This window comes from Macrobrachium nipponense, chromosome 1 (genome assembly GCF_015104395.2).
Source record: "Macrobrachium nipponense isolate FS-2020 chromosome 1, ASM1510439v2, whole genome shotgun sequence".
Classification (NCBI taxonomy): Eukaryota; Metazoa; Arthropoda; class Malacostraca; order Decapoda; family Palaemonidae; genus Macrobrachium; species Macrobrachium nipponense.
Genome location: NC_087200.1, coordinates 54,203,926 through 54,348,104, shown reverse-complemented (window position 1 = coordinate 54,348,104; position 144,179 = coordinate 54,203,926). Strand labels below are relative to the sequence as shown.

Genomic DNA, 144,179 nt, shown 5'->3' with positions numbered 1-144,179 from the left:
ACTCATATGATTAACTTTGTATATAAAGTATGTGTATATAACTGTTAACTTTGTATATAAAGTATGTGTATATAAACCCCTGTATGTAGTATTTGGTATACGATGTAAATATGTATAGCCTAGTAATTTATGCATTATATTATTAAAGTGTTTGAATGATGCTAAAGTATTTCAATATCCGAGGAAACAGTAGTAAATTTCCCCACAATGAGTTTGGGTGCATATGTATATCTAAGATGACTTAAATTATAAAAGCCTTTTTATGTATAAGCTAGCTTTTGCAACAACACATATCTTACGAAAAATTACTTATGTGAAGATGGTTTTAGTAGTATGAAATGAAAATTATTGTATCGTTAAAAATATCAAAGTGAACGAAGTCGCAAAGTTCGATTTTATGTCAATGTTTTTAACTTTAACGTATAGTGGGTATGAAAAAACACCAGTGTGTCGTAGCGATGCATCATCAATATAGTGGTATGAAAATACCACATGGTGTTGTAGCGATACGTAATCACAAGTACAAATCCTTTTCCCGGACCCATCCTCAGAATTTTACGACTCTTCAACTTCAAGATCGATATGGTAAAATATATTATATAGTCATACTTATTGTTAAAATTCACAAGTTGAACTGCAAACATTATTATATTTGATTGTTATGTACTATATTTTTTTTGTGTTTTACGGCAATGTTTGTTTTGAAAATAATACCTATTAGTGAACATATGGTATTAATTGTCCCCACTATTTTATTATAGGTGATCTTAATTATCTCACATTCATTTAACAGTATTATATTAATATTTATTTTTTAAATAAACTGTAATTAATAAATAACAATAATGAAAAACATAAAGGGAAAAAATGTTTTTGCTGCAGTAGTGGTGTTTGTTGATTATGCATCTGACCTCACATTCCGAATCTGAAAATTCCAAAAACCGAAACATCGGAATGTGGTGTACTGCACATTTTTTTAAACACGCACACAATGTCTACACATTTACTGCAAATTACAGTACGTACGTATTTATTCCTGAGAGAGAGAGAGAGCGAGAGAGAGAGAGAGAGAGAGAGAGAGAGAGAGAGAGAGAGAGAGAGAGAGAGAGAGAGAGAGAGAATGATTAAGGACCTCCAAGGCGTGTTATTTTTACAATTATTTTATTATCTTGGGATTTTTTTAATCTTGAGATTTTCTATTCAATTCTCGAGATTAATAAGAAAATTACTGTAAATTGACTAGCATCAGCACACATCTGAATGACTCGGCCATTAGCAGGCTAAACCCACCAAACCTTATGAACTTGCATGATACATTGAGATACATGACAAAACACAAAACCACTGTTTATTGGTGAAAATTAGGGGGATGGGTCGCACGATATGGGAGATTGCACGTTATTCGAGTATATACGGTATGTGATTTTTTTTAGCCTTTTTTGGAACAAAATCTAGCAAGAAATTGCCATTCCCAGTTGGCAACACTGGCCTACTCACGTTTGTTTGTTGTTGTTATGAAATGTGGTGTGCGGCGCGTTCTTTAAATTGTACCCATATAAACGAGTTAATTATGTGGCATCCAAAAGCCTGATTCTTTTACTCTTATGTGAAAGACGCCTAAAGGTCAGATGAAGGTTTTTACGTGGAATATACTAGTATAACGTGTTGTGACGAAGGGAAGAGATGTTCGCTGCATACTGTTGGTAGCATTATCGTTATTATATTACTGGATTGCACTGCAAAATCGTCGCCATCTTTTTATCAACATAGATTGTTGGTGAGTACCCATATGATTTACATATTTTGATAGTTCTCTTACCACTCATCCTCTCTTTCCTTGTAAAAAAAAAGAGGCCCACCATGCGTATGTAGGCTTCTAGCTGTAATCCCTAGGCTAGTAGGCTACATATGTACAGTAGTACATATACTACATTTATTTTTTAAGGCTAATTTTGTACAATAACTTTAAAACTGTCTTGAATTTAGTTTTAGGTGATAGTTGAAAACATATTTGGTGTTTGAACTAAAGTAGGCAGTTATAAACATTGGAATAGTGGTCTTGGGTGGGTTAACTATTAAAGTAGGCAGTTTTAAGCAATTTTTGAGGGGGTATCAGGATAACACGGGTATTTACTTATCACGGGGGGGTTCTGGGCCCTATCCCCCGTGAATAACGAGGCCCCACTGTATAGCAACCTTTGTGGGGTGCCAACTTGGTGTTGACACACTCCCATTCCGTGAGGGTGCGGACCCATGCCGACTGAGCCTGATCCCTAGGGTAGATAACCGTCTCTTTCGGGACCTTTTCTACCCTGACCAACGCTTCCTCAGCGCTAGTCTAGCGTAGCCCAGGAAGGGGAATTGTAGGCCCGGCGGGAAGAACTCATAGTCTTCCACGGGTCTGGTTCGGCAACCTTCAATTGTAAGCTTGCCCTCTGAAAACGGGGCATGCAGAGCCAACCGCCACGGGTTGCTATTCTCGAATGGCGGAAGCTTGGACGCGACCGGCACCGCAAAGGACTGTGGTGTGTTTCCAGAGTGGAGGAACTGGTCCCCAATTCCTCCTGGGCCTGTAACCTCTGGGTCAGAGACATGGACTGACCCAATGTCTCTAGACCTGAGGCGAGTTGAGTGGACATCGATTCAAGTCTCGAGTCCACTACTTCGCTCATCTTCCGCTTGAGAAGATTAGCAAAAGCCTCTTGGTCGAAGCCCGACTCTGCCGGTCTGGCTTTCGAAGACTTAGCTCTCGACCCCTTGGGTGAGGGAGTAGCTCTAGCCGAGGAAATCGAAGGCTTGGGAGCCGATGACGACCAGGCGGAGTCTGCCAGAAAAGGCTTGGCTGGTTTACCCGCCTTCAGCAGGGACTTCGTCTTCAAGGTTTTTACCTTGGGGATTACCGAGCCCGACCTATTCCAAGTGAAAGTGGACTTCCCTGGGAAGCCCTGAAAGGAAGGAGAAGAAGAAGGAGTTGGACTGAAAGAGAGAAGATTAGTCCCACGACTACTTGTCTCACTTACCTCCCTACCTACGCCCTGTTCCTCGGTGGCCATAGGCTGGCTCTCGGTGCAGGCTGATGGCTGCCACCTCCTCCGTCACAACATCACACAAGCCCTCTTGGTCCTCCGTGGGGGCTTGGGCTCCTGGCGGATACGCTCAATGATGGGAGCCGCTACTCCCGCCGGTACTGCTGCCAAAACTGGGGTGTTGGGGTAGAGGAGGGCGCACATCTCCTCCGACAGCACGTAGGGTTGGCCAGCTCCCACGTTTCTACCAAACCCCCCTACCCAGGCCTTAAGGGCCGACATCGAGGAGGTCTTGAGCGCCAGATCAACCTGTAAGAAATAACCAAATTAGGTTCCCCAGTGTCGGAGAATTTTCCCAACCGAAATGTGTAACATAAAATTCAGAGTAACAATGAGGCGAGTATGCTACCTACCGACTCATCTGTTACGATCCTAACTAGGTCGTAACACACCATGCAGGCTTCCAGGTGCCAGACCGCACATCCTTCCAAGTGGATGGCGCAGCTGACATGAGACCGGCAGACCTCATGCCCATACAGCTTGTACAGGACGGCCGGGCAACCCGTCTCCTGGCATCGGACCATCTGTAAGTTGGAATGATAAATGAGTATCGTCAGATAATGCTGCCGGAGTTAATTCCGGCGGTATGAGTACACTTCAACTAGATACTTAACCAGCTAAAGGCAATATCGAGTATAATCTTCAACTTACTTGTTATTAATAAAGCTCTGGATGTCTCCGCCTGCTCCGGAATCCATATTTGGGTATCGTCAAAGCTATAAATGGTGGAGAGGGCCTGATAATAGCAGAACAGGGAACAAGGCAAAACCTAAGCCTGAGTCTGATCGCACCGGAGTAGAGTAGCGAAACCTAACCAATTGTAGGCGCATTCTCTGAGCCCAGTTCCACCCCCACCGGAGTGGGGAGCACCGATAACATAGAAGATGGAAAACAGAGCGGCGGGAACAACGGTACGTAGAACTCCAGTGTATACCTTCTGGTGCATGTGATGGTAGACCACACTTCGCCGGAATAAATACAGGCCCGGAGACATACCAACAGACACTACATAAAAAATTTTTCTTAACATTAATCTCTGAATGTCTCCGCCTACTCCGGGATCCATAATCTCGTTATCACAATAGCTAAAACCAGCAGGGTTGGCCTGATACGAGCAGAACAGGGAAAATAGGTAAAACCTAGGCCTTAGTCTGATCGCACCAGAGAAGAGAAGCAGTTCCAAGTCAATTAGAAACACAGCTCTAAGCCCAGTTCCACCCCCAATGGAGTGGGGAAGCAGTGATAACATAGAGGAGTATGGAAAACAGAGCGGCGGAACAGTGGTACATACAATCCGGCATAAAGCCTCCTGGTGGGTGTGATGGTAGACCCCACCTCGCCAGAAAACACACAGGCCCGGAGACATACCAACAGAGATTACATGATCTACTAATCACTCAATCTCCTCTGACTAATCCCCTGGATTAAGCTCTACGCTCTAACTGTCGTTCATCAGTAGGATTACTTGGGCAGCGAGCTAAATAGGCAGCGCTGGAACGAGTCCGACAAGGGGGGGGGGGGGGGAGTGTCTGGAGGAGAGTGGACGAGTCATGATCGCCTGGCCACAGCAACCGATCAGTGAAAACCACCACTTGGGAGCCGTAAACTATCCTACCACTAAAGGGGCAGAAGACGGTAGGCCAACTGACCCCCTAAAGGGGGCAACGGCCCAGGCTACACTCAACAAAGATAATTCATAAATTAATTGATGAGGAATTACTGGAAGAACTGCGAAAAGGGTGGGGGGGGGGGGGGAGGGGGAGAGACAGGAACGCACCCAGCTAAGATCCCAGTCTAACCCTCCGAGATCGGTACAGATCCGGTCAGGTAGGCTAGTGTGGCCCCAATAAGGACGTCATGAAGAGGATGGATAGAACCTAACTCAACTCTCCAAAACTGAATCTTCCAATCTGGTCAGGTACGATAAGTCTAGGTCCTACAAGCATGACAAGAGAAAGACTTTCCTTTCTGGACCACCCTCCAAGCAACCATATCTGCCTGGTCGGGTGGTGGTAAAAGGAGCCACTAAGGGTGGAGGGATATACAAGACCGCCTGGCCTACCCTCCAAAACCTAGCCTAGGTCTGGTCGGATAGGCCAGGGAAGGACATCGCGAAGAACTTCCAACCTCATAAAAAATAATACAATTATTTGAGTAATCTATCACAAAAGTGCATATAATCAAGTGCATTACTGACTATAATCGAAAACTGCACAAGAAAATACATGCAGGAGTACCGCGAAAGAAAGAGGAATCTTCCTCTCTAACAATAACTGGCATACTGCTAGGCTAGCCTAGAATGCCAAAAAATACAATACTCGCACATGACATATGAAGCATATAACCGTACGCACGAAGGGGAACCAACACGCTCCTGAGGGGCTGAGGATAACGAAAAAGTGCCCCAAAAGGCTAATAACGTAAGATAATCGTAAAAAAGAAGGCCTCAGAATACGTCAGGAGCGAGATGGGCCCTATAATAGGCTAATAACATAAGCATAAAACCCGTAAAAATAAGGCTCCAGAAATCGACAGGAGCGAGAATAATGAAAAAGAATACGAAAACAGTAGCCTAAATAGTGAAGTGCTAAACGGTGGACAAAATACATCACGAGATACAAAACTAAAATAGTCACGCACACCGCCAGTCATGCACCCAAAATGGCGGATCGAAAGAGCTTCATACCCGGCTCATGAGGACAAAAGGACTTAAAATAAGGGCCAAAATTGGATGCATCGTGCCCCCAACGAGATTCAAAAATGATAAATGGAATACTCAACTTAGATGAAGAAGCTTGAAGATCTTGAGAAGACATGCTTTGCAAAAAAACACTTCCTGGGAACAGCAAAACATGGAACGTGTGGACAAGAGAAGTGCTATTTCAGGAATGAAGGTTTTGGGCAGAGGTAGTAGTAGTAGCGAGCGGAAGGTAGATGTTGTAACGGCACCTCTCTAGAGAGGGATTTTGAGAGGAGACTTCTAACTGGCAAAGTATCTGTGGTAGTGGCTTCCACTCGCCCTTGTGCTATACCGACACCTTATAGGGGTGAGCGAGCTGGGGGTAGTAACTCCAGCATTTCATAAGGCTTTTTTCTCTGGTATATTTAGCATCTATTTATACCTAGAAATGTGTGCTACAGGAACATTTCACCGGCCGACACAGGTCGAACCCAAAAATATGGCAATTAGAGAAATTTCCATACATATATGTATACAATAAAACAGTGTAAAATTAAATCTTTCTCTCCAGTAATAATTTCCTCCTCATTTCCTCTTTGCTTATCACTTGTAAACACTTACTTCTTCCTGCATTTAGTTTTGACTTGATAAGCATGTGACTTCATTGAGCTTGGTTGTATTTTAAGGCATTTAGAAAGAATTTTATGGAATTATCACATAAAAGCAATGATTTTCATTATCTCATTTAATGGTCTTTGAAATGTAGTAATGTATGTGCTCCATAACTAGGTTTTGTAAAATAAAACTGGGGTTACAGGTAAATTATCACAACTAACTTTTTATTGAACTTCATTCTTACTTAAATGAAACCAATGCCTTCTTAATGTAATACAGTCATGTGGTAAAACATCTACTCTGACAGATAACATTTATATATTACTTATTATTCCTATTATATATACAGTGGGCCCCCCGTATTCGCGTTCTCCGGATTCGCGGACTCACACATTTGCGGATTTCTCTCGGAAATGTTTCCCCACATTATTCGTGGAAAATTCATGCATTTACGGTATTTTTCTATGAGAAATATCCACAAATTCCTGGTTTTTTTGATCAATTTCATCATAAAATGCACTTTTTGTCAAGAAACTATTAAAAAAACCAAGTATGAAAATTTTTAGTGGTTTTTCTTGAGTTTTGACTAACAAAATAGGCTGTTTTTAGCGTTTTTATAGGGGTTCCAAACATTCACAGGTTCTAACTATTCACGGGGGGGGGGGGGGGGGGGTGGGGTGTCTGGTACGCATCCCCCGCAAATACGGGGGGACCACTGTACGATCATGTTATAAAAAGCACATGGCAAAATAAGTGAAGAGCATACTTACACCAACAGAATGCACCATACACTTTGGGACACCTGTAGTCCCAGATGAAAACATGATGAAGAGTGGATGATGGAATGGGACTTGCTTAAATTCAGTGGGTTCCATCTTTCTTCCCATTCTTCCAAAAAGATCACTGCTGAAAAATGCATGGAAAAGAGCTTTCATGATTTTTCCTGTTTGGACAATTATATATTTCACAGGCTTACACAATAGTATGTATTATCTTTTTTAGGAGTTCAAAAATTTTTTTTTAAATTATTTATGTACCTTCAATGTCTCACGTTTTACTAATAAGACTTTTGAATTACAGTCAACCTTCCCACATTTGATGAGGTTAGGGACCACAAACACTCGCGAATACTGAAAATCCGCAATATACTGGAACACCCTCCCTAAAAACACTTACCATATATGTAACTGCCTATTTCAAGCTAATCAGCATCGAGGAAAGCTAGTACCCTGCTGTGTGATTGGTTCTATCTATCTATCTCTCTCACATTCTAAGAGTGGCAGAGAGAGAGAGAGAGAGAGAGAGAGAGAGAGAGAGAGAGAGAGAGAGAGAGAGAGAGAGAGAGAGAGAGAGAGACACTGCACTGTGTTGTTCAGATTGGTTAAAAAATTAAAAATGTCCGAGGTATATTTTTTCCTATTTATCAGGTCCAATAAATTTTAGCAATATGTAATATGTATGTGGGACTCTTAGATTCAAACTGGGAACAATTCCCGGGGTTCAAGAGCCCCCTAACCATGTGAAGATAGTCCCATGTTGAGGGGGACGCTGACCCTTGGAGTAGTTCCACTCCTGAATTATTAGCATGTAAAGTCACATTGATATATCTTAGGTCAAAATATTATCTGGTAGTTAACTACACCACCACAACTCCCAATACTGACCTCAATAATCAATGCCAATCCCAGTATTGGTATCCCCTCTTAATTTTGAAGAACGGAAAAAGGGAGTTAAAACAGGAGGGTAAAGAAAAGTGAATTATATTAAATTTATCAAAAAAGTGTTCAAGGGTGGAAACTTAGTAGGGGGAAAACCATGGGCAGTTAACAATAAAATGAGAAAGAAGTAAGAGTAAAGAGAGATATTTAAGATTCAAAATGGGAAAGATATTTGCCCATTTTGAGAGGGTTCTTGCCTGTTATGCAGCTTCAACATAAAACATAAATATTCCATGGTTGATTGATTGACTGATTTACAGACTTGGCATCCATGCCAAGCACTGCGGTAACTAATGCCATTCAATGCTGAAACTGAAATTGACAGTACATACATGGTTTGAAAGGTGTAACAGGAGGAATGAATGAATGATTGGAAGTTTTCTGGCATCCTGACATCAAAGGTCATTGATGCCGATATCGTTTATTATAAATAAAGAATAAAAGTATATTAAATTAAAACCATAAAAGCAAATATTACATTATTAAAGTTAAATAGCTTTCAGAAGACCTGCTTCTGAAATAAATCTAAAAATGCCACTTGCATTGTATGACACATCATGTCCAAGAATCTTGGCAAGGATGAACCTGCCATCCTCACCTCGAGCCTCAAACAGATATCTATTTCTTTCCGTGCTATAAGTGGGGCATTCAGTCAACAAATGCCTCACGGTCAAGGGTATCAAACAGTCATCACAATATGGTTGGTGTTGGCCAGCTAGCAGAAACTCATGTGTCATCTGAGTGTGACCAATTCGGAGACGACAAAGAGTAGTCTCCCACTTTCGGGGCATCACGTTATATTTCCAAGGGGATATAACATTTGTTATTTCTCTCATCTTATTATCAGCTAAGCTATCCCAATGCTTTTGCCAATTATTATAAATAAAATTCGTAATTGTGGGTAAAAAATCATTACATGGAATGGGATACCTTCTTGGTAGCAACTCAGCTGCAGCATTCTTTGCCAGTGAATCTGCCTCCTCATTTCCACACACACCTACGTGTGCCGGAACCCAACAAAATTGAACTGTTATGCCTTTCAGACCAATAATGAAAAGCCATTCCAAAGTCTTTAAAACCAAAGGATTACTAGAATTAAAAACTTCTAAAGCTTGAAGGACACTTCTTGCATCACTAAAAATGGTAAAATTGCACTCATCTTTTAAAGCTATTTTCTCAATAGCGGTTAATATGCCATATATAGTTCTGCAGTAAATATGGAAGATACTAGAGGAAGTGCACCTCTACAATTAAAAGAACTACTATATACTCCAAATCCAACGCCAGCATCAGATTTGGCGCCATCTGTATATATGAAAGTCGATTCCCTATGTTCTTCGACATGTTCATGAAAGAGAGACCTGGCTTCTAATTCAGTCATGTTCTTTTTTATACCAATAAAATATTCACAAAAAGATATCTCTGATAATTTCCATGGAGGGGTTGGTGATATCCTAAATGGAAGAATATTTCTTGCTATATCAAGACCGTTTATTAATTGTTTTACCCGAAAACCATAAGGTTGAGGAGATTTTGGGTGTAACTCAAAATATCTACAATGCCTTACAAAGTTTGCAGTCTGACAGGCTAAAGAATTGGGAAGTCTTTGCAACCTAAACCAATACCGAATAATAGAAGTCTTTCGGTAAAGGTCTAAAGTTAATTCTCCAGCGTCAACAAGGAGACTTGGAATAGGCAAAAGTTCTAAACGCTCCTGTAGACAATCTAATACCAGCATGGAGTATATTTCACACCCATAACTAATTTTTGAAAAAATTAAGGCCTTGTATAATTTTAAAATAGTTTTGCTGTCTGCCCCCCATGATGTATGTGACAATGCTTTTAAAAGATTCAGGGCCTCAAGACACTTTAACTTTCAACGCCTTTATAAGTGAAGAACCCATGTCAACCTGCAATCAAATATCAAACCTAAAAATCTAGCTTCACTTACACATGGGATCCATTGGCCTTTGATGTATATATCAGGGTCTGGATGTACTCCTCGAATACAACAGAAATGGACAACAACAGTTTTGCTTGTCAAAAACTTAAATCCATTCATATCGGCCCACTGAATAATTTTGTCAATTGAGAGTTGTAGTTTTCTCTCAACCATCGACATTCTAGATCCAGCAAATGATATGGAGAGATCATCTACAAATAATGTTGAGAGAATATCTTGGGGAATGACAGAGGATATCCCATAAATGGCTAGCGCAAATAGTGTTACACTTAGCACACTACCCTGGGGAACTCCTTCTTCCTGACATCTCCTCTCTGATAGAGTTTCCCCAACTCTCAATTGAAAAAATCTATGTGAAACAAATGATTGAATGAACAATGGTAACTCTCCTCGTAATCCTAATTCCTGAATGGTTTTAAGTATACCATATCTCCATGCAGTATCATATGCCTTCTCAAGATAAAAAAAGACTGTTACATGGTGCTGTTTGGAAGCAAAGGCTTCACAAATAGAGGATTCCAGTCGTATCAACACATCAGTTGTTGAATGCATTTTTCTAAATCCACATTGGATAGGTGATAAAATACCCTTCTTTTCCAGGTACCATATCAGTCTTACATTGACCATCTTCTCCATGATCTTACATAAACAAGATGTCAATGCAATTGGTCGATAGTTTGCAGCTAAAAACTTATCCTTACCAGGTTTTAAAAAGGCTAAAATAATGGCTAGTTCCCAAACTCTTGGATAACTATGATCATACCATATTCTGTTAATAATGCTTAAAATAAACAACTTGGTATTAACAGGTACATGTTTAATCATTGCATATGGAAATCCATAGGGTCCATGGGCTGTATCATTACACGTAGCAAGTGCGGAGTCAAATTCTCTTTCAGTAAAAGGAGAGTTGTATGACTCTTCCCTTCCTGTTGCAAAATTTAAAATTTTCTTTTCTTCAATGCTCCTAAACTTGTGACCAGGAGCTGCTTCACACTTGCATGATACATTTGAGAAATGATCCGCCAGGGCATTGCTAACCTCAGTTGCTCCAGTCACATACTGATCATTCACCTTCAACACTGGTGGTGGGTTGGGGGTGAATTTGCCTGCTATCTTTTTTACTTTCCTCCACACAGAAGATGGTGGTGTTCTACTGTTAATGGAGGAAACAAAAGACACCCAAGACTGGCGCCTAGCTTCTTTCATGGCACGATGGAACTGTGCTCTACATTTCTTGTATATAATTAAATTCTCCTCAGTACGGCGTCTGCACAATCGGGTTAAAGACCTTCTTGTGGCTCTGTGCAGGGCAGTTAGTTCTGAAGACCACCAGGGGACTGGTCGTCGTTTGAATAACCCTGTTGTTTTGGGAATTGAATTGACTCCTGCTGTATGAAGGTTCCATTCGGCATGTCTATGGCATCATCAATATTTTCAAACTGTTCTGCATTACCTTCAATTTCGCTTAGCTCACGAAATCTACCCCAGTCTGCCTTGTCAAGATTCCATTGTGGCGATCTCTGTAGAGGTGGACCATTGTTGGTGTTTATAATGATTGGTGCATGATCACTAGTATGCCAATCATCTAATGTCTTCCAATCAAAATCGAGAAGGCAATTAGAGCTTGCGATTGATAGGTCAATGCATGACAAGGTACCTGTCTGGACATGAAAGTGTGTGGGCTCTCCTGTATTAAGGAGTCCGACATCCTCATTTTCCACAATTGATGATATAATATTGCCCCTTGTGTTTGCTAAAACATCGCCCCATAAAGGGTGTCTACCATTCAAATCTCCCAGTAAGAGAAAAGGTTGGGGGAGTTGTTGAATCACCTCTACTAAATTATCATACAAAATACGTATTATCATTTGGAGGTAGGTACAGAGAGCATATTGTAAATTTTCTCCCTATATCAATCTGTAAAACCACTGCCTGCAGAGGTGTACGAATAAACAAAGATATTTGGGGAACATCTCGATGAACATAAATGAGACTTCCGCCATGGCTCCCTGCTTGTTGGGTATATGGTGTTCTATAGCTAATATACTCTCGAGGACAAGGAGTATCAGCATCAAGCTTGCTCTCCTGTAGACATACAATTATGGGGGAATGCTCATGAATTAGTAGCTTAAGTTCTTCATATTTGGCCTTTAAACCCTGACAATTCCATTGCAAAATGGAGGAGAAAACTATGGATCACTTCTGGAAGACATCTTGGATGAGGTCTTCCCATTGGCAACTTTTAATCTAACATTATTTCCTGTAGGTTTCTTTAGAGATGGTCTTGATATATTGGGTTTTACGTTTGTCTTTTTCTTTGTGTCCTTTTGATCTATTTGTTGAGGCAGATGGTGGACCTCAACTTGAATTTCTGATTTATTCAAGTTATCTTCCAGTTGATCAGAAACATCAATAGATAAAACATCAAATTTATTTGACGTCATAGCTTTAATGTTTCTGATGGAAGGGGGTAAGAGAGATGGAGGTCTCTCCCTTTTTCGATTAATAGGTGGTGGGCTTCTAGGTTTTTGTGCCTTCCCCACAACAGGTGCACCAGGCAAGTTGGTTTTAAGTGGAACCTCCATCAAATCAGGCAAGGACATGGCCTGAGAGAGGTTTGTACTACTAATTGTAATGGGGGACGAAGGTTGTACGGGGATGGGCAATGCCCCACTGTTAATACACTGTGGCAAAGCCTCAGAAGGCAATATGCTTACCTCATCATGCAGCATTTTATCATTAGATGGTATACTTCTTTTTCTAGAACTATTGGCAGTGCTAGGTGGGTTTGATTTTAGTGTCTTTGCATAACTACTTGATTTATTTAATAGTCTTTCGGCATATCCCACACTTATATGTTCTAAATTGCATTTGTTAAGGGCAGCTTCTTCCGACTTATACAGCTCGCAGCTCCGGTCAGTGGATTTATGATTTGAGCTGCAATTTAAACATCTGGCCTCAAGTGCACATTCTCCATGGTAAGATTTGGAGCAAATACCACATTTTTTCGTTTTTGCACACTTTTGACGGGTGTCCAAATTTAAAACAATTAAAACATTGCAGTGGCTTCTGCTTGAATGGTCGAACTTTAATAATTTCATTTTCAATAATAATGTGGGAAGGTACATCAGCATCCTGGAAAGTAAGGATAATCATTGATGTACCTGGGATTTGTGTACTTTCCATACATTTAGTGGACACATGGCCAGTATCTCCTCCTCTGTAAATTCATACAGATCTTTGCTAAAAACTACTCCCCTTCTGTAGCTAAAATTTAGGTGGGGTTTGATATCTAACTTAATATCATCATCATTTGTTTTAAGGTTGGATAGTATTACAGATTGTGTGCATGATTTGGCATTGATAAGGTAACTATTTTTTTCCAAAACGAGATATATCTCCCGGTGCAATAGTTCCTACTTTTTTCTGAATTAATTTGCATATTTTGAAATAGTTCTCTGTAACCCCCTGAGATTCAGCTACAAGCCACATCGGTGGTTTTGGCTTCCTCTTGGAAGGCATAACTAAATCAGCATCTTTTTCAAACCAGTCCGCAGGTCTATAAACATCCAAATCCTTTGGTACCTTGTCGCAAAGAGCAGCCATTATATTCAAGTTATTAATTTTGATATTATTAATATTACATATTGCATTAAATGCTTCGTCATGACTATTGTAAGATATCCATGAATCCCATTTTGTATCTTCCAGTTTCATTCTTATTTCTGTTATAGATCCATAACACTCAAATTCTTTATATATATTATCATAATTTGTCTCTATTGGAAATTGGGTAACATGAAGGATTCGAAGTTTCCTTGCGTTACCCAGATTACTCAATTTTGGAATATCAATAGAATGGTCCTTCCTAGTTCCGAGGTCATCAACAGAGTTTTCCTTAATTAAATTAGCGGAGGTCGTCAACAGTGTCTGAGGTTCGCCATTCGATCCAGGGGTATAAGAAACATTAATTTTAGTCATTAAATTAGTTGGGGGAAAGAAAAAAAAATTAGACTGTCTGACATCCCAAAAGAGAACCCATTACCCTTTCATGAAATTAATTTCTCCACCAATGACACCTGCGAGAGCTGCTTCCCAAATGTCCACTCCCTACTCTACCACAAAGGGATGGTACCACTATGATTAGAGTGGCCCAAGTGTATGCCAAACCCGCTTGATGGGACTGAGAGCATTACAAGAATACAATCATCCCCACTTTAATCATAGTGGCAGGCAAACCGGACAGAATGCCGAGAGTCCTATCTCTATGAAACCGGCCAACCCCTGGACTCCGAAGGCCAGTATGGAAATACTGACACTCCAAGGTGTCTCAACATTATCGGGTAGTTGGCAAGACCACCACAGCTCCCACAAATGATTTTGAAAAAATTTCCAATCCCGGATATGATGTCCCCTAAAAAAACATCTAGACAGTGAAATGGGTAAGAGTTTTGACAGCAAGGTTGGAGAAAGTTGATAAATATGAAGAAGAATTAAACAATTATAAGTAATAGAAATAGTTTGAACACGGGAATGATAATGCCGTGCGGAAGCCCAATGACTTCATCACGGCATTCTCTCATTAAGAGGGAGTAACAGGAGGAAAACCTCACAGTTGAACTATGAATAAATTGTTACAAGAGGGTGGACAGTAAGATGGAAGAAAGAGAATATGAACAGAGGAACAGTAAAAGGAATGTAAGGGGGTTGCAGCTAGGGGCCGAAGGGATGCTGCAAAGAACCTTAAGTAATACCTGCGTTGCATCACATGAGATGCACTGATGGCAATACCTCCTGACAGGGAATATTCCATGGCGAAGCCATGCAACTTCAACAGCTTATGCTCTCACCGAAGGGAAGTAATAAAGACTGAGAGACCATAGAAAGGTAACTAAAATTTGAACTTGGGGAAAAGAAATTCCTGTTTTATGAACCCTATTGCCTATCATATGGCTTCAACACAGAATATGCCATGGTGAAATAATAAGACTGTAATAAAGCACTCTAGTGGGAAACTTCTATATCCATAAAAAAATGTATGGCAGATTTGGATAACTGTGCCTTTTGAACAACTAATATTTTCAAAAGAAGTGGATAATATATATAAGAGGAGGGTCCTTCTGCTGTATGGGTTTTAGAGTGATACAAGCAAATAATCAGATCAGTAATTGTCAGTGAACAACATCTGTGAAAAAATCTTGACCAGCCTATAGGGCAGTTCCCGGTTATTGGCAATCCATTTTTATGACACTTCTCTCGAAACGAAAATCTGAGCCAAAATATGACGATTTTCACTAATTGGCACTGATAATTGGATATTGGCACAGATACATACCTAACTAAAAAAACATATACATACTAGTATATGAATGATGAATCTAGTAGAGGCAGTCCCTGCTCATCGTCTGCTCCCTCTCCCGCAATCGCTCTCTCTGTGGCTAGTTCAAGTGTTCCCGTGTTGCCTTCCTTTCCTTCCATTGATTCATCAATGGAAGTATCGGGAGTGCCACAGGGTGATGTTATGTTTAATGTGGCCCCCTCTCCCTTGGGTTCCGATTCTCTTCCAGTTCCTTTGTTTCAGGTTTGGAGTCACCCAAGATGGCAGCTGTTTGGGCGTCGCTTGGGCTACGGGGTTCACCTTCCTTGGATGGACTGTTGTTGTATTTCTTGGAGGCTCGTAACCCCTCTGGCCCCCATTGCTCTCCCGCCTCCCCCAGGATTCCTCTATGTTGGCTCTCACCTGCTGCCACTTTGTGGAGCCTCACCAACATCCTCTGGGTCACGCCTTATCGCTCTGCCAGTGAGGCCATTGACTAGTGCTGGTCATAGAGATGCTGTGATATCACTCTGCCTATGATGTCAGATGCAGCAGCCGCTCATCCTTCCATCACTATGACGTCATCTATTCCCATTTTGGCCTCATCATCCTCTCTTGCTGAGCCACCTGAGACGTTGTCTCAAGCAGTCTTCAAGAGGCTGGACACTGTTTTGGAAGAGAGGTTTTCTGCCTTCACTACAAAGAAGTATCGTAAAGGAAAGGTCTCTTCTCCAACTCCTGCTTCTAAGAGACCTCAAAGGGAAGGGAGTTTACCTCCTCCTGCTTCTTCTCCATCACCACCTCGCCATTGTGTCAGAGGGAGGATCAAGGACTTTGTGGCTTTGTCTTCTGTGAGCAGAGGGAGCGCATTGCCTCCTGCCTCTCGTGACCGTGTCTCCTCCATGCATGTCCGTGTTCATGCAAGTGAAAGGCGTGCTTCACCATCTGCCCCACAAGGTCCTGTTTCTCCCTCGCACGTTTGAGTTCAAGAGGTTGACAGCGAAGCCTGTGGAAAGAAGGCATCCTTGTCTTTGATACATGGCCATGTCTCCTGTGCTTGTGAGTAATACATCATCGTCATCTCTTCACTGTCGTGTCTCTCCTCATGGATGTGATCGTGAAAGTAGGAGTGTTGAGAGTAATAAGAATGTTCTTCACCTTCAGTAAGTGGACATGGCTCATCCTTACACGTACATGCTGATGATTTTGGAGGTACTCCCACTTCATTTGTTCCTGTTCCAGTTCGCCGACATAAGGACGATATGGGGCTGATTAAAAGGTTGACGGTCGGGAACATGAGGCTTCTCTGGCCTGTGGACATGTTCCTCGTTCTCCTGAAAGAGACCTTAACCTTAAGAGTCAATCTCCTTCAAGTAGCTCTCTTCAGAGATATTTCTTGTCTCGGGACCATGCTCAACTGGTGTATCATGGACATGTACTCGACTCATCACACGGCCACGTACATGATTCCTCCTGTGAACACATACATGTTTTGCCTGACATACATGTATGTGATTGTTTCGGTGATAGTGTACGTGGTTCTTCACATGAGCCTGTAGGTTTGAGCTGGGACCATACACAAGTGTCGTTGCATGAAGGCGTTTGGGAACCTTCGGTCGCAGGATCTTCGAGTTTTAGACTATTTTTTGACCAATAATATCCAGAATGCTAAGCTTCCTAGGAAGGCTTCATCAGTGTTGTTGCAAAAGGATGAGGATGCTGCCAAGCCTTCTTCACGTCATTGGTCACCATTGCCGGAGCAGGAGGAGGGAGACACTCAAGAGTTTATGTTCTTCTTCGTGGAGGATGTTGATCTCACTCGTGAGTTCAACAATCTTGTGTGTAGGATGCAGGCTCAGCTCAGTCTTCTATCACCCCTACAGGTATAGAGGCCTTGCTGGGTGCCAGTCCGGATTCTAGGACTTCTTTTGAACTTTCTCTGTCGGGTCACACTCAGTCCGTCTTGCAACGTGTGAAAGATTTGGTTTCGGACCAAGATGGCTCTCTGCGTTCCAAGGGATCATCCAAGTTTCTTCCTCCTCCTCTCGTGCAGCATAAGGAACTACTACTCAACTAATGTAGTTCATTTGATACCTCATCACCTTAACTGGGAGGTGATCCATCTTAAGCCTGGTCTAACCCTAGAGCAGGTTAGGTCAGAAGGTCCTTCCTTGTCGTCACGAGGCCTTAGCTATGGAGACTATGGTGGCTTGCATCCTCTGGAAAGTCTCATGGCTTAGCTTGTGGTCCACCAAATTAGCCAAAATTACTTCAGATAGGTTTGAAGGAGGTTTAGTGAGTTCTTCCTAACTCACTAGACTGTTACAGTCCGGTGCTAAGGCGATTTTTTACCTTAGTGCAAACTTGTGAGCCAACCACCTCCTGGCCAGGAGAGATGCAGCACTGTCCAAGGTGGTGAGTTCAGTGGACTCTGAGTCTTTGTCAGCTCTCATGAATGGGGATCTCCTTGATCGCAGTTTCTGTTTCTGAGGACTGAATTAGAAAATACAATTGACTGGCGATAGACAAATACTAAAGACAGTTAAGTTCATCAGGCAGTATCCAAGTCCGAGGCATGTTCACGACGCCCTCCTCCTCAGTGAGAAGTGAGAAGATCTTCACTTGTTAAATCTCCTAAGAGTTCTGCTTTGGCGAGGGTCTCTGTCTCCCTCACAGGCTAAGTCTAACAAGCAGCAACGTCCCTTTCAATCCCACCCCTACAACCCTGGGAGGGGCTCTAGAGGAAGGGGTAGAGGGGGTCATCAATAAAGTGGGCACCTCTCCCTCTCCATTGCCATGAGTAGGGGGATGCCTGCCAGTGGGCCAAGTGACAAAGTTATGGAATGGAAAAATGGGTAGTAGATGTTCTGCGGGTGGGATATCTACTGCCATTCAACTTCCCTCTCCTCCTCTCAGACAGACCCCTTCTCAGTCGTACATATGCTTGCAACTCCCCGAAGTTCTTAGCTCTTCGGGAGAAGTGTTGAAAAGGCTGAACAAGGGTGTGATAGAAGTAAAGTATCCCTCTCCAGGGTTTTACAGTCAGATTTTCCTGGTGTCAAAAGTGACAGGCAACTGGAGACTGGTAATCAACCTTTCCACCATGAATCATTCTGTCAGGAAGACAAGGTTCAAGATGGAGGCCTCGGACAGTCTTGGCAGCAATAAGGAATAGCACTTCTTGCTGTCAATAGACTTAAAGGATGCTTACTTCCAGATCCCTATTCATCCTTCGTCCAGGAAGTTTCTTTGCTTCACTCTGGGAGAGCAGGTCTACCTTCAGCATGGGATCATGCTAGAGGGTTCACCTGTTAAGGTACCTCGACAACTGGTTGGTCTTAGCAAGCTCCAAGGAGAAACTGCTGCAGGACAGAGATTGTCTTCTTCAGTTTTGTCAGGAGTTAGGCACAATAGTAAACCTAGAGAAGTCAAATCTGGTTCCCAGCCAGAAAGTTCTTTATCTACGTATGGTTATAAATACAGCAGCTTTGAGAGTTTTTCCATCGGACCAGAGGTTGGAGAAGTTACGGTTAGTGGCATGCAAGTTCCTATAACAACCAGAACAGCCAGCTCACCAATGGCAGGTCCTTATGGGGATTTTGTCTTCTCTGGAGAAGCTGATCCCTCATGGTTGTATTCAACTTTGGTCTCTGCAATGGAGATTGAAAGACTTCTGGTCCCTGGCGGGAGATTCCCCTCTACAGAGTCCCTCTGTCCGAAGAGGTGAGGCAAGACCTTCGTTGGTGGTTAGACGACCAGAATCTATCTGTGGGAATCCCTCTGTGTTCTCCCCCTCCAGACTTCCTTCTGTTTTCAGATGCCTCCATCACGGGTTGGGGTGCTCATCTGGGAGACATCAAATATAGTCACAAATTTGGGGTGCAGAAGACAAGCTGCTACACATCAATGATTTGGAGCTGAAAGCAGCTTTTCTGGGTCTGACAGAGTTTCAGGAGAAGGTAGAGAGTCATTTGGTGGTTCTGATGTCCGATAACACCACGGCTGTCGCCTATGTGAACAAACAGGGGGGGTCTGGTGTCATGTCATCTCCATTTGTTGACTGTCAAGTTACACCAATGGGCAATTGACGACTCGGCGGAGCTCTCTGTCAGATAAATTCCAAGCAGGAGGAATGTGGTTACCGACAGGCTGAGTTGTTGGAACCAAATCCTGGGCACGAAGTGGTCTCTGCATCAGGCTGTGGTGGACAGGCTCTTTCAGGTTTGGGGGAAGGCCTATGCTAGACCTTTTCAACAGGAAACTGGAAGTTTACTGTTCGGAACCTCTTGCTCTAGCAGAGGACGCCGTCCAACACCCTTGGGACAACCTTGAGGTATATGCCTTCCCTTTGTTTTGCCTGATCCATCAAGTTCTGAACAGGGTAATGAGTTCTCAAAGTCTCAGGATGACTTTGGTAGCTCTTCTGTGGTCACAAGCAGAATGGTTCCCGGACTTTTGTCCCTTCTGTCAGTGGTTCTAAGAGAGATTCCCGTGGCGGCAACTTCTTTGCCAGCCTCATGTCGAAAAGTTTCACCAGTCGGTAGAATCCATCACTTCACGGATGGAGACTATCAAGTATCTCCTCCGAGTGAGAGGTTTTTCTCAGGGGGTAGCAGGACATATGTCCAGTTACCTCAGGAAGTCCTCTTCAGCAGTGTACCAGGGGAAATGGGCAGTCTACTGTGATTGGTGTCGCTGACAGGGTTTCTCTCTACTCAAAACCTCTGCTCAGCGTATAGCAGATATTTTTTTGTTTTCCTCAGGGATGAGAAAGGCCTTCCTGTTTCTGCTGTCAGGGGATACAAATCAGTATTAAGTTTGGAGTTATGTCTGAAAGGGGTTGACATCTCTTCATCCCCGGGAGATCTCCTTGTTGTTCAGGGGTTTCGAGCAGACCTGTTCTCCAAGGGAACTCAAGCCTCCAGCATGGGATGTTTTGCTTGTCCTGAGAAGTCTCACTCAAGCTCTATTCGAGCCCTTGCATCGATCATCAGACAAATGATTTGAAGCTGAAGACAGTTCTCCTGTTGGCCTTGGCTTCTTTGAAAAGACTGAGGTAGCTTTATGGCCTAAGTTATGATGTGAAACATACCTGGGGTTGGGGTTCTGTGACCTCCGAGTTTGTCCCGGCATTCGTGGCCAAGACCCAAAATCCCTCAGTGCATGATGACAGATTTGCCTCTTATTTTCCATTCCATTTTTGAATGACTTTGTAGATAATGACCCGTAAGAGCTCTTGCTGTCCTGTCAGAGCCCTATGATGCTATCTTAAAAGGACTCACCATCTAAGACCTAGGTGTCGTAGACTTTTTGTTAGCACTGGTCGGTCCAGAAAAGAAGCTTCCAAGAACACCACTTCTTTCTGGATAAGTGCAGCGATCATTATTATCATTATAAAAGTAGTTTAACCAGACCGCTGAGCTTTTTCAGCTCTCCTAGGGCTGGGCTGAAAGATTAGATAAAAGGCCAGGTCTAGCCCTTAGGCTATGAACTAAGAACAAATACATTATTCAGTATACGTAAATTAAAAAAACTGCATCAAGGCAAATGCTTTCATACTAGAACACACACACACCCAATAAATACATTTACTCATGTTTCCATACATACATACTAAAAAGATACACATACATTCATAACTTTTTAAAATTTTGTTTTAAAATTCATTAAATGCTCTATGGTTTTAAATTTATCAATTAAATCAGTTCCTCAAAAAAGTCAAAATCGGAACTACTGAAAATGTAAGAGATTATGGCAAAATTTCTTTTATTGGTTTATTTCCAAAAATTGACAGTCTCTGCTGGTCATACTTTGGACACTCACACAACACATGTCTGACAGTAATCAACACCTTGCACTCTGAACACTTGGGAGCAGGGTCACATGGGCTGCTCATCAAATGCCCATGTGTCAGACAAATGTGGCCTATACAGAGGCGCGTCAGGATTACTAGTGTATGTCTCTCTGAAATATACTGTTTTCCAGTATAGGCCACATCAGGATTACTTGTGTGTGTCTCTCTCTGAAATACTGAACTCCATTTCTTAACATCTGGTTTTATTTCTTTTATTATTTTCAGGCTCTTCATTCCATATATTTTGCCATTTATCTACAATTTGTTTTTACGTATATATCTTATATAATCACTAGTAGGGATGTTTACGTCATTTGCTTTCATCATGTGGAATGCTTCTTTAGCTGCTTTACCAGCCTCTTCATTTCCTTTTATCCCCATATGAGCAGGGATCCAACATATTTCAGTATTTTTTCCATTTTTATACAATTTGTGGAGTTCTAATTTAATTTGCTGTATAATATTATATTTTGGATAGTAACTCTGACAGCTTCTATAGCACTTCTTGAGCCACTAAAAATCACAAAATTATTGAATGATATTTGCTTTATAAGTTTGATAGCTACTTTGATTGCACACAACTCTGCTGTGAAGACTGAGGCATTATTGGGTAAATAAATTCATATATTTTGTTCTGGGATATAGCTGCATATCTTACTCCATGTTGCAATTTAGACCCATCGGTATATTTTGCATAATGTGAACTTTTTTGTCTTACATGTTCTATGGTCTTTTGTCTATGGTGTTCAGGGGTATATGAGTTACTTTTTGATAAATATTTTATCAAAAATATTTTAAGTGAGTGAAAGTCTTTATGCTTTGTTCATAGTCCAATGGGGTGGTAACTTTACTATTGGAAGTACTTGTATATTTATATTCAATGACTCAAACAATCTATTAGCTTTGACTGGGCAAGGTGGTGAATAATTGTTTACTAATACATGCAGGCAGCCCCTGGTTAATGGCGGCACTGGTTAACGGCTATCTGGTTTTACAGCACTATTTTGATCGAATTTTTCCATTTTCATTTTCTTTAGAATATTATCTACAACACTTATATGTTTCTCTTTGTAATATTTTAAGTGTTCAATACACATACAACCTTCTTCATGAGATTTGATGTTTGTTTTTTCCTTATTCCTATACCTCATGAAATTTCTTATGATGTTGGTTAGGCTGTCTCTAGTTAAAGTATGAGTTTTTTTTAATTTGTATATTTCATAGCTAACAAACCTGAGGTCTTTACAATATGATAGCACCTAGCTGGAACTGGTTAAACAATGTGCGCATATTGGGTGAAAGCTGGTCAAAGACCACGCAACCCACACCCATCACGTTAAGTCTTTCCCAACCCAGGGTAGGGTGCCATAAGATGACAGAGGGGCAGCTAGAGTTAGGCAGTAAAACATTCAGACCTCAGGTTTGTTAGCTAGGAAAAATACAAATTGTTTTTAAACATTTGTCATTTGTTGATACTTGGTGGGAGGTCAGACATCCTAAACCAGCTGGGGGATAATCCACCAGCCCACCTCCAAGAAGAAATATTTACAGGAGGTGGACCAATGCCTGTGAGAAGATAGATAAACTGATATCCAGCAACTCAGCCAACTGGGTTTTATACAATGATATATGAGCAGATTCATTGCATTAGGGAACTAAAGAAAAATTCTGACTGTTCAACAACAAATCAAATAAACCAGAGATTCGTTATCACTCCTCCCTCCCCCTTGCTAGAGAGCGGAGTATTTGCTACTGAATAGAGGGTTTGATTATTTGATAAAACAGCAAACAAACTACCAGTATGACCTTACTCACCTGTATCAGACCAGTCCAGCGAATGACGTATCTATTCCTCAACCCGTCAGTAGGAAGAAGAAAGGAATAAGAGAAAGAAAGAGACCAGCCAACTCACTCATTCTCTTCCACACAATCATCTTAGGTAAGATACAAATTTTCCCAGTGAGGGGCAATGATGAGTTACACAATCTGTTGGGCAGCCACCACAGAACCTAGGGAAAAGGTGTCCATAGACCTGTGGGCAACATCCTTCAGAACTCTATGAACAGCCAAATTTTTCTTGAATGCCAGAGAGGAGCTAATATCTCTGACGTCATGTGCTCTCGCCTGCACAGACTCAGTGACGGAATCATCGAGAGACAAATACACCTGCCTGCTAGCCTCATGTATCCAGAAAGAGATTGTATTCCTGGAAACCTCTTTCTTAGAATGCCCTGTGCTAACAAAACCCTATGACACCCTGGTCTGAGATGTCGCGTCCTCTTAAGATTGCAACGCAGGGCCCTGACAGGACATGACAAGAGCTCCTGAGAATCACTGCCCACAGTCATCCAAAGATGGAAAGGAATAGGAGGCAAATCTGTCATCTTGTACCAACGGATTCTGGGTCTTTGCCATGAATTCCTTGACAAATGCAAAGGACACTGACCACCAACCCCTGGTATGTTTCACATTATAGCTCAAGCCATGAAGCTCACCTACTCTCTTCGAAGAAGTCAAGGCCAAAAGGAAAACCGTCTTGAGTGTCAAGTTCCTGTCCGATGAATGATGTAAAGGCTCATAGGGAAACCCATTAGGACCAAGGAAACATCCCAAGTTGGAAGCTTAAGCTCTCTTGGAGAACAGGACTGCTCAAAGCCTGTGAACAACAGGGAGAGTTCCCAGGATTAAGAGATGTAAACACCTCTAAGATGTAACACTAAACTCAGGACTGCTCTGTAGCCCCTAATAGCAGAGATGGATAAACATTTCTCATCCCTGAGGAAGACTCAAAAGTCTGCTAAGTGCTGAACAGAGGTTTTGAGTGGAGAGAAACCCCATCTAAGACACAAATCACAGTAAATTGCCCACTTACCTTGGTAAACTGCAGAGGTAGATTTCCTGAGATTGTTGGACATGTGCCCTGCTGATTTCTGAGAAGAACCTCTCACTCGGAGGAGATATTTGATAGTCTCCAACCGTGAAGAGGCAGGAATTCTATTGAGTGGTTGGCAAAGAAGATGCCGCTATGGGGGAACCTCCCTCAGAACCTCCAACAACAACGACAGCAGATCCGAAAAACCATTCCACTTGCAGCCACAGAGGAGCCACCAATGTCATCCTAAGATTTTGCGAACTCATCATCCTGTTCAGCACCTGGCGGATCAAACAAAACAGAGGGAAGGCACACACTTCCAGGTTGTCCTAGGGATGTTGAAAAGTGATTCTCTGCTAACGCAAGAGGATCCAGAACCACTGAACAGTAAACCTCCAGTTTCTTGTTGCACTGGGTTGCAAAGAGGTCCTGCATAGGCCTCCCCCAAACCTGGAAAAGCCTGTCTGCTATGACCTGACGTAGGGACCACTCTGTGCCTAGAACTTGGTCCCAACAACTTACGTTGTGTGTGATCACATTCCTTTTGCCTGGGATATACCTGGCTGAGAGCTCCACCACATTGTTGACCATCCACTGGTGAATCTCGACTGTCAAAGCATGGAGTTGACGTGAAAACAGTTCCCCCTGCTTGTTCACATAAGCGACCACTGTGGTGTAGTCTGACATGAGAACCACAGAATGACCCTATACCTTCTCCCTAAATTCCTTCAGACCCAGAAAGGCTGCCTTCAACTCCAACACGTTGATGTGTTGCAGCTTGTCTTCCAGACCCCAAACACCCAAAGTAACAAGGCCGCCTAAATGAGCGCCCCAACTTGCGAGGGAGGCATCTGAAAACAGAAGGAAGTCTGGAGGCAGAGAATGCAGAGAAACACCTTCCAGGAGATTCTGATCGTCCAACCAACAACGAAGATCTTCCCTCACCTCTTGGGACAGGGGAACCCTTAGTAGAGGGGAGTCCCACGCCAGAGAGCAGAAGTCCCTCAGACTATTGCAGAGACCGAAGATGAAGTCGCCCATGAGGGACCAGCTTCTCCAGAGAAGATAAAATCCCCAGAAGAACCTGCCACTGATGAGCTGACTGATCTGGCTGCAACAGGAAATCGTGTGACACCTTCTGCAACTTCTCCAACCTCTGGTCCGACGGAAAAACCCTTGACGCTGCTGTATCGATGATGACCATGCCTAGATAAAGAATTCTCTGATCGGGGGCGAGATTCGATTTCTCCAGGTTCATCATAATGCCAAGTCCCAGATAAAACTGAAGCAGATGATCCCTGTCCTGCAGCAGTTTCTCCTTGGAACCTGCTAAGACCAACCAGTTGTTGAGGTACCTCAACAGACGGATCCCTTGAGAATGAGCCCAAGTCAAGGCGAGGGAGAAGACTCTTGTGAACACCTGAAGGGACGTGGTCAACCTGGAGCATAAGACCTTGAACTGGAACATTTTCTCTCTGAGAGAGAAGCAGAGGAACTTCCTGGACGACGATGAATAGAGATTTGGAAATATGTGTCCTTTAGACCTATTGACAATATGAAGTCGTTGTCCCTCACTGCTGCCAACACCGATTGCAGGGTCTCCATCTTAACCTCGTCTTCCTGACAAAATGTTTCAAGGTGGATAGATCGATCACTGGTCTCCAACCCCCTGACACTTTTGGCACCAAGATGTGACTGTAAAACCCTGGAGACGGACACACTACTTCCTCTATTGCACCTTTGTCCAGAATTTTCTGCACCTCCTGGAGAGCTAAGAACTTCAGAGAATTGGGGGCATACATTTGCCTGAATAAGGTCTGTCTGAGAGTAGAGGAGAGAAGTCAAACGGTAGTAGATATCCTACCTGAAGAACATCTACTACCCACTTCCCCATGCTATAACTCTGCCACTTGGCCCACTGGCCCACCAAGCAACCCATGGCAAAGAAGAGGTTGGGCGCCTCGCCCAACCTATCAGCGACCTCCCCTACCTCTACCCCTGATGTCCCTCCTTAGCTTGTAAGAGCGGGGCTGAAAGGGACGTTGTTTGTCAGACTTAGTCTGAGAAGAAGATTGAGAGGGCTTACCAAAGCTGAACTCCTAGCCGACTTATTAGAGGATGATACATGCATTTGTTGTTGTGCTGGAAGGGGGGAAGATGAGAATGACAAGAATGAGACCCAGACTTGGAGACAGCTTGATGCACCAACCTGTCCTTTTGTATCAGCCAGGTGCCGGTCTATCACGTCCTTCAGCTCAGTCTGTGGAAACAGGAACTGAGACTCCAACAAATCCCCATTCCTGTGCCAACAAATAATCAGGGTCAACTGATCTCGCCACCTTGGACAATGGTGCGTCTCTTCTGATCAGCAGAAGATTAACCCACAAATTGACACTAAAATGAGCTAGATAAGAAAATGCCTTGCCCCCAGACTGCAACAAACTGGCAAGGGAAGACGCACTCACCAACCCTTCTACAGAGCTGTCAAGACGCAATCTTGGCTATGGCCGCCAACCACAAGTCCAACCATGACACTGTCTGAAACATGGAGGCTGCCGTAGACTCCATAGCCAAAGCATCCTGCAGTGACGAGGACGGGGCCACTGACCTCACTTGCTCCGTCAACTCTGGCTTGAGATGTATGACGTCTAGGTTAAGATGTCAGGGCATCAAAAAGACAGGGTTGGTAGCATAATATTTCCTATGCCTGGTGATAGGAGGAAGCAAGTTGGAAGAACCCCTTGACTGAAGAGATCTGTCCCGCTCTGACACAAGAGGCATTCACCTGCTGTTTAACCCACAAATGATATCAACAACTACAGCGATGACATGAAGAAGAAACAGGCTTATACAAATCGCCTTCATTCTGCAACAACACCAAAGAAGTTTCTCCAAAAACACAGTCTTTCTGTAATCCAACTGCAGGCAACAAATCATCAACCAAAGACTCAGCAGCCAAAGGACCCTGTGCGCCAACCAGTAAAGACACCAGAGACCTGTCCTGACTGGAGCTGCGCAATGACTTCTGCGACGAACCACACAATACCAGGAACACCAACCAGAACACTCACAACAGAAGGTTCACGTGCGTGTTCACGGACGTGTTCACGTACACGGCCGTGCAAAGCAGACACGTCTGTGCGACGGAGATGTATTTCAAACTCTAGATACAGAACAAGAACCTCTAGGAGGTGAATCACGAACAGCATCACTGGGAGAAGAAGGCAAATGCACGATTTCGTTTGTTAACGTAAATTCGTGTTAGCAATTTTGCTTTGTACTTTATCGCGTTGTGTGAGAACTTAATTAGTACATAACTTAATTACGTATAGTCATGGGTCCCAAGAAAGTTGCTCAAGTTCACAGAAAGAAGAGGATGCTTTCTATGGAGACAAAAACGGAGATTATCAAGAAGTATGAGGCTGGCATGTGGTTGAGTGTGATCGCTAAGGAATACGGCCGAAATCCGTCGATGATAGGCACCATACTTAAGCAGAAGGAAGCCATCAAAGCAGCTACACCTTCCAAGGGCGTGACTATTTTGTCCAACAAGAGGAGCCATGTGCATGATGAGATAGAGAGGCTGCTTCTTGTATGGATTGAGGACAAAGAAATCGCTGGCAATAAGATAACCGAGACGGCAATCTGCCAGAAGGCAAGCGCTATTTTTGGCGATTTGATAGCCCAGGCTGAAAACGACGGAGAAGGGACATTGATGCCAACCCCAGACTTCAAGGCTTCTCGGGGGTGGTTTGATAAATTCCGTAAACGGACTGGCATCCATTCGGTGGTGAAAAAATTGAAATTTTGTACAAAATGTAAAGTATAAAAAATTAAAAAAAAATTAAAATGTAAAAAAAAAAAGAAAAAAAAATTTAATTTTAATTTTTGTGTAAAGTTAAGTGTTAAGGTTTTCTGCCATTTGTTAATGTGTTTCGTAAAGTTTAGTGTTCATGTTTCCTGTTATTTTTCAATGTGTTTCGTAAAGTTAAGTGTTCATGTTTTCTGCCATTTGTCCTCCTCCTCTGTCACCACTTTCGGAGATCACCTCACTCGAAAGGTAAGGTTCCACTTTTTACTACATATGTAGCTATGTATGAACAGTATTTCTTGTACCATGTACAATAATACACTTTATTTACAGGGGTATGTAGTACATATTAGCAGTATATGTAGTTTAAGTTAGGTATTGAATGGTCCAAATTGTTGTATTTCATTGTTTATTGGTCAATTTAGCCTTATTATAAAATTTACTGGGGTGTTTTTGTAGGGCTTGGGACGAATTAGGCAATTTACATGTAAAATGTGGTTCAAGATATGAAAAAATCAGGTTACAAAGGCCGCTTTGAAACGGATTAATTTTGTATCCTGAGGTATTACTGTACTAATGTTTTAATACCACTCTGATTTTCATTAATTAAGTTATCCAGTAACAGTTAATTGTCATGCCAAAAGTCATTGGGAAGTTAATTTCTTTATCCATAATATTAGTATCAATTTCATCGAGGATAAGGTCCCTTTCACCAAGGAGGCCCAACTGGGGGAGGGGCAATACTGTTACACACACTGGTAACTGCCCTGGGTCCCTCACCTGGATATACACCATACCCATAGTGCCTTAAGGGTTGTCAGTCCATTGAGATCACGTGAGGCGATCAAGCAGGCTTACTCGTCTCTTGATGGTTCTTTTGCAGTCTGTGCAGGCTAGAGCACATATGTCAAGAGGTATAAGTTCCTCTCTGGGATTTAAGAAAAATCTTGCTGTTCATAGAATTTTGAACACTGATACCTAGTTGCGTCAATCTATATTCACTTCATTTTACCTAAGAGATGTTGCCCACAGGTCTTTGAACACATTTTCCTTGGGCCTTGTGGTGGCTGCCCAACAAGTTGTGTAATTCACCCAGTGCCCTTCACGGGGCAATTTTGTATCTTACATATGATGATTGTGGAAGAGAGAATAAGTGAGTTGGCAGGTCTCTTTCTTTCTCTTTGTTCCTTCTTCCTACGGACGGGTTGATGAAAAGACACATCACATGCTGGACTGGTCTGATACAGGTGAGTAAGGTAGTCATTTTGACAATTGTTTTGATTTATGTTTTTGAAATAATCAAACCCTCTATTTAGTAGCAAAGACTCCTCTCTCTCTAGCAAGGGGGAGTGAGGAGTAATAACAAACCCCTGTGGGTATATGTTTTGTTATATGAACAGTCAGAATTTTCTTTGGTTCCTTAGATGCAATGAATCTGCTCATAAATTATTATATTTCAATTCAGATAGCTGAGTTGTTAGATATCAGTTTATCTTGCTCATAAATCATTATATTTCAATTCAGATAGCTGAGTTGTTAGATATCAGTTTATCTATCTTCTCACGGGCATTGAGCCACCTTCTTTGAACTTGTTCTTCTAGGGAGGGTGGTCAGGTGGGTTAACTCCCAGCTGGTTTAGGATACTTGTACCTCCCACCAAGTACAAGTCTACCTATTGTTGAGACCGAAGGTTTGTTCTGCATATGAACAAAAGACAAATTTTTAATCAACTTTTATTTCATAGCTAACAAACCTGAGGTCTTAACGTTTTACTGCCCACCTCTAGCCGCCCCTCTCTTTTATTATAACTCCTGGGTTGGGGAAAAGATTGAAGCGTCACAAGGTCTGGTGTGCGGTCTCTGACCAGATATCAACTTGTACGTGCAGGAGTTGCCAGATCTCACAAATTCCTTGCTTTACAATCTTTGATTGTGTTAATTGGTAACCAGCTGGTGCTTATAAGTTATCCTATTGTTAAGACCTCAGGTTTGTTAGCTATGAAAAATACAAATTGATTAAAAATTTGTCATTTTTATGATAAAACTATTACAATACTCGGCTGGTACATAAGCATTTCTAGAAGGGTTTTTCGTGTTTGAAGTATCAAAATAGGTAGTTTTAGGCCTTTTTAGAGGGGTTTATAGTATTCGCAGATTTTAGTTATTTGTGGGGGGTTGTGGTACACATCTCCCCCAAATACCAATGGTCGACTGTTAACATTCATTTTTAACCCTATGACTATATTACAATGACAAAACACTTACCTCTTGGGGATATCAGAGATGTCAATTTCCTCTTTCTTGTGAACAAAAGGAACAATGACAACTTTCTTTAAATGCTTCAAGCCTGCCATGACTTTCTTCACTTTATTTAGGTGGTCATGAACTTTGCCATTATAAACAACTGCATCAACAGTAAACAGGACAGTTGGGTCTATTTGTGAAAATCTTTCAAGCACGCCCTGAAAAGTTAAATTACAATGTGAATTTCTTAAAAAAAAAAATAATAAAAAACAAGGTGTCACTATCAGTCATAATTTGGCCATTTGGTAACAGTTGCCTTAAAACAGGAATTTCTGTCACCTTGAACAGATTAAATATGCTCATATTCACATTAACTTGGATTAGAAAAAGTAATTTTTGACCTACAAATTTCCATCTTAATTTTAAACTTTGTCTAACAGGGTCCTCTAAAGGTGATTGATTGATTGATTGTGGGTTTTCTAGCGTCACAACTACCAGGGTCACCGATGCCGAATACTAAGTGTGATCTTTTAACTTTATTTAAAATCTTGTTTAATATATGTTTTATTTTTTTAAAAGAGATACACAAATTTGATTTTTAAAAAAATAAAGTAAATATGATGATAAAAATAAGAATAAAATTCTGATCAAATAAAATTCTAATAAAAAGAATTGTTAATCAATCTGAATAAATAGCAATAAAACATAAAAAAAGGGGAAACAATATATACTAAGATAGCACAACTGTCAGATATATTTGAGAAGACCAGCTTCTTTGATAAAAGAGATAACACTATTAGCACACATGCTTTCTCCCAACAGTTTTGCCATGCTATAATTACCACCTGCTTCACTACTATAAGCTAAAAAACGATTCCTAAGTTCCACTAGACTGGGACACTCAAACAGCAAATGCCTAACAGTCAGCGGAACTAAGCAATCGTCACAGAAGGGCTCATTCTCCCCATCCATCAGATAGCCGTGAGTTAAACGCGTATGGCCAATACGTAATCTACACAATACAACCTCCCACTTCCTTGGTATTAGGTCATATTTCCAAGGGTGTGTGTGTCTAGTAATTTCTTTCATTTTGTTGGGGCCTACTCTGCCCCACTGAAGTGCCCATAAATGCTGGACAGATTTCCACATATCAAAGAATGTATCACGATATGGAACAGGGCATTTTCTCGATACCAAAGTTTGCGCTGCTGATTAGGCTAGCTTGTCTGCCTCTTCGTTTCCCGATATGTTCCCATGGGCAGGAACCCAACAAAAATGAAACAATGCTGCCTCTATTTTGGTGCAAGAAAATCCACTGCAAGATCTTCAACACCAAGGGATGATCAGTATTAAAGACTTCCAGGGACTGTAGGGCACTTTTGGAGTCACAAAATATTGTATAGCTACACACTGGGAGTGTTGTAATATGTTCCAGTGCTATTAGGATGCCATACAATTCAGCTGTAAAGTTTGAGGCAACAGAAGGAAGTGCACCTCTTCGGTTAAAAGATTCGCTAAAAACTCCATATCCAACGCCAGCATTGGACTTAGAGCCATCAGTAAATATAAAACTTGTATCTACATGCTCTGATACATGCTCTAAAAATATGGACCTCATTTCCTCATCAGATTTATCCCTCTTTGCTCCACTGAAGTACCTGCAGAATTTCACATCAGGTAACCTCCAGACAGGAGTACTGGGATACACAAAGGGGACAATGGGAAATTTTTTAATTATTTGTATCCTCTAAAATATTTTTAATTCTATAGCTAAAAGGAGTGGGATACCTTGGATGACTTTCGTAAAAACCGTTAAAAATATTTCTATTTGCCACAGCAAATGCCAGAGATTTGAGGAGTCTTTGCACTCCAAACCAGTACCTTCTAAAGGTGAAACAGCTTGTCTGCTACATCCTGATGCAGAGACCTTGGACTTGACTGACGACTTAGCTTGTCGGCCACCACATTCCTCTTGCCTGGAATGTACCTGGCCATGAGCTCCACTGAGTTGTCGATTACCCACTGGTGCATCTCGACTGTCAACAAGTGGAGTTGGCGAGACACCAGCCCCCTTGTTTGTTCACATAGGCCACTACTGTGGTGTTTCCCAGCAACAAAATGACAGAGACCCTCTACCCTATCTCAGAACTCCCGCAGACCTAGAGATGCTGCTTTTAACTCCAAAACATTGATATGAAGCAGCTTATCCTCCACACTCCAAATACCCGAGGCCAGGAGATCCTAGAGATGAGTACCCCAACCATCAATGGAAGCATCTGAGAACAGGAAGACATCTGGGGGTGGTGAAAGTAGAGGGACTTCTACTGTAAGATTCTGGTTGTCCAACCACCAACAAAGGTCTCTCATCATCTCTTCTGACAGAGGTAACCCGTTGCTGAGTGGAATCTCCCGCAAGGGACCAGAAATCCTTCAGCCTCCACTGCAGAGATCAAAGGTGGAGGCGACCATGAGGGACCAGCTTTTTGAGAGATGACAAGATCCCAAGAAGAACCTGCCACTGGTGGGCTGGTTGTTTGGCCTATGACAGGAAGGAATGTGCCAATGACATGAACTTCTGCAGCCTCTGGTCTGACAGGAAAACTCTCGACGCTGCCAATCCAGATAAAAGGTTCTCTGGCAGGAGAGCAGATTGGACTTCTTCAGGTTCATTACAATGTCAAGGCTCCGGCAAAACTGGAGAAGATGATCTCTGTCCTGCATCAGCTTTTCTCTGGGACATGCCAAGACCAGCCAGTCATCAAGGTATCTCAACAGGTGAATCCCTTGAGCATGAGCCCACATAGAATCTAAAGTAAAGACCCTTGTAACACTTGAGGGGGAGGGCCAAAAAAAGGATTTTGACGTAGGAAAAATCTATTTCTGGGCGAGGGGTTCGTGTCGCCCAGTGAAATAATCCTTAAGTTCATTATTTCTAAGGTAATTGAGCTAACACATACCAGAGAAAAAATAAATTCAAGATGTCAGTATAACTGACTCGCTCACCCTAAATAAAAAGAGGGTGTCGATATGGTATCTGGGGGTGAGTGAGACCACTACCACAAACCTCTTGCCATTTAGAACACTCCTACACCAAATTCCCCCATATGAGAGAGCCGACCCACAGGTCGAGGCGGCAACTACTACTACTACGCCCCACGCCACGCCGACTGCCGTGCCTCTGGTGGCCATCCTGAAGTTAGAAGGCAATCTTGGGCTACCGGGATGGGGCTAGGGGGGGATTTCACTGGGCGACACGAACCCCTCGCCCAGAGATAGATTTTTCCTACGTCAAAATCCTTTTTCTGGGCTCAGTTCGTGTCGCTGCGTGAAATAGTACCAGAGAAATAGCACAAGATTGAAATAAAGAAAGGGTCTCAATGAAACTATAGAATAAAAACAAGTCAGTATAATCTGGATTATTCAGAAATATATACATAAGGTTAACATGATAAAATAAAAGTGGACTTATAAGTACATAAAATTAAACTTATGGTATTATTAATACTGAAAACTTATTCTATGATAGTGAGTTACAAATACATATAAAATTACTCACTGTAAACAAGTTAGCTTTCAAAATATACAAAATCAGGTGTGGTACCCTAGCATTAAAATAAGGGGATCCACACCAAAAAATGTTTCATAAATTACAATATTGTTGTGGGTGCCCCTAGCAAAAAAATAAGGGACACACCACCAAGCCATAATCATAAGCAGCTAAGGCTAAAAGGCTATAATATAGAGCATAACGGCAGGTTAGGAGAAATGTTAGTTGAGGCAGGTAGAAAGGAGTTCTAGATCTTCAACTACGACTACTATGCAGTGTCAGGGGAAACTATGTTCCCTGCTGCCACTGCTGGAAATTTTAAAGATTCTAAGGACTTTAGATAGTGACGCTTAAAGACTGTCGGCGATTTCCAGCCAGTATACTTCTTTAAATCATCAAAGCACATATGTTGAAAATAATTAATAGAGGTGGCTACTGCCCTGATATCATGAGCTTTTGGAAATGATTCAGGGTTTGCTTGCTTAATGAAGTAAAGGATCTGCTGCCTGATGCCTTTGACTGATAAAGTGCCACCTTTTTCCCTCATAAAGAGAGGACCCGAAGAGGTAGAAGATGTCCTAGACAGAAAGGCTCGTAAGGTCATCACTGGACAAAGAGAAGGTTCTTGTGGGAGGGGGATGACTTTCCAAGGTGCCCACCTCGCCAAAGGGTCCTTGTTTTTAGCTAGGAAGCTACGATCCGGGGAAAGCAAAACTTCTCCTGAAGGGAGGAATTCTATATGCCCCGCATCTCTGGATAAAGCCGACAGTTCTGAAATTCTGGCTCCTGAAGCCAGACTTAATAAAAATAGCGTTTTCCTTAGTAGCATTATGAATGAACAGGCAGAGTTGTCAGTGTCTGAAGCCAGTTTGAGGACATCATTTAGAAACCATGATACTGAAGTAGGGCTTACCGAAGGTCTAAGTCTAGCACAAGCCTTGGGAATAGACGTAAAGTAAGAGTCTGTCAAGTCTATTTTAAAACCCAACTGAAAGATTTTCTTTAAGGCTGATTTATTAGTGGTAATAGTGCTAGCTGCTAATCCTTTTTCAAATAAGGATCTGAAAAAGGATATAGCTAAATTGACTGTCATGGTTGTGGTGTTTGTTTCCTTCAGGAAAGATGCTAATTTCTTGACCGCAGCATCATACTGCCTTAAGGTTGATTCCCTCTTATCTGATTCTAGGAAAAGGATATTCTGGGGATCTATACCTGCATCTTTTTCAGCCGCAAACTTCATGAAGTCCATAAAGTTAGGGTTTTGAGAATTCCTGAGGAAGCGAACACAGTCCTCATTTGTACTGACTGCGAAAGTTTGGGATTGGGAATCCGTTGAGGTCGAAGACCCAATTCCAGAAGCAGAGGGTACCAATTGCTCTTTGGCCAGTCCAGGGCTACTAGGGCCACTTGTCCCTTGAAAGTCCTGAGTTTGTTCAGAACTTTCAATAGAAGATTCACTGGAGGAAAGATGTAAATCTTCTTCCATTGATTCCAGTCTATGGACAGTGCGTCTGTGGCATATGCCAGAGGGTCCAGGTTGGGGGCCACATAGCAAGGAAGCTTGTGGTTCGCTTGGGAGGCGAAAAGATCTACTTGGAGACCTGGAACACTCCGGCGTATCCACTGGAACGATTTGTTGTCTAGGGACCATTCTGATTCTAGGGGAACTGACCGGGACAGGGTGTCTGCTATCACATTTCTTACTCCCGCCAAGTGGGTGGAGGATAGATGCCATTTGTATTTGTTGCCAGAGAAAAAATGGCTATCATTACATGGTTCACATTCCTTGATTTGGATCCTCCTCTGTTGATGCAGTGTACTACCACTGCACTGTCCAATACCAGCTTTATATGAGAATTCTTTGGTGGAAGGAGCCTCTTCAGAGTGAGAAATACTGCCATAGCTTCCAATACGTTTATGTGGAGATGGCGGAACTGTGGTGACCAAGTTCCCTGAACTTTTTTGAACTGAGAGTACCCTCCCCAGCCGCTTAATGAAGCATCTGTGTGGATAGCTAACGCCGGAGGAGGGTATTGAAGAGGAACCGACTTGGACAGGTTCTTTGCCTCCACCCATGGACGTAGATGGTTGCAAAGGATTTGCGGGATTGCTGACAACTTATCTCGAGATTTGACATTTGCTCTTGAGCACCAAATTCGGTTTATGTCTTTCAGCCTTGCTTTCAGTAAGATGTCCGTCACTGAAGCAAACTGAAGGGAACCTAGGATCCTTTCCTGGTTTCTCCTTGATGCATGTTCGTACTTTAGGAATTGCCTTACTGACTTGGCTATTTCTTTCCTTTTGACCACCGGAATTGACAGATTGTGGGAGGATAAGTCCCATTGAATGCCTAGCCATTGAAAACGAGACTCCGGAGTGAGCCTGGACTTTGTCCTGTTCATCTGGAACCCTAGATGTTCCAAGAACTGAATCACCTTGTTTGTGTCTTTGAGGCATTCCTCGACGGTTGACACCCAGATTAGCCAATCGTCGAGATACGCTACTACCATTATCCCTTGCGATCTCAGTTGTTGTACCACTACTTCCGCTATTTTTGTGAATACCCTGGGGGCTACATTCAGCCCGAAGGGCATCACTTTGAAAGAGAATGCCTGGTCTCCCAGCTTGAAGCCTAGGTAAGGGCGAAAGTGTCTCGCAATTGGGATATGATAGTATGCGTCTGTAAGATTGATAGAGGTTGTGACGGCCCCACGGGGAAGTAAGGTCCGTACCTGCGAGATGGTCAGCATTTTGAACTTGTCGCAGCGAATGAATAAGTTTAGCTGGGACAAGTCTAAGATTATTCTTTTTTTTGAGTCTTTCTTTGGCACGCTGAACAAGCGACCTTGAAACTTTAAATGCTTGACTCTCGCTATTGCTCCTTTCTGAAGGAGTTCCTCTGCATAATCTGTCAATTCCTTCGATGGTAATTGAAGGAACGATCTGGGTGGAGGGGGACCTTTGATCCAACTCCAACCCAGACCTCTGGACACAATGCTCTGTGCCCATTTGCTGAACCCCCACCTGTGACGGAAGAGGAACAGCCTCCCTCCTACCTTGGAGATCTCACTGCTGCTGTGCTGGATGAGCTCCATGCCCGCCACGGAAGTGCTTCCCTCTAATGATGGCTCTTCCTGCCCCTCGTTGGCAAAAGGCACCTCTGGCTCTGCTTCCCCTGGCAAACTGGTTGAAGGTTTGAAAGGTTTGGCTTTCAAACACAGGATTGAAAGCCGGGGAAACGGCGTAAGAAGTAGAGGGCTGGGCTTGAGGAGATAGCAGAAGAATCGGCTGGTTTTGTCCTTTTGTTACAGTGGACTGACCTGCCTGAGCGACCGGAACCGCCTGAACGAAGTGCTGCTGCTGTTTCTTCTGATATGGCTGGAACCGTTTGGTCTTCTTCAGCTTCTTTCCAGTAGAAGGATTCTCAGACTTCCTCTTCGCTGAGAGGCCCCAACGAGCTCTGAGACTTTGGTTAAGTCTCGTCGCTTCGTTCTGGACCTCTTTTACTGCCGACTCCAGGAAGAGATCTGCCCCCCAGATGTTGGATGAAAGCAACTTGTTCGGCTCGTGCCGAATAGTTGCTTCCTGGAGGACGTGTTTCCGGCAGTTCCTCCTTGCCACAATAAACTCAAACAAGTCCGCTTGGACTGTCTGAGTCTGTGACTTAGCCAGAAGCTTGAAGATGGGCTCCGAACCATATGTTAAGGCGGCCACTTCAGTCATAACCATTGTGTTTAAAGTTCTACTGAGCCTGGATCTTGCCTCAAACTCAGCATGAATGAGGCTGTCTGGTAACCTTGGTAACTTTTCACCGAACTGGTCCATGGCGCGGTCCGGCTTAAGTTTACCCACCGTGAAGGTGGCCGGTAGGTTCTCCCATAGATCTCCGAACGAAGAGAGGAGAGGAGAGGTAGGGTCTGATTCCCTCAGTTGTGGCAGGGTTTCATCCCTCATGGGATAGTGGCTTCAGCTATCTTCGTCAGGAAGGGGAGTGGTGCCTCCTCCTCTGTGGTGAAGATAGTGAATGGGCTCTTAAATGCTTGGAGCCTGGTGTTAATACAATCCCAGTCCTCCAAGCAGTGTAGCCACTCTCTTTGAGCGTGGTCCCGGCTATACAGGACTGTCTCCTTAGGGATCTTATCCTCCCTATTCAGTGCTGTCTCCGTCAGCCTCGCATGTCCCATGAAAGGAGGCTGTAAGTCAGCATGGTGGAACTCGAAGTCCTCAATCCTTCGAGTTCCACATTCCGGGATAGAAATCATACCATCCTTGAAGGGAGCATAAGCTGCTACCCTCCAAGGATTACTCATGGAGAAAGCAGGGAGAGTGTCGTAGGCTGGAAGTTGGGCCAGTCCAGCTCCTACTACAAGGAAATTGGACTGCGGAGCCTGGTTCAAGCCTGTTAGGAGGTTCTCTTGAGTGGACATCCTTTCAGACAGGTTCTGAATAGATCGTCCTGATTGGATAACCGAGCTAGAGAGTTGAGCAAACATCTGCTCAACTCGCGTACTCAGAGAACCTACTAAGTCCCCTACCTGCTCCAACATACCTGCTGAAAATGCAGCTGGGTTGAAAGTACCAGGCACCACTACCCCTGCAGGAGTCACCGGAGGAGTTCCGACAGCAACGGGAGAAGGCACAGACTCGGCGGGAGTACGAGCCATTTCCTTGGAAGATTTACTCCTGGACCCTTTATGCAGTGAAGCTGAAGATGAAGGCGGCTTCACTTTCTCTGCTCCGGGGTAAGAAGCCGGAGACTTCCGAGATGAAGAAGACGACGACGTCTTTTTAGGTGCCATCTTCTTCAGGGTCTTCTGCTTCCTGTGTCCCTTTACCTTAGGGGTCACAGAAGCAGCGGGGGCACTATAAGGGATCTCAGATCCCGTAAAGCCCTGAAAGGAAGAAGAAGAAGGGACAGGTGACGAAGATCCAGAAGCACCCAAGGGAAGCCCTTGGGCGCCTAACAAACCTACCTCAACTAGCAAATCTTCCGCACCTACCGTCATTGGCTCTACATTTATATCTAAAGTTGCCACTTCCGCCACGATGTCTTGTCCCGTTCCTTCCGTAAGGGCTTGTTCCACTTGTTCCTGGATCGAAGCTATTGTCGGAGCTGCCACGGCGGGGTCTACGTATCCCGTCGACTTCCCTCCTGGAAAGATCAGAACAGCCAACTTCTTCTCCAGGATATAGGGCTGTCCTTTGGCGGCGTTCTTTCCAAAGCCGCCAACCCAGGCCTTCAGGGTCGCCAATGCCACTTTTTTCACAGCGGCAGCCTGAAAGAGAGGGTCATTGTAATCCTTACAACGAATCCCCGAGGACGTATAATTACCAATATGAATATGACTGAAAACTTAAGACTAAAATCTATGAGAGTTCATGTGCCATGTAACAAAGTTGATACCTATATGTACTTACTCCGTCCAAAAACTGTGTCACTAGCTCGTAACAAATGGTAAAAGCTTCGTGATACCATACAAGGTAGTCCTCGTGGCGGGTAGCACAGGGGGCATGAGTCCTGCAGACCTCATGCCCGCAGGGATCTTGTAAGACGGCATTACAGCCGGGTTCTTGACATTGGTAGCCTGTAAGTGGAAAGATACATGAGTATCGAATAAATACACTAACAGGGCTTCTCTTTTATAATACTCCGTCGCATGCCGGAGTAGACTAAAATTATTGGGCATAATCCACCCCTGAACTCCCTGTGGGATAAGGTCTATGACCTTGTCTGGTTGGGAAACTCCAGTGTACACCGGAGGAGAGAAAATTTTTCCCACCATAAGTTATTATACAACCCATAGAGTTTCACAGAGGGTATATCACACCGGAGAACAGGAGAGGATGCCCTAAGCTTAAGCTAAACAACTTAAACTAGAAAAATTTCATTAAAATTGAAGCATGTAGCTCCGGCGTATATTCAACACTCCCTCCGTCAACTAGAGAAGTGCTCAGATAGCAAGAGCAATTCGCCGGAAAACGAAGAGAGGTACATAAGATAGGGAAAGCTGCTATGACCGACTGAAATTGCCTCCCCTCCGGTGGCTGGCAGAGCCAGCCACCCTCTCCAACAACCGAAGGTACACCGGGGTAAGGGAGCAGGTGTTCTGTCCGTTAGCGGGGAGGTAAGATAATGAGGAGGGAGAGAAATCAGACCCAAGGTACACCGGGGAAGACCGGGGCGAGTGGAGGGGGGGTGGCCAACCCTCACCCCCGACCACGCCGGAGTTCTCCCAGAGCCGAGGGAGAAGAGCGGTCCCCCAGTAGGACAGGCTGTCCAGACTCCCCTACCCCCTTAGGAGGGGGGAACGGGGGGGAGCGGAGCTCGGGTGATGCCAAAGCGACTGAGAGCGAGCAAGGACAGATCCCTCCCTTCTACCCTATAGGCGAGAGAAGAAGGGGGGGAGACTGGGGAAGGGCGACCAGAGGTGCACGCGATCTACAGTGGACCAGAACATGGAAAGGCAACACAACCGACTGGGTCAGTATCACGTGCACATAAAGGGCCAAAAACTAAAGGCAATAAAACTGTATATGAATATGATGCAACAAAACTGCCTAAAGAGTGGTACACGTGACCATGGGTGGACCAAGAGGTGGAAAAGCAACACAACCGACTGTAACAAGACCACGTGAACCTAACAGGCCCTGATAAAGCACAACGTAATGCAACAAAACTGGCTAAACTGGTCGCCCTACAAGCTAACCCTAATCATAAAACTTACATCGAAAAAACATGAAAAAGGGGGAAAAACACGAGTGAGAGAAAAAGAAAGTCCAGGAGGGGTAGGCTGGTTCCGAAGAAGACAGCCTACTACTCAGAGCTAGCCTTAGCCGATGAAGAGCAATAGCTAGGATCAGGACTAGGTAGAAATAATCACTCAGATGCCTACGATTCTAGATAAAAGATACATGCATGCATGAACGAGATCTAGGGAGGCAGGAAATTCCCCACTAAACGATGTAAATAAATGTAATAAAATAATAAAAAAGACTAGAGAAGCACGTGATAAAATACACCCTAAAAGGTTAAACAGTGAAAGGTTCCACGGTATGGAAGACCGAGAAACCTAATGAACACGAGGCGAGCCGTGGCCGCCATGCGCCAGACCAGGTGGCCTTATTTCGTACCTAAAAAACGGTAAATACAGGCCCCTTGACTGACAAGACTAAATCCAAACCTTTTCAGGGTACTTAACTTAGCTGCTGCGATAGCTGCACGTTCCATAATGATGGTAATCCTTCGAAAAGCACAAAAAACCACAGAGCAAAGAAAATCACGTGTTCCTCCTAGCCTGCTAACTGAAAGGATGACCACCAGAGGCGCGGCAGTCAGCATGGCGTGGGGCGTAGTAGTAGTAGTAGTTGCCGCCTCGACCTGTGGGTCGGCTCTCTCATATGGGGGAATTTGGTGTAGGAGTGTTCTAAATGGCAAGAGGTTCGTGGTAGTGGTCTCACTCGCCCCAGATACCATACCGACACCCTCTTTTTATTTAGGGTGAGCGAGTCAGTTATACTGACATCTTGAATTTATTTTTTCTCTGGTATGTGTTAGCTCAATTACCTTAGAAATAATGAACTTAAGGATTATTTCACGCAGTGACACGAGCTGAGCCCAGAAATCTCTATGAACCTTCAGAGTAGGTAGCCAAGGCAATAGGAGTGCTGGACAAGGGAGGTTTCTCTTTGAACGGGATAGTATATCTGTCTCTCAACACCATTACCACCCACTGATCTGCACTTTGGAATTCCATCTCTCCCAGAAGAGATGAAGCCTGGCTCCTACTAGGACATGAAGGGCTGAATCCTCACTTATGTTCTGGTTGTTTTGCAGTTGATTTCTTGATTGCACAGGGTGTAAATCTAACCGAACCCCTGGGTCTAAGTCTCGATCTCTGTCTTCCCCTTCGAAAGAGTTGTGGTTGAAGAATAGATGATTTGGTCTGAAAGGGAGTCTGATCTCTCTGGCGTTTAGTTGAATGAGTCATGCCACATGAGGGAAAAGATGAAGTTTGTCTAACGACAAAAACAAGAGAGAAGACTTCTTCTGCGACATCACTCCTCTGGAAATAAAGGAAAGCCATAATTCCCCCTTCTTGAGGATTCCCATAAAATAAAGGGCAGCTACCTCCTGTGACCCATCCCCAACTGCTTTGTCAGCACAGGAGAGAAACTTGATGAGATCTGTCGAACAATTCTCTGGTATATCCAGGTCCTGGCCTCTCTTGGTTAATGCAACTAAGCACCAGTCTAGAAAACTAAGTATCTCAAATGCTTCTGCCAAGAGGAAGTACTCACCAACCCCTCTGAGGACCTGTCAGAAGTTATCTTGGCAACGACCGTAGACCAGAAGTCCAGCCAAGAAACCGTCTGCAACATGGAGGCTGCCATAGACTCTAACGCTGAGGCATCCTATGGAAACAAGGATGGAGCCACCGACCTCACCAGTTCCAAAGTCAATCCCAGCTTCAGACGAATGACGTCCGGGTTAAGATGACGCGACATAAAAAAAGCAGAGTTCATAGCATAGTACTTCCTATGCCTTGTGATAGGTGGGGATAGCAGCTTGGCAGAGCCCCTAGAGCGAAGCGAACCGTCCCGTTCTGAAACAGAGGCGTTAACCTTATGCAAGACCAACTGGATGTGCCCCAACAGTGGAAGTTGAAACAATGACCTGGGATCCTACGTAGCTCCCAGCAAGGCTTCTAAGCAGATAGGAGTGTAAGACGACCGAGCCCGAGTCCTACTCTCCAAATTGTTGAATCCATAAATGAGATCGACAACCTCTAAAGGAAGACAAAAACTCTTGCGTCTCCCCCTCCTCCTGCTCTGGCAAAGGAGACCGACAACGAGAAAGGTGTGGGGGCTTATCTAAAGCGCCTTCCTCATTTAAATTAACAGAAGAACCAGCAGCCAAACAGCCCAAAACACCAACTAGCTTGTCCGTGCTGGATCCAAGCGCCAACTCCCTAGGACATCACTACGCACTCTCCCAACGAATGACTCTCTAACATAGCCGCGAATGGGCATATGCATGGCTGACGTATGAACGTGTGTCGGTGAGGAATCCCGAACACTCGAGATAGAATGAGACTCCCTCGCAGTCGAACTCCTGGAAGTACCAGGGAGAGGGGCAGGCAAACACTCCTGCTACACCAACTCTGCGCTCACAACCTTTGACCTCTTGACAGGCACCTTGAGATCCTTATGGCAATGAATAGGCCCTGGAGAGAGAAGTGGGAGCACCTGCAACATATGCACGAATGAGGGAGGTTGCTAAACGCTCGCGTCTCGACGCAGAGGACGAAGCAGCCACTGTAGATCGCACAGGGGAAGGTACACTTACACTCTCCAAAACACCAATACTCTCAGGAACACAGGCATGCTGCGCCTCACTCGCAGACGAAGAAAGGGCAAAGTCCTTAGCCTTCCAACGCTTGATACGCCGACACAGCGGAGATGGGGGAGAAGGAGAGGAAGACAGCACTGGCTCCTTACACAATCTCTTCATAGGAGGCGGGGGCAATGCAACGCGCTTGCTTCCAGTCCTCCCAGCTGACATGGCAGCCAACTTATCTTCTAAAAGAGTCCAATCTCTTAAGAACCACCTGGCATAAACCCTCAGATGGATCAACAAGAGAAGGGTTCAATGACATGGAAGGGAGATGCAGCGAACTGGATGGTAGAGATGATGTCACGGCAGCAAACGATGACGACATAGACGAGCGAGGCAGCGCAGTGATGACTGGGAGTGACGTCATTGATGGAAGTGACGTCATAAGCGGCAGAGATGTCACGGCTTCCCCTCGATCCGAATGGGAAGCAGACACGACTGGTGGAGGGATACAAAATGACTGACCCCGTGACGTCACTAGCAGGGCTGACGCCACGGCTTCCCTCTGTCTTGAAGAAGTAGCAATCATCACTGGCGGAGCAATACAAAATGGCTGACCTCAGCTATCCACGAAGACGAGGCCAGGAGGAGGGGGGAGGGCCTGGACAGCATGAGGAGGGGGTTTGCGAGCATCCATGAAGTGCATCAGCAAACCCTCAAAGGACGGTGGACCCCGTAGCCCAAGCGTCCCCCAAAGCGCCGTCATTTTGGACGCCTCCAACTCTGAAATAAAAGACAAATTAACTCTGAAAGAAGGGGCGACACTACATAAATCAGCCAGAGGGCCTCCCGATACCTCCAATGACAAATTGATGGAAGAAAAGGAAGGAGACAAAGGCACAACACCAGTATGGGGTGTGACAGCAGCAGGAGATGAAGCATCAGGAAGAGAAGAAAAACCCTTCCAAGAAGGAATAGTAGAAACCCTACAATGCTCCCTCTACTATAAAATAACTTCCACTGCTCTCTGCACTATGCACAGCATTCCGTGCAGGGATTCATTACTGTGCAAATGTTAGAGCGACACCTACTGCAAGTGACATGGGGGTCGGTCACAGCCAAAGCCAAAAAACGAGAACACGGAAAACTGGAGTTCTGGGACACACGCTGACGAGGCCGAGATGGAGCGGAAGAAGCCATAATAACAGCACACACACACACACACACACACTACACTAACACACAAGCGAAACGGGCAATGAACCGGGTAAAGGCCAAAGTTAAGATTTACCAGCCCAATGAGTCTAACTAAACTCTTACAGTACTGGCCCAAAAACATTCGGGAGGGAATTATTAAAAAAATGCACATAAAATGCGTGTCTACAAAGTGGAATGGGATGGAGTGGTAGTTAATGAATTACAATAAATTAATGATAAATGAGGATGATTGTTAAGTGATAGATGAGTTTGGAATTAAAAATATGAATTGAACTTATAAAAGATTGAAATAGATAAAAATGACAAAAGTCATCTATTTTAGTAGTGTATAAATATGTTAAATCCTATTAATAAAATTAGTCTTTTTTAAAAATATTAATACTCTATATAAAGAAAAATGATCTGATTCTGATAGTATTTCTGATAATGATTTATTGCCTAAATATAAATTTCTTTCTCTATTAAAACTTAGGCAATCACATAAAATATGCTCGACTGTTAAAACTGTATTGCAGACACTGCAATGAGGGATGTCCCCTTGTGGAGTTATCATTAAATACTCGTGAGTTAGTCTTGTGTGTGGCCTATTCGTAATCTTGTTAACTCGTAAGCTCGTTTTTCTTTTTTTACTGATGTATTTCGCAAGTCTACATTCTGCTTGATGGACTTTAATTTATTGGTGTCTGCTTCACTATCCCACAGATTTTGCCCTTTTGTTTTTATGCACTGCTTCACTGAGTTTATATAATCTGTAGCAGGCAATTTATTGTCAAAAATTGGTGAATTTATCCCAGACTTGGCTTTTTCATGTCTTTTCATTACCTTTGGATTCCAACATGGGCAGGAATCCAGCAGATTTCGATATTAACCCCACATGAATATAATTTATTAATTATTTGTTTAATTTCCTTTACTAAAGGGTTCTTATGTGAGTAACTTTTGAGGGATTCCATTGCGCTCCTTGAGTCAGAATAGATTACAAATTTTGTATTCGGTTTATCATTTGACAATTTTATCTGATTGATTGCCGATATAATTGCTGTTAATTCAGCAGTAAAGACAGTTGCTTCAATTGGCAATGAATTCTGATTTATTTTGCATGATGACACTGCAGCATAACTAACTCCCGCAAAAGATTTGGATCCATCAGTGTATATTGCTTTATGTGGACCTTTACTTCGAATATGTTCTAATGTATACTGTTTATAGTGATCTGAAGTATAATCTTTCTTTTTTGACAGATGATAAAGGTTAGAACATACTTTGATTTTCATCATTATCCATGGAGGAGGAGAATTTGAAGGTGGGAGTATATTTACTCTAACACCATTTGATTCTAATAACCTATTAGCTCTTATTGGAAAAGGTAGTTCGTGATTACTGATTAATATGTCTCACATGGCAAACAGTTTTTTTGTGGGGGAATCAGTGGATATTATCTTTAAAGTACTTCTCATTGTTACAAGGTCACGATGTAAGGACAATGGAGGTTCGCCACTTTCACAACATACTGAAGAGTTTGGAGAAGATTTAAAGGCTCCACTTCAAAGTCTCAAGCCTCGGGTGTGGATAGAGTCTAAGGACTTCAAGGTACTTTGTGATGCTGACCCGTAAATTGGACTTCCATAATCCACTTTGGAAAAAACTAGTAGTGCTTTGTATATCATAAGTAATGTTTGTCTCTTAGCTCCCCAAGTAGTATGAGACAATTTTATTATCAAATTTAAGGCACTATTACATTTACTTTTTACAAAGGCTATGTGTGCTTTCCAGTTACAATGAGTGTCAAAAACCAAGCGTAAAAATTTTACAGTATTACTAAACTGAATGAAGCTACCGTATCACCTAATTTAAGATGTCTTTATTTTGTTTCCATCTACTATTTTTGTAGAACATAATTGCTTGGGTTTTCTCTACAGAGAGCTTAAAGTCTACCGACAAAGTCCAGTTGTGGATGTTTTTAATAGCTTTATTAAGAATTCTTTGTAGATGACGAAGACTGTTTGAGGAATAATACATATATAGCAAAGTCATCTACATACAAGCTATTTTGTACTACCTGTGGTAACTGCTTTATGATGTTACTAATAGCTAAAGCAAAAAGTGCTCCACTCAAAATGCTCCCTTGAGGGACTCCACAGTCTAAATTGAAGGAGTCAGAATATACATTATTTATTCATGTCTGAAAAGTTCCTTGATGGATAAAATTCTTGATAAAAATTGGTAAGTGCCCTCTAAAACCATTTTCGTGTAAGGATTTTAAAATTGAGTATCTCCAGGTTGTATCATATGCTTTTTGGATATCAAAGAACATGGCAACTGTAATTTGCTTACGTTCAAACCCTCTCCGTATATAATTTTCTAGATGGGAAAATGAATCTAAAGTAAATCTCTCAGATTGTGAGCCAAATTGAGTTGAAGACAGAGCCTTATTCTTAAATAGGCACCAATTTAGTCTATAATTTACCATTTATTTTGGCAATTTGCACAAGCAACTTGTCAGGGATATTGGTCTATAGTTATTTGGATTGCTTGGATCTTTCCCTGGTTTGACAACTGGTATGATTATAGCATGTTTCCATGCTTTTGGGAACAGATGATTTACCCATAAATGATTATAAAGCTTTAATAAGTATGTTTTTGCTAAAAGAGCCAGGTTTTTTATCATCTCAAAATTTACATTGTCTTGGCCTGGAGCAGAAGAGTTACAGTTAGATAAAGCATATTCAAATTCCTCTGTGAAAATCTGGTTATAATATATATCATCTATGTTTCAAAATTCAATGGGACAGCTTCTTCACGGCCTTTAATGGTTCGGAAGTGATCATCTATATTGATTATACTACTTATTGCTTGGATGTTATGCCCTAAAATATTCAAAATTGCAGTAATATCATGTACTGGTTGACCATTATGTATTACTGCATGTCTCTGAGATCCAATATGAGCTCCATTAATTTTCCTAAATTTTTCCCAGACTTTACTTATTGAGGTTGTATCAGATATGCTAGATACATATTTTTTCCATGACATTATTTTTCCTCTAATAGCTTCCTTTCTAAATCTTGCCGAGATTCGATTGTAATGAGGTTTCAGTAGACTGATTTCTATAATAATGTCTACAAGTTTCTTGGCAGTGTTCTCAAAATTTAGAGGTCTTTTACTTAAGGCATTAAATCTATTATGCAGGGTTTCTAATCTTCTACCTTTAATATGCTTTTCTTGTATCAGGTGGGATAGTGTGTCAGACCACCAGGGTACTGAATGCTTCTTAGGAGTAGTAGTTGACTTAGGAATAGATTCGTCAGCAGCTGTAATTACAAAGTTTGTGACAATCTCATCATGACCTTGTACTGGTGTAAATGGAGGGATCTGGCTGGTTTCAATTTTATACTGGTCCCAGTCTGCCTTATCTACATTATATTGTGGGATATTTGGTGTTGGGGTATGTCCCAAACAGGATATTAAAATTGGAAAATGATCACTGGTATAGGTATCATCTAAAACATCCCAAACAAATCTGTCAACTATGTTAGGTGAGCAAATACTCAAGTCTATGGATGAGAAACTTCCATGGGATTTTGGAAAGTAAGTGCTAATATCTCCATCATTTAAAATACAAAGATTATGATTGTCAATCATATGTTCAATTTTGTTACCATGTGAATCTGTTTCATTGCAAAAGGAATCCCATAATGGGCTGTGGGGATTAAAATCTCCAACCATTACAAAATCACCACCTATACAGTGGTCCCCCCGTATTCGCGGGGGATGCGTACCAGACCCCCCCCGCGAATAGTTAGAATCCCCGAATGTTTGGAACCCCTATAAAAACGCTAAAAACAGCCTATTTTGTTAGTTAAAACTTAAGAAAAACCACTAAAAATGTTCATACTTGGTTTTTTAATAGTTTTATCACAAAAAGTGCATTTTATGATGAAATTGATAACAAAAACCAGGAATTTGTGGATATTTCTCATAGAAAAATACCGCGAATGCGCGAATTTTCCGCGAATAATGCAGGGAAACGTTCCCGAGAGAAAGAAATCCGCGAATGTGTGAGTCCGTGAATCCAGAGAACGCGAATACAGGGGGTCCACTGTATTCGGTAATACTTGAGGTAGATTTTGTAAATCATAATTAAATGAAGGTTGGTTGTAAATATAAAAATTAAAAGTAGAGTTGTTAATATGAAGTTTAATTCTAGATAGTTGGAATTCAGAACTATTAGTCAATATATTTTCGCAAGTAATTCGGTTTTTGACGTAAATTGCTGTTCCTAATGTATTCTTATCAGGAACTGAATGTGATGCTAAAAGTATAATTGCCTATTCTCGAGACACTTTCATTTGTATGTTGCAAGCATATGTATTGCTATTGGTTCATATTTTTTTTACAATCTTTGAATTTCTCCTATTTGTAATCGTGTTTTTTAACCATTTACGTTCCACTGAATAATATAAGAGTTGAATGTTATTATGGAGGAAGCCTTCTGTCAAGCAAAACATTATTTTTGCTTACTTTTGTGGTTGCATACTCATGTAAAGCCGCAGGTTTCTTAATTTTTGACTTTATGCTAAGTCTCTTGGTAATTGCTTCTTGGGACTTTTGTTTTTGTTTTATTTTTTCCAATAAATGTTCTATGACTCTAGCACTCGATGAGCAAGTTTTAATAAGATGATCTACACTCATGCAATCTTCAAAATGTTTTTCTAGATTTTCCTCCGGTTTTTTGTTTTGAATTTGATAAAATTATTAATCATATTAGTGAGGCTGCTTGTAGATGGAAGTTTCATTGTATTCAACTGAAAAATGAAACATTCATTACATCCACATAATTTATCATGAGTGGACAATGTATTCATATTTTGAGTGATTGAGTGTGTCTTGTTTGCTTTACCGAGACTGGGAGAGGAGTCTGTTTCAACAGAGGCGGCTTGTTGATGAATATTGTTAGTTGGTTAAGGTTGAGGATGAATAACGGATTTTCCTCTTTGTCCTCTTATAGGTGATGGAATTATATGAATAATGTTGCTATTTTCTGAGAAATCATTTGTTTGTGAGGTGGTTAATGTTTCAGCTTCTACATCAATACTATCTATATTACTTTTTAAAGGATGGGAGTCATCTTTGTTGTCAAGTTTTTTTTTATTTCGGAGAGGTCCCATTCCCAGGGTCTTGCCTTTTTCCCCTTGCTCTCTGATCTGGTAGGAAATCATCAGCAATGTCTGCATTGGAAGTATTGCCATCATGATCATCTAAGGAGGTATTTGTTTGTTATTGTTATTTCGGGCATTAGATTTCTATTTTCTAAACAAATGTCAGATATTTGAGGAACCTTATTTTTTAACATATTTTTATATGATGCCTTTCTGCTTGGGTCAAGTATCCCTCTAACTTTTAACTCACGCTTAGCCTCTCTTGCTGCCATTCCAGTTCTACTCATCAGTAGTTTTATATCTGTATTGTACATATAGAATGGGCATTCTTTCGATTTTGCATGATGAGCAAGTCCACAATTAGTACATTTAGTATTTGGGCAATTCCATTCTGTTCTGAACCACACACTGCACATATTTCTTTATTTTGGCACTTCTTGAATGTGTGACGAAATTTACATTTTTTGCATTGCATTGGTTTCGGTACGTGAGGGCGTACTTCTCTATTTTGACCAAGTACTTTAATCTTTGCTGGTAAATTTTGGCCTGTAAATTTGATTTTTGCTATTTTGATGGAAACTTCCTGGTTTCTTTTGCATGGAATTTGATATAATAACTCCAGGTCATGAATGTTATCGTATCTTAATTTGAGTGACTCTAATATAATATTCTTTTCTGGCTATTCCTCTTCATTTTCAATTTGAGGTAGTACAACTGTACCCTGGATATAGTTAAGCATGTCATGGCTTTTCACCGTTACATTTACCCCTTGAATTTCTTTTAGGTTCTGAAATGTTTCTGACTGGGCTTTTGCTGTGGCTTCATTAAATTTCAGTGCTCTGAAACTCATTTCTCTTGTTGGGTGTGAGCTTAATAATTTGTTTTCTAAAACATAGGAAGAAATTTTCCTCTGTTTTGAGAACAAGAAATCTGGACCAATTATCTGTCCCAAAAATATGGTCAAAATGAATTAATGTTGGGTCGGGTTTGTACATTTTCTTTTCTTATTATTTCTTATTATTGGCCCATATGGTCCCATCGTTGTTATGGCAGGCTTATTTTCTTGGGTGAATCCAGTAGCCAATACTTTTTCTATGCTGGTCCCATCAACATTAGGGCCTAATAATGAATGCATAAACACAAAAGTGTAGTTTTCAGCCAGGTTGTCCTCCACCCACCATGGAGTCCAACAAGGGAGGGGTGTGGAATGCCAAGTTGATAGGCCACCCCTAGAGGCTACTTCCTGGTTATACACTTGATCCCCAGCACTTAAGGCGTTGTCAGTCCGTCAAGATCCAACCCAGTACTGGGGACCAAGTTTGACATAAGACTTTCCCCTCTCTCGCACACGTCAGGTACTCAAATTTTACGGGTGAGGAGGAATGCCGCCAATCCCCACCCTCCATCACACTACAGGGGTTGTCACAACCATCATCCATTAACATATTAAGGTCATCAACTTTAGGTTCGTCCTGACAGGGGAAGAAGTGAAAGACTGAAAAAAATAGAAGGTTCAAAAGAGGATCGAACTTTTTCTGGGTGCTCAGAAATACCTAAATAGCATGGTTGCACCTGCCAGGGTAGACAACTGCCCGGCTACCATTGTCCACCTCTTCCTCGCACCTCACAAGCCCCACCACCACGTCAAGATGTCGAGCCATTGGTGGGGATCCTATTGTTAAAACCAAAGGTTTGTTCTCATATGAACAATATGTAATCTACCCACCTGTTCATGTTCTTTGATCCCAGTATACTCCAGCTCTCTCCTACCAACTAAACAACCCACGCACATGTCTCCTTCTCCCTGTGTTTTTGTTTACATCCACCAGACGCTGCCACCATCTTGACTTCTACTACGTCACATCCTATGACGTCACAACACAACTTAAATATGATATTTTTATAATAAAATAAGGTTTCACATATACTTACCAAACAATTACAAAGCTCTAAGCTTTCTTACCTGGTAGTTGAAAATTCTAATTTCCTGGCGCCGACAGCGCTGTTATCGTTCATGTAGGTGATCCAGGTCCCGCCCACTTCCGGGATTCTCTGGTACTGCTGAACTAATTACTGTCAATTTATTGAGCCACAACATCCAACTGTGGGGAGGAGGGAGGGCTCTGATTATGTAATTGTTTGGTAAGTATGTGTGAAACCTTATTTTATTATAAAAAAGGGATTTTGACGTAGGAAAAATCTATTTCTGGGCGAGGAAGCCGTGTCACCCAGTGAAATATGTCTGCTTTAGCACTATTTCTAGTAAAATATTGCTATAATACCAGAGAACTGCTAAATTGGACATGACAGAAGCTTCTGACTCGCTCACCTATATAAAAGGTGTCGGTATAAAACTGGGACGAGTGTTAAACACTACCACAGCAACCCCTCCAATTAGCCTTTTCCTCATCAAAAGACCCTAAATACGGGGAGCCGACCCATAGGTCGCAGCTATCATTTTCACATAAGTGACTTACCAAACAATTACATAGTTGAATCCACATTACCCGGATGGTGGGTATATGGACAGCTTATGAAAAGACAGCAATAATGTGCTCACATTATAAATAATGTTTGCAGTGCCTTACTTAGTGACAGAGCAGCTGCAGGTGAATACTGCCTCTGGTTGGCGCTCGCATCACTTGTAGGAGCACAACAAAAAACTAGAGGGTACTCCGGGTACAGTGTACCCTCAGGCTTCCCAACAATTCGACAACCTTAAAAACCAAGGCGAGGAGATAGTAGAGGGAAAACAGGTCCCCCTATGCTTCGTTTCACAACACCATGCCCGCCACCGATAATTTTAAAAAACGATCTCTAAGTTCAGATAATGTGACGCAAACACCGATTTCAACCTCCAAACGTCGATTGCAGAATGGAAGATATTGACATGTTATGTCTGAAAACCAATGAAGTTGCAACTGCAAGAATCTCATGCGCTTTTACCTTCAGTACCCAAAGAGTCTGATCTTGTACTTGAGTGTGAGCTTCTGAAATCAGACGCCTCAAGAAGAACGAAATAGAGTACTTGGAAAGAGGACATGAGGGATCTCTCACTGAACACCAGATACGATTTGAGCTTCCTCTTAACTTTTTTGTCCTAAACCAGTAGTGTTTAATAGCTCTGACAGGACATAAAGTCCATTCCTCATCTTACGATCCCACTATGTCCATCAAGTTCTTGATAACAAAAGATTGAGGCCAGCGGTTCAAAGGGTCCTCGTTCTTTGCAGGGAACTCCTTTATATAAGAGCATACTGCGTTATTTTGTGCGATACCTACTTGTTTGCTCATCGCTTGCACTTCGCTTATCCTGCCTGCTGTGGCTAAAGTGACAAGAAAAAGTCTTCTTTGTAAGATTCCTTAAAAAAGATGCATTAAGCAGCTCGAACTGGGGACTGGAAAGCCAGTTCAGCACAACGTCCAAGTTCCAGTCGACCAAGTCCGACTTAGCTGCTTTAGAAGACTCAAACGACTTGACCAGGTCACTGATGTTCTGGTCTTGCGAGACGTCGAGGCCTTTATGTTTAAAAACTGATGACAGCATTGATCTATAACTTTAATCGTGGACGTAGAAAGCTTTCTAGAGTCCTTCAGGTATAAAAGGAAATCTGAGATTTCAGCTATAGTGGTTTTAGAAGAAGAGATGCGATTTTGTCAACACCATCATATAAAGAATGTCCACTTCGATTGGTCTAGCTATGCAGAAGAGCTTCTTCTACATCTTACAATAGCTTCTGCCCCTCTTTGCCAAAAACATTTTGCTCTGACAAGGTTCCTGACAGTCTGAATCCTTTCAGGGTCAGTACGGATAATCTTTGATGATACTGGTCGAAGTGGGGTTGTTTGAGCAGACGTGGACTTTGTGGAAGGAGCCTAGGGAAATCCACTAGAAGATCTAGTAAGTCCGGGAACCATTCTTTCCTCGGCCAGAATGGAGCAACTAGAGTCATCATCACATTTCGGTGCAATTGAATCTTGTTTATGACTTCTCTCAACATTCCGAAGGGGGGAAATGCATAAACGTCGAGGCCTGTCCAATTCAGGAGCATAGCATCTGTTCTCCATGCTTTTGGGTCTGGAATCGGGGAACAGAAAATCGGGAGACGATTGTTTCTTGATGTGACAAAAAGATCTATCAATGGCTTTCCCCAAAACTTCCAAAGATCTTGACATACTTTCTTGTTTAGTGTTCATTCTGTGGACAGGATCTGTTTCGAGCAGCTTAGTTCGTCTGCTAAGACGTTCATCTTACCCTGTACGAACCTCGGGAAGAGCAAAATTTCGTGTTTGTTTACCCAGAGGAGGAGAACTTCTGCTACTTTGTAAAGAAAAAAGGAATGAGTCCCTCCCTGTTTCCTGACATACGAAAGTGCCGTGGTGTTGTCTGAGAAGATCGCCACCTTTCTTCCAGTGACTAGAGGGGCAAAAGCTTGCAGTTCCAAAAGAATCGCTTTCAACTCTTTGACATTTAAGTGTAGGTCCTTCTCCTGTTCTGTCCAAAGACCTGCTGTTTTGTTCCCTATTAAAGCTCCCCATCCTTTGTCCGACGCATCTGAGCAGAATTCTAGGTCAGGGTTTGACTTTATGAGAGAAAAGCCTTCTTGGAGTCTCCTGTGACAACCACCATCGAAGATCTGTTTTTATCTCTTCTTTCACAGGAAAGACCAGCGAGTCTGGTTGAGTCTTCCGGTTCCAGTTTGCTCTTAAGAAGAATTGGAGTGGCCCCATGTGGAGGCGACCTAAGCTTACAAAAACCTTCCACTGATGCGAGGGTCCTGAGGAGGCTAATCCAATCCCATGCCAAGCACGATGGACGTATTAGGAACTCTTGGACTGTTGAGAGACATGATTCTATCCTCTTCGGGGAGAGAAAAGCCTGAAAAGCTAGACTGTCTAGAATCATCCCTAAATAGGGAATCCTCTGTGTCAGAGACAATTGTGACTTCTCGAAGTTTATCTGAATTCCCATTTGTTGAGTCAGGTTCAATGTCATTTGCAAGTCCTTCACACATGATAAGTTCCTATTGCAATGCTGCCCCCTACATTTAACACACCTCATGTGTGGATCGTAACACAACTTAGGCATTCTAGTTTTACAGCCATCACTGCAAAACTTAACAGATGACGAACTAGAGTCCGACATGATAAGCTAATTCCTATAGGAATGGAAGCTAACAAAACAGCTAACCAGCAAAAAACAACCAAGAAATTGTACATCACCAAACGAACTAAATCCAAGATATAGTTGACTGCAAACAAAAAACCAACAGGTGTTACCCCGAGAGCGGCAGAAAACGAATTAATGGTAGTTAGCTCAGCAGTACCGGAGAATCCCGGAAGTGGGCAGGACCTGTATCACCTACATGAACAATAACAGCGCCGTTGGTGCCAAGAAATTTGAATTTTTGACTGCTAGGTAAGAAAGCTTACAGCTATGTAATTGTTTGGTATGTCACATATGTGAAAACATCAATGTACACTTAAAATCAACCATACACTGCCCAAAAATTGGACATTCATCATATTTCAACAATGGATAAAATAACAATATGAAAGAAATAACGACACCAATCACAGTAGATCGCCCATTTGCCTTGGTAAACCGCAGAGGTCGACTTTCTAAGACTGCTGGACATACATGCCCAGCTGTTCTCTGAGAAAAGCCTCTCGCTCGGAAGAGATACTTGATAGCCTCCAACCGTGAAGAGACAGGGATTCTACTGACTGGTGGAACCTTTCTGCATGGGGCTGACACAGATGTCACCAAGGGGGAATCTCCCTCGGAACCTCTGACAACAACGACAGCAGATCTGGGAACCATTCCGTATGAGGCCACAGAGGGGCTACCAAAGTCATCCTGAGACCCTGTGAACTCATTAGCCTATTCAGAACTTGACGGATCAAACAAAACGGAGGGAAGGCATACACCTCCAGGTTGTCTCAGGGATGCTGGAATGCATCCTCTGCCAATGCTAAAGGATCTGGAACCGCTGAACAGAATATCTCCAGCTTCCTGTTGAAGCGAGTCACAAAAAGGTCCAGCATGGGTCTCCCCCAAACCTGGAAAAGCTTGTCTGCTACCACTTGATGAAGGGACCATTCTGTGCCTAGGATCTGATCCCAGCGACTGAGTTTGTCTGCGACCACATTCCGTTTGCCTGGGATATACCTGGCTGAGAGCTCTACCAAATTGCTGACCGCCCACTAGTGAACCTGACGGTCAAGGCTTGAAGTTGACGAGAAACCAGGGCTCCCTGTTCGTTCACATAGGCTACCACCGTGGTGTTGTCCGACAAGAGAACGACAGAATGACCCTCTACCTTCTCCCGAAACTCCTTCACACCCAGGAAGGCTTCCTTCAACTCCAAGACGTTGATATGTTGCTCCTTGTCCTCCAAACTCCAAACGCCTGAAGCGATAAGGCCCCCTAAATGGGCCCCCCAACCTGCGAGGGAGGCGTACGAGAATAGAAGGCAGTCCGGTGGAAGAGAACACAGAGGGACACCCTTCAACAGATTCTGGTCGTCCAACCACCAACGAAGGTCTTCTCTCACTTCCAGAGACAAAGGAACCATTAACAGGGGTGAGTCCCCTGCCGGAGACCAGAATTCTCCCAGTCTCCACTGCAGAGACCGAAGATGAAGACATCCATGTGGGACCAGCTTCTCCAGGGAAGACAACAATCCCAGAAGAACCTGCCACTGATGAGCTGACTGGTGTGATTCTGACAAGAAGTTGTGTGCCACCGCCCACAACTTCTCCAATCTCTGATCCGACGGGAAAACTTTTGCCACTGTCGTATCGATGACCATGCCCAGGTAGAGAATCCTTTGACTGGGTACGAGATTCGACTTTTCCTGGTTGACTAATATGCCCAGATCCAGACATAACCGAAGTAGACGATCCCTGTCCTGTAGCAGCTTTTCCCTGGAAATTGCCAAGACTAACCAGGCGTCGAGGTACCTCAGCAAACAGATCCCCTGAGCATGGGCCCAACTTGACACGACAGAGAAGACCCTTGTGAACACTTGAGGGGCTGTCGTCAGCCCGAAGCACAAGACTTTGAACTCAAAGACCTTGTCCCCAAGAGAGAAGTGAAAGAACTTCCTGGACGTGGGATGAACAGGGATTTGGAAGTATGCGTCCCTTAAGTCTATCGACAGCATGAAGTCGCCTTCCCTCACGGCTGCCAACACCGAGCACGGGGTCTCCATCTTGAACCATGTCTTCTTGATGAAGTGATTCAAGGTGGATAAGTCGATCACAGGCGTCCATCCTCCCGACAACTTGGGCACCAAGAAGATGTGACTGCAAAACCCCGGGGACAGATGCACTACTTCCTCTATCGCATCCTTGTCTAATATTTCCTGCACTTCCTCCCGAAAAGCCAAGAACTTCAGAGAATCTGGAGGATATGTCTTCCTGAGCTGCAGCTTGTCCAACAGAGGAGGAGAGAAGTCAAAAGGCAGTAGGTATCCCACCCGAGGGACATCTACCACCCACCTCTCCACCCCATAACTCTGGCACTTGGCCCAATGGCCCGCCAGGCACCCCCCCACCCATAGCGCAGAAGAGGAAGAGGCGCCTAACCTACTGATGGCCCCCTTTACCTCTGCCCCTTGGGCCCCTTCTTGGCTTAAAGGAACGAAAGAAAAAGGGGCGTTGATCCTCTGACCTAGGCTGAGTTGAACGGGAAGGCTCTGCTGAACTCTAAATCCTCGACGGCCTACCAGGCAACGATCTCCTTGACTGCTGCTGGACAGGGGGAGGAGGAGGAGCCGGACATCTCCGAGGACGAGTCTCCGACTTAGACACATCCTGGTGCACCAGTCTGTCTTTGGTGTCAGCCCGGCTCCGGTCTATCGCATTCTCAAGCTCTGTCTGAGGAAACAAATACTGGGACTCCAACAGACCTCCGTTCCTCAATGCCAGCAAGGACTTGGTGTCAAGTGATCTCTCCATCTCAGACAAAGCTGTCTCATCTAATCAGAGGGAGGTTAGCCCATAAATTAGCACTGAGGTGAGCCATATATGAAAACGCCTTGCCCCCAGACTGCAACAGACTGGCAAGCGAGGATGCACTCACCAACCCTTCCTGCGACCTGTCAGAAGCTATCTTGGCAATAACCACAGACCAGAAGTCCAGCCAAGAAACCATCAGCAACATGGAGGCCGCCGTAGATTCCAATGCTGAGGCATCTTGCGGAGACAAGGAAGGAGCTACCAACCTTACCTGCTCCAAAGTCAATCCTGGCTTCAGGCGAATGACGTCTGGGTTATGATGGCGTGATATCTAAAAAGCAGAGCTCGTAGCATAGTACTTTCTATGTCTTGTGAGAGGCGGGGGTAGTAGATTGGTAGAGCCCCTAGAGCGAAGCGAACCATCCCAGTCCGAAACAGAGGCGTTAACCTTCTGCAGGACCGACTGAACGTGCCCCGACAAAGGAAGCTGAAGAGATGATTTGGGATCCTGTGTAGCTCCCACTAGGGCTTCCAAGCAAGAAGGAGTGTAAAACGACCGAGCCTGAGTCCTACTTTCCAAATTGATAAACCCACAAATGAGATCAACAACTTCCGAAAAGGAAGACAAAAACTCTTGTGTGTCTCCCTCCTCCTGCTCTGGCAGTGGAGACCAACGACGAGAAGGATGTGTAGGCTCCTCTAAGGCACCTTCCCCACTAAAATTAACGGGAAGGGTCAGCAGCCGAACAGCCCGAAACCCCAACTAACCTGTCTGGGCTGGGTCCATGCATCAGCTCCCGAGACGAATCCACTATGTATAACACTAGGAACATTACTTACCCCAACAGATGACTCGTTAACGTGTACGTGAATGGTCACGGGCATGAGATGGAATCCCGAACACTCGAGATCGAAGGAGAATCCCCTAGAGTCGAACTCTTGGAAGCACAGGCCTTGGAGAAGGAGGGCTTACATCATGTGCACGGGCAGGGGAGGTTGCAACATGTTCATGATTTGCATGGACAGGGGAGGTTGCAACATGCTGGCGATGCCCACAGACGGGGGAGGTCGTAACACGCCCGTGATTCAAAGCAGAGGACGAAGCAGCCTCTGCAGATTGCACAAGGGAAGGCACACTAACACTGCCCGAAACATCAACACTCTCGAGAACAGGTCCGCGTTGTTCCTCTCTCGTAGGCGAAGAAAAAGCAAAGTCCTTAGCCTTCAAACGCTTGATATGCCAACGGCGCATAGAGGGGGAAGAGGGAGAGGAAGATATCACTGGTTTCTTATGCGATCTCTTCACAGGAGGCGGGGACGAAACAACACGTTTCCTACCAGTCCTCCCAACCGATAAGGCAGCCAACTTCACATCCAAAACAGAGTCCAACCTCTGAAGCACTGCCTGGCATATAACCTCAGACTGATGCGCCAGAGAAGGCTCCGATGACATGGAAGGGAGATGAAGCGAACTGGGCAGCAGGGATGACGTCACGGCTGAGAGAAGCAGAGCAGAGGAGACGACTGGGAGAGACGTCATCGATGGGAGTGACGTCACAAGTGGTGGTGACGTCACGGCTTCCCCTCAGTGCGAGGGGGGGGGGGGGGGGGGGAAGCAGACGCCACTGGTGGAGGAATACATAGAGAAGGATCCTGTGACGTCATCAGCGGGGCTGATACCATGGCATCTCTCCGACTCGAAGAAGCAGCAGCAGTCACTGGCAGAGCAATACAAGATGGCCGACCTTGGCTACCCACAAAGACGAGGCCGGGAGGAGGGGGGATGGCCTGGCCAGCCCGGGAAGGGAGGGTGCGAACCTCTATAAAATGCGCTAGCAACCCCTCCAAAGATGGGGGACCCCCTAGCCCACGCATCTTCCAAATTGCCATCCCCCATTTTGGACGCCTCCGACTCTGGAATAAATGAGAATGATGAAAAAGCCTCCCCCTTCCCGGGAATCAAATTAACTCCCGAAGAAGTAGGGGCAACATTACAAAGATCAGCCTGGTGGCCTCCCGATACTTCCAGCGATGAATCAATGGAAGAAAAGGAAGGAGACACAGGAACAACACTACTATGGGGGTTGAATACTGCAGGAGACAAAGCATCGGGAAGAGGTGAAAAACCCTCCCATGTAGGAAGAGTCGAAACCCTTCGATGTTCTGTCTTGCTATAAAACGACTTCCACTGCTCTTTAGGCCATGCCCAGCATTCCGTGCCAGGATTCGTTATGGTACAAAAATTAGAATGACACCTACTGCATGTGATGTGGGGGTCGTCAGCCGCTGCCGAAGCCAAAAAACAAGACTACGGAAAGCCTGGAATTCCAGGGCTCACACGTTGACGATGCCGAGAAGAAGCAGAAGTCATAATATCAGCCAAACACACACTAAAGACAAGCAAAACGGGCGATGAACTGGGAAAAGGCCAAGAGAGGTTAACACGACTCTCGCCCAGGCGGTCAAAGAAAAGACTGACGTACTGGCGTAGTTGCGTGGTCTTTGACCACCCTTCACCCAAGCTATGCATGCGTTGCCAGATATCACAAGAATCCTTGCTTTCATCTGCTTTTTAACTGGATCCAGCTAGGCGCTAGAAATTATCCTATTGTTAAGACCGAAGGTTTGTTCACGTATGAACAACTGATATATAATATATAATCACACTTATCTCTTTCTCCCCTCCCCTCCCACTGCTTCCTAACCTAGTACCCTCTAATTCCCTTTATTCTCCAACTCTTGACCCTCTACATAATTTCTAATATTTTCCCCTGAAACTCCTGCTTCAGTCAATATATCAGCTACTTGATCCTTTCCTTTTATCCATCTCACCTCCTTTATTTCCTCAGATTCTATGGTTTCCCTTATTGCTGCAATATCTATCTTTACTTTACTACTTACACCAATACTCGATTTGATGGCAGTCATTAGTGTTTTATTGGATGGATGGATGGATTATGAAATTTAGGGACAAGCCCAAGCACTGGGACCTATAATGGTCATTCAGCGCCGTAATGGAATGAAATAAATAATCTGATAATTAATAAAATGTAATTGAACGTGATGATAATCTGATGTGAATGAAACTTAAAACCTTATTTCATTAAAAAAATAAATAAATAAATAAAATAAAAATATTTTTTTTATATTAAAATACAATTAACAGTATAACTGCATACACTTGTGTGTATTAGGTGAAAGGTAAAATTGAATATTATTAAAATAAGTCAAATTTTATAGTAAATATCAATCTCTTTTAAGAACTTTACAAGATTATTGATATCAATATCATCTCCTAAAATATAAGAAAGTTGTTTCCCTGAAAGTCCGAATTTCCTGCGGGCAGCACCATACACTGGGCAACAAACCAGAATACTATGCTCAACTGTCAACAGGCAGTCACAGCGAGCACAGATTGGAGCCTCACTTCCTTCAAATATAAAGCTGTGTCAATCGGGAATGGCCAATACGAAGTCTCGTTAAAACAATCTCGGTCCTCCTGTCTCTATGAAATGAAGACTGCCAAAAATTCAAATTAGGTCTGATTGCTTTCAGCTTCTTGTTTCTGGCAAGGAAGTTTGAAGACCATCGCTCCTGCCATTTGTGGCGGATATAGCTTCGAATAGGAGACTTCATATCAATGTATGGAACTTCATGGATATCCAGTGATCTTTTATTACATACTCTTTTTGCTGCTCTATCAGCTTTTTCATTACCTTTTATCCCAACATGGGCAGGAACCCAGCAGAACGAAACAGCTTTGTGTTTGCAAGAAATTCGAAACAGCCACTCTTGAGCTTGGAGAATCAAAGGATGTGATGTATTACAAATATTAAGACTCTCCAAAACACTTTTAGAATCCGAATATATAACAAATTTCTTCTTCTTGGTACGATGAACAATAGCTAATGCTCTATTAATGGCAGAAAGTTCTGCTGTATATACTGTGGCCGAATTTGGTAGTTTTGCAGCCTCACAAGTGTCTTCTGTAATTACAACTAACCCAACTCCCTCTCTTGACTTGGAACCGTCTGTATAAATCTTATACGCACCATTATGAGTTACATCATGTTCTAAGAATAAACTCTTTGCCATTTTATCAGAAAGGTTCTTCTTGACCATAGTTTTGTTAAGCCATGGGGGGGAATCTGGAGGCATCTAACTGAGAAACATTCTGATTTTTTAGAGTATCATTATTCACTTCTTGATGTAGCCTTATCTGGAAGGGGACAGATGACCTTGGTTTAAATTTCCTGTTGTCAAGTTGGCGAATGACCTTATTGGAAGGATTTTCGGAACTGCTTTTTACGCGCATTATGTAGCGCAGACCCAGTTCCTCCCGTCGTAAGTCAAGTGGCAGTTGATGGGTATCTACATACAGACTCTCAACAGGAGATGTTCGGAATGCACCAGAGCAAATTCGTAATCCCATGTTATGGACAATATTGAGGTCGTTAAGTTTGCTTTTGCACGCTGAAGAATAAATCTGACACCCATAATTAGTGTTTTATTATCAGTATTAACCAATGCTTCTAAATTTCTCTCTCCTAGTGCCTCTTCCCACAAATGCTTGAAATATATCAATCCTTCCATAGCCTCCCCAACACTCAGGGCTTCTGCTTCAATGGTGGATTTTCCCAATCTCCTGGATTTCCTGGACTTCCACCATGGATTTCTCCTTTAACCATCTGCCAAGGATATAATATAACCAAGTTAAGTATGGCCATCTTCTATGTTCCTAAATGAAGCATCTGCAAAGGTTTCCCAGTAAATCTTTTCTTCTTCCATCTCACTTATTGTAACTTCACCCATCATGTTCTTAAGTTTTTCTCACAATTTTAATAAGCTTCTCCATATCTAGAGTCGTTCCTTCTTTAAATGCTTTACTTAATTCACTAACATAGTATGATATTTCTGGCATGGTATGTAGCAATATCCAATTCATCTGTCCTACCACCAATAGATACTCAGTTAACTCCTTTTGTTCGACCACTCTACTAACCATATATCTTCTAGCTTGTGGTTCTCTTATAGAATTTATATACTGCCACTGATTAAGGCAAAATCTATTCTTCTGCTCTACTACTATTCCTATATACGTACTTAAATCTTTTACTGTCTTGTTCTCCTCCTTGCAATTTCCCTTTCAATTTCCCAATTGTTTCCTTTAAAAATCCTTCAGTTCCTCCGAAGCAAAAATCATCTGTGTGTACACAAAATACCATTCAATTTATTCTTTATTCCAAAAGAATATATTAGGTTCTAGTCTACTTCTCTCACCTTTGAGCTCTTCCACTACTTTCACCACTATACTATACCATACTTTTGCTGCATCCTTGAGCCCATAAACAGTTTTCTTCCACTTCCATACTCCACTCCAACCATCTTCCCTAAGTGGCTTTAAATATACTTCTCTTTGTATCTCATCACCTTGAGAATATGCAGCTTTGACATCCAATGTATAACCATTCCAATTTTTCACTTTTATTATGGTCAAACAAAATTTTAAAATTTCAGCTTTCCATGTGGGAGCATTTTTTTCCCATTCTGCCATCTCTTCTTCAAACCCTCTGACTACCAATTTTGTTTTACATATCCTTCCCCCCCCCCCCTTTTATCTTTTCAGTTACTGTGTCAATTACCCAGATGTTGTGACACCAGATATAATACACAATCAATCAATCAATCAATTACTATCCATCTTGTAGATATAGCTTTTTGTCCAAAATCATTTATCTCTTCATACCCCTTGTTTTCTCTCCAACTATGAAGTTCTTTTTCTATAGTTTCCATTATGCTTCTATTCTCAAATCCTAGCAACACCTCTTCATCTTCAATTTTTTCTACCTGACTATAATCCCTCAAGTTAACCCACCCCTTGTCACCTGACTGTGAGTCTTGTACATTGTACGAATCAGCCCATGATTTGCTTGATTTTATCCTGCAAGACTTAATATAGTACATTCTTCTACTTGCCCTGTATCATTGTTTACAGCTCTAACTCTATTTCCCTTTTTGAATTTTGGTGTCCCTTCTGTTAACTCACTTTCCCCATCATATTCCATTGTTTCCTCTACCACATCTCTTTCTATAGCCTTTCTGTGTCTGCATTCCTTCTCCAGCCCACTATTATCTCCTGTCCTTCCTGTCTATCTACATTCCCTTTATTTGGGCCATCGGATCTACCTTTCACAACGTGATTTATCTATTCTAGAAGGTCTTTGAATCCTAGTAATGTCTATTCTAGCTACTTCTCTTAAAGAATCCCCATGTTTAACTACTACTGTTTTCCCTGATACTCCCACTACCTGAGCAGGTCCTCTCCATCCATTTTAATTTTCCCTCTTATAGAATACCTCATCTCCTACCACTGCTTCTTCAAATTTATGTTCTCTGACATTTTTGTTTAATGCAATTCTTATTTTATTACATGACTCATTTTGTATAAACACTTCTCTGGCCTTGTGCATTGCATTCAGTGTGTCCCTTACCATACAATCTTCCATCCCTTTCTCTCTGCTTGCAGGACTTGAACTCTCTTCCCCCATTAGATTAGGCAGGGAAGGGTTTTTCCCAAATACTAATTGTTTAGGAGAGAAACCTCCATTATTCATTAAGGAGTTCCTAGCACTCACTACCCATTTCAATGCTATGGACCAATCTACTTTCTCCTCCTCCATCATCTTTCTTACACTTCCCTTGATCATGCCTATGGTCTTTTCACATAATCCGTTGCTCCATGGAGATTCCGATGCTGTGGCTAATATTTTAATATTCCATCTTTCTGCCATTCTCCTTACTTTTTCGTTTTGAAATTCTCCCCCATTCTTTGACAATATTTTGGAAGGTGCTCCAAATATAGCAAACCAACCATCAAAAAGTGTCTTTATTATAGTTTATAGTTTCTTATCTTTTATCCAAATTGCCTGACAACACCTAGTTGCCATATCCACCAATACTAAGAACTTTCTCTCTTCTATCTTTCCCACATCCATTGCTACAACTTCATTAAACGTTTTACTCCAAGAAAAGCCTACTACTGGTTTAGTGAGATTTCTTTTGTATCTTGCACATATCTCACAATTTCCTATTTCCTCCTTTTCTTTCTGTATTGACCCATCACTCCATTGTGCTTCCTCTGTTAGCTTCCATATCTTATCCCCACTTCCGTGACCAAACAGTAAATGCAATTTCTTCATTGTGCTCTTAGTTTCCCGCCAGACTTTCCTTTCCCACCCTCCAGTAATAATTCTTCTACCTTCCTCCTCCTTACAGATATTCTTAAATGACCGTGTTTGTCTTCTCTTAACTTTACCTTCATTCCCCCTAATACTTCTATTATGACAATTTTCTTTCAAATTTATGGTCATACCCATTTTGCTCATGGTTTGCTTACCTATTAGCCATGGTGTATCACCCTGCAGAATTTCTGCTTCAAATAAAACTTCTTGTTTTTTAATATCACTGGTATTTCCATTACTCCTTTTGACTTATGTCTCACCAAAATTAAACACTTTATTAGACTCTGTCATAGTATCCTTCATTCTCATCAACTCTTCCTGACTCAAACCCATGACAACGCGTGCTAGTCACAATTCCCCGCAAACTGTCGATTTACACTGTGTATAAAATTGCATCAACCACTTCCCACAACTCTTCCTGTTTTATTAACTTCTCCTACATAAACTTTTTCTTCTTCTGGCCCAGTTTCTGTTTTCTGCTTATTTTATTCTTGTTTTGTTCCCATTTGCTTCCTATTCTGAAAATTCTAAGGACAATTCCTAGCCCAATGCCATTCCAAACTGCATATTGCACATAATGTTACTTTCCTTCTTTGTTTATAGGATTTCTTCCACCCTTACCTGTCCCATCTTCCCTGATATCTCTGGTTTTCCCTCCCTCTCCCAGAAATCGCATTGTCTTCCGACCCCCACAATTCCCATTCCTCTTTATTCCCTAATCCCTCGAATATTTTTTTCATTATTTGTGACACTGTTTCGTACTCTAACTCGCCTTGACCACAAGCTGCTAATACCATTTGTTTTTCATTTGCCGTGAGATTTGCTTGTTCTAATACATGATAACCCTTGACTTCTCCTTCAACCGTGCTTTTCTCCATTGCTCTGTCACACTCTGATGATGTCTTTTCATACCTAATTAAAAAGTTCCTCATCTTTTCAGTTGATTCTCTTCTCATTTGCATATAGTTGTTCAATCTACTGTAATTCTCCATTAATATGTCTTTTAGATATGCTTCATCTAGTTTGCCTAGGAGTATCTTCATACCCTCTGTACCCTTAAGTTTATCTCTATCTAATCCTTCTGCTATTTCTTGGGCTTTCCCTTTTAAAGCTCAGTCTTACCTCTATTGCCGGGTACTTTGTATCTTTATCTTCTCCAAACAATAGCCAATCTTCAACTTGACCTCTCCATCCTTTTTATTTTTCTTGTATCCCACTAAATCTCAGACATTCCCTTCTCCATCTAGTCTCCCTTTGTTCACTATCGGATCCAGACATCTTTGATCAACTGTCCTCTGCTACCAGTTTTGAATATTTTCCTAGCCTAATCTTTCCTTTTGTACACAAATATTCAATCTACCCACCAGTTCACGTTCTTCGATCCCAATATACTCCAGCTTACACCTTTGAACATCACCACACCAAGACTTACAACCCAAAAACTCCTATCTGACAGAGAGGTCTCTCCTACCAACCAAACAACCCACACACATGTCTCCTTCCTTTGTTTTTGTTTACATCCACCAGATGCCGCTGCCATCTTGACCTCTTTGAGGTCACATCCCATGATGTCACAACACAACTTAAATACATCAATAGACACCTAAAATCAACCATATGCTGTCCATACATTGGACATCCACCATATTTTGACAATGCAGAAAATAACAATAAGAATGAAATACTAACTTTACTAAACTGATATATATAATATATAATCACCATCTTCGGAAGTTTAGCGGAAACCAAAGATTGATTGCTCGCTTTCATAAAGAACAATGTGAGAGAAGGAGCCCCTGGAGAAAAAACTTCTGAAAAGTATTGTAATAAATACTGCACCAATGAAGCATATGGTGAGGACGTCGATTCTTGTTCCAGTTCCTCTTCATCAGAAGTTCCTGAGGCACCTCAGGCTTCTGAAGAACTTTTAGAATACGTACTATCCAATTTACTCTTTAAAGGAGTTAAAGAAGATCAACAGCCGAGTCAAAAGCAGCTGACAAAATCACTGTAGATTCATCAGTGTGCTTGGGAGTCACAGTAGAACCCCTCAAACGCAACACGTTTGGATCGAACCTGTCTCTCGACAACTTCATGCTCTGTATCTACAGGGTGCTCTGAGAGCCCAGGATGTTCGGGCACTTCAGGGAGCTCGGGAGCTTCCATTGCTTCCAACCGATCTGTCGGATCAGGACGCTCTACAAAAGAGCCACCTGAAAGAGGGTGCCCGGACGAAGAGTGACGAAAATCACTAGAAGTAGTGTGTTTAGCACTCGATGAGATCTGACGAACAGATGAAGAAGAGCAGCTATGATGTCCTCTTTAGTGATCAGGCGAAGAGAAATGCTCAGGGCTATCCCACTTGCTGCAAGAAGGCTGAGGACTGAAGGGAGGCTCCCTCAACTTTTTGATGGGTAGCAGCGGAGATTGATCCCTGAATGAAGACTGCCTCTTCATGGGGCGAGACTCATCAAGAAAATACCATTGGTGTCTCTTGTTCAGGGAAGAGTCTCCCGAACTCAACAAAAGACGAGACACTTCCAAGACACCTTTCCAGTGGTTGTCTCTTGACACAACCTGGGATACAACAGGTTGGTCTGAGGAGGCGACTGAGAGTGGGCAGACCCCACTGACCTTCCTTGGGACTCTGGTATGCCTCCTACCTGGTTCAGAGGAGTATGGCAGTGACCTTTGCCTAGGAGAATCAGCAGGATAAACAGCCACCTACTCCACTGGCACTTCACTTTTTTTCAAATTTAGCAAATAACACTTGCAATGACCCCACCTGGGACACTATACTCACTACTAAATTCAATGGGTTGGGAAGTGTGGGGAGGAGGAGTAGGTGGTCTAGGACAATGGATTAGAGCAGGAAAAGCAGGAATAATAGGAAGAAAAACAACAGGAACATCCACGCTACTAGGTTGAGATATTTTACCCTGACTAGCTACTATTTTTGAGCTAGCTTTAACAGCTGCCTTCCCCTTATGGTTTCTTTCTAATTTATTCAAGTGAGAATCTAAAGTCCTCCATTTCTGGTCACTCCAATCCTTGCACTCATCACATGTCATGTTCACATTGCATACTTGTCCTCTACAATTGGAGTAAAGGGTGTGAGAGTCATATGAAAACTTCGTCATTCGGGTATTGCAGCCTTTACTGCAGTACCAGAAACTCAAGAGCTAGTGTCAGACATGCCTAACTAGCTAACAAATTCACAATAATAACAATCTATATTAACAAAACACTGTCAAAACAATGTCAAAAGGCTACAATAAGTGAATACTTCACTAATTCTGAAAAATAACAATTTGTCGGAAATTGTATTTTTCCTAACTATACAAACCTGAGGTCCTTTAACAATAGGAAGGTACTTAGCGACAGCTAAACTGGTCGTAAGCTTCGAACAAGGGGGTTCGGTAGTTAACAACTTGTCCGGCAGTTGGCGGTCAGCTCGACTGCAAGGAGAGGAGTTATTTGTTCCGATACATATACAAACCCTTGGTCCTTTAACAATAGGAAGACACTTCTTGGTGGGTGGAATCTGAGTCTTATGAACAGACTGGTGTTCGTCCTACCTTGGATTCCCTCGTAAGAGCAGAGGGAGGGATCCTAGCCTCTGCCCAGCTGATCGGGGTGTGCACTGCAGGATCAGTGGTCAGACTTCTGGACCAGATTTATAAGAGGGAGTCAAGCGTACCTCTTATAAATAGCAAAAGGCAAGAACTAGTTCCTACTTCAAGAGCCAAAGTAAAGTTATGGGTTTGTCTCTTGTTGGCTTCCACTCCCCCCCCTTGTTGGGGAGTGGTGGATAAACACTCCTATCCCTACTGAAAGGGATAGAAAATGAGCTCGGTTGTGTAGCTTACCTGCATTGGCCTCCTGGTCAGCGTAGTGATGACCGCGGCCCTCTGCCCACAGGTAGAGAAGAACGAAGGAGGAAGAGAAGCCAGCCACACACTCTTTCACTTGTCCATTCATGCAGTCACACAAGGATGTGATGTTGTTCTGTCCACTCGGGTGCTGGGTAGACTACACAACTTGTTGAGCAGCCACCACGGGTCCCAAGGAAAAAGTGTCCAAGGACCTGTGGGTGATATCCCAAAACCTGCGCCAGGGAGAAGTTCTAGCGGAACACAAGGGTTGGATCAATACCTCTGACTTTGTGGGCTCTCGGACAAAGGGTAAGGGTGTCGTCACTGCCAGCTGTCTCGTACGCCCTCCTGATCACCTCACGCAGCCAGAAAGAAAGTGTGTTTTTGGAAACTTCTTTCTTGGTAACCCCGGTGCTAATGAAGAGGCAGATAGCGCCGTAGCGTCCTCACAGGACAAAGCAGCATCTCAACCGCATCATTATCAGTGAAATCCTTCAGGGAGGGGATCATGAAGGACTCAAACCGGTCGTCAGGGACCGAAGGATTCCGAGTCTTCACTACGAAGTTTGGGACGAAATCGAGCTTCATGGATCCCCATCCCCTAGAATGCTTGACATCGAAGGAAAGACCATGAAGTTCCCCTACTCTCTTCGCCAATGCCAGGGCCAGCAAGAAGAGGGTCTTGAGGGTCAGATCCCTGTCTGACGACTCTTGGAGTGGCTCGAAGGGTCTGCGAGTCAAACTCCTAAGGACGAGAGTCACATCCCATCCCGGGGGCCTGAGTTCCCTGGGTGGGTATGACCTCTCGAAGCTCTTCATCAGGAGGGAGATCTCGAAAGAAGAGATGTCCACAGCCCGCAGTTTAAGGACTAGGGCCAGGGCGGTTCTGTATCCTTTAACTGCAGAGACGGAGAGGAGCTTCTCTCAGCGAAGGAAAACGAGGAAATCCGCTACCTGTTGAAGAGTGGCTCAGAGGAGAGAGACTCCGTCCACGACACCAACCACAGAAGACGGACCACTTCCCCTGGTAGACAGCTGCAGAGGACTGTCTGAGGTATCCAGCCATCTCTGTTGCTGCGCTGTGAGAAAAGCCTCTTGCTCGCAAGAGATGTTGGATAACAGCAAGCTGTGAAGACACAGGGACTCGACGGACCGGTGGTACCGTTCTACGTGTGGTTGGCACAGGAGGTTGTGCCAGGGGGGAATCTCTCTCGGCGCTTCGGCAAGCAGAGCCAGCAGGTCCGGATACCAAACGGCCTGAGGTCATTTGGGCGCCACCAGGATCATCCGAAGGTTCGCGGTGATCAGCGCCCTGCTGATCACTTTGCGAATCAGACAGAACGGGACAAAGGCGTAGACGAAGAGGTTGTCCCACGGATGTTGAAGAGCGTCTTCTGCAGCTGCCCACGGGTCCGGCACAACTGTGTAGAAAACCTCAAGTTTTCTGTTGTGCGTGGTGGCGAACAGATCCACTACTGGACGCCCCCACAGGTCCAAGAGCCTTTCCGCCACGTCTGGATGAAGGGAACATTCGGTTCCTATCACCTGATCCCGACGGCTGAGCTTGTCGGCTACCACATTCCTCTTGCCTGGAATGTAGCGGGCCGAAAGCTCTACTGAGTGTGCAACGGCCCACTCGTGCACCTGCAACGTCAACTGGTGCAGCAGGAGGGACACTAGGCCTCCCTGCTTGTTGATGTACGCCACTACTGTGGTGTTGTCGCTCATCAACACCACCAAGTGTCCCACCAGACAGTCCCAGAACTCTTGGAGAGCGAGGAACTCTGCCTTGAGCTCCAGGACGTTGATGTGAAGGTGCTTGTCGTGATGGTCCCACACACCTGCAGTCAGCAACTCCAGGTGTGCGCCCCATCTCTCGGTCGATGTGTCCGAGAAGAGCAGCATCTCCGGGGGAGAGAGAGAGAGAGAGAGAGAGAGAGAGAGAGAGAGAGAGAGAGAGAGAGAGAGAGAGAGAGAGAGAGGAGGAGGAGGAGGAGGAGTGCGAAGAGGCACTCCTCTTACGAGGTTCCCGTCATCCAGCCACCAGGCTAGGTCCTGCCTCACCTCCTCCATGAGAGACACGGGGAAGAAGGGAGGGTCCTTTGGCTGTGAACAACACTCCTTTAGTCTCCACTGAAGAGACCGCAGGTGAAGACACCCGTGAGGGACTAGCTTCTCGAGAGACGACAGGTGACCGATCACGACTTGCCACTGCTGAGCTGGTTGCTCCTGTAGAGACAGGAACTGTCTTGCTGCTTCCCTGAACCTGCTGATCCGCGAATCTGTGGGGAAGACTCGCCCTGCTACCGCGTCGATCAGCATGCCCAGGTACTTCATCCTCTGCTTGGGCTCGAGATCTGACTTCTCGTAATTCACTATGATTCCCAGATCGCGGCAGAATTCGAGGAGTCGATCTCTGTCCTGCAGCAACTGCGAGCAGGAGCTCGCCAGGACTAACCAATCATTGAGATACCTCAAGAGACGTATCCCTACCGAGTGGGCCCAAACCGACACCAGCGTGAACACTTGCGTGAACACCTGTGGGGTGGTTGAGAGACCGAAACAAAGTGCCCTGAATTGGTACACCGTCCCGTTGAGGATGAAGTGGAGGTACTTCCTGGAGGATTGATGGATGGGTATCTGGAAATACGCATCCTTCAGATCCACCGAAAGCATGAAGTCGTCCTCCCTGATGGAATCGAGCACTGAACGTGCTGTTTCCATCGTGAACCGAGTCTGGCGAGCGAATTGGTTCAAGGGAGAGAGATCTATCACCGGGCGCCAGCATGTTTGCTCAGCATGGCTTCTACTTCCTGCCGAAGCGTCACGTCCTTGGTCTAGCCAGGAACGTAGGTTTGCAGATGGACCGGGTTGGAGGTGAGGGGTGGCCGAGACTCGAAGGGTAGTAGATATCCCTCCCAAAGGACGTTTACTATCCAGGTCTCCGCACCGTAGCGCTGCCATGTTGCCCAATGGCTCGCCAGGCACCCCCCCACTTCCGGCAGCAGGTGAGGGGGAACGCCGTCCCTAGCGTTTCCCTCCTCTCTTCAACTTCTTCCCAGATCCTCCTCGAGAGAAGGACTGGGAGGAGGGCTGGTTGCGGTCACTCCTTACAGCAGAAGTCGAAGGCAGAGTCTTTCCTCTCGGCTTTGACGAGGCGACCGTCTTGGCCGCAGAGGAAGCGCTAGCTAAGCTCTTGGGCTTAGCCGCAGTCGTCCGAGGTTGCCCAGCCACCTTGGAGACTGCCTGGTGGACAAGACAGTCACTGTCGTCAGTGCGCCACTGTTCCACCGCAGTGTCCACCATCTCTCTGGGGAAGAGAAAGGAGGAACTCCGCACCGGTCCGTTGCGAAGACCCAGAGCCGCCTCACGCCCAGCCGACCTGGTCACTCGGGTGAGAACAGCGTCTCTTTGCCGGAGAACCAGGTTGGCCCACAGGTTAGCCGTCTGGTGGGCCAGGTAGGCAATGGCCCTACCCCCAGAATGGCACAGTCTCACAAAAGCAGGGTCCCCTTCAGGAGTGATGTTCCCCAAGGAGGCCGCAGCTTTCGACACTGAGGGACCACAGGACGAGCCATGAGACTGCTTGGAATGCTGCCATTGTGGTAGATTCCAAGGCAAGTGCCTCCTGCTGTGAGAACCAAAGGTTCCCCAACAGGAGCTGCAGCAGAGACACCCCCGGAGTTAGCCTAGCTAGCTCCGGGTTAACCTGTTTGGGCAGCAGAGGGTCCTCTGAAGGCGTGTAGAAGTGCCTTTGAAACGGTAGAGGTGGAGGAAGGAGCTTGGCAGACCTACTGGACCAAAGCGAACCCTTCTGTCCGGAGACGAGAGCGTCCACTTGGCTCAGCACGCTGTCAGCCAAGGCCAATCGCGGCAGACCCACCGTCGTCCTGGGTTCCTTCTTAGGTCCCCTGAATGACTCCAAGCCCGATGTGGGCTCAGTAGGTGGGAGCGGCGATCCTTCTCCGAGGTCGTTGTGCTGACAAATCAGCGCAATTACCTCAGCAAACGACCTCTGGATCTCAGGAGTGACTGCATCCTGTGGAGACGGACCGTCAAGCCCGTCCAACGAGAATGCCTCCTGAGACCCTCCTCCTTCCACAGGAGGAACCACGACAGACCCCTCCTGGTCTCCTCCAGCCACTTGCGCATACGATCTGGTTGGTCCGAGGACCGTGCCAGGTTCGTAGGCCGTCGTGGCGGGATCGCCGCTCCTCGCGATCACTCCTGATCGCCTCGCTCTTCCCAGTGAAGCCCGAGGAAGTTGAAGGGATCGGAGAAGCAGACCTGACGCTCACCCCTCCCCCACCGGCAGAACCGGTGTGCTGAGGGGGCTGCAGGCGATCGCCAAAACGCGGTGGCGATCGGGTTGCAGGCCTGGTCGAGCGGCTCTCCCAGGGAGAGCGGCTGGACCGAGAACAGTGGCGATGGTCCTGAGCGTCAGAAGAGCTGCTGCTGGTCCCCCTCTCCGCCCAGTCCCGGTAGGAGCGGCGGTCAGGGGACCTGCAGAGTCCGCTATCATGGAGGGAGCGAGGCCTGTCCTCACGGCGCGTCTTCCGCTCTGTGCCTGGATCCTGGCACTGAGCGGACTCGGTTGCCTGGGTCTTGGCTGTACGGTCACCCGCAGGTGACCATAAACTCGGTGACTCTTGCGAACGAGAGGCCGAGACGGTACCTGGCGTCGAGGCAGAACCTCTGGCGCCAGGTGAGGTGGTACCGGTGTTAGCCGGCACTCCTCCAGTCCCCGTCTTCTTCTTCCTTGCAGAAGGAGAGACGGGCCCCGTTCCTGAAGGAACAGGAGGACCGACGGAAGTCCCAACTGTCCCACCGGTGTGGGACGGACCCTTAGAAGTCTCAGCGCGAGCCTTCTTAGGGGGGGAGGAGGCAACCTTCTTCTTCTTCAGCTGTGGAACCTTAGAAGTTGAAGGGGAAGCGGCGGCAGACAACGACGACGACGAAGAAGACGACGAAGACGAAGACAACACCTTCCTCCTCCTCCTCTTCTTCCTTGTCAGCTTCCTCAGGACCACCGTCAGGTCTTCCATCCAGGACGGAGCTGGGGCAGTTGCTGAAGCAACAGGGCCCAACTGCACCTGTCCGGAAGGACCTGGGGTGGGAGCAGCAACACCACGGGCAGGAACGACGGCGACAGGAAGTGGTACTAGGGCTGGAGCGGCAGCATACTCAGGAACAGGAGGCGGGGCAGGAACCGGCAGCATCCTTTGCACAGGAGGCAGGTCTAGAGGAGAGCTCTTGGGACACCGGAAGTCCAGGGCTGTAGCAGGAGCGGCAAACCCAGGTGGTGGCGTCACAGCGAGCATCGAAACCTCCGGCAGCGGTCCCTGCACAGCGGTTGTCGGGGTCACCGTGGCTACGTGCTGAGTGTACACCAGGTGTGGCGGAGCAGCGTAGCCCGGCGTGGACACCATCGTGGTAGTCGGCCCATGTGTTACCAGCATGGCCCCTCTTGCCAGGTGACTCAGCAGCCCCTGGACCGTCGGTGTCCCTTGCAGCCCCAGCGAGTACCAGGCCCGTCCAAGATCGTCCCCCGTGGCCAGCAAGTCTGAGGAAGGAAAAGTTGGGTGAGTTAGTGGGGAGGTCTCCCCTCGCCCAGGGGGGACAGTTCCCACCCTGAGCAAACGGAGGACCCCAAGTACAACTGGATGTCGGGGTATCTCACCCCCCCCCCCTCCACGCTCGACTGATCAAGAGAGGAGAAGGAGTGAGAAACCTCCCTCGAAGGGGAAGGAGCCATACGAGGGAGCTGAGAAGGAGGGGAGAATTGAGGAAGACGTGTCCACGCCAACGACTCCTTGGCCGGCTTGTGCGGCTTCTTCCTCCCCCCATAGCACTCCCACTGCTCCTCCGACCAAAAAATACAAGTACACCACATGTCTCGGTGCGAGAGCATTCTCGCCCTCTACACCAAGTACAAAAATCATGAGGATCAACCTCTACAGATGATCGGGAGGCCCCACACTTATGGCCGTCCACACCAGGGCACAATCTGCGGCTGATGGGGGGGCGAGGGGGTCTCTCCGCTCGTGGTTCCATATCCATAACAATGAAGCACTGTATGAATAAAAAAACACACATGTACTTACTAATATCCTCTGCACTAGCACACAGTAAAAGGAAAAGCAAAAAAGTCTTCACGCAGCGAAGCAAACCAAGCATATGACAGAAGCGGGCAGAGAGATGAGCAGCATGTCCATCCACTAGCGCGGCCGAAAGCAAAGTGACTCTTCTCCTTGCAGTGGAGCTGACTGCCAACTGCCGGACAAGTAGTTAACTACCGAACCCCCTTGTTCGAAGCTTACGACCGGTTCAGCTGCCGCTAAGTACCTTCCTATTGTTAAAGGACCGAGGGTTTGTATACGTATTGGAACAAGACAAAATTTCAAATACCAAGCTGCTTTGAAGAACACCGTGTTGACGGTATCCACGGCAGAAACAAATGGAGCTGTTAGGGTAGTTGTTCCTCTTCCCTGCCATATAAATGGGCATAGCTAGACACTTTTAGAAAGAAAAGAATCACTACCGCGAATTTGGAAAATTCAAGCTGCTGTCGATTAGAAACTCTTAGCTAAGTAATTACTGGGTAAGTTACTTATATACACAAAAAAGTTTTCATTAACTAATTATCACCACCAAGACAGCAAACCAAAATACACCAGAAAAGGAAGTACAAGCTAAAGTGTAAAATTACACATATCACTTGAGAGAAAGAAATAAATATCAAGCATTAAAAGTAAGGTTTTCTTAGCATTTTTGACGATTTTCGATGATGTTCCGGCTTACGACATGTCTCAAGAACGGAACCGCCATCGTAAACCGGGGACTGTCTGTACTACCTTACATCGCAAATAAATTTCTAAAAACACTGTACCACATATAACAGAATAATCAAGATTCCTTACTGTTACTCCAAAATCAGGAGAAGTAGAACTCCAGACAGCTCCAATAGCAGCAGTACCAAGCATAGCTTCTACTGTCTGCAAACAATTTGGCATGTATCCAACCACCCGATCTCCAGCTGACACTCCACATCCCTTCAGTGCCCGAGCATAGCTACCAACATGCTTGTACAGCTGTTTGTACGTTATAGAAGCGATTCCTTTCTGACCCTCTCCTGCATGATTAAAATGATTTTGCTTTCAAACAAATTTTTCATACAAAGTTCATAAACTTGTGAAATACTAGTAAAAAAACTTCTTTCATTCCTTAATTTCTTTCCATAATACATGTCCCATAATTTATCTCTCAAACTCTGAAGACCCTAATCTTAAAAGTTATACTGTATTAACTCTTCGGATTAAAAAATTCTGAAAACAGTTTTACAGACTCCAACCTACAGTTCCACATTCAGTTGGGCACACAGCTGGTGAAGGCTTGGGGGTATTTACCAAAATGTAGGCAGCAATTCATCCAGGAAACATTTGGTTGGAATTTTACTAAAAAATTCATGTTTATGCAAAATATATGGAAACAATTCTGTAATTTAGGTTGTGTCTAGTTTAAAAATACTGTAGTTTGAATTTTCTGTGCATGTACATACAGTACATTCAAACTGTTTAGCTGATTATGGAATACCAACAAAATTATACTAGACTCACAACAGGCACAATTTTAAGGTTCAGTAGAACTGCTTATGACTTCTTACATTTATAAACACATAATCTTATGGTGCATTCTCCTTAACATGTTGGTAGTCATTGCTGTAGCTATTAGCTACAGTACAGATGTTTTCTGGTAAATGGTTGTTGGTGCTATTTGAAGGAAGCCTAGCTCACCTGCTGTAATTTGCCATTTTACTGATGAAATCTCACTACAACAGGTGAGTAACCAGCTGTTGGTATTAGTCTATTATGGCAAGCATTTATTCAGTATATTGTGATTTTTATGAATGTTTTTCCCACAACAATGTAGTACTACTTTTGGTTACTGTACTTATTATCCTACCTTCTAATCATATGCCTATTATAAGCACTTTCCATTTATGATTATTTTGATGATTTTCCTAAAAATTAAAGTAACATACAGAACTCAAAATGGATTTCTTGATCAGTAATTTGGTAAGTATGGGATGTCTGCATGAACCTTTCAACCTCAAGATGCATATTATATCTTACTTTTCATCTGTTCCATTTAGCACCTTCCAAACTTGCTATCCAATTTTTCCAACTTTGTTTTATTCTTTTTAAATAACTGAATATCTTATTTATCAGTATTTTCAAAAGCCCTTAAGATTTCAATTCTAATTCGTGTGTGAGTGAAACATCAACAGCATGCAACATAGACTTTTCTATCAGAGAATCTATAACTGAAATAGAACTGTCAAGAAAATCATTTCTAAATTTAATACTTGAAAACAAAATTTGTTCATAGAAACCCACTATGCACTTTTAGAGCCCAAAGTTGTGGCCGTCAAACGTCCAGACACATCAGTTCCATGCAGAAAATTATACACATCCTGTAGTACTGCACAAGCATGGGTTAGATACCCAAGTCTACAGCTTTCTGTTGAGAGAAGGGCACTCCTACAAGGAATGGATTTGTATAAATAAATTTTTTCATTAACCTAAATCCTCCATTATGTACTGTTGATTTTCTATGATGTAAGCCACGTTTTCTTCAACATAATTCACTAGAAAATGAGAACTAACAAATAGTTTCCTTCCTCCACTCTGATGTAAAAAATCTATGCAAATTGAAGTATTATTCAAGTCTAGACAGCCCAAGTTGTTGTTTGAAACCCAATGGTTACAAATTTACATGTGCTTTTTAACAAACCCACTACAGTAAAGCCCGGTATTTGCAGGGGATGGGTACCAGACACCCCTGTGAATAGCTCAAATCTGTGAATACTTGAAACCCCTCTGAAAATGCTTGAAAAGGCCTATTTTGATAGTTAAAAAAATTCTAATAATGATAATACCTGAGTATTTAATCATTTTATCACAAAAAGCGCATTTAGTCATAAAAATTATATCAAAATACAGTAATTTGTGAATATTTCTCAGTGAAAAATACCGTGAATAGGCGAATCTGCGGGGTTTACTGTATTTAAAAATACCCAGAGCAACAATTTAGGGGGGGAGGATTGAGATGCTGATAACCTAAGACTGATTAATTGAGGATTAATAATGAATCCTCAATTAATCAGTCACCCAGCAAAGATTACTTATCAATCTTTGCTGAGTGACCTTTTGGGTTAATAAGAGCATTGGAATCCTTGTCTCTCAAGGAAACCAGGAGTTTTTTGGCATGAGTCAGTCACCTCTACATCCCCATCACCATCCCTTCCTCCTTCACTACGACCATGCAGTCTTAATCCTTCACCTCCTTCTTGACCTTCTATCCTTCAGGTGTCACCCAAGCCCTCTTCACTCCTTCCTCATTTATCCATACTACATAGCCAGCCACATCATCTCAAGCTGCACTCTCACAATGCATCAGTGGTCTTAAGGTTCTTCATTTCCCAGCCTCTTACAAAGTGAGATCCCATCCATTTCAGAATCCTAATTTCTGTTTGCTCCAACTTCTGTTACTCCTTCCTTCTCAATGCTCATATATCATGCTTCTGAATCAAACATCATTATCATTGGTCTGAATACAGTAGATGATTATTTTCAGTATAGTACGTACGTATTTGGCATTCTTTTGTCACCACACTACCCCTGCCAACTCCCTTTGGCATTCTTTTGTCACCACACTACCCCTGCCACCTACCGACACTTCTACATGCGGCTTTTAACTGACAGATTGATTAGGGGGTCTACGACTAAAGGCCAAGCACTAGAAGCCATCAGGGTTATTCAGCACCTCTGAATCTAAAATTTTATTGAATAACTAGGGGGCTAAAATTTTCTCCCATTACAGAATATATATACAGTAAATAAATATATACCCCCATAAAAATTTATATTTTGCTAAAAATCTTGACCTCTCGTAAGCGCCCATAAGGTTTTCTACCATCTTTTGATTGCTTTCTACAAAAATTTCCCATATATTTTGCCATTTCTCTCAGGCCTTTTTTTTTATGTAAGGGAAAAATCTCTAAATGGTAATGCAATATTTCTTTGTGGACCATCATGAATTGCCCTTTTCGCTAGCTTATCAGCCTTTTTGTTTCCAGCTATTCCTGTGTGTGCTGGTACTCAACATAAGTTTACGGTTTTCCTTTTTCAATTAACTAAAAACAACCATTCTAAAATCTCTAAAATCAGAGGATGTTTTGAATAAAAATTCATGGCTTGAATCGCACTTAGAGAATCTGTGAAAATAAACTGTTATCTTCACAAAGAAAATTTTCTTAATTGAAACTAAAATGGCATATAACTCAGCTGCAAAAATGGAGCAACAATTAGGTAATGATCTGCAGAGTTCAAAATTCGGAAAAACTGCTCCATAGGCAACACCAGTATAAGATTTGGAACCATAAGTATGTATACAGATATCACTTTCATGCTGAGATGCATGCTCTAAAAAAGTAAGTCGCATCACTTCCTCTGATATATTCTTCTTGGATGAATTAAAGTAGTTACAATATCTAATATACGGTAGCTTCCAAGGTGGGATTACTGAAAACTTGAAAGACAGAACACGAGTAATGGTTATGTTTAAATTGGTCATGATTTCCCGTACTCAAGGCAAATGGGTGTGGTATTTTTGAATGGTCTCTAAAATAAGGAAAATATCTTTCATTTCTGACTGCAATGCTAGCTAAAGAATTTGGAATTCTCAGGAACCTAATCCAGCTTCGCACCAGCAAAGTCTGGAAATGGAGATCCAGAGGAAGCTCTCCAGCATCCACTAACATACTTTCAATGGGAGAAGATCTAAAAGCTCCTGTAGAAATCCGAATGCCTGCATGATGAACAGAATAAAGAGCTTTTAATTTATACAGAGGGGCAGATGTGAACACTTCGCAACCATAAGCTAACTTTGGTAAAATAATAGCTTTTTATAATGAGGAGCTGTGTTCAGTCAGCACCCCATGAAGTATGAGATCATACTCTTAATAGATCTAGTTCCTTTACACATTTTGTTTTCAAGTCAAATATTAATCCAAGGAATTTGGTTTCTGTCTTACAAGGGATTCGTTGTCCATTTATAAATAAATCAGGATTGGGATGAGCTCCTCTTAGGCGGCAAAAGTGTACTATTATAGAGTTTTGGTGATAGAAAATTTGAACCCTCTTTTCTCAGCCCATGTGACAACTTTGTTAATATTGAGTTGTAATTGTCGCTCTGCTACTGCCATCTTTGAGGATGCAAATGACAAGGAGAAGTCATCCACAAACAGTATATAAAAATTGAGGATGCAAATGACAAGGAGAAGTCATCCACAAACAGTATATAAAAATTGAGGATGCAAATGACAAGGAGAAGTCATCCACAAACAGTATATAAAAAATATCTTTAGAAATTATTTTAGTAATGCCATTGATTGCTAATGCAAATAGGGTGACACTCAAGACACTACCTTGAGGCACTCCTCCTTCTTGTTAATGAATAACTGACATTGTTGCTCCAAATTGCACCATAAATCTTCGCAATTTTAAAAAGGATTTAATAAAAAGTGGTAGTTCTCCTCTCAAATCACAATTGTACAAATCTTACAAAATTCCATGCCTCCATGTAGTATCATAAGGTTTTTCCAAATAAAAAAAAGACTGTAATATGATGTTCCTTACTTGCAAAAGCTTCACAAATAAAGTTTTCCATTCTTACTAAAACATCTGTAGTAGAGTGCATATTTCTAAAACCGCATTGAGCTTCGGAGGGGAAGTTGTTGCTTTCCAGATACCACACTAGACGAGTAATGACCATTTTTTCCATAACTTTATGAGACATGATGTTAAAGCAATAGGACAGTAGCTGCTTGTTAACAGGCTATCTTTTCCTGGCTTGGCAAATGATAGAATCCTTGCTAATTCCCACACTAAGGGAAATAGGTGATCTCTAAAAATGATATTGTCATGATACAATAAAGTTTTATACATACTTACCTGGCAGATATATACTTAGCTATAGACTCCGTCGTCTCCGACAGAAATTCGAATTTCGCGGCACACGCTACAGGTAGTCAGGTGATCTACCGCCCTGCCGCTGGGTGGCAGGAATAGGAACCATTCCCATTTTCTATCAGATTTTCTCTTCCACCTGTCTCCTGAGGGGAGGCTGGGTGGGGCATTTAATTGTATATATCTGCCAGGTAAGTATGTATAAAACTTTACTGTACCATGACAATATCATTTTTATACATTCAACTTCCCTGGCAGATATATACTTAGCTGATTGGCACCTTTGGCGGAGGGTAAGAGACAGCTAATTACTGAATAGACAGGAAAACAACATACGTTGTAGGTAACAAAATATAAGAAACCTTGGTTCCTACCTGTGTCGGCGAAAGACTTCATGGCTACTGCCTAGGAGCTTACATCGCCTCAAGAGCCTCAGCGAGGTAGTGACCTCATGCTAAGAGTTCTTGATGGTCTGTCAATGGGGTCTTATCCACTTACTCGACAGAACCTAAGGATCTTTGTCAATGGGGTCCTATCCACTTACATGACAAAACACCTTGCCAAATGGCATCATCAAAGAGCATAACACCGATCCCGATCACCTGATCCTAACACCGGGGTTAGTACTACGATTGAAAGGAGTTATCCCCCCAACATCCTTTCAAACGACCGTAAAAAACTCAAAACCAAACAATTTTTTAGTTATAAACATGACATTGTCATGATACAATAAAGTTTTATACATACGTACTTACCTGGCAGATATATGCTTAGCTATAGACTCCGTCGTCCCCGACAGAAATTCGAATTTCGCGGCACACGCTACAGGTAGTCAGGCGATCTACTGCCCCTGCTGCTGGGTGGCAGAAATAGGAACCATTCCCATTTTCTATCAGATTTTCTCTTCCACCTGTCTCCTGAGGGGAGGCTGGGTGGGCCATTTAATTGTATATATCTGCCAGGTAAGTATGTATAAAGCTTTATTGTATCATGACAATATCATTTTTATATATTCAACTTCCCTGGCAGATATATACTTAGCTGATTGGCACCTTTGGCGGAGGGTAAGAGACAGCTAATTACTGAATAGACAGGAAAACAACATACGTTGTAGGTAACAATAATATAAGAAACCTTGGTTCCTACCTGTGTCGGCGAAAGACTTCATGGCTACTGCCTAGGAGCTTACATCGCCTCAAGAGCCTCAGCGAGGTAGTGACCTCATGCTAAGAGTTCTTGATGGTCTGTCGATGGGGTCTTATCCACTTACTCGACAGAACCTAAGGATCTTTGTCAATGGGGTCCTATCCACTTACATGACAAAACACCTTGCCAAATGGCATCATCAAAGAGCATAACACCGATCCCGATCACCTGATCCTAACACCGGGGTTAGTACTTCGATTGAAAGGAGTTATCACCCCAACATCCTTTCAAACGACCATAAAAAACTCAAAACCAAACAATTTTTTAGTTATAAATAATATTATTTAAGGATCAGTACCAGCTCCCTGTCCCAGCACAGTATCCGCTGATACATAAGGTCCAAGAGAAAAGCACTTTTCATAAGTCACTCTGACGTCTTTTAGGTAATGGGAAGCAAACACTGAGTTACATCTCCAATACGTTGCAGCTAATATGTCTTTCATTGACATATTCCTATTAAAGGCTAGGGAAGTTGCAATTGCACGTACTTCGTGTGCTCTAACCCTAAGCAGCTTAAATGAACGTCTAGAATCAGGATGGCTAAGTTCATGCCGATGGTCAGATATTCTTCTGACCACCACAGAAGATCCTCTAGGCAAGAATCGTCCAAGATTATCACTGTGCTCTCTTCCCAAAAGCCCCAGCGATTCCTGAGACATGCCTGCAGAGAGCGCATCCGGAGACGAGACCCTGGAATCAGAAGAGAGAGGGAAGACATTCTCCCTAACAGGCTCTTCCACGCACTCACTGGTTGAGCTCTGACCGACATGAAAGCTTCCAGCTGACAAAAAACTATCCGCACACGTTCCTGCATCGGGAAAACCTTCAAAGGACAAGTCTGAATGTTCATCCCCCAAATAGGTCATAGCCTGAAAAGCTTCTTCCGATGACGGTTGAATTAACCAGTCGTTGAGGTATCTTCTCATGCGGAAGCCTCGACGATGCATGATTCCTGAAACAGGAGACATCACCCTTGAAAATACTTGAGGTGCTGTGGTCAGACCAAAGCAGAGGACTTTGAACTGGAATGTTCCTGATAGATCCGAGAACCGAAGGAAGTTCTGAGATTCCTGATGTATCAGAATCTGGAGAGAAGTGTCCTTGAGAACAACAAAGCGGTTGAGCCCCAAAAGGTCTATGATAGGTCTCCAAAATCCTCCCACTTTGGCTGTAACAAACATCCGACTGTGATAACCCAGAGACATGGAAGCAGGTTCTATTGCTCCCTTCTCTAACAAGGAATGAATCTCCTTTGCCAAAGCTATCCCTCTCATGGACGACGGGGAATAACTGGGAAGAAATACAGCTGAGTTGTACCCGATCCTCAAGACCAAGACCACCCAACTCTCTGCTCCCCACTTCTCCCAGATGACTGCGAAGTGGGAGGGACAACCTCCTATTGTACAGACGAGGGAAATGTCTCCTACTTGCGAAAACCCTTTTTCGCCACAGTGGCTTTAGCAGAAGTTGCAGAAGCACTCTTAGTAGGGAAACAAACCTTCTTTGGTAACCTAACCAGGGCTGGAACTGGAATGCTTCTCTGGGGCAGGCATTCTAGAGCCTCTAGGAGATCTAGTACCTTGAGCCGCAACCTGGATCATCACTTGTTGCGACTCTACAGCCGAAGTCGAGGAAACGCACCATCGCCGACACATCCTCCTCCTTGAAGAAGGTATCGCTGAGTGCAATGGGAGCCCACGACAGAGCCCTCTTATTGACGTCCGGAAAATGAGGGGGGCAGATGGCTTAGATATAAGTCTCTCCTCTTCTTCCCAAAGAACATAGTGCACCCAGTTGAGACATTAGCCTGATACACCAACCCCATTGACACTGAAGTTATCAGATTGTCAAATAAAACCGGATCCGAAGGCACATACCCGTCCCGTTTCAAGAAACCCATTAGACCAGACAACATCCACGTAGAATGTGATAATGCCTCTGACTGATGGCGGAACGTATCTTCCAAGAAATTAGACTCCCGCAAAGAAACCCCTACTAGCCTAGATGATGAAGGAACTCTAGACAGAAGCGCCTCCACTGATTCATTCAGAGGCACTATGTTACCAACCGATGGGTTACCCGCCACACCGTAATACCCCTTCTGAATAGGAAGCAAGGTTGAATCCTGCTTACCTGAACCAATGAGAGCAGCCAACTTGTTGTCCGCCTCCTTCAAAGCCTGCTCGACACAACTAAACCAAACTAACTTATTACGTTTGAAGAACCGCAGGTTTTGTAGAATACAATATTTCAAACATTGCCTGATTAGGCTGTACTGGAACCTAAGGAGCTTTCGAGCACGGATATAGTAAGTGAATGAATTGTCATCCGCTTGTATTCATTTGAAGTAGCCTGAGGAAAGGCAAATTCCTGAACTTATTCATCTTCCCCTACACAACCTTCTACATCTGGATCGTCCGGTTGGGCTGAAGCATGAAAAGAGGCAGAGCGACCACCAGGAGAAGCTAACCCCAAAGGGGAACCTGGTACTTCCAACGGGGGCACCAACCACCGAGGTTGAATAGGTGGAAGATAGACCGGACGTACCCATACACAAGGGTGCACCCAACGACAAACTACAATCCACAGAAACTGTCATAGTAGCCGCAAGCTGCCTACCTTCGTAACGGAAACATTCGGTGATGGAGCAAAAGTGTCACCTAAAACCGAACCCGCATGCTTCGCGGCCGGTATCTTACAACCCACATCTATTAAATGGCTCAAATGTGGCCTTGCAGAAGCTTCTGCAACCACCTGGGAACAGATTTAAGTCTGTGCAACTGCTTCGACCGCAGCCAAGAACCAGCCACAGGAAGACTGAAACCAACACCGAAGAAGTGGCCGAAACAGAAATATGAGGAGAGAACTTAAAGGGAGATTTGGAATGTAAGGTTGGAATAGGAATGGACAGAGCAGAGGAGGATAGAGGAGAGGAAGACAAAGAACAAGCCATCTTTTTGAGGGAGAAAATAGACAGAATCAGTACTGCCCTGATAATCAAGAAACACGTCATTGGAAAATTCAGGGAAATTCCTTAGAACATGTTCTCTTATATTGGGAAACCCAAGATGACAACACTGTCTTACCAATAATCTATACCCTTGGGATAGACCAAAGAAGTTATCATTATACTCTGCCAAATTAAGGGACTGATTGTCTGCAATACCACTACCGAAATAACTACCCGGTTTCAACATAGAGGGAAAGGGGACCTTCTAAGAAGAAGGCACTTCCTCCCGAAAATCTACAACTGACACTGAATCAAACTCCACCACAACCGCTGGTTTAGAAGTCTCATGACAAGGGACAAGGCCTAGAGGCCAGAAACAATACATCTGAAGGATTCAAAGGAGAAACCACCCTAACTGAATTTTTATCCAAACCGAGTATACATCTTGTGACTGCAGTGCCTGAGCTGCAAACGCCTGGGCGCGCAACCCTTCCACCCGAGATATGACTGCGCAACCGGTACCCAAGTGACACCTGGCTGAGCCAAACCTCTCTCATACACCGAGCCTGCCCTTACAACTTAAATTCCTGCACACCTAACTTGCTATCTCTACACATCTGAGTCTGACCTAGAGCTAGCTCTACTTCAGAACTTACACCATGGGGAGAAGAGGGGGAATCTGCTATGAACACTGCCTGCTCCGCGCCAGGGGGGGGTCAGCAGATCCTACTTTTGAGGCTTGCAGACCTCCATTAACCCCAGCACCCTGTGGGGCTGATTGTGGAACAGGCATCGAAGCTGAAACTGAACGATTAGTATCCCCTATACTACTACTGTCTTTGTCCTCACTCAATTTACTTAAAGTTTGCAAACAAACTCGTCATACTTGCTTAAAGTTTATCTTCCATCTTCCTAAATAACTTAGGACTAAATCCTCCTTTCCTATCTCTACATACACTTGCTTTTTGAAGCTAAGGACTTTCTATGTTTGAGATAATCCTCCATCTGATTGATTGACCAATCCCTACATTGGTCACACCTCTGCCTAAGATTACATTGCACCTTTCTGCAGTTTATACAAAGAGAAAGTGTCATTTTTTAGGGTACTCACCCTTGTCATGCATGAGTTGCAGTGGCGAGGAGCTCCGACATCTCCGGCGGCAGGTTGTTCTGAAGGCACAGTCGTAGGAGAAGGCTTAGGGGAACCGGCTGGCTGAGATTCCCTTTGCAGTTTTTCCATCATCAAATCCAAGAGTCAATCCAACGGGGTAATCAAAAATAAATACAAAGTTGTCAACCAAATTCATCCACTGCAAAGCTGTGAGGGTTGGGCTAATGAAACCAAAAAAGTTCACTAGCGACGGGATATGTCTATACCGTCGAGCAAACTGAAAGCAACTGAAGGGTAGGCTGATGGCAGCCAGTACGTACAGCAGTGTTGTCAATGGTTCACAGGTAACTCAGTAGACAGTTTACTGACAGCCTTGGTAACAGTGTCAGTTAATTACCCAATTGATGGGTAAGTTTTGTGAGGATGTAGTTCAGGCTGGTCAGTGACCAGGGCTAATTCAGGTGTTCAGGAACTGTATTGCAATAGAGCTATCTTAACTGTTAAGTAAGATTCATCCTGAATAAATATTTTCAAGTAGAGTTTATCTAATATCATCATAACTGAATTCCTAGCAAAAATCTATTCTGAAATCAATAAAATTGTGACAAATATTGGACAAGTACCTGTTGCATAAAGTGCCACTCGCTCATCTTGAAAACGCAAGAGATTCTCAGCAAAATTCAACTTGGCTCCTGCAAACCACCTAGGAACTTGAGTAATGTCAAGGGATGTGTCAACAGTCTGGGTAGAAGGTGAAGAGTATATGAACTGTCCATAATTCCACCAGGTTTCCCAAAATTCACTGTACTTGTCAACAGACCACTTGTAGAGATCATGGTAGTCTCCTGAAAAGAAAAAAATTGAGCTACAAATTATTACAAATGAAACTCACAACCTGGGTGTGTGGAGTGGTATTGATTTCACTTAATTTTCCCAAGGTTATGTATCCACCTCAGATGATAGCCTATTATTCTAAAACATATATACTATTTCTATTTACTTTAAACTATAAATGTTTATAGAAGTAGAAAATATACTGGCTGTTTTTATCAGAATGAACAAAAACCATTGCATAAAAAATACAAACCCAATTAGTAAAGAGTAATACTGTTTTGACCTGCACTATAGTAGATTCACATCACCCATGCATCTGATGTCTAAGCTAGTCCCTTATGACACTCCTGATTGGCTGTTGATAAGCCAATCACAGGGTTGAGAACTTCCAGTCTCTCTCGAGAGAGTTCACGTAGGTAGGATGTGTGTTCCACCTCTCCTGAGGGATACATCTTTCAAAAGTATCCCTCAGGAGAGGTGGAACATACACCCTATCTACGTGAATTCTCGAGAGAGACTGAGAGTCCCAGCCCTGTGATTGGCTTATCAACAGCCAATCAAGAGCGTTGTAAGGAACTGGCCTAGACATCAGATGCACGGGTGATGTGAATCCACTATACTACAGGAGGTTGAAGGAGAGTGTGGATATGTCCAAAGAGTGGATATAAAGTTAGTGAACAGCCAACCTTCACCAAAATCCTAACCTCAGTCTGGCTAGCATAAGCAAACATAAGCTAAATATATATTTATATTTAACATTCTTAGGAATAAGATGTATACAGTGGTCTCCCCATTTTCCCCCACCCCCTGTGAATATATAGAACTCACGAATAGTTGCAACCCATATAAAAATGCTTAAAACCTCCTATTTCGTTAGTTAAAACTGAAGAAAAAACCACTACAAATTTTTATACCTGATTTTTTTAAGTTTTATCACAAAAAGTGCATTTTATGATGAAATTGATGAAAAAAAAAAAAAAAAAAAAAAAAAACAGAAATTTGAGGGTATTTCTCATAGAAAAATACAGCGAGTAGGCGAATTTTCCGCGAATAATGCGGGGAAATGTTCCAGAGAGAAATCTGCAAATGTGAGAGTCCAAGAATCCGGAGAACGCGAATATGGGGGGTCCACTGTACATACATTATTACAATAAACAAACAATACACATTTTGAAAAAAAACAACCTAATTAAGAATGCTTTCTTTGTTGTAAACTGTCCATAATACCAGAAATACACATCTCTCACTCCTCAATGGAATGGCCAAGAATCGAACTCGCGACCACCGAGGTGCGAAGCAAACACCAAACCAACCACGCCACTGAGGTGCTTATGCAACTATTGTAAAGTTTTGCCAAACTGACCTTTGAGTTATCAATGAGATTAAAGTTCTTGTGTTTCACTTGGTTTGTGTTTTCCTCCACATAAAAAACTCACCTTTCCCACTGTGGTCTCTCGAATTGTAAGATATAAGGGTGGAACAGAACGAAATATAGTTTAGACCAAAAGCCAAATGCTGGGACCTATGTCATTCAGTGCTGGAAGGGAAATCTGGAGTGGGTAGGTCTGAAAGGTGTAAAAGGAGGAAAACCTCTTGCGCTTGCACTATGAAATAATTGTTATGAGAGGGTGGACAGTAAGAAGAAAGAACAGTATCATTAATATTATTGGATATACAGTAAAAGGAATGAAAGGAGTTGCAGCTAGGGGCCAAAGAGATGCTGCAAAGATCTTTAAGTAATGCCTACAGTACAACCTATGAGGTGCACTGATGACACTACCCCTACTATAGGGGATATAGGGGCAGGGTTCACTATCTTTAAAATAACAATTTTTTAAAGTAAATTTTATTTTTCCTAACTATACAAACCTGAGGTCCTTTACATAAGGATTTACTTTCAGCGTAGGCTGGAATTTGGTCGTAAATGAATAACAAGGTACAGTGGTACCTCGACATATGAAATTAATCCGTTCCGAAGCGGCCTTCGTAACCTGAGCTTTTCGTATCTTGAACAGCATTTTACATGTAAATTGCCTAATTCGTTCCAAGCCCTACAAAAACAACCCAGTTAATTTTATAGTAAAGCTAAATTGACCAATAAACAATGAAATACAACAATTTGGACCATTCAATACCTAACTTAATACATACTACTAATATGTACTACATAGTACCTGTAAATAAAGTGTATTAGTGTACATGGTATACAAGAAATACTGTACGTACATACGTGCGTATGTAGTAAAATGTGGAAGCTTACCTTTCGAGTGAGGCTATCTCCGAAAGTAGCGACAGAGGAGGACAAACGGCAGAAAACTTGTATGTACACTTAACTTTACGAAACACATTAAAAAATGTCAGGAAACATAAACTAAACTTTACGAAACACATTAACAAAACCGTAACACTTAACTTTACAAAAAATTTAAAATTAATTTTTATTTTTACTTTTTTTTTTTTTTTTTTTTTTTTTTTTTTTTTTTTTACAAAATTTCAATTTCTTCACCACTTTCAACTTTCTGTTTTTCGTAGTATCAATTGGATCTTCCTTTTTGCTTACTCCTACTAAAGGCCTCTTTAAAAAATAACCATCCAAGGAAGATTGCTTCTGCCTACTTTTCACAATGTTCCTGAAACAACTAAGGCAAACGTCATCAAACTGCGCAAGCATACGACCTGTGTAAGCCTTTTCGGGGTGTCTCTTTTCTACAGATGATTGCACCTTATGAAAAGCAGCTAGAGCATCCTTAATTTCTGCTATTGTCATAGGGTCGTCCTCCTCCTCCTCGCCGCTGCTTGCGAACTCTTCTTGAACGACGTTATGTTGCATGGCCTCCAACTCCTTCAGGTCATCCGTTGTAAGCTCCTCTTGGTGTTCCTCGAGAAGGTCATTGATGTCGTCCTTGTCGACGACCAGCCCCATGGACTTGCCAAGTGCAACGATCTCGTCAAGATCTGGTTGTGAAACAGTTTCAGGATTATCAATTGTTCCTGAATCTGCACCAGCTTCGCCCACGTCGAATCCCTCGAAGTCTCAGGTGGATACGGCATTAGGCCAGAGTTTCCTCCACGAAGAATTCAAGGTTCGCCTCAAAACCTCCTGCCAAGTTTGATCGATAGTCAGATGCATATCACAACATCGAAATGCTCCTTCCAAAATTCACACAAGGTGAGGTTTGTGGTATCAGTGATGTCGAAACATCTCTTGAAAAGATGTTTCATATACACTTTCTTGAAGTTTGATATCACTTTCTGGTCCATGGGCTGTGGGAGAGGGGTGGCGTTAGGTGGAAGAAAAAGAACCTTGATGAAAGAATACTCCGCTAGGATATCTTCCTTGAGGCCAGGAGGGTGAGCAGGGGCATTGTCCAAAAACAACGAAGGTAGAAGGTGAATGCCACCTACGTCTTCACAGCCGAACCGAGAGAAGTAATTCTCAAGATTCTGAACCTGTGCTTACAAAGGACTGAAAACGCTAAACCGCTATTTCATTGTTGTTCGGTGAGAAGTCGTAGTTGCAATGAAAGTGGGGCGCTTTTCAGTAATGAAAACACAGGGATGTACTGCCTGAAGAACTGCTTCTCATGGGCTGATCATCATCTTCTTCAGGTTATCCAGGGAGGACAATATACTTGGAAGTAGAGCTGGCAGGGTGGGGAACAGGCGATGTCTTCCATTATACACCTGTAATTCGGGGTGAACAATGAACAATTGCACACCTACAAATACAAGATATTTTTAGAAGACAAACTCAGATGTCTGAAGAAATCATTCCGCATCGCAGGGGTGTGATGCAGTGGGAGACTAGGCTACAGACTTCTGTTACCGTGCGGTAAACAGAAAGATGATAGAGTCTATTGAGATATCTCTGTCTGAAAATTCTCGCAATGTCCAAGGCAATGCTTTAGAGATGGTTATTCATGTATGCGAGAATCCCAGTCAATCAGAGACCTAAGTCTGTGATTGTCGGGCAGAGATACGGTTCGGTAGTCAATCATTGTATAGGAGAGAGACATAATCCGACCGTTCATCTCGGAGAGCCAGCTGGTACTGGGCTGCGTCAGGCAGCTCAATACATAGTTAGCTCTCGCTTACTCGTAATCCTGAGTTGCCAGGTAATCCATTCCAAGAAGGAATGTGTTCGGCTAGAACCATCGAGCGTAAAAAAAATACGCTCGAGCAATTGTATTTAAACGAAACGGATTTCGGTAAATACAAAAGCTGAGGTGGTGTTGTCATAACAATACCATAAGTATCTCAAAATCGAAACTGGTAACTCCTGGGAGGTTGCAGTCAGTCCCGAGTTGCAGTTCAATTAAGATACTATTCATCTCGGTCACAATCCGTAGAGTTAACTACAGTATGTGCCTACACCCCGGACAATTCAACTGATTAACAGAATCATGTCGCGAGGCCAATATACGAAGTATATTTGTAGGTTCCTATACAAAGACCTCCATCCTAAATTCTTTTCCATTCGAGGAATGAGAATAAGGATTGGAAGCCGACACCCTTCATTCTCTAATCAAGAGAGTGAAGAAGTCTTCCCCGAAGGAAAGCTTCAACGGTGATAACAGAATACCGAAGACGATAGTTCAAGCCAAACTGGATGTCCCCGTCCGCTCTTCTCTATCCCAGGGTTGGCCACCTACTGTGAGATATTCTTCCTTCAGTAGTAGTGCTTCTTCCAAGCGCTAGAAATTCCAGGAATTCCAGCATTCGGTGAGATTCCCGATAATCGTAGTAACAATTATCCGGGATTCTCGTCTAGCCCACTCTGGACCATGGTTTCGCCCAAGTGTTAGCAGATCGTAAATATCCAGAACACTCTGAGAGTGCTAGAAATTCTGAAGAATTCTAAGCGCTCGGCGAAACCCCCACCGAATTCGTCAGACGATCATCGGTTGGTGGTCCTCCCGATTCCCGTAGAAATCGAGGATGGGGCAGGATCCTTCCTCAACGACGGGGATTTACGTCCGGTAGGACCCTAAGGTCCCCCCAGGAACGCAGTCCCCAACGTGGAATCCTACAGAGAACGCTCTGCAGGATCCCTCTCCTTTCCCTCGCAGCTGTAGGGAGAGAGGGAATGGGGGAGGAATTGGATACTTGCTCGCCTTCCCAGCGGAACTAGCAGTTGGAGAAGCGAGTACGAGCAGCCATCACCTTGCGGCGATGGCCTCTCAGAGTCTGGGAAGACGTATCGTTAGGAGAAAACGTTTTCCCAAGGAGGGTTACAAACTCGTACTGTAGGTTAAGCGTCTGCCGCCACAGTGAACGTCGTCTGGGTGGGGCTGATCGAGCACCTGACAGGAGAGAGCCGATACTGTCCTCCGACGCGTCCCAGTCCTCGTCGAGGCCAAAACCTCTCAAGAGGACCGAAGGGGAGCGCGCCCTGTTCTCTTGAATGCATGGTCCAGACGGACCATCACGTGAACAGCGGTGATGGTCCCTCCAAATCTGGGAAGCGTCATTCGTCCTTGCCAGCCCCCCAACCTTCACGGTCACTCCTGCTTGCCTCGTTCCTCCTGGTGTAGTCTAAGGAGGTTGAAGGGACAGGTGAGGGAGACCTGATGCTCCTACCCTTCCTACTAGCATGCTAGTAGGCTGGGAGGACTGCAGGCGATCGAGCTGCAGGTCTGGACCAGCGACTTCTTGTGGAGAAAAGCTGGACCAAGGAACGGAGCGTCGGTCTTGTGTCAGGGGAGCTGTTATGAGAGCTCCTCCCCTGCCTACCAGCAGAACCGGTAGGCGATCATCAACCATGGTGATGGTCGAGTTGCTGGTCTGGACCAGCGGTTGGCGATCATCAACCACGGTGATGGTCAAGTTGCTGGTCTGGACCAGCGGTTTTCCTGCGATCGAGCCGCAGGCCTCCTGGGGAGAGCGGCTAGACCGAGAGCAACGGCAACGGTTCCGACAGCAATCTCCCCGAGGTCATTGTGCTGACGAATCAGCACAATGACCTCAGCAAAATTCCTCTGGATCTCAGAAGTGACCGCATCTTGAGGAGTAGGACCATCAAGCCCTTCCAGCAAGAGCGATTCCCGAGACCCCCCTCCTTCAGAGGGAGGAACAGCGGCAGACCACTCCCAGTCTCCTCCTGCCACTCGCGCATACGACCTGGTCGATCCGAGTACCGTGCCTGGCATGTAGGGCATCGTGGCGGGATCGTGGGGGGGCCGCCCCTCACGATCACTCCTTGTTATCTCGCCCTTCCCGGTGTAAGCCGAGGAAGTTGAAGGAACAGGAGAGGAAGACCTGACGCTCCCCCTTCGCTCACCGGCAGAACCGGTGTGCTTGGGGGGCTGCAGGCGATCGCCAACCCGCGGTGGCAATCGAGCTGCAGGCCTGGTCATGCCGCTCTCCTGGGGCGAGCAGCTGGACCGAGAACAGCGGCCCCGGTCCCGTGCATCAGGGGAGCTGCTGCTGGTCCCCCTATCCGTCAGGCTGGAAATGCCAAGTTCTCTTTAGAAAGTGCCGTAGCACTCTAATACGACAAAGTAACATCTCGTCTGGGTCATTACCACAAAAGTTCCTTAGGGAGGGGATCGTAAAGGAATCAAATCTTTCGTCATTTACCGAAGGATTCTGAGTCTTCGCTACGAAATCCAGGATGAAATTAAGCATAAGAGATCGCCACCCCCTCAAGTGTCTGACATTATAAGAGAAACCATGAAGCTCACCTGCTCTCTTTGCCAATGCCAGGGTCAACAAAAAAATGGTCTTGAGGGTCAGATCCCTGTATGACAACTCTCAAAGCTGCTCATAAAGGGTCACGAGTCAAGCTCCTTAAGATGAGAGTCCCATCCTGAGTTCGGGTGCACCATCCACTATGTCCCCGCGAGAAGAATCCTGTGGCCGACGCCCTATCGAAGATCAAGATAAGCCCTGTCAACCTCGGGAATAAGAAGACCTCGCCCGGGATCAGGCCGCCGATCAGAAGTGCCAGCCTACAGCATGGCCCCCTTACCAGCACGACACTTCTCTGCGACACCAGCACCGGCTGCCCCCGCCCGTTGATCCTAACCTCCAGCAGTGAAGTGATCCACAGCATCTCACACCTGTTGGGCCATACAACGATACACCTTCTGATGAAGAAATTCATATGGCACGGCAACCAGAAGGACCCACAGGAATGAGCCAGGAACTGCATTCCCTGCCAGTCTAGTAGACTCAGTCGGCACACCAAATCAGATGTAGGTGATTACCCACAACCCAGACGGAGGTTCGATCATGTTGACGTCATAGGTCCCCTGCCTCCATCCGACGGCACCAGATACCTCCTGACGTTCATCGATCGGTCCACCAGGTGGCCCGAAGCAACCCGGATGACGGAAGCCACCACCAGTGTCTGTGCGGAGGCCCTCCTCGCCAGTTGGATCAGCCATTTCAGAGTGCCAGATGACATAACAATGGACTGCAGACCTGCTTTCCTATCGGACTAGTGGGCCGCCTTGGCCCACCTGATGGGGACAACGCATCACAGCAACACCCCCTACAATCCCGCAGCCAACGGCATAGTGGAAAGAGTCCACCACTCCCTTACGAACTCTCTGATGGCATGCTGCACGGGCAAGAATTAGAAGTTGCAGCTGCCCTGGGTCCTCCTCAGCTTCCCCACTGGCCCATAGGCCAACGGCAAGGCGTCCCCAGTGGAGAAGGCCTACGGAGAAACACTGGTGGTGTTGGGCGAATTCTTCCCGACGAACGCCAATGCCGTGGACATCCCGATTGCAAGGCTTCGGGAAACTGCCAGGAAATTCACGCCCTGCCTCAAGACTTTCTCCGACAGGATTAAGTCTTGAGGCCCCTACTGCGTCCTCTGCCTCACGGACTAGGCCTACCTTTTCCTCATATACATGATCGCAAGGATTGGGTCTCCGTCGATAGGCTGAAGCCCGCTTTCCTGATGAGCGAGAACAACACCAAAGAGGAAACTAGCAGACGTCCCAGGGTGTCTCCGCAAAACAGAGCGCCTCCAGAGTTTCCCAAGTCACCCAAACGAAGCTGCAGCCACTCACAGACGACAGGGGAGGAATCCTGTCGCCTGGCCCTCTGGAGGACTCAGAGGTCGAGAGCTCCCAGAGACAGCTTATCTCACGGACTTGGGAGCATCACTGCCCTCCAGCACGCTATCGCGATTAGACATCCTGCCTCCATTTTTTGTCTTCCAATTATCATTTCATAATTATTGTCTGGGGGGGGTGGGAGTATATATTTGTAAGGACAACACTTTATCCTGTACATTTTGTATGTAATTATCGTAGCCGTGTTGTTCCTTATACCATCCTGTAGAACATTCTCAGGCTTTGCCGCCGATGTATAGCTAGTATAGTAATTCACTTAATAGTAGCCTATATACCTACTAGGTATTCAATGTTTGTAGCAATATTATCTGTATTACTACTAGGTATGAATGTCACTGAGAAAACACAAATCGGCTCGCTTCAGCCGGTTTTCTCTTTCGTTGTTGTTGTTTTTGATTAAGCTGACCTTGTGTCAGCACGGGCTCTTGCTCACTGAGCAGCCCATAATTTCTCTCTCGCTGGTCGGGTACTAGGCTAGGTACATATCCGTCCGCACACTTTACTTATAAACCTTTCATACCTGTAATAAAGAACTATGGGCTGCTCTTTGAGTAAGAGTCCGTGCTGGCATAAGGCCCGCTTAATCTCCAACAACAAATAGGCTAGTACCTAGGTAATACATAAAGTTAGCCTAGGTACTACTAGGTAGTATAGATATATAGGTATAGTAGCTACCTACTACCTAGCTAGTTACTTCTGCTTTGCCTGCTTCTCTGTCTAGTCCTCACAATATCACCTTACGAGATACTACCTATAGCTTAAGTAGGGCCTTTGAATGTCCTTCAACAATAAACAAAATAAGTACTAGGTACTATAATTGTTTATCGTATCAACTGAACAAATACATAGGTAATAACTAAAAATTGTTTTTTAAATAGTAGGTATGGAGGATCTTGCATCAGCTGCTCGCAACTTTCTAAATGTTCGACTGTCAACTACCTACTAGGTACCTAGTATAGGCTAGGTACCTACTACTACTAGTTATTACCTACTACTATACTTAATAAATCACTGCTTACCTAATCTGAGATTATATTTCTTGTTCACGTGTTCTCGAAAGTCATCTAACTTCGTTTTCCTCCTAGGATCCGGTTTCCAGAGACACAAATCTTCCGTTCCGGACATTTCTGTGAATTTTTTTTAACACTCTTTTGAGGATACGAGACACACACACACGGAAGACTGACTGAAGAGTGGACTCAATGTAGCAGTAAACAGATGAGTGGAACGGCTACAGCCTCACTGAGACACTGTCTGGCCCTCCAGTCAGGGCTGCCAGATTTTCATGACCAACTTATCGTACAGACGTTTAAAATTATCGTTTTTTCTCCAAATTATCGCAAAATATATCGTATGCATGTGAAAAATTATCGTATCTTTATCATTATACTATGCCTCTACAGTAATCAACAACATTTCTTGGTATCAAAATAAATACATGAATATCTTTTTATACAAACTCTACTGTCTCATTATAAAAAAACAATGTGAAATTTTACAGAGAATAAATATATGAAAACTGAAACCCTACATCATACATTGTGCATGAGCAAAAACAATAAACCAAATTTAAAGAAAATGTTCTTTACCAAAATTATAGTTAAAGTTTTACTATAGGCTGCATTATCATACAGCCGTGAACTCTTTTTTTTTTTAAACGTCTAAGTAGGGTGGCCATTTCTAAATTTCCAAAAAGGAGGACACCTCACATGTTTGTTATATATATATATATATATATATATATATATATATATATATATATATATATATATATATATAGAGAGAGAGAGAGAGAGAGAGAGAGAGAGAGAGAGAGAGAGAGAGAGAGAGAGAGAGAGAGCTGCATAGATACAGTAACTTTTACTGCTAACAAAAAAAAAATTGATTTTACTGAAATTCCTGTACTACATATAAAACCCATTGTGTTCTCAGCTTGATTGCCTAGAGGTTTATTTCTTGCATTCCAACGCAACCTCTGAGGCTAGCTGGGGAAAACAAGCTTATTTTTCAGTTGAAATTTAGCTTGTCAAAGCTGGATTTAATATTACTACCATAGTAAAAACCGTTTGCTATCTGCCATCAAGACTGAATGGCAGTGGCCGAATGGATATAGGCTATCTCGCATCCCAAGAAAGGGGGCAAATTTACGTCCTCCTTAAGGTTACGGAGAATGGAGGACAAAGGTTCAAAGGAGGATCCCTGGTCACCCTACGTCTAAGCATGTCTTTGGATGGCGTAAACTAACACAGGACTCCTGGTTTTTCATACACTCAGAGGCCAATAAAGCACCATTAACCGTTTGTGTATTTAAACTATTTCGTATTTTTTTCTTAAAATTAATGATCTTACTGACAATCTCGCAGTCAGGATTCGAGAGGGAGAGACTGACCGTACACAACAAATTATCCCCACTCAGATCATTTGGATCGGATGTTTACAATATCAGCATAATTGCCTCGTTCCACGGAGAGAGAGAGAGAGAGAGAGAGAGAGAGAGAGAGAGAGAGAATATGGTCTCATGTATCTCTTAAAAGGGGTCAGCGATAAGATGACCTCCCGGCTATTGGTAATTGAGTAGAGGGTGAAGAAAATACACACGGTACCAATACAATTAACCTATCTATCTCAATAATCTCAAAACACAATTATCTACATATCCTAAGGGAAATTGTCACTTTACATTTTCATAATTTTCAATTAGAAACATTTAATCTTGAAAAAAATGCTTTTTAATCATCTGAAAATAAACAAATGCCAGAATTATCGTATAAAATGTACGATAGTTGGATCTGGTATCGTACATCGTACCAGAGGCTGTTTAATCGTACATGTACGATAATTATCGTACGAATGGCAGCCCTGCCTCCAGTCCAGCTGATTGGTGGTCAGTGATGCCAACCTCATTAATCCCAGTCGCCTTACAGAAGACAAGAAATTACCCTACATAAGTGAAAATGACGCAATATTCTGAGGATATGGTAAGAACTAAATCTTTAGATCGTATTTATATGCAATATCATGAATACTGATAACCGTATTGATAAAAACAGGCCCGGTTACAATTACCCTACAGTTGAAAATATTGCCCTACGGTAAGAATATTTGGCCAGATTACCCTACGCGTATAATAATCACCCTACGACTGGCAACACTGCTTATGGGGCAAAGACGACATTGACCAATGGCACTTCGGAATGCAAAGGCGGGTATATGACGTCACAAACGACACACGTTGCAGGCAGCCAGCCCTGCAGTAGTCGCCACACACCTTCCGGGTGCGTGTTTTTTTAGTAGATGTATTTCATCAACTGTTTATATTTTAAATTACGATCATCCATATGATAAATTCATGAGGTTTAGCACACATAAAAGGAATATTCAAAAGCAATCCTGGCCGTGATAATGATGCAAAATAGAAATTGTAAAACCACGACCTTGACAAACGAGGAAGCATTTGCTGTACAATACAGTAAGCAAACAGGTTTTCCTTGTGTTGGCCTAGTAACAAAATTAAGTAGCAAATTCAGCATGGAGAAAAGAAGTGAGTAAACTCCGAAGTTGTTATAACCACGAATGTCAAGTTGTCAACCCTTACAGAAGTCTCTGGATATTGCTTGGAGGAATTATTCCTCTAAGAGGTATTGTTAAAGTTGGATATCATCAACAATAATGAAACCTCCATGATAACTGATTTGGGCTCGTGTGTTTTGATATTGCAAGGTTGCAGGCTTACGACTGACAAACAAACAAGCATGCGTCATAAGTTTTTAAGGTATCAGGAGATCAGAAAAGCAACGTCGCATGTACACACACAAGGAAAAACTAGAATAACTTCTTTTCCGAAAGTTTACTATAACCTAATAATTATGGCCACGATTACCAAATGTTGCAAATTAATTCTTATATCATTGCTTGTTTTTTAAATGTATGTTAGTAAGATGTTATATATTGCAAGATTTCACCGTTTTGATGTTATGTTTAAAAGCATGTCAGTTAGGAGCCGTTCAGAATTATATAGACCTCGCAGAGTATAGGGCTTGGATGTTCGAGTGAGTTATGAGGGTAACCATGTATGATATATATATATATATATATATATATATATATATATATATATATATATATATATATATATATATATATCAATTGTGATTCCCTTCGGGTGAAAGTCATCTCAAGGAATAATCGATATTAAACTACAGAATATGAAAATGTGAGGACTGGAATCAGACAAGGGGAAAGCTCGAACTAACTTTTTTGATGTTGTTGTTTGTTTATTAAGCTGACCTTGTGTCAGCACGGGCTCTTGCTCACCGAGCAGCCCGTAAAAAAACTTTGCTGACGGCTGTATATGAGGCAGCGGTGTGGACGGAAAAGAGGTGTCCGTCACGGACGCACATAAAAATGGGACGAGCCGCCTGCTGCGATTGTTTCATCGCAGCTGAAAATATACATATATCTCCGTGCAGATGTACTACATTTTTACCTGATATATAGGTATCCCTTTCGAACCTAAAAAAAATTTCATCTCCGATTATGTTGAAATTCGCCGCCTAAGAAGGTTTCTGCATAATAACTGCACATACCTTACGGAAAGCTCCAAATGTAACCCGTTCCCGGCTTATGAAGCCTTTTATTGTGTCCAGATTTCTTGACGTTGGGCTTCAATGCACAGATTGTGACAAGATTATCGAAACATACATGGCATAGTTTAGTCATCTGAATGTTAATGAAACCGAGAAATCACTCATATCATGAGATATCATAAAAGGTCTCACTAATAAAAAAAAAAAAAAAAAAAAAACGGTGTCTCAAACCCTTAAAATTTTTAGGAAAAAATTTTCATATACTGAGATATTGCTGTTTATCTGCTGTAAACATGTTTAGCGATGAATGTAATGTATTACGATTGTGGAATAAATCACTACAAATAATTCAGTTTCGACTAAGAAAGCAAACTGTAGTTTTTTCCTCTAAAAACTTCGTGGGTAAATAAAACTTGGAATGTTAATTTTTTTCAAATGAAATTACTTATATGAAAAAAAATACAGCTGCATAACAAGAGTGCAAAACCTAAAATGCTCTATTAGAGACCTAATTTTATTTATGACCAAGTTTCGTTTTAGTTAATTGTAAGTGTAAGCCTCAATAGCTGTTGAGTTATGGAAGCCTTAATGTAAATACATTATTTGGCATTTTCTAGTTGGGGTGGGGGGGGGGGGAACATTTAAATAGCTCCCTTGTTAAAGTCCAAATTTACCTTTAATTCCCTGATTAACCATCAGAATCATTCATTACAGATCTCTCTCTCTCTCTCTCTCTCTCTCTCTCTCTCTCTCTCTCTCTCTCTCTCTCAGTTAAGTGCCAAATAATGTCTTTCGTTAAGATTTCAATAGCTCAGCAACTGTGAGAGAGAGAAAGAGAGAGAGATCTGTAGTAAATGATTCTGATGGTGAATGAGAGAATTAAAGGTAAATTTGGGCTTTAACAAAGGAGCTAATTCTCTCTCTCTCTCTCTCTCTCTCTCTCTCTCTCTCTCTCTCTCTCTCTCTCTCTCTCTCAGATGTTGAGTAATTGAAGCCTTAATGTAGAGACATTATTTGGTATTTAACAGAGAGAGAGAGAGAGAGAGAGAGAGAGAGATGCAACAATGATTCTGATGGTGAATCAGAGAATTAAAGGTAAATTTGGACTTTAACAATGGAGCTCCTTGAATTCTCTCTCTCTCTCTCTCTCTCTCTCTCTCTCTCTCTCTCTCTCTCTCTCTCAGAGCTGATGAGTAACTGAGGCCTTAATGTAAAGAGAGAGAGAGAGAGAGAGAGAGAGAGAGAGAGAGAGAGAGAGAGAGAGAGAGAGAGAGAGATGTAATAAATCATTCTGATGATGAATCAAAGAATTAGGTATTCAAATTCTCCCTCTAACCCCCTTTTCTCTCTTTCTCTCTGTTAAATGTCAAATAATGTCTTTATGTTAAGATTTCAATAACTCACCTGCTGAGAGAGAGAGAGAGAGAGGAGAGAGAGAGAGAGAGAGAGAGAGAGAGAGAGAGGATGGGGGATGGATTTAAATAGCTCCTTTGTTACAGTCCAAATTTACCTTTAATTCTCTTTTTCACCATCAGAATAATTTATTACAGATCTCTCTCTCAGTTAAATGCCAAACAATGTCTTTACATTAAGGCTTCAGGAACTCAACAGCTAAAATAAAACTTAGTCATAAACCAAATCTTTAGGTCTGTAAAAGAGTTTATGTAATTATTGATAAAACTTCCAAGTGAGTTATTAAAACCATTTTAAGTTAAGCAAAACTAGCAAAATTTTTATTACAATGAGTTCTCAGCATTAACTAATAGAGGGAAGATCGCAGTATTACTGAGGCCCAGTGTCCAAAATTCTGCACACTTCCCAGCAAGGCATTTCTTCAAATTACAATTCACAGATTAAATGTGATTGTATGATAATTTCATCACTATAAATATATACAAGAAGAATTTTTAAAGGTATCTATCATGTTTTATGTTTAAAATAAAGCTTGGATGATGAAGCAGTATAAAATCTATTTAAATATAAATAAATTTACAATTAATAGAAGCCCACTGTCAAGAATACTTGACACTCCAACTCCAACTAGAGCTGTCTCCTTATAACACCTATTAAAAATACATTGTGGGCCTGGTCATACTCAGTAATGTGTGAGGGATGTTCACTGAGAATTTTAAGCAGCTATTGTAATAAATAGGACGTGATAGGTCATGAAATTTACCCACAACTTCAGATATTTCCAAGAAACGGAACTTCTGGCCACTCAGCAGCTTGCTGATGCCATGTTTTCAGAGGTAAATGTTTAAAACTTCTATGGTGTGGAGTGCATGATCTCTCATAGAAGATGGGATATTTATATGCCATAACTACTGAATTTTTCAGCTGAGAGGATTGTTTATTAAGTGTCCAGTATTCTGAACACTTTGCTTAGGGCTGGGTACGAAGGGGATATATCGGTGCATAGGCCTTGAAATGCTCTGCATTTTAGTATATGGTATAAAAAGTATGTACGGAGAAAGGACGGACATTTGGCGAAATCCAGCCCTTACAAATACCCACCCCCCAAGACAATGATCAAGTAATAATCGTTGGCTGATGGTCAGCAGAATCTTGCTGGGGTTTGGAGGAGTCCGTGGGTTCGAGATTCCTTCCATTAAGGGACGACGTCCTCTGGGTCCTCATCGTCCGGTGAGTAAGGAAGCAGGAAGCCACCCCTGGTGGGGGGCCTGGGCGGTTCGAATGCTTTACTCCGGCAGTCCCGAGGCTGTGTTCCGAGGCGGTGTCCTGCAAGGGCCTTCTGCGGGGTCATCTTCGATATGAACAATGGTCGGCTTCAGTTTGTGTATCAAGAGCCAGTCCTCGCGGCCGCCGAACAAGACAAGGAAGGCCTTCTCCTCTTGGAGGATGACGTGGTGTGGTCCTCCGTAGGGTCTCATTAGGGGCGGGCAGGTGGCATCGATCCGTATGAAGATGTACTTGCAGGAGTCCAGGGCCCTTGGTCAGAACTGCTTCTTCCTGTCGGTGTAGGTCTCTTGGCAGGGAACGAATTTCTGGGAGGCTGCCTGGAGTCTTGCCAGTGGGATGTCAGGGTCATCGCTGTTGGTGGGGAAGAATTCACCTGGCACTGTCAGGGTCTCGCTGTAAACCTCTGTTGGTGATGGGTCGCTGTTGGCTCTTGGGGTGGTGTGAAGGCTGAGGAGGACCCATGGTAGCTGTGCCTTCCAGTCGGGGACTGTGCAGCGTGCCATCAGGGAGGCATTGAGGGAGTGGTGGGTCCTTTCCACGATGCCATTGGCTGCAGGGTTGTAGGCCATGGTCGTATGGTGCTTGGGCCCCATCAGGCATGCCAGGGAGTTCTGAGGTGAATGCGGTTCCCTGGTCTGTAGTGATGTTGTCTGGCACTCTGAAGCAGCTGATCCAGCTGGATAGGAGGGCTTCGACACAGGTATCTGTGGTGGCCTCTGACATCGGGGTGGATTCTGGCCACCTGGTGGACCGGTCGATCACCTTCAGGAGATATCTGGCACCGTCAGATGGAGGAAGGGGCCTGACGACTTCGACGTGGATATGCCCAAATCTCCACCTGGCTTGAAGGAAGGTGCCTATTCCCGATTCAGTGAGCCTTGCCTGTCTTGTTGCTCTGGCACACGATACAGTTCCTGGCCCACTCCCAGGAGTCCCTCTTGATGCCATGCCAAATGAACCTTTCTGTCATGAATATGGTTGTTGTGCGGGATGATGGGTGCGAGAGGCCGTGGATCATGTTGAATACCTGCTTCCTCCGGGAGGCGGGTATCAGGGGGCATGGGCGGCCGGTGCTGATATCGCGGAGGAGCGTTGTCTTGGAAGGGCTGATGGGAATGTCCTCCTATCGGAGGGTGGTGATGGTGGTCTGGGAACTTACTTGATGGAGCACCCGAATTCGGAGACGGGCGCAAGGCAACATTGCTGTCTTGCAGACCAAGCATCACCCGCCTTGACGAAGGCATGGACCAACGGCTGGTGGTCCATCCTTATGGTGAATGGGATGCCTTCCAGAAAGTACTTGAAGTGGTGGATGGCCTGGTAGACAGCGAGGAGCTCACGGTCAAAGGTGCTGTAGTGGGTCTTGGTGGGTTTCAGCTTCCTGCTGAAGAATGCTAGTGAAGTGGGGCCCTCGTTGACCAGCTGTTCCAGGAAAGCGCTGCATGCGGTGTTGCTGGCATCGGTGGTGAGTGTCAGGGGTGCATTGGGGTCCTGGTGAGCCAGGGTTGTGGTTCTGCTGAGGGACGACTTGGTGCAGTTTAAAGCGTGCTGTTAGGTTTCTCCCCACGTCAGATTCTTTGGCTTGCCCTTCAGGACCTCAGTCAAAGGACACATGGTGTGGGCAATGTTTGGGATTAATCTTCTGTAGTAATTCACCATCCCGATGAACTCTTGGGAGGCCTTGACTGTCGCTGGCATTGGGAACTTCTCCACTGCTGCCACCTTCGATGCCATGGGATGTACTCCTGCTGGGGTGATCTTGTGGCCGAGGAAATCCACCTTCTCCGCGCCAAAGGTGCACTTGTCGAAAAGGAGAGCAAGCCCATTCTCCTGCAGGCACTTGAGGATGGCCCGGACATGGTTCAGGTGCTCCTCTGGAGATCTGGAAAATATGAGGATGTCATCCACATAGCAGACGCAGAAGGTTAGGTCGCCAAGGATGCTGTCCATAAGGCTCTGAAAGGTGGCTCCGGTGTTTTGCAGGCCGAAGGTGAAGGCAAACATGAAGGACCCAAAGGGCATAATGATTGATTGCCGTTTTCGGGATGTCATCAGAATGGACGGGGACCCGAAAGTAGGACTTTAAGAGGTCGAATTTAGAGAAGATCTTTGCTCCGTGGTGAGGTCCTGCATATTTGGCAGGGGGTTACTATCAGGAGTGGTGACGAGGTTCAGGCAGCGGTAGTCGCCGCAGGGCCTCCATGTACCATCTGCCTTCTTCACCACATGGAGGGGGTATGCCCACGGGCTCGCGGCGGCCTTCCTACAGATGCCCATCCGCTCCATTTCCACGAACGCATTCTTGGCTTCCTGAAGGAGCTTCATCGGGAGGCGGCAGAACTTGGTGTGTGTTGGGGTGCCCTTGGTGTCGATGTAATGGTATACACCGTGCTTGGGCGCAGCCCCTGCTACCTGACGAAGCTCGGGTCAGAAGACGTCCTGGAACTCTTGTAGGAGGGAGGCGTACCTATGGGAAAAAACAGAGCAGATGGTGGGTGCCCTGGGTCCTGTGGTGAGTGGGCGAGAGAGGCAGGTTTTGGTGTCAAGGAGGCATTGGCGAGCTACATCCACTAAGAGCCGGTGGTGGGCTAGGAAGTCCACCCTCAGGAGAGGAATTTGTTTGTCGGCCAGGTGTAGGTCCGGCCCAGGAACGTGATGGTCTGGTTCCTGGTGCCATAGGATGGGGGTTCTGTTGGTGGCTACAAAGGCAGTCAGGGCGTCGGGGGCGCAGCTGCAGTCCTTTGTCGACGGCGGGAACACTGACTGCATGGCACTAGTGTGGACCAACATCCTGTGGCTGGAGATGGTGTCCTCTATGTAAATTCCTCTGAGGCGAGACTTCGTTACTGCTGCTGCCAAGGGGGTTGGCTTTGGATGCTGCCTCCATCATTTTTTTGGAGGCACAAAGGAGCAGGGATGCTCGCACTTCCTCGTCTTACTGCCGAACCTCTGGTGGAAGAGACACCAACTGTTGTCCTGGCAGGGTTGTGAGGTTCTCCTTCTCTGGAAAGCTGCGCTGATCCCTGCCTCCTCGGGTTCCTCCTGCTGCAGGCTGTTGGCTGACAGTGGGGCAGAGAGTCTTTTGGCCTGGGTGGCAATGAACAGGCCAAAGGCCAGCTCCACCAGGCTCTCCATGTCCAGGTCTTCCTCATCAGGGATCTGGCTGCAGACGTGGGGCGCGAGTTGGCAGAGGAAGAGCTGTCTAAGGAGGCTTACCTCCTTCCTGCATCCTTGGTGGTCTACCTCCGGCAGTAGTACCAGGTCCTGGAGCTTGTGCCAGGCTAGCCTCGTGTCCGTTGTGGTCATGGGATTGACCATCAGGTTGAAGATGTGGGCAGCTCTCTCGGGGACTGGGAGGGAGAAGGCCTGGATGAGCTGAGTCTTAAGGCCTTCGTAGGGCAGCACTCTGGGCTGGCTGGCCATCCAGGGTGCAAGGCAGTTGAACATGTCCTCTGGGAAGGCTGCAGCAATGAGGTCCGCCTTGGTTCCTTCCATGGTGATCCCATGGAGCCAGAACTGGATCACTGCATGGTGTAGCGAGGCTGCAGCGTTCTCTCTGAGAAGGACAGCAGTTTGTCTAAGTGGGGCTCCGCTGGTGTGGTGGCAATGTGCAAGGACATCGATCGGGGCACAGGTCAGCGGGGGACCACCTGGGGAGGGCATGGATCATGCCGCGGTTTGGACCATTGAAGAACCAGAAGGAATGGTAATGGACAGCTCCCCACTTTGAGCTGAGTTCTCCATGTCTGCTAGCTCACTCTTATGGTCGACAGGTGTCGTAAATGGCTGGCCAAATGATGAGATAAATGCCAAAACACTCCTGTAGAGGACGTGCCATTGTGAGTCTGCTAATGGCATTGTGGTCGACTGTGGATAGGAACACCAGAAAACCTAGACTGAGTGCCGAATGGGCCTGTTAAAGGTTTTCTGGGGTAGGAGGCCTGAGCCGCTACCATCCAAATCTGGGAGGTCGCCAGTTGTGAGGACTGGAATCAGACAAGGGGAAAGCTCAAACTAACTTTATTGAACAGAGATGGCTGTATATGAGGCAGCAGTGTGGACGGAGATGTAGTGCCCATCATGCACGCACATACAAAAGGGATGAGCCCCCCGCTGCGATTGTGTTTCATCGCGGTTGAATATTTATATATATCTTTGTGCAGAGAGTACATTTTTACATTATACATATATCGGCAGATAGGCTGTGAAATGCTCTACATTTTAGTATATGGTATAAAAAGGATGTGCAGAGGAAGGACTGACAATTGGCAAAATGCCGTTCTTACAAAAACAGGGTTTTTGTCTGTTGGAAGCACTGACGCTACCGACATTGTAAGGACAATGCTTTTTCTACAGAATCCTGTATATATTTCTTTTAGTTGCGTTGTACCTTATTCCATTCTATAGAGCATTCTTCAGCCTTGCCGCTGACGTATGATTCACATGTCTCTGATAATTGTAACAAAAATTATTGATGTATGTACGTCTGTATAAAAAGACAAATTGGCTGGCTCCGAGTCAGTTTTCTCTCAGTGCGAGTCGGGTACGACATATCCATCCACAGCTATGTTTATAAACCCTGTTTACCTGTAGTAAAGTTAATACTGCTTTACCTGCCTCTTTGTCTAGACCTCACAACTGGTGACCTCCCAGATTGGACGGTGATACAGCGGTTTTGGCTCCAGCCATAAACGGACTAACTACGGCCGCTCTCCTTCAGAGAACCTTTAATGGACTAAATACGGTGCCACAGTCTAGGTCTCTGAAAGATCCTCTCCATGGTCGACACCAACGCCATTAATTGACTCAATATGGCACTTCTTCCCCAGGTGTGTTTTGTCGTCTGTCGGACGGTTTGGCCCGCCATTAATGACACATGTCGACCATACCTAACACCATTAATGGACTAAATACAGTGCTTTTGTGTTTTGTGAAAAGACTATGCCGGGCTCCGCAGCAGACCTCTCAAATTCTGCCACACCTTCGCACACAGCTGCTTCCCAGTCCGTCAAATTGCCTCCCTTTTCCCAAAATACATCCTCGTGATTCTACCAGGTGGAGGCTCAGTTCAGGATCGCGGGGGGAATGGACGAGGGGACTAAGGCTGATATCATCGTATCGGCTCTACTGGAGGAGGTCTTCAACTGCATCTCCCCGTGTCTAGACGTGCAGGTCGGCCAGATTACCTACAGTGAACTTAAGCAGAAGCTCATATACTATTATATAACAACCACGGGCCCTCCCACACATGTAAAGTTCCATGACTCCTGCCGAAGCTCCTCCAAGAAGCCAAGAGGGCTTTTGCAGAAATGGAATAAATGGGCATCTGCAGAAAGGCATCGAGCCCATGGGCATTGACCCTCCACATAGTGAATAAGTTGAACGGTATTTGGAGGTCCTGTGGGAATAACATGTTTAAACCTGGTGATGACCTCTGATCACTACCCCCCGCCAAACATGCAGGACCTCACTGGGGCCCTTCACGGAGCGAAGCTCTTCTCGAAGATGGCCCTACTTAAATCTTATTTTCAGGTTTCCTTGCACCCTGAGGAAGTCCTCAAGAATGCCATCATCATGCCGTTTGGGTCCTATGTCTTCTCCTACTCTAGCTTCAGAATGAGGAACGCCAGTGCCCCCTTCCAATGCTTGATGGACAGCATCCTGGGAGTCCTGCCCTCCTGCATCTGCTACGTGGATGATATCCTGATCTTTTCCAGGTCTCTGGAGGAGCACCTACACTATGTTTGGGCAGTGCTGAAGCGCCTCCAAGAGAACAGGCTGGTCGTTCGTTTCGATAAATGCATCTTCGGCACAGAGAAAGTGGACTTCCTCAGGCATGAGATCTCCCTGATGGGCATGTGCCCAATGGCCTTGAAGGTGGCCACTGTGGAGAATTTCCTGACCCTGACGACGATCAAGGCTCTGCAGGAGCTCATCGGCATGGTGAACTACTACCACCGCTTCATCCCAGACATTGCCCAGACCCCAACGCACCCTTAAAACTCACTATCAACGCAAGCAACGTTGCCTACAAAGCTGTTCTGTTTGACCTTGAGTTGTTGGCCGTCTACCAAGCTTTGCACCACTTTAGATATCTCTTGGAAGTCTCTCCTTTCACCACCAGGACAGATGCACCTTCACCAAGGTGGGTGACGCCTGGTGAACCTCGTATCCATCGCAGAGCTTGGCTGCACCGTCCACTACATCCCTGGTGGGAAGAATCCCAAAGGTTGAGATCAGCGCCATCCACCTCTGGCTCAACTACGAGGACCTGGCATAGGAACAGGCTGCCAATCCAGAAGTGCCAACCTACTGCACGGCCCTCACCTCCCTAAGGTGGGAAGATGTGCCCTTAGGACCCTCTGGCACAACGCTCCTCTGTGACATCAGCACCAGCTGCCCCTGCCCATTGGTTGCAGCCTCCCGAAGGAAACAGGTCTTCGATGTGATCCACAGCCTCTCACACCCGTCAGACCGAACGACGACGCGACTGATGACAAAGTTCATATGACATGAAATCCAGGACTCACAGGAGTGGGCCAAGAGCTGCGTCCCATGCCAGATGAGCAAAGTCAGCCAGCATACTGAATTGGGTGTAGGTGATTTCCCCTAACCCAAAAGGAGGTTTGGCCACATCGTAAGGCCCCTGTCTCCATCCAGGGGCGCCAGGTACCTCATGACGATCATCGACTGGTCCACCAGGTGGGCCGAAGCAAACACGATGATAGAGGCCACCACTAACACCTGTGTGGAAGCCCTCCTCTCCAGTTGAATCAGCTATTTCGGAGTGCCAGACAACATCACAACAGACCATGGACCTGTATTATTATTGGACCTGTGGGCCGCCCTGGCCCACCTGATGGGGACGTCGCGTCACAGCACCACCGCCTACAACCCCGCAGCCAACAGCACGGTGGAAAGGACCCACTGCTCCCTGAAGGCCTCCCTGATGGCATGCTGTACGGACGAGAACTGGAGATCACAGTTACCTTGGATCCTCCTCGGCCTCCATAACACCCCGAATGCCAACTGCAAAGCATCACCCAAGGTCTACGGGAAAATTCTGGCAGTACCAGGCGAATTCTTCCCAACGAATGGCGGTAGTGCGGACATCTCAATCGTGACACTACATGAGACCACCGGAAAATTCACCCCTTGCTACAAGACTTTCTCCGACAGGACGAAATATTTCCATCCCAAAGCCCTATCCTCGTATGAGCACGATTTTGTCTGGAAGACTCCCACCGCCCACCTCTGACAAGACCCTACTGAGGCCCCTACCCCATCCTCCACTGCACGGGCAAGGCGTACCTCATCCTGATACATGGCCACGAGGATTGGGTCTCTGTTGACAGGCTGAAGCCTGCCTTCCTGCTGGACGAGGACAACACCGAAGAAGAACCAACGCAAAACAGATCATCTCCCAAGGTCCCTGAGCCACCCAAACAGAGTGGCAGCTCCTGTCTCCCGGCTCATCGAAGGACGCAAATGCTGAGAGCTCCCCGAGACAGCTAGTCTCAAGGACTCGGGGTCACCTCCGCCTTCTGATATGCTATCCAAATAGATGTCATGATGTCTTCCAATTATTATTTCATAATTATTGTCTTAGGGAGGAGTAGTATTTGTAAAGACAACGTTTTTCCACAGAATCCTGTATATAATTGTTCTAGCTGCATTATACCTTATTCCATTCTATAAGGCATTCTCCGGTCCTGCCGCCAACATATAATTCACATGTCTGATGATTGTAAATAAAATTATTGATGTATGTATGTCTGTATAAAAATACAAATCGAATGGCTCGAGTCAGTTTTCTCTCAGTGCGGCGGGTCAGGTACTACATATCCGTCCGCAGCTATGTTTACAAGCTCTGTTTACCTGTAATAAAGTTTTTATGGACTACTCTATGAGCAAGAGCCTGTGCTGACATAAGGCCAGCTAAATCTAAAACAACAACAACAACAACATAATTAAGTTAGTACTGCTTTACCTGCCACTTTGTCTAGACATCACAACATCACGTGTCATGACTACCTATTATTGCAAGATGTGCTTTCACTCACATTATATAATTTAAACTTTTTTCAAGATTAAGTATCGCTGAACAATTTTCGCAAAATAAAATAGAAATATAAAACCTACCACACAAACTGTAAACTGCCCCAAAACCATCAAGATATGTCAGATTCAATTAAAAATGGCTCTGGCATTAGCTGCACCGCTTATCTCATAATACATTACTCCAAGTCCATGTTGTTTATGTTTTTCATGGCAGCTGTTGAATATGGCCAAACATTGGCCGCAGGAATTGTGCTGTAAAGTAGCCTAATTTTTTTCGTCCTCATAATGCCGTTGCAAAAATTCTGTTCTAATATATACTTGTCAAACCGGAAGCACCTGCTATAGTCCATGACGTCATTCACCTTTCCCTTAAGTATCCTAGAAATAAACGACAAACTAAGTGAGATGCTTTTCCCTTATATTCCTGGGAATAAAAGAAAAACTATTATAGTAGATTCACTTCACCCGTGCATCTCATGCCCAGCGCCGTTCCTTACGGCACTCCTGATTGGCTGTTGATAAGCCAATCGGGGGCTGGAAATTCTCAGTCTCTCTAGAGAGTTCACGTAGGCAACAACTATGTTCCAACATCTTTCAGACATTATCATTTTCATTACACCTCAGTTTTACCTGCAGAAAAGGAACGTTTTATAATTTCATCACTAATAATCGACAAGCCAATGACTTGAGGATTATAATGATAATAAGAATTATGTACTTGCAGTAAACTTAATGCTAAAATATTTAAAGTGAAACAGACATAAAATTCTTTATATTCAATCATTCCTTACATGAGATTGCAGTGTATTCATCATTTATCATCTTGTTTCATAGTTTCGTAGCTTAAATGTCATGGAAGACAATGCTACCAAAAAATTAGACAGGTTTATATCAAGCAAAAGATTAAGAATATTAGTCTCTCTCTCTTATGTTCGTGTAGTCAGATGTTGCTCACGTGATCACTCGATGACGTCATCATCATGAGCACAACCCTTCGATAGAAGTTTAATGGGGGGAAAAGGAATATTAAGGCCTCATTATCGTCACTATCATTATCACCATCACCCTTTCATATGTTATAGTGGAAATCTCTATATGAAAAAAATCATTACTTAGATATTGATACCTTAATAATTATGGAGGAAATTTATTCATACCATTGATTTTTCCTTTGCTACAATAGTCCTATATCCCTCTCATTATTCCTTTCATTATAAACATTAAAATTTTCTTCATAATTCTTATATCATCATAATTCTTAACATTGGCTTGTCGATATTTAGTGATGCAATTGGGAAACTACTTTTCTCTGGGTAAAATTGGGGTGTAATGAAAGTTATAACTTTTGAAAGAGGAGAGGTGGAACATACACCTTCCTTACGTGAACTCTCTCTCGAGACAGTTTCCAGCCCTGTGATTGGCTTATCAACAGCCAATCAGGAGCGGCGTAAGGAACGGCACTGGGCATGAGATGCACGGGTGAAGTGATCGACTCTACTATGTGATTCACATTTGTTTTTCGCATTCATATGCTAGCTCTCCTACAACGTAATCAATAATGCGTAACGAAAACTAGTATATATTAAGAAGGAATTAAGTTTAAAAGTAGTCTGTACTCTGGTTGTCTAAGCTGTTAACTTCTTAATAATTCTGATATATATACTGTGTACATATAACGATAATAACATCATGCTAATTTCACTAACTGAAATATGGTTTAGCAGGATTAAGGCGAGTTGTTTTCAATCTCGTCTCTTGTTTCAACCATATGGGTTTATATATCTAAACAAAACACGCACTGTTTTTTTTTCTTACTTGTGCTTATCGAAGAATATTGAAAAGCAAGTATAATAATGTTATTTTTGTATTATAATAACACAAGAATTATCAGCTTCTAAACAGCGACTAGGGTTTTCGAGAAATCCTTATTCTAGACTTAAGAAGGCTATATAGTGTTCATAAAAAGAGCTTATAACGTCTCAGGGACGGCCAGACCCGGAAGACTCCGTTTAAGAGAGAGTTGAGCAGATCAAGTGAACTCGCTTCTAAATGGCTTATAAGGAGGGGGACATCTGTATGTGAAGTTTCTTGATATAACTCACATTCTTGCAAGGACACGTCATTTGTGTGTCAAATGACTGTTATCCTCTCTCCCTTGTCTTATTTTTTGTATAGAAATATATATAGAAAGGTTGAGATAAAAATTTGTCTTAGATGCATATAATGAAATTAAGTTTTGCCTGTCCCCTCCAGACATGGCTCCAATTGCAAAAATGAGGGAGACAGCAAATTTATTTTGGTTGCTAGTTGCAAAGAGGCCTGAGATAGGTACCTAGGATATGATTTGCAGAGATGCATTTGGCTGGATAGCCCGAGAGTGGATTTACAGAAGAGGGAAAAAGGGAAGATGAATGAACAGATCTACGATGAATGCCACAAGAGTCTGAGATAAGTGCAGATATAGCACTGTAGGCAACACTACAATAAAAATTAATTCGCAGAGTGAGACTATCGGACCGCTGAGTTTTGCTCTGTTCCAGAAAAAGTAGTACCAAATGTCAGTGATGTAGGCAAGGAGGTCATAAGTTACAATTGTCACACACACACACACACACACACACACACATATATATATATATATATATATTATATATATATATATATATATATATGTGTGTGTGTGTGTGTGTGTGTATATCTATATATATATATATATATATATATATATATATATATATATGATATTATGTATGTATGTATGTATGTATGTGTATATGTTGTATGTATGTATGTAAATGTATTGTAGTATGTATATATAGATATATATATATATATATATTATATATTAATAATTAATATATTTATATAAACATCATGAATAAAGAGGTCGATAAAAAGTGATATATAGCGGGACCCACCAGAAAGGGAGTGGAGGGCACTCACTGATAATCAAGGATGATTATTGTCTCTCTGCATTGAAAATTGCTCGATGTTGATGTGCATCGAAATATATCGTCATACGGAAGAAACACCACCCAAAGGGACGCGCCAAAGACAAGAATCACCACATAAAACTTCCTTCCTCAGTGACGGAAGTCCGAACGAAAAGAGGAAATCGTAAACAAATGGAACCCGAAGCGAATGGACTCTATCGATTCAGCGATATAAACAGCAAAGGCGCCCAGGAATGCTCTGGAACTGTCGTCGAGTGCCGAGGAGATCTATTTAGGAACTGAAGAAAGTAGAAGAATAAAGAAGGAAGTCTATTCACCCGCACACAGTATTTATCGGGGGAGAGACGAGTGCGCAATAGGGTGCCATAGAGACGGCACGGGTCCCTTTCCCACTTGACGAAGAGAGGTCAGGTTATTCGTGGGGACTTTGTAAGGCGAATTTGAAGTTGGCAGGTAAGGAGTCCGAGGTGCAGACTTGAACCTAAAACTCCTAGCGAAGGCCCTTGCAGCCAGGCTAATCATGTACAGTGATAACTTAAGGGAGTGCCGTGAGTGCACCTCACGGGATGCTCTGTAAGCATTACGGGAAACAACCGAGTGGATTAGCTGAGCCAGTCTTGCCCGCTTGTTGATCCACCCTCCGACAAAGTACTTTAACACGTCCTGACACCGGAGATGGGCACCAATCATGAGTCTTCGGTGGTGGGAGCGACACCTAGGGTAAAAAACCGCATGGTACAGGGGTGGACCATGTACGATCAATGTGTACAACCCCAAAAAATGTACATTATAACATGTCCTGACACCGGAGATGGGCATCAGTCGCGACTTGTTGTTGGTGAGAAACGGAGCAAAAGACCTCTACTCTCCTTTCGAAGTAAGTATTTTCTCCAAAGTTAGAAATTAAGGCCAAATTTTAAGATTTAAACAGAGGGTAGTGAAAAGGGTGTACATGGCAGTCCAAATCTCACCAAAACACGTTCAACATTTTTACTTACAACTCGAAATATTTAGAAGATTGACGCCATCTTGATGTTTACGGAGTCGCTTGTGTCAATAAACTTCCCATTTCCTGTGATAAATCCACACACCACTTACACCTACAGACGCTGGGGCACTTTCATCACAACAATCGGAACACGGAAACTTACCAGCTTGTTTGTTAGTAATCAACTGTTTTGGTAGAAGACGACGACGAAACGTGCACTTTGATAATTTTTTAAATAAATAGTAAAACATCAATATTTTACATATTTATGATGATTAATTTGAAAATATTTGTTATTGAAAAAGTAACTCGATTCTGACTCAAATTTAAGTAATAATTTTCTGGAATTAGAACGTTCGTTTAAGTCCTGTATTATGACGTCACGACATCTTGGCTTTCGTACTTATTGTAAATAATTGCTTTACTCAACTTTCTTGCAGAACAGTTTACCAGTTATTCATGCAGATTATCAGCTATTCATGTAATTGTTATAATCGTAATGCGCATATATATCTTTATTATTTACTTTTTGGATATATGAAGATGTTTTACTGCCGGATTATCGCCGTAGTGTGATGCAATCGTTTTCAGTCCCTGGGCCTCTGTTTTCGCACCATAAGAAATTATGAGGCTGAGTTTGCAATGACCAGAAAGTCGTTAAAAGAGGAAAGTTAGCATTGAGGGGCATATGTTTTGATTGAGAAAAATACAAATTTATTCAATAGATAGTTAGCTTGTAAACAATACTTGATTACAAAAAACTTGATTGACAACCAAGCAGCATACCTACTATGGGTTTCAGCGACAGTGCAAGCACGTTTTTGGGCAATACCTATTCCTGTAATGAACACTTGTATCAGAACGAGATTTTGCTATAGTGCATTACACCCAGTGCCGTAATTTATAAGGGTATCGTGAATCACTAATCGTAAAGAATAACGACACTTGTCCTTGTACCAAGAGAAAAACTCCATTATGCAGAATTGGATACGAACACGAGTAAAAAGCTCCACCTACCCTCTCCCCCCCCCCCCCCCCCCCCCTCCATCGCACCCCTTTTCTTCTTCGTTCCTTCGCCTTCCTTTCTCTCTCTCTCTCTCTCTCTCTCTCTCTCTCTCTCTCTCTCTCTCTCTCTGTTGCCATTCAGTATGTGTTCACCCTCCAAACTGGGTTTCAGACTTACACAAAACGTTGAAATTGGTGAAATTAGGCTATGTATTGGAAGTATATATACATAAATGTTAAAGCAATTTTATCATTATTGCATTACTATAACAACTAGAATTCATGGAAACAGTTTATAATAATGAATCGGCGTATGTGTGAAGCCTCCACTAATGTGGCAACGATGATTTTGCCATTCTTAGCATGCAAACATTAAAGGTTACATTTATTTCTTGCATACAGTTATTAAAGAAATTCAAAATTCTAATATAGACTTAAATCAATGAAAAGTGCTAGCAAAAACAAAAAAGCCCCCCCCAAAAAAATATAATCCACTTATCCATAGTCGTTCCTCTATGGTTTTCGGCAGCCAGATGTACGAAAAGGTAAGAAACATTGGATTGTATCTACTTTAGAAATATCTGTAATTTTTGGGGTAATTTGGTTGCAAAAAATGGATAATATACATGAATTAAATTAAAATTTTTAAAAATAAACCAGGCGCCATGAACCAGGATTTCCTTCATTGGACATGGAGTTAGAAGTGGACCAGGAGGCTCCTCTTTGGGACTTTTCGCAGGATCAGTTTTCTCCTGACAGGGTCTCTAGATGTTGCACAGGCGGCCGTAGCCCTTGTCAGGATGTGGCTGGTTCTGTGAGAGGTTTTAAGCATTCAAGACTTTCTCCTGATGGGGACATTAGTTGTTGCACAGGTGGCCGTCATCCTTATCAGGATAGTCTTAATGTAAGTAAAGGCAAAGGGCAAGATCGGCCTTCTCCTGGCAGGGACTCAAGATGTCGCACAGACGGCCGTAGCCCTTGTCAGGTTGGAGCTGGGACTGATAAAAGCCCTTCACCTTGCGAAAGGAGGCACTCTCCTCCGGTTGCTCATTCTTCTTTCAGCTTGAATGGACAGGAAGTGGAAGATAGATCGGAATTGGAAGCCAATAAGGGGGCAGGTCTCTCAGTTTATAAGATCTTAGCAACCCTTTTATTGAGAGGATTCGTTCATACTATTAAGAAGATATTAAAATCATCCTCCTTCCAAAAAATAATGCAATCAACCATTTCCAGAAAGGTGGCAATCGTTTGGAAATTGGACAAGATTCGTACGAGCTCTTATTCATTGATTAGAGGCTCTTCCAGATAATAGAGGCGTAGAATACGGCCTTATCTCCAAGAGAATAAAAGCTTGAGAGATTCTCTTCGATCCTCGGTTTTTCATTTGTGATCTCCTTCGGCTAATACTAATTCGTGCTTATTGACGAAAAGAACGAAGAAAGTAAGATTCACATTCTCTCTCTGCATCGGAGAGGAAAGAATGTAGTAAGAAAATTTTACTCATACCATAGTTACCATTGTGGTTCGAGACGGAATTATCCGTATCCTTACAGGAATTTCCTAGTAAGGACTTCGCTTAAAAGGTTTGTTACGACAATACCTACTCAGCTTCGGTATTTAACAAAGGTTGTTTGGTTTAAATATGCATTATTGAGAGCTTCCTTAGGCTCGAGAATAATTTTATTATATTCCTTCATTGAATGGAGTAACTGGCAACTCAGGAAGAATGCAGCGAGACAGCGAACGAGACGGCTGTCATTGTAAGCCAATACAGTACCATCCAGTTCTCGGTCATGAGCAGTTGGTTACATCTCTCTCTCCTACGGGATCGAATGGTTAACCGTATCTTCCCCCTACGATCATGGACTTAGCCTCGAATTGAGGGGATTTATAGGCAAACATGAATAACATGGTATTCGTTTTGCTAAGAAGTTTTCAATAAAAAGATCCCTTGTAACCTTGCGGTAATGTTTACCGCAATGTAACAGGATTATAGGAATGAGACAACAATATGATTTTAACGAAGTAGAGCTATATATATTATTTGATGCTCTCATACTTACAGAAGCAAAATAATGGACTTGGTAACTTTTCGATATAGCGAGTTATTAATCGAAGGGTTCAGTAGCCTCTCTGACAGCAGGCTGGGTAATGGCACGGTTCGTTCTTGATTTCGTTCCCCGTCTATCTTGAAGGGCGCTCGATTCCAAGGAGGGACGAAATGATTTAAATCAATTAAGCCATTTCACAGCTCTCTCATATTTCAAGAAGCATTGAGAATCTCTTTTTTCGCCTCTGTTCGCGTTAACAAGAGAGAATCTGTTTGGAACACAGACACGGAACGTAACGATCCTTAAGAGGTTCGCTGCACGGGTATGGGTTCTTGCCAGCATAGTATGTTGCACGTCCGTGAGAAACTTCTCGATCGACAATATAACTATTGACTTATGTCTAATCTTAGTTGGAAAGAGAGTTGTGGAAACCTGCAAGAGGTCTTCGTCATAAATCTCTTCGCAAGGGGGAAGACGAACAGGCTGCCTCTAGACTGCTTCCTTATTCTCGAACCAGGAAAGGTAGCAATATATGCCATTTTTAGTTTAAAAGGGGAATAAACTTTAGTCCTTTTTCCCCTAGATTTATACATTCTTAACAGATATTAAGATAAATGGGCGTCAAAGGAAGAGAGAATGATACTTTATGCCTCATTTTGGCCTTAGAGAGATTGGATTCACAGAGGTCACGTTCTTCTCACAGCATGTTTTGGAAGTCTTTTCCAAGAGAGTCTGGATATTCTATCAGCATCTATTATAAATGGACCTTAACAACCTCTCCACTCTGAGTCTGTCTGCGTGCAGACTGACCAGAAGTGGACATGAATGAGAGGATTTTTCAAGGTGAATGACAATTGTCATGGCCAAGACATAGAATTACTGCAAATCGTGCTAGATGGAATGAGGAAACTGTCCTCTTCCGATACCTCTGTGAACCACATAGAGGTTTTTTCTTCCTTTTCAGAGGGAAGAATCACCTTCGTATATATCTGCTATCAAAGAACGCAGTAAAAGGCTATGCTCTGTCTCTACAAGGGGAATTGGAGATAGCAGAGGATTAAGATCTTCGGGATGATACCTCAATACGACAAGAGTAGGATATCATGTACTTCTGATGGGATCTTTTGTGGCCACAGATTCCGTGTTCCTACAAGATGGAATTGCTCCTCATCAAACTTCTTTGAGAAGTTTTATGAGTGAATTCTTTGTTTTCTCTTGGCCCTAAACGACCAAGAAGACAAGTGAATTTTTTGTGCATTGGAATCTCGCATCAGATTCTATGGAGACTCGGGTATGGGTTCTTGCCAGCATAGTATGTCTGGTAAAAGAACTAAAACCCTCTATTCCTGACTCAACGCTTTCAGATAGAGGTTTCGTTGTCCAGGCAGGGTACTTACGTTTTTATCTACAGAAGAAGAAATGGTTTAAAAGTTTGCCTACAGAGTCTTTGGGATGCGATGAGGGCTCGAAATGCTTCCCAGAAGGTATTCAGAGGGATACAATAAAGAGCTAGAAATCAGGAGTCCTTCCAATTTCAGCTCGGAGTCTCCTTCGACTTCCAAGCTCCTTCCCTTCCTTCGGACAAGGATAGGGAAGATTCTGCAACGAGGAACTTCATCAACAGGTAAGAAGAGATCTTGTTAGCAATGGAAGGACTCAAGAAGGATCCTCCTCGGAGGAAGACTCTTATCTCTCTTACTGTTAGATATCCTATCGTCTAATGGATGTAGCTGACTACAATCACCTCCCCTTGCCGGAGAGGCCAAAAAGCTCAAAGTGGAAGAATTTCTTCCACCCTTCTCCAGTCTCCTGATAAACTATTGTGGAGGTTCAGGACTTTCGGACAATGTAGCGCCAACCAGGCGCCAAATGCCAAAACAGGTGTAAAAGACGCCAGAGGCAGACGGTTAAAAGGAACACTGTCATTGTCTGATGAGGAGAAAGAGCGGGCCTCCAGCCTAGCGCAGATGCGCTAGAGGCGAACAAATCGGACAGATAAGAGTGTCCGATGTGGACATCGCCAGACATCCGCGAGATTCTACCAAGCTCGAAGCTCCAGCAAGTGGGGAGGAGCCAGCCATGCTCCAGGCGCAAAAAAGTGCCAGTCTGGAGCCAGGCGTGAAGCTCCTTCCAGTAGCGAGGCGCCAGCCAGGAGTCAGGCGAAAAGCGCCTTCCAGGCGCTAGGCGCTAACCAGGCGTTAGGCACCAGGCAAGCGCAAGGCGCCAGCCAGGAGCAAGGCGCCAGCCAGGCTCTAGGCTTCATCCAGAAGAGATCCATTTCAAAGAAAGCCCTGGTCTTCTTTGAAACAAGTGTGATCGCTAAAGCACTTCATGAGTAACTTGATGATTCCTTCAAACAGCTGAGAATTAAAAGCGCATGAAGTGCGAGCTTTTATGAATTCTTGTTTTTTCCATAACAATGTGTCATGAGGACATATTAGCTGTCACTTACGGAAGATGCAACTCTGTGTTGACTTCCCATTACACAAAGGAGGTCAAGTTGACCTACGAGAGATCCTTCTCTCTTGGTTATCCGTGTCTACGGATACGTTGCTGGGATAGGGAGCCGACACTGATCCTTAACTAGTGAGTTAATTTTTAACATAGTGTTTTTTTCTTTGGGTTGTTTGAAAGGAGTTTGGGGATAACTCTTTTCAAATTAAGCACAAACCCTTGTGTTAGGATCAGGTGATCGGGATCGGTGTTGTGCTCCTTAATTATGCCACAAGGCATAGGTGTATTGTCATGTAAGTGGATAAGCCCCCATTGACAAATGACCATTAGATTCTGTCGAGTAAGTGGATAAGACCCCATTGACAGATCTACAAGAACTCCTAGCCATAGGTTACATCCTCGCTGAGGCTCTTGAGGCGAAGCAGACTCCTAGCAATAGCTAGGAAGTCAACCCTTCGTCTAAACACATAGGAACCAAGGTTTTATTTATTTATTACCTACAACGTATGTTGTTTACCTGTCTAATCAGTAATTAGCTGTCTCTTACCCTCCGCCAAAGGTGCCAATCAGCTAAGTATATATGTGACAGGGAAGTTGAATGTATGAAAATTATATTGTTATTGTACAATAAAGTTTCATACATACTTACCTGGCAGATATATACGATTGAATGGCCCACCCAGCCTCCCCTCAGGAGACAGGTGGAAGAGAAAATCTGGTTCTAGAACGGTAATGGTTCCTATTCCTGCCACCCAGCGGCGGGGCGGTAGATCACCTGACCTACCTGCAGCGTGTGCCGCGAAATTCGAATTTCTGTCGGGGACGACGGAGTCTGTAGCTAAGTATATATCTGCCAGGTAAGTATGTATGAAACTTTATTGTACAATTTTTTCCTTACGTCCGTGTGGTAACTGCCGAAAAAATTAGAAATTCTTTCATCAATTTGTTGTAATGTTTGCACCGTTTTATATTAGCCGTTACATAAAGTTTTATATATGAAAATGTGCGCAATTTCAAGTAGAATACAGTAATGACAACAACCCATGGTTGTAGCTTTTATCAGTTGAAATATTTTCATATAAGTCATGATAAGTGCCAAAATTTCAACCTTCTGGTAACTTTGACTCGATTGAAATGGTCGAAAAACGCAATTGTAAGCTAAAACTCTTACATTTTTGTAATATTCAATCATTTACCTTCATTTTGCAACAAATTGGAAGTCTAGCACAATATTTCGATTGATGGTGAATTTTTGAAAAATACTTTTTCCTTACGTCCACGCCTTAACTCTGCCGAAAAAATCAGAAATTCTTTCGGCACTTTGTCGTAATGTTTGCACCGTTTTATATTAGCCGTTACATAAAGTTTTATATATTAAAATGTGCGCAATTTCATGTAGAATACAATAAAAAACTAAGCATGGTTGTAGCTTTTATCAGTTTTGAAATATTTGCACCGTTTTATATTAGCCGTTACATAAAGTTTTATATATGAAAATGTGCGCAATTTCATGTAGAATACAATAAGAAAACAACCCATGGTTGTAGCTTTTATCAATTGAAATATTTTCATATAAATCACGATAAGTGCCAAAATTTCAACCTTCCGTCAACTTTGACTCGACTGAAATGGCCGAAAAACCCAATTGTAAGCTAAAACTCTTACATTCTTGTAATTTTCAATCATTTACCTTCATTTTGCAACAAATTGGAAGTCTCTAGCACAATATTTCGATTTATGGTGAATTTTTTAGAAATAATTTTTCATTTTTCCTTACATCCGCGTGGTTACTCTGCCGAGAAAATGAGAAATTCTTTCGTCAGTTTGTCGTAATATATGCACTGTTTTATATTAGCCGTTGTATAAAGTTTTATATATGAAAATGTGCGCAATTTCATGTAGAATACAACTAAAAATAACTCATGGTTGTAGCTTTTATCAGTTTTGAAAAATTTGCACATAAATCACGATAAATAGAAAAAATTCGACATTCGGTCAACTTTAACTCGACCAAAATGGTAGAAAAATGCAACTGTAAGCTAAAACTCTTACAGTCTAGTAATACTCAATCATTTACCTTCATTTTGCAACAAACAAGAAGTCTCTAGCACAATATTTCGATTTATGGTGAATTTTTTAAGAAAATATTTTTTATATCCGTGTGTTACGAGTTCATGCATCTTTTTGTGGTAATATTTTCTCTGTGTTGCTTTGATTGTTTTACAGTTTGTTATATACCAAAAATCATCGCAATTTAGTGTGCGATACAATGAAAAAAAATTAACTCATTAGCTTTAAGTATTTTGCTCACAGCACGATTTGTATACAATTATATAAAAAAAAAATTTCGTGCTGTCATATATTCCAATACGTATTTATATATGATAATGATATTTTTTCCATTTTTGATGGTTGCATACTAACATCAGGCAATGACAGAAAAGGAGCCAAAAATGAACTCTTAATCTTAAAAACTAAGCGTGCTGATATTTTTTGAAAAAAACGTTTTTTCCGCTTCGGCGCTCACTCCCGAACCCTGCTGGTATATGGGAGACACTATTGGAAATACCACCTTGCATTTAAGGGCTATTATAGGTAGCAAAATGTTGTTTTATTGTGCTGATTACAATTGCAATCTTGAGTGACATATATACGCTAACATTATTCAAATGAGTGCTGGGAAAGATGTTGGATCCTTTGCAGTTACGAACAGCACCTCAGTCGGTGGGTGCCATATTGGATTTCAAAACTGCCTTGAAAACATATTTGTTCCTACACGATATACAAACCCTCTGTCCTTTACATAAGGAATTAGTTTTGGCGTAGCTGGAATTACGGCCGTTAAATTCTTGAACAAGGTGGTTAGGCAGTAAGTACCGTGTGGCAGGTGGGTAGGCTAGCCTGCCTTGATGTAAACACTCCACTTTGCTTTTGGCCGTCTTTCGATGAAGACGTGTGTTTGTGAGCTCTTGTTAACTGGTTGTTGATCTTTTTTCCCGGTAGGATCTTTGTTTTATTTCTGTTTTTATATTTCTGTTTTTATATAAATATGTATATACTGTGTTTGATATTAATATTAAATTCAATTAATGTACAAACCGACTTTTTGTGATAGCCTTTATAGCCGCCTCTCTACTTGTGTTAAGAGTCGGCGGTAAAGATATGCCAACATATTACTTACATTCTTTCGCCCTTACCGTGAGGACGATATATGTATTTAATGTGAGGACAAGACATGTATTTAATGTGAGTGATATTGATCCTGTAACGAGACATGTATTCATCTGAAAATTACGCTTACGCTTGGGAATTACCGAGGGGGAACTTCAAAGGTTTGTCCTTGTTTTGTTTTTATGTTAATTTCTCTTCTCCTTCATCCTTTCACTTACTATCGGACGAATGTAGAAGAAGGGGCATGTGGTGTTGGTGTTTGGGGGATCTTCTCTCACTTCGAAGGGCAGTGCTCTTGGATGCGAGAGGTATCCTTATTACTTAAATATTTTTTTCCTTATTTTACAGACTAACAGTGGTCATTATGATTACAGCTGTATTGGTTGGATAGCTCTTCATATTGGTTATCTTAACCTTGGAATTGTACCTGTGACTCATAGCATGTTGTGATACCGATCCTCGAGTGTGTGTACTGATCCCCTGCTGATAATCATATTCATTTACCACTACTACCCTGGAGTTACGCCACTGGACAAAGCCTTCACACTGCCCTGTGATGTTTATCTATTCCTGATGGTAGAAGTCTGGCAGAATTTGGAGGAATCGAAGAGGAAGAGAGCTCGTCAAGTGCCGTGGAAGAGAAGGTGGTCTTCCCCACTAAGAAGTCTCGTCTCGGGACTTCTAAGGGTCTGTCTCGCTTCGGTGAGACAGGTGGGTCTTTTGCTGGTCCTCCCGTTCTTCAGGAATGGGGCCCGTCTCTCCTTCCTCAGGGAAGAAGAAGATGGGGACCATGGAGCTCCTCTCCCGGCTCCAGAGGTTCCACCTCCTGACCGGGAACCGTCTCAGCCGCTTGCTTGCGAGCGTCACCGAGTGTATGGTCACCTACGGGTGACCGTGCACCCAAGTTCCAGACTGCTGAGTATGCTCACCATGGAGTGGAAGGATGGTAAGAGTTGCTCAGGTGACTCTCGCCAGACCGGCGATCGCTCTCGCAGTGATCGTCAGGTACCCAGGGTTGATGTGACATTCCTGCAGGACCGTGCATGCAGAGACCGGTGGAGGCTGCCCATCCAGCCCTCTTGAGAGGTTTTTGGCCTCAACGAGGACTTGGAAGAGTCAGAGGACGATATCGGCTATCTCCTGTCAGGTGCACGCTCAGCCTCACCCAGACGACGGTCGCATTCACACAACTGACCAGTTTCGGTGGTGCCAGATGCTTCGCCTGCCAGGCGAGAGTTTCGTGACCCTCCTCGAGGAAGCGTTCTCTCCACTGCTGCTCCCGCAGGTCCCTCCGGACCGGTGCAGTTGGGCCGTGTTGCTCCTGCAACTACCCCAACTCTGTCCTGGACGGAGAACTTGTTGGTTGTCCTGAGGAAGGTGGCGAAGAGGAAGTCCAGGAAGAAGAGGGAGGTGTCATCGTCTTCTTCTTCTGCCGCCTCTTCCCCTTCGACTTCCAAGGCCCCCCAGCCGAGGAAGAAGAAGGTGGCCTTGCCCCCCCCTCCCCCCAAGAAGTCTCACACAGAGACTTCTAAGGGTCTGTCCCACTCTGGCGGGACAGATGGGTCTTCCGCTGGTCCTCCCGTTCCTCCGGGAACGGGGCCCATCTCTCCTTCCCCAAGGAAGAAGACGGGGACCGTAGTGGTACCAGTGCTCCCGACTCCAGAGGTTCCACCTCCGGACTGGGAACTGTCTCGACCGCTTGCTCGCTTGCACCACCGAGTGTAGCCAAGGTCCAGACTGCTGTACGCTCACTGTCAGGACCCAGGCACGGAGCGGAAGCATGGCAAGAGTCGCTCGGTTGACTCTCGCCAGACCGGCGATCGCTCGTGCAGCGATCGTCCGGTACCCAGGGTTGACGTGATGTTCCCACCAGACCGTTCACATGGCAAGGCTGGGAAGAAGTCCCCCCTGGTCACCAGGTCCACCCTTGCCTGGACCTGGTACCTTGGTGCGTAGAGAGGACGGTGATCGCTCACACCGTGTTAGTGGACACTACCAGTCACCCAACCGTTGCTCCCACCGGTACCGGACGGCTCGCACGACTGGTAGCAGCTTTCCCTGACGCACGAGACTGATGCTACCGTCCTTGGTCTAGCGCTTCTCCTCAAGGAGAATGCCGGTCCAGGCCTGCAGCTTGATCACCACCGCGGGTTGGCGATCGCCTGCAGTCCTCCCGGCATACTGGTTCTGCTAATAGGCAGGGTAGGAGCGTCAGGTCTCCTGCACCTGTCCTTGCAACCTCCTCGGGCTACACCGGGAGGAACGAGGCGAACAGGAGTGACCATGATGAATGCACTTCTTACGGTCCAGCCACGAGCCTGGTTTGGTCTTGACATCAAACATATCTTACGCTCAAGTGGTTGGAGGAGATTGTGGGGGCTGGCGAAGATGATGACGGAGTGACTATCACCGCTGGTCATGTGATGGTCCCACTGGACCACGCACGCAGAGACTGGTGTGGGCTCCCCTTCTGTCATCTTGAGAGGTTTTGGCCTCGACGAGGACTGGGATGTGTCGGAGGACGGTATCGGCTCTCTCCTGTCAGGTGCACGCTCAGCCCCACCCAGACGATGGTCACGGTGGCGGCAGACGTTTAGCCTAAAGTACGAGTTTCGTAACCGTCCTCAGGAAAAAGTTTTCTCCAGATGGTAACATTTTCCTAAACTTGGAGCGGCCATCACTGCAGGTTGATGGCTGCCCGTACTCGCTTCTCCGACTGCTAGTTCCACTGGGGAGGTGAGCGAGAGTGTCCAATCTTCCTCCCCTGTTCCTTCTCTTCCTATGGTTGCGATGGGAATGGGAGGGATCCTGCAGAGCTTTCTCCGTAGGATTCCGCGTCGTGGACTGTGTTCCTGGGGGGACCTTCGGGTCCTACCAGACGTAAGTCCCCGTCGTTGAGGAATGATCTTGCCCATTCCTTCTCGATTTCTACGGGAATCAGGAGGACCACCACCCGATGATCGTCTGATGAAATTTTGGGGGGTTTTGCCAAGCGCTTAAAATTCTTCGGAGTTTCTAGCACTCTCCGAGTGTTTTTGTCTTCTACGATCTGCAAACACTTGGGCAAGCCACGGTCCAGAGTGGGAGAGACTAGTATTGCTGATAATTGTTACTACGATAATCGGGAATCTCGCCGAATGCTCGAATTCCTTGGAAACCATTAATTCCTGGAATTTCTAGCATTTGAAGGAAGTACTGCTGCTGAAGGAAGTATATCTCGGGAGGGGCTCAGCCTGGATGGACCTGATGGTCCGTCGCCTCAGTAGGCGGTCACCCCCGGGATAGAGAAGAAAGGGCAATAACAGTCAATCCTCCTCTCTTTTCCCTTTACTTCTTGAGTATACCAGAATGAAACAAGGAAAGAAGAGGAATTCGGTGGAGTTTACCCCTCGGAATTCGAACCCGAGAGACTATGTTTTTGGTTCAATCCTAGGATTTTACCGAACATACCTCAATCTGTTCAATCTGTTTGAATGCCTCTCCAGTGCTACTGTTTTGGTAACCCCCAGTTCGGCTTGAACTAGTCATCTTTGGTATCCTGTTATCACTTTAGAAGTCTTCTTTCTGGAAAACTTCACCTTCGCTCTCTTCATTAGAGAATGAAGGAGGTCGGCTTCCAGTCCTTATTCTTGTTCCTCGAATGGAAGAGAATTTAGGCTGGAGGTCTATGTACAGGAACCTGCAAATATACTATGTATATTTCTCTCGCGACATGCTTCTGTTATCGGTTGAACTCTCCGAGGTATAGGCACAACACTGTAGTTAACTCTACGGGTACAGGTATGTGACCGAGACGATAGTATCTTCACTTAATTGAACTACAACTTGGGACTGCCTTGCAAGCCTCCCAAGAGTTACCGGTTTCAATTTTGAGATACTAGAGGTATTGTTTACAACAACAACACCACAGCGTTTACATTCACCAAAACCCGTTTCGGTTAACATGCAAATGCTAGAGCGTATTTTCTTGCGCTCGATGGTTCTAGCCGAACGCATTCCTTCACGAAATGGATTACCTGGCAACTCAGGATGACAAGTGAGCAAGAGCTTGCTGTGTTCCGGGCTGCCTGCCAGTCCTGCTGGCTCTCCAAGATTGTTCGTTCGGGTTTTGTCTCTCCTCCTCTGCGATGATTGACTACCGAATCAAATCTCTGACCGGCAATCACAGACTTAGGTCTCTGGTTGGCTGGAATTCTCGCATACGTGTATGACCATCTCTACTGCATCGCCTTTTGCCATTGTGAGAATTTTCAGACAGATATCTCACTAGACTCGTTATCATCTTTCTGTTTACCTCATGGTAACAAGTCTGTAGCCTAGTCTTCTGCTTCATCGCACCTGCCGCTGCGATGATGCAGAATGATTTCTTCAGACATCTGAGTTTGTCTTCTAAATACATCTCGTAATTTGTAGGTGTTCAATTATTCTTTGTTCACCCCGAATTGTAGATGAATAACGGAAGACTTCGCCTGTTCCCCGCCCTGCCAGTTCTACTTCCAAAGTAATAGAAATATCCTCCCTGATCAAGCCCATGAGAAGCCGTTCTTCAGGCAGTACAGTCCCTGGGTTTTCATTACTGAAAGACACTCCGCGTTCATTGCAAACTCCGACTTCTCACCGAACAGCAATGTGATAGTGGTTTAGCGTTTTCAGTCCTCTGTAAAACAACAGGGATTAAAGCCGACTTCACTGATTTGTGTCATCAACGGGACTTTTCTACCTTCAGAATCTTGAGAGTTAACTTCTCTCGATTCAGCTGTGAAGACGTAGGTCTGCATTCACCTAAATCACCTTAGCCTTTTACTGGCATATAGTATTGTTTCTCCTTAGTTGAGATTCAACTACTATGAGAACTTCTGTCTTGCAATCAGGGACCTCGGTCTCTAGAAGGCAATTGACTATTGTCTGATGGGCGCATGCCTTGAGAGAATTACCATCTCGTCTCCCAACATCGGTGGTGAACAAGATAGACGATTTGTATGGTTTCTCGGCATAACCCTTCCAAAGGCAAGTGTCGTGTGACTACGTCTTGGATGCATGACTGCTCACCTCACACTGAGCGCAGTCAGTCGGCAGTTGTTGAAGAGTCCGAGACCGTCATGAGCTACGCTGTGGACTTTGTATTGGTTGATCCAGATCAGTCATTACTTTGTCCTATTGGCGTGTTCTTGTACCCATGAGGATCGACACCCACCATGGAGTGTTGGTGTCTTTATCCGCTGCGGAATATTATGAGACCGTGAGAGACTTCTCTGCAGTTGGATAGTCCAGTGGATGGGTACTTGTCATCACTCTGAAGAATATGTCGGACAGGAAGATATATAAGGTCATTGCAACCATATTTATCTTTCCCTTCAGACCTGCCCACAGGTCCTTGGAACCTCATTTCCTTGGACCTGTGGTGGATGCTTGCAGGTTGTGTTTGCTTACCCAGCTGCTTCAAGAGGACAAGTTGCATCTCGCCTATGGTATGCAGTTCTAGAGGAAAGAAGGATGCGAGAGTGACTGGCCTCTTCACCTTCCTCACCTCGTCCTTCCACTCCTCTTGCTTCGGGTTGAGGATAGGACTCGAACTTACACTGGCTGGTCGGATGACTGATGTGGTAAGCTTATACATAAAGCATCCTTTTTATGTTTCTTATCAGAATCATAGAAGCAATCCTGCTCCTTCCTCTAGCAAGGGGAGGAAGGAGACTGGCAATAATGCAAACCCTTCCCAGAACTTTGCATTAATGTCTCTGACTCTAAATATTCTTCACAGCCCATTTTCGGATGAGTTACGATTTCTCACTCATTTCGAAAAGACCCAGAAGTCTGACTCTTGATCATGCAGCTCCTATACTCCGATCAAGTTGTCAGAGGCAGGGCACTCCTCCTCGCTCTTACGACCAGGAGGAGTAGCTTAGGTGTGTAGGACTCCAGTCAGTTCTAGAGGCTCACTCAGATTCCTCCCACCAATCAGTGAGTCTTCCTTATGTAAAGGACCAAGGGTTTGTATATCGTGTAGGAACAAATCACAATTTTTGGAAGTAAATTGTATTTTTCTTAACTATACAAACCTGAGGTCCTTTACATACATGCCCACCTCATGCCACCCCTCAATCTGAACCTGGGCTGAAAGGCAAAGTGGAGTGTTTACATCCGGGCAGGCTAGCCTACCCGCCAGCCACACGCTAGTTACTGCCTAACCACCTTGTTCAAGAATTTAACAGCTGTAATTCCAGCTACGCTGAAAGTAATTCCTTATGTAAAGGACCTCAGGTTTGTATAGTTAGGAAAAATACAATTTATTTCCAAGAATTGTGATTTTACGAAGACCACACATTCCTATTTTAGTTTGTATGGCGCTTTCATATATGACATTATGTTGACGAAACTTCAATCTTTTGAATGGTGTTTAAAGATGTAATTGTATTCTTGTCTCACCAATTAAATATCGAGTGATTAATGCTGATACATGTGATGACGATGGATCCACTGCGGTGTTTCCCCCTATGTAGAAGACTGACACTATCTCGATGTTTGCAGAATCACATGTGTCAACAAACTTCCCATTTCCTGTGCTAAATAAGAACACCACTTGTACCCATTGATGCTGGGACACTTTCTTCACAACAATCTTAAACAATGACGCTATCCGCCCTCGAGTCCAAGGAAACTCGCGATTTTTCTGGAGGATAGAAGAGTGCGGAGGATAATTTTGAAATAAATAGTTAAACATCAGTGTAAGGTTATGAATTACATAAATTTGTTACATATTCATGATAATTAATCTGAAAATATTCATTGTTGAAAAAGTAACTAGATTCCTGACTCAAATATCAATGGTTTTGCTGTGAACAGTAGCTACGGTGTTGTTCTCGCTCTCCTATTGTTTATCAGTGTATGTATTTACCCTCCAAACTGGGTATAAGACTTACACAAAACCGGGGAAATAAGTGAAATTAGTGTGTCTATTTGTAGTATTTATATGTTAGAGCAATTTTATCATTAATGCATTACTATGAACACTAGAATTCATGGGAACAGTTTGTAAATGCATTGGCGCATGTGTGAAGCTCCACTAAATTGGCAACAATGAAATTTTGTCATTCCTAGCATGCAAGCATTAAAGGTTACATTTATTTCAGGCATAAGTACAATTAGTATACCCTACATTCAGCCCACCACAAGTCTCCTCCTCTCCTGCCAAGGTTTCAGTCTCCAACAGGTCAACAAAGGGTGCCAGGCCCCTCTCACCTGTTCCTTCAACGTCCTTGGGTTATGCTGGGAACCATGGGAGGGATCATGGAGGTTTCTCACCTGCAGAGAGGGTAACTCAGGAAGACCGCAATTTGGAAGGAATGGAGGGTCCTTTCCCCAAGGACACGGATGCTCTTGAACTGCATAAATCCTACATCGAGATTGTTAAACTGATTTGTCAGTACTTATAGCAATCTGGGGATGAGACTTTTGCCAACAATGGGATTGTTCCTTTGGGTCTCCAATACAATGTTCTTCATAGCCTTTTCAGAGTGATGCTGCTTTCAAACCCATTGCTACTTTGACTTTGAAAAGCCCAGAAGTCTGAAAGTCGAGCACACTTTTTGCTCCTCTGATCAGAGCCATGGCACTGATTCCTTTGCTCGACATTACACAACCAGGAAAAAATGTTATTGTCATGATACAATAAAGTTTTATGCATACTTACCTGGCAGATATATACTTAGCTATAGACTCCGTCGTCCCCGATAGAAATTCGAATTTCGCGGCACACGCTACAGGTAGGTCAGGTGATCTACCGCCCCGCTGTTGGGTGGCGGGAATAGGAACCATTCCCGTTTTCTAAGACAGATTTTCTCTTCCACCTGTCTCCTGAGGGGAGGCTGGGTGGGCCATTAATCGTATATATCTGCCAGGTAAGTATGCATAAAACTTTATTGTATCATGACAATAACATTTTTATGCATTCAACTTACCTGTCAGATATATACTTAGCTGATTGGCACCTTTGGCGGAGGGTAAGAGACAGCTAATTTACTGAATAGACAGGAAACAACATACGTTGTAGGTAATAAATAAATAAAACCTTGGTTCCTATGTGTTTAGACGAAGGGTTGACCTCCTAGCTATTGCTAGGAATCTGCTTCATCTCAAGAGCCTCAGCGAGGATGTGACCTATGGCTAAGAGTTCTTGTAGATCTGTCAATGGGGTCTTATCCACATACTTGACAGAAATGATATTGTTATAATACAATAAAGTTTCATACATACTTACCTGGCAGATATATACATAGCTAAGACTCCGTCGTCCCCGACAGAAATTCAAATTTCGCGCCACTCGCTACAGGTAGGTGGTCAGGTGATCTACCGGCCTGCCCTGGGTGGCAGGGACTAGGAACCAATCCCGTTTTCTACTCATATATTTTCTTCCTTCCACCTGTCTCCCCTTGCGGGGGGAGGCTGGGTGGGTGGGCCCTAATCGTATATTATCTGCCAGGTAAGTATGTATGAAACTTTATTGTATTATAACAATATCATTTTCATACAATCAACTTACCTGTCAGATATATACATAGCTGATTGGCACCCTTCGGTGGAGGGTAAGAGACAGCTACTACTAGAATAGACAGGTAAACAACATCTGTTGTAGGTATAAATTAAAAAACCTTGTTCCTACCTGATAGGTGGTAGACTCCGTGGGTGTTTTCACCCCGTAGTCTGCATCACCTCAAGAAACTTTAGCGAGATATGTGATCTATGGCCAAGAATTCTTGTGGGTCTGCCGAAGGGGTCTTATCCACTTACTCGGCAGAGCCTGAAAGGACTTTGTCAATGGGTGCTGATCCACTTACATGACAACACACCTTATTAAGGAGCAAACAATCAATCCCGACCACCTGATCCTAACCACCATGTTAGTATTAAAAATTGCTCAGAGTTATCCCCAACTCTTCGCAACAACCGTAACTCAAACCACAATGCACAAGTACACAATAATTTAAAAAAAATTTTCTATTACAAGATATCACAGAGTTCCTTACTGAACTGAAGTGACTGGACGCTTGTGCGACAACTGCACTTGTTCAGAAGAAAGTCTAGAACATATCTATATTTAAGGTTTCTATTACAAGATATCACAAGAGTTCCTTACTGAACTGAAGTGACTGGACGCTTGTGCGACAACTGCACTTGTTCAGAAGAAAGTCTAGATTAGAAAATATCTATATTTAAGGATTGTTGTAAGCTCCTGTACCCAGGATTGTGCCCGCAGACACAAAAGGACCTAATTGAAAAACATTTTTCATAGGTCACACGCACGTCCTTCAAATAGTGAGCCGCAAACACAGAATTACATCTCCAATATGTCGCTTCCAAGATATTCTTCAGCGACATATTTCTCTGAAAAGAGAGAGACGTTGCCACTGCTCTCACTTCATGAGCTTTTACTCTTAGGAGTTTTAAGGAATCGTCCGTGCAAGCCTTATGAGCGTCCATAATTACGCTCCTGACAAAAAAGGCTAATGCATTCTTAGACATAGGTCTTGATGGATCCTTCACTGAGCACCACAGGCCTTGTCTAGAACCTCCCAACTGTTCCTTTTTCTTTAAGTAAAACTTTAATGCCCTTACTGGCAAAGAGACCTCTCCGGTTCCCTGCCGACGAGACCCGATAATCCTTTTACTTCGAAGTTTCTCGGCCAGGGTTTCGAAGGATTTTCATTCTTCGCTAAGAATAATTCCTTGAAAGAACAGATGGCTGAATCTATACCGAACCCGACTTTGTCACTTAAGGGCCGTGTAGTTCGCTAACCCTTTTTGCCGTTGCCAGTGACAAAAGGAATAAACATTTTCTCGTTATATCACGAAACGGAGGTCCAAATGTAAGGGGTTCAAATCTCTCTGAAGTCAAGAACTTCAGTACTACGTTCTAGATTCCAGTTAGGGGGAGAAGTCATTCTATACTTCTTGGTCTCAAATGACCTAATCAGATCATGCAGGTCCTTATTGTTTCCCAAATCTAGGCCTCTATTCCTAAAGACGGCCGATAGCATACTCCTATAGCCCTTTATCGTGGCTACGGAGAGCTGCGACTCTCCCTCAGAAATAACAGAAAATCAGCTATTTCTGCTACAGAGGTACTGGAGGAGGACAACTTCTTGACTTACACCACCTTCTAAAAAACTTCCCACTTGGATTGATAAACCCGGATAGTGGAAGTTCTCCGGGCCCTCTAGCGATCGAGCTTGCTGCTTTACTAGAAAAGCCTCTCGCTCTGACAAGTCTTTCGATAGTCGAAAGGCAGTCAGAGCGAGAGCGGGGAGGTTTTGATGAAACCTCTCGAAGTGTGGTTGTCTGAGAAGATCCCTCCTTTGTGGAAGGGATCTGGGGAAGTCTACTATCCCACTCCAGTACCTCTGGAAACCATTCTTGAGCTGGCCAAAAGGGGGCTATCAGGGTCATTCTTGTCCCCTTTGAAGTCACAAACTTCCTGAGTACTTGCCCCAGAACTCTTGAATGGGGGAAATGCGTAAACGTCTACCTGAGACCAATCTAGTAGGAAGGCGTCTACTGCTAGAGCTCTGGGATCTTCTACCACTGAACAGAAGACTTCCAGTCTCCTCGAGAGGAACGTGGCAAAGAGGTCGACATGAGGAGTTCCCCAAAGAGACCAGAGCTTGAGGCAAACTTCTGAGTGGAGGGTCCACTCGGTATGAAGGACCTGGTTCCTCCTGCTCAGCCTGTCCGCTCGTACGTTCCTTACTCCCTGAACGAACCTCGTCAAGAGAGAGATGTTCCTCTGGGATGTCCACAACAGAAGTTCTCTCGTGAGTTCGTAAAGGGCATACGAGTGAGTACCTCCTTGCTTCCGAATGTATGCTAGAGCGGTTGTATTGTCCGCATTCACTTGAACTATTTTGTTGCAAACTAACGGTTCGAAGCTCTTTAGAGCTAGGTGTACAGCTAGCAGTTCTTTGCAGTTTTATGTGCCAGGACACTTGAAGAGCATTCCAAGTGCCTGACACTTCTCTCTTTCCCAAAGTTGCTCCCATCCTTTTTTCCGACGCGTCGGAAAACAATACAAGGTTTGGGCTCTGTATTTCCAGGGAAGTACCTTTGTTTTCCCTCAGTGGGAGTAACCACCATTCTAAATGTCGTTTTATCCGATTTGGAATGGGAAAAAAGTCCGAGAGTAGTCCTGTCTTCATGTTCCACGAACTTCTGAGGAAGAACTGAAGAGGACGGAGATGAAGTCTTCCTAGGTGAAAGAACTGTTCGAGCGAGGAAAGGGTCCCTAAAAGGCTCAACCATTCCCTCGCCGAAGTCCGTTCCTTCCTTAGGAAGAGAGAGACTTTTTCTAAACCTCTCGCTAGTCTCTCTTGAGAAGGAAATACTCGAAAACCCCGAAGGAATCCATCCGAATCCCCAGATAGAACCAAGTTCTGGCTGGGGATCAGTTGGGACTTCTCGAGGTTCACGCGTAATCCTAAAGTCTTTATAAGGTTTAGTGTCACATTCAGGTCCTCCAAACACTGTTCCTCTGACTTTGCTCTGATAAGCCAGTCGTCTAGATAAAGAGATATACTGATTCCTTTCAGATGAAGCCATCTCGCCACATTTTTTCAAAAGGTTCGTGAAAACCTGAGGCGCCGTCGACAGGCCGAAGCACAAGGCTCTGAATTGGAAGATCCTTCCCCCGTCATGAAACGGATTGGTACTTCTTCGACGAAGGATGGATCGGGACGTGAAAATATGCGTCCTGGAGATCCAGAGACACCATCCAATCCCCTTGGCGAAGAGCCGCCAGGACTGAAGCAGAGGTTTCCATGGAGAACTTCTGTTTTTGAACAAAAACTTGTTCAGAGCGCTGACATCCAGAACTGGTCTCCATCCCCCCGAGGCTTTCGCAACCAAGAAAAGACGATTGTAAAACCCCGGGGAGCTTTGATCCAGCACAAGTTCTATAGCTCTCTTGTCCCACATCTGATCCACCATTTGTTGAAGAGTATCTTTCAACACAGGGTCCTTGTAATTGGCGGACAATTCCCTCGGAGTTGACGTCAGGGAGGATTGTCCAGGAAAGGAATGAGATATCCCTTCTGAAGAAGAACGACATCGACCACGGATCTGTGTCGATGCGAGTCCAGGCTTCCGCAAATCCCCGGAGCCTGGCACCTACTGGTGTTTGGAGGAGCGCCATTTCACTTTCCCCTTTTAAAGGGGCGGAACGAGGCTCGACCTCTCTTCTCGGTCGTTTTCCTTTTAGCGGTAACTCTAGTTGGAGGGCCGCCTCGAAAGGGCCGAACAGGAGTAGACGCCACTTTCTTTTCACCCACCATTACTGGTCTCTTCTTCCTGGACGATTGCAGGAGAAGATCTTGAGTCGCTTTCTCCGTCAGCGATCGGGAAATATCCTTCACCAACTGTGACGGGAACAGAAACTCAGACCTAGGGCGAATAACAAAGCTGCTCTTTGTGAGTGTGATACTGCTTTCGTCAAGAAAGCGCTAAACACAGATCTCTTCTTCAAGAGACCTGCTCCAAACAAGGAAGAAACTTCCCCTGAGCCGTCTTGCACCGCCTTGTCAATACATGACAGAATTGCAAGGAGAACATCCGTTTCTAGCCCTTCAGGGGCATGAGCCTTCTTGGACATCACCCCAAGGGACCAATCTAGGAAGTTAAAGACTTCTAGAATGTGAAAAAGTCCCTTGAGGAGATGATCCAACTCTGAAAGGCCCCAAGTAATCTTAGCCGTGTGAAGGCTATGTCTCCTGGATGCGTCTACCAGACTGGAAAAGTCAGCTTCAGCTGAGCAGGGAGAGTGAGACCCATATTCTCCCCAGTCTGGTCCCAAATCCAAATCCCTCTCTTGCCGGTCAGTCTAGGGGGAGGCATGCAAAAGACTGTCCTTACAAGCTCCTTCTTAGTAAGCATCCAGTTATCAAGCGATTGCAGAGCTCTCTTCATAGAAATCGTCGGTCTCATCTTCACGAAAGCCGACGATTTCGGAGTCTTCGAGCATGAAAACAGAGAACGAGGCGAAGGAGGAGCGGCAGGGATCAATGCGTCTCCGTATTCCTGGAGAAGGAGAGCTGTCAAGACTTTGTAGTTCGACAGTCCTTCCTTACTGTGAGACTCGTCCTCTGATTCCTCTTCCATAATCGGATCAGCAGGAGAGACCACTTCTCGTTCCTGGTCTTCTTGTCCAACCATTCTCTCTATTGGGGACAAACTCCTAATAGGAGAGGGGCTAAGAGAGTGTAAAGAGCTCCTATGTTCGACTGGCTCTTCGTACTTGGCTGGCGCCTCGCGCCTGGCTGGCGCCTCGCGCTTGTCTGGCGCCTCGCGCTTGGCTGGCGTCTCGGGGCGCCTGGCTGATTTGCTCCGCGCTTGGACCCTGGCGCCTCGCGCCTGGCAAGATCCTCGCGCTTGGTTAGTGTCTCGCGCCTGACTGACTCTTCGCGCTTGGCTGGCGCCTCGCGCCTGACTGGAGTCTCGCGCCTCTGAACCGTCTCGCGCCTGACTGACACCTCGTGCCTTGTTGAAGACTCGCGTCTTCCTGAAGTCCCCTCCTTGCGTGACAGCTGTTCTTCTTGAGCCTCACGCTTGGATGAATGCTCACGCCTGTTTGTAACTCCGCGCTTGCAATGCGTTTCTTCTGACTCTCTCTTAGAGGACGCTTCTCGTCTGTAGGACGCCTCGCGCTTAGCTGTTGCTACGCGCTTGTCTGGCGGATCCATATCTTCCCACGAGTCTCTATCTGAGATCTCAAAAGACTCACGTTTCGCAGGAGCCTCACTCCTGGTGGGAGAAGGAAGACGAGTCTTCTTGACCGGCAGTCTGACGTCTTTCTTACGAGGAGGATCCTTCGAAAGTACTCCTACTAGGGCGGAAAGCTGTTCCTGTACCGCCAAAATGATCCTTTTGGACGCTTCTCCTGCGTCTTCTTGAACGGGAGAGGAAGACCTCGAAAGCGTGTTGCCCCGATCATGGAACGGCGAAACCCTCTTCGCCTTCTTGATAGAAGGAGGTTCTTCTTCCGAAAAGCGTTCCGGGCTTGAATCCAAACCAGGATCTCTCCAGTGCCTTTTCAGGGGCCTGGACAAGTCCGAATCCTTCCACCCTCGTTTAGGAGAGGGAGAAGCGGACGAAGAGAAGCACTCTCTGAGGACGCTTTTTCGATAGCGGTCCTGAGCAGGCTGTCTATGCACAGCACCTGCTGAAGGGACGCCTGACCGGGGGGAATTCTCCACAACCTCCGTACGGCTTTCGACTTTCCTTCTCCTCTGGGCTTGGGAGCTTGGAAGAGGTCTAGGCCTGGGAGCGTCGCAGAGACGGTCAGACGCCCCCTCCACAACACTGGGGACACTCACTTCACTAAAGGTCACTTTCACCATCCTTACCTTTTATGTTAGCCCTTTCGGCTTTCATCCTGAGAATCGTAGCCTTCAGTTCAGCATTTCCGAAGCTGATCTAATGTACAGTCAGTGAGGGTCCTGATAGAGAATCATAATTAAGAGAAGAGTTAGAATTGTCTAAAGGCTCAATAGGCCTTGTACAACTACCGCCATCTTAGATGCCGCCCTTCTTACTCTATCCCTTTCTAACTTCTTCAAGTAAGAAGTTAGAGTCTTCCATTCCTCAACATTCAACCTTTCACACTCATGACAGGTGTTAGAAATAGAACAATCAAAACCCCTACATTTGCGACATACAGTGTGAGGATCAACCGAAGCTTTCGGTATCCTCACCTTGCAGCCTACATTCACACACATTCTAACACAACACTTGAATCAGACATTCTGGAGAAAAAATAAAAAATAAAAAAGCAAGTCCAAATCCAGTCCACAGTAGCGAATGCCAAAACACGATCCAGGTACTTCACCAAAAGTCCACAAAAAGATGATCAATTGCTTAGAAAAGCGAATTCAGTCAAGAGGAGGCAGCAACGATGTTGATACCACCGGCGACAGAAAAATATATGAGTAGAAAACGGGATTGGTTCCTAGTCCTGCCACCCAGGGCAGGCCGGTAGATCACCTGACCTACCTGTAGCGAGTGGCGCGAAATTTGAATTTCTGTCGGGGACGACGGAGTCTTAGCTATGTATATATCTGACAGGTAAGTTGATTGTATGAAATCTAATGGTTATTTGTCAAAGGGGTCCTATCCACTTACATGACAAAACACCTATGCCTAGTGGCATAATTAAGGAGCACAACACCGATCCCGATCACCTGATCCTCACACGAGGGTTTGTGCTTAACTTGAAAAAGAGTTATCCCCAAACTCCTTTCAAACAACCCAAATAATAAAATTCCGTTAAATTAAGATTTAACTCACTAGTTAAGGATCAGTGTCGACTCCCTATCCCAGCAACTTATCCGTAGACACGTATAACCCAGAGAGACGTATCTCTCGTAGGTCAACTTGACATCCTTTGTATAATGGGAGGTCAACCCAGAGTTGCATCTCCTGTAAATGACAGCTAATATGTACTTAATGACATATTGTTATGGAAAGAACAAGAATTCATGAAAGCTCGCACTTCATTCGCTTTTAATTCTCAGCTGTTTGAAGGAATCACCAAGATACTCATGAAGTGTTGTAGTGATCACATAGTTTCAAAGAAGACCAGGGCTTTCTTAGAAAAGGATCTCTTCTGGATGAAGCCTAGAGCCTGGCTGGCGCCTCGCGCTTGCCTGCTGTGGCGCCTCGCGCCTGGCTGGCTCCTCGCGCCTGGCTGGCTCCTCGCGCCTGGCTGGCTCCTCGCGCCTGGCTGGCTCCTCGCGCCTGGCTGGCTCCTCACGCCTGCCTGGCTCCTTGCGCCTGCCTGGCTCCTCGCTCTTGGCTGGCGCCTTGCGCCTGCCTGGAGCCTGGTCGGTTCCTCCCCACTTGCTAGAGCTTCGAGCTTGTTAGAGTCTCGAAGATGTCTGTCGATGTCCCCATCGAACTCTCTTATCTGTCCGATTTGTTTGCCTCTAGCAAATCTAAGCCAGGTTGGAGGCCCACTCTTTCTCCTCACCAGACAATGACAGTGATTCTTGGGACTGTCTGCCTCTGGCTTTTTTATGCCTGTTATGGCATTTAGCGCCTAGTTGGCGCTACATTGTCCGAAAGTCCTAAACAACCACAATAGTTTATCAGGAGACTTTGAGAAGGGTGGAAGACCTTCTTCCACTTTGAGCTCTCGGCCTCTCCGGCAAGGGAAGGAGAAGTAGTCAACTACATCCATAATTGATATGAAATCTAACAGAACGAGAGATAAGAGTCTTATTCCGAAAAGGATCCTTCGTGATTACTTCTGTTGCTACCGAGATCTCTTCTTACATGTTGATGAGGTTTCTAGTTGTAGAATCTTCCCTATCCTTGCCCGAAGGAAGGGAAGGAGCCTGGAAGTTGAAGGAGACTCAGAGTAGAAATTGGGCGGACCCCTGATTTCTTAGCTCTTTATATATATCCCTCTTAATACTAACTGGGCAGCATTTTGAGCCCTCATCACATTCCAAAAACTCTGTAGGCAAATGTTTCCACCATTTCTTCTTCTGTAGATGAAAATGTAAGGACCCTGTCTGAACAACTAAACTTTATCTGGAGCGTTGAGTGAGGAACAGAGGGTTTTAGTTCTTTTGCCAGACATATTATGCTGGCAAGAACCCATTGCCGAGTTCCCATAGAATCTGATGCGAGATTCCAATGCACAAAAAATTCCCTTTTCTTCTTGGTCGTATAGGACCGAGAGAAACGAGGAATTCCCTCATAAAATTTCTGAAAGAAGTATGAGGAGCAGTTCCATCTTGTCATAACACGGAATCTGAGGACTCCAAACAAAAAGAATCCCATACTCAGTGCATGATATCCTACTCTTATCGTATAGAGGTATCGTATAAGATCCCGAAGATCTTAATTCTTTGCTATATCTAATTCTCCTTGCAGAGACAGAATATAACCTTATACTGCGTTGTTGATAAAAGATAAAGACAAAGGTGATTCTTCCCTCTGAAAGGGAAGAAAACACCCCGTATGTTGGTTCAACAGAGGTATAGGAAGAGGACAGCTTCCCTATTCACACAGATCTGCAGCAAAGTCTTATGTTTTACCATGACCTTGCCTTTTACCTTGAAAAAATCCTCTTACCATGTCTACTTCTGGTCAGTCTACACGCAGACCGACTCAGAATGGAGAGGTTTTACAGGTCTATATACTGGATTCTAATAGAACCTCCAGAATCTTTGGGAAATTTCTTACGAAACATGCTGTGAGAAGAACGTTATGATCTCTGTGAATCCAATATATCTAAGGCCAAAAATGAAGCATAAAGTATCATCCTTTCTTCCTTTGACGCCCTTTATCTTAACATCTGTTAAGAATTATATTTAGGGGAAAAAGACTAAAGTTTATTTTCCCCTTTCTTAAAACTCAAAGATGGCGTAAATTGCTACATCTTTTCAGTCAAGAATAATGAAGTAATCTATAGGAAGCCTGGTCGTCTTCCACCTTGCGAAGCGATTATGAAGAAGACTTCTCTCAGGTTTTTTACAACTCTCTCCAATAGATGCTAGACATAATTTCACAATTATTATCGTCTATCGAGAAGTTTCTCACGGACGTGCAACATATTGCAGTGAATCTCTTAAGAATCGTTACGTTCCGTGTCTGATTTCCGAACAGGTTCTCTTTTGTCAACGCGAACCTGGGCGAAAAAAGAGATTCTTGATTCTCTTTGTGATATGAGAGAGCTGTGGCATTGGCCTAAATGCTTAAAATAAATAATTTCACAGTTCCTTGGGATCGAACCCATTTTCGATTAGAAGGGGAACGAAATCAGGAACGAAACTTGCCGTTACTACGCCTCTGTCGAAGAGGCTAGTGAACTCTAAGGTTAATAACTTGCTAAAACGAGAAATTATCTTGGATGGCGCTTCTAGCGCCAATTGCGCCAGGCTGGCGCTTCTGGCGCATCTGGCGCATTGCGCCAGGCTGGCTCTTCTGGCGCATTTGCGCCAGGCTGACGCTTCTGGCTCTTCTGGCACATTGAGCCTTCTATATTTATTCCGTTCTCAGTAGGAAAAACTTTTATGGACAATATATAGTCCATTCAGGGAAACAATTTCTGTCACGAAGAGAATGATTCCCAAAAGACTTATCAAACTTATCCTGAGCAATCTTCATTCTTTAATACGATTATGCTTTCTAAACAAGCTTCTCGAAAGCCTGAGATCAGGGAAACAACTTCTGCCACGAAGAAAATGATTCCCAACAGACTTATCGAACTTATCCTGAGCAATCTTCGTTCTTTAATACGATTATGTTTTCTACATATGCTTCCCGAAAGCCTGAGATAACTCCTGCCATAAAGAATCCTCTATAATTCTCTTACATTGCGGTAAACAGAATTAAACTAGGAACACTTTTGTAAGGATACTAGGAATTCAGTTGTCAACCATAGAGTCAACTTCGGTATATGTATATGACATGATCATACTGTAGTCTTAAGGTGAATTCTCTACTACATTCATTCCTCGCCGAGGCCGAGAGAGAATGTAAAATCTCCTAACTTCGTTCTTTTCGTCAATAAAACGAATTGGTACTAGACGAAGGAGATCCTAATGAGAAATAAGGATCGAAGAGAATCATTCAAGCTTCCTATCCATGGACATAATGCTGTAATCTATGCTTCTATTACTTGAAAAAGCCTCTAATCAAATAATGCGAGCTCATACAAGTCTTGTCCAATTCCAAACAATTGCAAAGTTCTCATTCTGAAAATCGGTTTGCTGCATATATACAGAAGAGGATGACTTATAATCCTCTTAAAAGTAACGAACTAGGAGAAGGAGGGGTGGCAGAACTCAAGAGACTCTCCGAATTCTTGCAATAAAAGGGTTGCTAAGGTCTTGTAAGCTGAAAGACCTGCACCCTCATTGACTTCCTAGTCTGATATTTTCCATCTCTTGTCCCATAATGTTGGGAAAAGAGTGAGTTACCCGAGGAGATCGCCTCTCTTCATAAGGTAAAGGGTTTAAAGTAGAATCACCTTCATCCTGACAAGGGTTACGTTCGCCTGTGCGACATCTTGAGTACCTGGCAGGTGAAGGCTGATCCTACAAAAAAAACTTCTCTCCAAATCAAACCAATGTGATAGAGACGAAGTCGCTTATGCGACCACTAGAGTCTCTTTCACGAGAAGTATGTTCTTGGGTTCTCTTCCAGAGAAACTTCCCACAGATTCAAACACATCCTGACACGGGCGACAGCCGCCTGTGCGACATTTCGCGCCCCCGTCAGGAAAAACTGATCCCGTGACAAATCTCAAGAGGATACCCTGTTCAATTTCCATCTTCCAACACAAAGAAGCTGGAAATCCTGGATGCTGTAAGAATTTTATAATTTGAAAGTATTTCCTCATTGGAGCCTCGTCTTCTAAACTTCTTCCCATTCGAGAAGATCAGAAGGAGATTAATCCCTTTCTTAGGTTATTGTTCCTTAGACCTCACTTACTATAAAGGCGAAGGAATTCTATCATTGAGAGACTGTGACGTCACCGCTCTATCCTGTGGCACCTATCCACGTACTGACCAGACCCCACGTTACTGAACTTCGTTGATCGGAAGAGAAGCGGTATTCAACGTGGTATGGCCTTTGGCTATGTGCCTTCCCCATGCCATTCCTTCATGCGCTTTTGGGAGGATCTTTCATCATGGTAGACGTCTAAGCAGGCACCTGGCACTTGACTTGCACCTAGTGCCTAGATGAAGCTATGCTTTAGTAATGATACTATAACCATCCAATTTTGCTCTTTCTTTATTCATAACATAAACGAGATTATCTTGTATATTCATAAGAATCTTCGTTGATGAATCTTCCTTCTCCTCATCCGCCGAGGGTAAGGAGGTTTAACCATAAGGGGGAAACACTGTTTAGGATGCCTTTCCAATGGCTATCCCTGGCAGTCTGGGACGTTCTACAGACACTGCCGAGGGGACGCCTGATCGGTGGGGATTCTCCATAACCTCCTTAAGGCTTCCGACATTCCTTCTCCTCTGGGCCTGTGAGCTTGGAAGAGGTCTAGGCCTGGGAGCGAGATGAAGCCGATCAGACGCACCCTTCATTGCAATGGGGAAACACTAATTCACTTCTTACCTTCTAATAGCTCGCTTTTGGAGCTATATTCCTTTATCTTCAAATTGCAATATGAATTTGTAGTTCTGTAAAGTAAGAAGTGATGAGGATACAACACTACTAGTACTGTTAATGCTCTAACTGCTCATTAGTAAGAGAGCTATAAAACTTCTAAAGGAAGCGTAACTAGTTCTATGTTTTTTTGACTTCCTCGATAAGGAAGTTAGCCTCAATCAATTTTAACTTTTATTACCCATTAATGAATAAATATTAATATTTCCCTTCTTGCAAACTATGTAAGTGTCTACCGAAAACTTCGGTAGTTACACGTAATGTATTCTTCGAAATTTTCGAAGCCAAATTCGTTAAAACAGTTAATAAACGTATGCCGAACCAAAGACCCAGTACTTCCCTGCAAAAGATAGCCCAGAAGATCGATGGCGATGAAACACGAAAATCCAAGTCAGGAGGAACTGCAAACGTATGTTTACATTCCAAACGATAGAGAAAATCTGTCTTAGAAAACGGGAATGGTTCCTATTCCCACCACCCAGCGGCGTGGCGGTAGATCACCTGACCTACCTGTAGCGTGTGCCACGAAATTCGAATTTCAATCGGGGACGACGGAGTCTATAGCTAAGTATATATCTGACAGGTACCCGGTAAGTTGAATGCATAAAAATCCTAGGTGAGGCAAACCTCCAGTCGGTTAGGAAGGCTACTCATCCTCCCACCGATTAGTAAGTTTTCCTATGTAAGATCAAAGGTTCATATTTGTGTAGGAAGAAATTACAAATTTTAAAAGTAATTTGTATTTTTCCTATCATACAAACCTGAAGTCTTTACATAAAGTGCCCACCTCTAGCCACCCCTCATTCGTTTACCTGGGCTATAAGGCAAGTGGTTATGCCACTCAGGAAAGAGAGGGGTGAGGGTACCCCTCACCTCTTCCACCAGTAGTGCAACTACCAAACAACCATGTTGTGTAGAATAGCCTGCTTTTAAAATTTGTCATTTTGCTGGTGTCTGCCATGATAAACATGTTGGAATGTCTCAGAATGCTAAAACTCCTTGGATGATCATCCCTGGAACCTTGTTTATATTATTATATTCAGGGTGTGATATGTCAAGGAAACCATCCTCTACATTGTATTTCTGGGCTTTATTTTAATTGCTGAATCTGTGGAAGCTATTTGATGAAATGGTAATGATACTGTAAAGTCTGCATTTATTTGTAAGATTTAATCAAATACATAGGTTATGCAGCATCTTAATGGCTGTTTATGGCCAGTACTGCTAATAGGTGAATTTAAAGGTGTTACTCATATTGTTTATAGGTTAATGGTGTGACAAATTCTAAAGCTTTCTTTTGACTATTGTATTTA

The 144,179-nt window shown here is 43.9% G+C and overlaps 3 protein-coding genes across 6 annotated transcripts in view; 1 reads left to right on the top strand and 2 right to left on the bottom strand.

Annotated features, from left to right (window-relative positions):
- LOC135218792 (acetoacetyl-CoA synthetase-like) overlaps window positions 1-7,272 on the bottom strand; it is a 198,139-nt gene extending 190,867 nt beyond the window's left edge. The window contains 1 exon segment of the mRNA XM_064255242.1: window positions 7,152-7,272. Coding sequence (XP_064111312.1) covers window positions 7,152-7,268 — 117 coding nt within the window. The 5' untranslated portion in view covers window positions 7,269-7,272.
- A 17,541-nt stretch (window positions 7,273-24,813) lies between these two features.
- LOC135218791 (acetoacetyl-CoA synthetase-like) lies at window positions 24,814-95,980 on the bottom strand. The gene is made up of 6 exons (XM_064255241.1): window positions 95,738-95,980; window positions 86,421-86,642; window positions 75,422-75,633; window positions 30,184-30,380; window positions 25,193-25,434; window positions 24,814-24,959 (listed from the first exon to the last, which is right to left on the bottom strand). The coding sequence occupies exons 1-6, from the start codon at window positions 95,841-95,843 to the stop codon at window positions 24,814-24,816; spliced, it is 1,125 nt and encodes a 374-aa protein (XP_064111311.1). The 5' UTR covers window positions 95,844-95,980.
- Window positions 95,981-113,020: 17,040 nt separating this feature from the next.
- Window positions 113,021-144,179, top strand: part of LOC135219310 (gastrula zinc finger protein XlCGF57.1-like) — a 66,437-nt gene continuing 35,278 nt past the window's right edge. Inside the window, exons 1-2 of one of the 4 annotated variants that reach the window (XM_064255969.1) lie at window positions 113,028-113,472; window positions 129,217-129,413. The gene's annotated coding sequence lies outside the window, so the exon portion shown is untranslated. Of the gene's footprint in view, window positions 113,473-129,216; window positions 129,414-144,179 lie in introns of all 4 variants that reach the window. The other 3 variants (XR_010315404.1, XR_010315403.1, XM_064255968.1) reach the window with 3 other exon arrangements.

Bases quoted from the DNA above. Each gene is read 5' to 3' on its own strand.
- LOC135218791 (XM_064255241.1), bottom strand. From the start codon at position 95,843: ATGTCCGGAACGGAAGATTTGTGTCTCTGGAAACCGGATCCTAGGAGG. The intron at 30,381-75,421 runs GTAAGGAATCTT...TTAACTTTTCAG, and splicing joins CTCCTGATTTTGGAGTAACA to GGCGTGCTTGAAAGATTTTC. The intron at 24,960-25,192 runs GTTCTTCTGGGG...TTCTGTTTTCAG, and splicing joins AGTCAGCTCATCAGTGGCAG to ATGCCTCCCTCGCAAGTTGG.